Below are 120,436 nucleotides of genomic sequence, written 5' to 3' on the forward strand. Positions count from 1 at the left end.
TCATTTTCCTAATTCATGTTGAATGAATATAAGTGGGGCGTTTATCGTGCGTTTGTATTCCATACGACTTCCCCTTGTCCTTTTATGCAGGTTTAGGTATTCATGCGCATTTTTTAGGCGGCGTCGTGTCGGCAAGGTGACATTTAACCCTCGCCAGTGCACTGTCTCCTATAACCTCTTATCGGTGGCGTGGCTGAAGCATTTTCATCAAAGGCACGGATGTATGTCACTCTGTGTATGTATACTTTCTGCAAAGTCAGCGGAATCTCCGATGAAGTACGTATACCAATGCACGTCATCAGTCCCCACTAACTGCAGTGTACATGATAGACCCAAAGCCTCTCATGAATGGCACAACGCACCTGAAGGGCCAGTATGCCGCAAACGACAGAGCATGACTCTCTGATCGCTGATGAAAGATAACATAGCTATCTCAGATGCCCTCTTCTCAGCACTCCACATGGATCCACTAATCCCTGTTCACATCTCCTCCAGTACTTCCCGCATTCCACCTAATGACAACTTCGTCACAGCTGTGGTGGTTGCGCACTCATCTGTTCGAGGAAGGAAGCCCTTAGCCTTACAGCTCCTACACTCCCCCGACGAGCTATCCCCGGCTGGTCTAGCCGAGGTTGGCCAGCGCCGCCTGCAGCTGGTTGATCTGGTTGACCGCCTGCTGAACCTGTGCCTCCGCCTGGGCCACGGCGCTCTGGACGGCCAGCGCCGGGCCGGGGCCCACGTCTCCGGTCGAGGAGGCGCTCTGGAAGCTGGATCGCACGCCCAGCGGTCCGACCCCGCTGCCGGTGAAGGCCGTCTGCACGCTCTGAGCGCTGCCCGGGCCGCTGGACACGCTGCTCTGGAAGAAGTTGCCGTTAGCGTCCGTGCCCTGGAAGCTGGTGCCGGCGCTCTGGAAGGAGCCCTCCGGTCCGGAGCTCTGGAAAGCGGTGTTGCCGCCGGCAGAGGCGCTCTGGAAATTGGTGCGCGTGCCCAGAGTGTCGGGCACCGCGCCGCCGGCGCTGGAGCTCGAGCTCTGGAACGACGTGCGCGTGCCGAGCGAGTCGGGACCCAGGTCACCGGTGCTGGAAGAGCTCTGGAACGTGCCCTGGAAGTTGTTGAACGGGAATCCGGGCCCGAATCCCTGGAAGAAGGTGCCCGGGTTGAAGGCGCCTGCATTACCCCCGAACCGAGTTCCCAGGGTGTCCGCTCCTGCGAGAACGAGAGAAATGCCAACACGATGTCACTAAGGGATCACAAACTGGTAGTAACGGACGAATGAGGACCTGAATGAATTGGCAGTGTATGCAAAAGCAAACGACATCATGAGCCAAAAAAAAAAATGTCCAAACAACAACCATGTAAAATAACGTATTTCATAAATCATCCCTCCCAAGTCATCACGTCTGAACCGTTGCTCTGTATCGTCACCCACCTCCGACGCTCATGTACTGTCCGTTGACGATGTTGGCCACGTTGCCGCCGGGTCCGTACACCTGCACCTCTAGTGTATACTGGCCGGACGTCTCGTCCCCGACATCGGTCAGCACCACAGCACTCGGCGTAGAAGCCGCCTCCTGTCGGCACAGAGGCCCGGGTGACCATAGGCGCGGGAGCCGGGGGGGGGGGGCAGTGGGGGCAGCTTGAACCCCCCCCCCCACTCTGGGGCCGTGGGGGCGATGCCCCCACAGCTTTGAGACGAAATACCACACTTTTTTGCAAATATTTTCATTTTTGTTGAAAAAGCCAAGGGATGAAAAATAAGTGGCCTAAAACCGGTGAGAAAACTAGATTTGAGGGTACCCTAGGTTGATCTCTATTATGGTGTGCCCCCCAGTCTGAACGTAGTTCCCGCGCCCCTGCGGGTGACTGGAGACCGGGACGTAAGCTGGGCTCCGCATGACTCTAATCTCTAAATACAGCCCCGATGCAATGCAGTTGAAAGTTGTTGCCAGTTCATATACAATATACATGACCACGACCAGTAACCATCTTAACCCGCGAGTTGCTGGGGGGGGGGGCGTTAAACGCCCCCACTTTTTTCGCCGGGCCATAGCATAAAAACGGCGCGCCGCAGGCGCGCCAAATTTTGGGTACCTGTAGGAAATTGATTGAAGTTTATTGTGACAAAGTTTCAAAAAAATCGGTCGGAAAAATTTTGAGATATCGAGGTTTTAGTGACGTTATGATTTCTGAGTTTTCGACCAAAAACGGCATATGTTCAAAAAATCATATAAAATCACAGAATAGACATACAGACACGCCGTAACCGCCATTAGACTGCCAATACCATGATCAATCAAATGGCTATCTTCGATTATTGATTATCGTTCCGCATTTTCCAAATTCTTGAACTGAAACTTGGCAATTTCACGTGACTACTTGACGACCATGATACATGCATTTCTTAAATTGAACTTTTTGAGCCAAACACGTACACATATGATAAAATGAATGTCACCATCGTGTTCTACGCCCCAAATTACCCATAAAACATGTGTCACGGGCTGCGAATATCAGTTTTGATTTTCGGGGATATGTGCCTACCCGGTTGACCTGACCTTGACCCTGACCTTTGCTTGACTGACCGCTACATGGAGCTGACACTCTTGTAGGCCTTATATGATGGATTGTGCACCGTTTTGACAGAGTTTATGACGAGAGGCGCCCATTGCGAAGTCCTGAAGTCCATGCTACTGAAAGCCCGATTTCAGGTGTTTGACCTGACCTTGACCCGACCTGTGACCTCAAAATTCAACTTTAAAGTACTCATCTGAAGCGTCTCGTCGCGTTCTTTCGTTTGCCGCCTCGTGCGTTTCGCTGCGCCTATTGGTTCTCGAGTTATCGGCTGGGGGCGTTTAACGCCCCCCCCCCCCCCCCCAGCAAACGGTGGGTGGCGAAATACCCCAGCAACTGCCGGGTTAACATATACAGCTGAGCTTGCGATATGAGCCAGTATCCCCACAAGAATCGCTTACGTTAAACGTTTACCGTAAACAACTATAGGAAATGTAGTGTGCACTTGACACAAACAAGGATATATTGACAAAATATTTAGACGCCAACGAACGTTGGGGTGAATAGAGTTGCAAGGTCATGCGTTTCCATTGCATTGCCGTCAGAAGTGACGTACATGTTATGTTTGTAAATCATGGGAGCCGCACTGCAGCGCAAAAGTGGTGTCGGAATCGCGTGTTCGCGGAACCTTTACGTAACAGCAGGTCACGCACTTCTGATGCGTCCTTATTTAGAGGCGATGAAAATGTGGCACATCCAGTGATAACTACAGCTAAGCACACTAAGCTCAACACTACCCTAACATAAGCAACACTCCAAAGATAATTCAAGGCCGGACAGGGACGAAACGGCTCAGTTTCTTACATCGATGTTGACGCCGGGTAGGGGCGACCAGTTGAGGAACTTCTTGGGGCCCTCAGCGTACGACATGAACACGACGTCGTCCTTGTACCACTTCATCTTCCTGATGTACTCGCCGCGGCCGAGCCGGTAGTTGGTCTCCAGGGTGACTGTTGCGCCGAACTCGGGAGCCGGGGGCACGTTCAGCCCCGACATGACGAACCCATGGCCGGCTGGGGGCACACAGACAGAACGTGAAGGACCCATGGCCGGCTGGGGGCACACAGACAGAACGTGAAGGACCCATGGCCGGCTGGGGGCACACAGACAGAACGTGAAGGACCCATGGCCGGCTGGGGGAACACAGACAGAACGTGACGGACCCATGGACGGCTGGGGGCACACAGACAGAACGTGACGACCCCATGGCCGGCTGGGGGAACACAGACAGAGCGTGGGTTCGGCTGGGGGAACACTGATGAGCCTGATGAGCGAATTGATGAGCCACTGTGCAAGGCAAAGCAGAATATTAGGAAGTCATGTGATTGAGAAAGGCCAAACATGATAAACTCTTGAACGATTACGGGCAGATAGGGTTAAACATTACGATTTATTGGCCGGCAGCTCGCTGAGCCATGCTAATGATGACCAATGCTGATGGCCAAATATTAGCAGGTACGACCGGATCAGACAGTCGACAGGGCTCAGCAACGAGCATTGAGCATTGCACGTGAGACAACGACTCAGCGACAGCGCCCGGCGGGCAACATGTCTCACGGATGGGGCCGAGCGTCGCGTGCACAACAAAACCGCAGGTGACGTGGCACGAAGAGCTTCGAGGAAAGGCCTCCCTCGGTATAAAGCTGGCCCCGTGGGCTGACGGGACGCGCTGGCTCGCTGCCAGGTCGGTCGGTCCCAGGGTAAACAATGGCAGCGACCCGTTCACAGCTGCTTTAGTGGGGTTGTGCAACGCTCTGCCGGTTGATGTGGGGCCCACTCAGTCGGGGTGGGGATGTTTGGTTGAGAGAAATCGCATTGTAATGCTGGTAGGCATGTTGAAGCGCTGTGCATTTTCTTGATTTTTTCTTATTACTTTAAGTTTCAAGTCATAGGCAAAAATAAAAGTGATCCACTCTCGCTAGCTTATCAATGTTTAAAGCACGACTCTCCTCATTTGCATTTGTCTTCTTCGAACAAATGCATTAACAGTGCACAAAGTAGATTGCGAGTGTTTGGTTTCTAAATTAAATCCCCACCATGTACGCACAAATTTTGAATCCGCAACCTACTAACGCAGCTGCCAGAGCGTACGTATTATCAGTCAATCACAGGTAGATACTGGTTGCACGCAATGACCAGTGACCACCCGTGGAGCAGCCTGCGCACTCATCCGCATTCCAGTTTCAGCAAAACATCGATAAACTACCCGGGGCGCAGCGCTAACCAGACGAGACCTCAGCGGACCAACAGCCACCCCCATCACCTTGTGGCTGCGTTGATATATGAGCGGAGACCGTGACTAAGGCTGTAACGAGGCCCTCAGCCAGCAGGAGCACGTCTGACCGACCTCCCGGGCTGGAAATCCCGGTCTACGCGGCGGCCACAGCCACCCCAATCATCTCCAGAGTGATTCTCTTCTCCGAGGAAGACCGCCCAGCATGAACACAGCAGAAAATAAACAATACCCGGCGCCTCGGATCCATTAGAGGGCGCCGTCTCGCTGCCGTTTATAATGGAAGATCCTGGAGTGTAGCTAAGATGATAATGATAGGTACATTTTATGAGCACTAAGCGTTATGAGGTTCATGGCTTCAGACATGATCGCTTTTTAAAAGAACTTCGTGTGCCGAGTGATGGGAAATAACTACATAACGTTTTTTAGTGTCTATTGTGTGGCGACCAAAGTTGAGCTCGCTCTTTTTTATATGTTGGTAGCGTGGCCGAACCTTTTCCACCACTAACAGGTTAGCTGTTCACTGCAACATAAGCTGTTATAACATCAGCTAACATAAGGTTATAACATAAGCTGTTACAAGTTGTTATAAGCTGTTATAAGCTGTCATAACATAAGCTGAGATGTTTCAATCAATCGTATGCATCGTGAAGCTACTAAGCATTCGTAGCTTGTTTTCAATGGCACCCAGCATCTCGACTGCTGGCCCAAAAATTGCAAGTTGGGTAAAATTGAAAATCGAATTCATGGATGTGTTACCAATTATGCTCTGTTGCTCAGTGTGTACGAACAGACCTGCATGGTATTTAAATGAAAAATTCAAACCAAGTAACCAACATGCATTGTCCCTATTGCATAGGTATTCTACCAAGTACCAACCAATTCCCAAGCACTTTGAAAATAGGTAGTAAAATAGGTAAGATAGGGGGTAACACTTTCTAATTTCTTCGATACCACCGCTACGTTTTTAAACTTGGACAGGTTCTTCTTAAACCGATATGATTCCTATACCCGCGCCCCGTAGGGCTACCGGCGGACCCTACCACCCGTAGGGGGGGGGGGGCGTTTCGGCCCCCCCCCTAAGATCTCGGAAGTTTACCGGCCGATTTTCAAAATTCAAACGGCGTTCGATAGCCCCAACCAAGAACTATCTTGTGACCAAATTTCATTGACCTAGGTCAAACCGATGACGTCACAGGTCAGGTCAAAGGTCCAATTTTCACCGTTTACAGGCATTTCAAGAAATGCGTTGTAAAATCGAGTAAAATGCATTTCATTGAAAATCATCGATGGGGAAATGTTCTTCAAACACATATTTTGCTATTGGAGGTCACTGATACCAGGTCAGGTCACAGAGATCAGGTCACTGGGGGGTCACAATATGAAAGTGTCGTGTGACACATGTTTTATGGTCAATTTTACATGACAAATGCGATTATGTGGGTCAGGCAGCTTTTGGGGCCAGCTTAGGTCACGTTTTGGTGAAGGTCAGGTCAAGGTCAGGTCATATTAGGTCAAATTTCAAAGTTGATATGTTTGCTTAAAATGGGTATCGATTCGATGCAGCTCATCACGGGGAGTCCAATGGTGGTCTTTGTTTTGCCCTACGTGGTCTAGAATTGCCAAAAATTGAGTTTGAAAATTTGACGTCATCATTTTTCAACAGTTTTTACTTTTGTCGCTATAACTTGGCCAAAAAACGAGATATCGATCTGAAATTTGGTATGTAGATAGAAGACGGTAGGTACTATCACATATATTCCGGTTTTTTCGAAACTCAAAAAACTTTTTGGATTTTTTGGCTAATATATCCAAAATCGCATTTTTGATTTTTGGGTGTCAAAACTCAAAAATTTCAAAAATCCGAGATAGCAGTTTTGTAGCCCTGTCAATTCTACACCTTTTATGTCCTGAACATTTTTCTGTATCTTCAAAGCTGTAGGCCTGACAGCTCTTCTCGCGAAGGTCTTTTTTCGGTCGAAAATGGCAGAACATGACGTCATTCTGACGTCATTTGTGGCCAACCTATCATAGCCTCTGGAAAAATTTTGGTCACAATGTGTAAAATTGATGCCCGGAGGGGTCCTGAAAGTTTGGTGGCGATATCTCTAGCCGTTTAGGAGATATCGACGGAAAAGGACAGGGGGGGGGGCCGTTTCGGCCCCCTACGGGGCGCGATATTTCAACCACATTTCATTTCTAAAGGCGTTCACAAATAACAGGAGATATTGGCAAAATTTTAAACTAATGCATTTCGTCTACTTTGCTCCAGATCCCGGGGCAAAGCGGACACCGGCGACTTCTCAGCCCCGATATGAGAAACAGGATAGTATTTCAATATACAGGGTGTTTCACAATAAATGTTACTTTTGAATAGCTTAAATGAACAGTGGCGGATCCAGGGGAGGGGGGCAAAATGGGCATTTGCCCCCCAAAACGGCATAATTTTAACATTACGCCCATGGACGAGGCATGGAAAGAATCGATAAATTGTTATGGTTTGCCCCCCCCCCCCCCAAAAAAAAACTCTGAGCTGGATCCGCCTCTGTAAATGAAGATCTTACTTGTTCGTAAGCGCATAAATTTTATATTCAATTTGCTGCAAATTTGTTTCGGTTGAAGTCCTTATATTTTTTTATACAAACCGTCAACGGTTCATCTGTATGGACGTGCAATGCAATGCCAACACCGTCAAAACGGGTCAATTCGCCGTGAACAGATGATGAGGCGGTATGGGTGGTCATGCATTACGGCGCTTTGCGGAGTCTGACCGCAGTGCGACGAAGTTTCGGTAGCCATTTTAAAAGGAAGAAGGATATTCCGTCAAAAATGTCTTTCAAACGGGTGGTAGAAATGTTTTACAATCGGGAAAGACTTCATCGAATGAGCGCGTTAACATTCATCACAAATAAATAAGAAATAACCATCGGTGATTCAAATATAAAACGCATACGATCATTGATCTTGATGGTAGGCATGCGTATTGACGTATGCATATACGATTATCTTTTACAATCTCGCTCCCCGAGCGCTCTCACTTGATCGGTAAGCACTTGGGTGCTGTGCCATGCCACAGGTACCTAATAGCAGACATATACATGGATCCGAGCGATGTATCTATGACCTCAGTGGATCTTGAAGCAAACTGCAGGTTAGGATTTATGATCCCATCGGATCTGGCGTACAAAATTTATCGTGGATCTATGATCTCATACGATCTGACGATATATCAAGAACATGGATCTATGATCTGAGTGGATCCCACCATGCACAACATTTGAAGCCTTTATATGTCGATAAGTGTCACAAAATTATTTATTATGACGTGCAATCACACAAAATCACTAAAACAGAACGTTTATGAGTCACAAGTGTTTTTTTTTTGGGATTTTTGTATTGACGAAAAATAAGTGAGGATCTTTGATCTCACTGGATCTCAAGCAAAAATGAGATTCGGATCTGTTATCCCTACGGAGCTCTCTATAAATTAGAGAGCTGGATCTATGATTCCGTCGCATCCAACATCAGGATCCGTGGGATCATATCCCGTATCCATTTTCTCGGATCCATGCACCTGTCTGCCTAATAGGTATGCGTTTTGAAGAAAACATTCACGCCCTACATATTACTAATTACATGGAACAATGACTGCACGAAGCATAGCATTGGAACGAAACCAGACGAAACATGCTACCTACAGACTGTGCTGAACAGAGGAGTGACTTTTTCTTTGTTACTTCTTCCGGTGAACCATTGGGAGAATTCGTCGTGTAAAACAAGCAATCAATGAACAGAATATGGTACGAGTAACAATAACTACCATTTATCTAGGACTATTTCATTTACAATACAGTTTATGACAAAGTCTTTTGCTAGAAGTAACTAGGTAGATACATAGAGGGAATATAAAAATCGAAGGACATTTGGGAACGTTCTCCTTTAATTCAATTACCTACCCTTATTTCGCGCTAAATACCTACGTACCGCTAAAATAATCAGCGCTCACTTAACAAAAACTAGTGCACTGTTTTACAAAGTACAGATCAAACAAAAACGTCTTGGGGTTTAACCCTCGCCCGTAAACGGCGTTTTGCCACCTTCGCCCATGCAGGGGGGGGGGGGGGTTGGTGCGACCCCCTGGCGTTTGAAAACGGAGCGTCGTAGAGCTTAGCGGAAAAACCAACGGATTGCTCTCAACGAGATCTCGCGATTGGTGGTATATTTTTTGGTCCTAGGTCACCATTTGACCTACTTATGACCGGTCAAAGGTCAAATTTTCGGAAAAATCTAACTGTTTCAGATTGCCGCGCCGATTGCGGCAAAATGGTAAGAGATATCGACTTGAAACCTTCACTATCGTGATCCTTGATAAATTCTCTATCGTTAGGTGTGTATTTCGATGTCATAACTCTAAAAATAATGCGTTGGGAGCATCGGAAGTCTGCAAGGTCATTTGTGCATTGGGTCACGTCAGGCGTGTGACGTCACTGACCTGACCCTGACCCAAAATTAACTACAAGAAACAACCGACGATGCCTGAAATGGATAGCAAATTCGAATTCAGGGCATCAAAATACCCCGAAAAGGCATACAAGTGCAAGAAGTCATTACAGGTCAACCGAGGTCACTGACCTTACCTTGACCTTTGGTAACCTTCAAAATGTCAACGGACATTGTGCCAATGTCAAATCAGCCAGTTGTGATTCTAAAACAATCCATCAGTGTGTCAGGTCAGTCGGCATTTATACCAATGTGAAGCAATCTCCAATTTAGCGTAAATCTGGCCGGAGGTTGTTCCTTTTATGACGTCATAACTCCGTGACCTGACATGACCTTGACAAAAAAAAACCAAAAGTTGCGCAAAGGATGCCCCATAGGGTACCTACTGAAAATTTGAGCAGGCTATCTGAAACGGTTCGGCGTGTAGCTAAGAAAAACCTCAGGGGGGGGGGGGGTTGCACCAACGCCCCCCTACATGGGCGAGGGTTAACATTCATAGAGCACTGCTACTTGAGGCGTGACTACAAAATCTAAAAGTAGGATAGGGTTCAGTAGTTACCGTTTGGTCGACACGCAGGTTTAATCGTTAAGGACTTTAACTAACCTTCCTCATTGTTGCATTTCAACACAAGTGGTCAATTTTATCTTTTGTAAACAATTATTCGCCAGAATGACATGACCTGCAAGTTGCAACCACATCAACTTAAAACTATAAGCGCAATGCAATTTGTAGATGATAAACACAATTGGCAGGTGAGCCGAAGGGTTTACCGTTGCCTGCCGTTATAGACTACTGTCTGTGTCATAGTCATAGACGTCTGTATTACACCTTTTTGCAATTGAGTTCAACCATTGGCCATAACTGTTTAAGGAGCCATTTCGACAATCGGCATTGAGCACAACTATTCCGGCGTTGTGTGTTTCATTTCAGCCATTCGACAAAACAGATTGAACACTAAAATGAGCGACCTGCAAAACAGTTTGACACTTCGCCAGACTTCGACATTGAGCGAGCCAGCCCGGCATGCGACGAATAGTTTTGATCATTGACGATTTGTTTTGCACAACGTTGAACCATTCGCTCAATGTCGAGTTGTAGAGGAGGACCGCCGAATAGTTTTGCACAATGGTGATTCTTTGTGACCAACCGCCCATTTGTAGCGCCACCTATATGGCGAATGTGTACAAATGTTTTGTCTAATGGTCAAAAGCTAACGCAAAAGGGTGTAGTAGTCTATGCTGCTGTCTTTTCTGGACGATCAACGACGTATGCGACAGGGGACCAGTGGCGTAGACAGGGGGGGGGCCATGGGGGCCATGGCCCCCCCTTTCCGCCCAGCCGCCCAGATGGCGCCCCACTTAGCGCCGACTAGGCTGATGCCGTTTTACAGAGGGAGCATGAATTAAAAAGCGATGTGCAGGCAGGGATCGAACTCAACATCTCTTTAGGGGTGCCTGGACACCCCAATGTTCTCCAGGGCACCCCCAAATAGGACCTGAGCCCCCCAATGTGCGCCCCTCCGGCAACCAGAATAGGTATTCCGAACCCCCAGGGTCGATGGCGCCCCTGAAAGCCGCTGGCACCCACCAGAACGGAATAGTCGCCCCATTTAAGGTTAGTTGCACCCCTCTGAAGTTCATAGCTGCCCCATTCGGCCCCATCCAAGGTCGATGGCGCCCCCTGAAACCACTGGCGCCCCTCTAAAGCACCCGCATTCTTCTAAAGATCACAGTCGCTCTATCCGAGATCAATAGCGCCCTCAAGAGAGTCACTAGCGCCCCCCTTGAGACTGAAGTCGTCCCGCTTGAGACTAAAGTCGCCCCATTCAAGCCCAATGACGCCCCTCCAGAGCGCCCGGTGCGCTTCTGAAGATCACAGTCGTCCTCATCCGAGGTCGCTGGCGCCCCTCAAAAGTCACCGGCGCCCATCTAAACGGAGATCACAGCTGCCCCATCTTAAGATCGATGGCAACCCTTTGAAACCAATGGCGCCCTTCTAGAGTTTATTCGCCCCATCCGAGACAACGCCCCTTGAGACTACAGTCCCCCCACCCAATTTCAAGGCGCCCCTCTAGACTGTCCGGCGTCCTGCTGAAGGCAACAGCGGCCCCATCCATGCCCAAAGGCGCCCCTCAACGCCCCTCTAAAGATCACAGTCGCCCCATCAATCCAAGGTCGCTGGCGCCCCTCAAGAGCCACTGGCGCCCACCTGAACCGGGACTTCAGTCGCCCCATCCTAAATCAATGGCGCCCCTCTGAAACCACTGGTGCCCCTCTGAAAATAACAGTCGAATCATCCGAGATCAATGGCGCCCCTTCAGAGCGTCCAACGCCCTACTGAAGGCAGCAGTGACCCCATCTAAGCATTACACCCCTCTAGATCACCCGGTGCCCTTCTGAAGATCACATTCGCCCTATCCGAGTTCGTTGGCGCCCTCCAGTACTCACTGACGCCCATCTGAATGGAGACTTCAGTCGCCCCGCCCCATTCAAGATCGATAGCGCCCCCCCCCCCCCCCCGAAACCACTGACGCTAGGTAGGTAATTATTTGACAATGGGGCTGTCTCATCGACACCAAGGACCCTTTTCAAGATGCAGCAGCCAGGCGGCGCCGAGCTGGGCTAGGATGTGCCAAGCGTTTCTTATAAGGCAGCCTCGTTAGTGCCACCCCTCGTTGCGATACCGCCCCTCAATGCGACGCCGCCCATTCACCGTACAATGCCACCCCTCAATGCAAGTGCTGCCCCCAGCGCATTGCCCCCCATTATTGTGATGCCGCCCCCGCCTAGCAGTGCGGTGCCGCCCCAGCGTACGCCACACCGACGGAACGATCACTTTTAAAACTATCAGAGATTGATAAGACTAACAATATGTATAAAATGTTTATCTCGGACTTTTAATATCCATGACCTAAGGTCAGGTCAATTTTGCGACTTCTCCATTAGGTATAAGTCAATTGGAGAAAATTGAAATGCGCCTCTTTTGGACGAATGTGGTTCAAAACCCTCTCAAACATCGGTACATAGGTAAACATAACACACTGAATCGACAAAATGCACCTGTGACCCTTCTGTGTGCCCCTGAGGTCATCTCAGGTCATGAACGGTCACCAGCATTTCTTTGGCTATACCTTTTGATAGAGACGTGCTAAAGCGGTGAAAACACGTCAGATGTGTTCAGCTCGACGATACGGATCGAGTGATATGCAGCATGACCCTGTCCATCAAGGTCATGACCTTGACCTGCGGTCAAATTTTCAAAATGACGTTTCAAGGTCAACGTATAGTTCATTCGACGCGTTTCGACGAGAGGAATACGATGCTGGCAAAATAAATGTCGTCACTGTCTTGAGTCAAAAGCTATTGCAGAAAACGATTTTAATAAAACTGTTATTTTTGGAGTTGTTTCCCTCTGGAGGCGTGGCAGTCAGTCACTGGAGGCAGTCATGCATGTCCACAAGTAGGGGCTGCACGCACTAGACATCGAATTGTAAAGGGGATGTGTGGAGAAAAAATCCAGAACGTATGTCAGCGTTCGGTCGCCTCTGACTGCAGTCGCTGCTGGTATGACAATGAGTTGGGATCTCATGGTGGATCTCATGGTTTTAAATGTTCAAGTCTTTCCTTGATTCCAATTTAGGCAATAAGTCGCAGCGTGTATCCTACATACGTGCGCTCTGATACCTATTCTAAACACGGCAACCCCGGTCGACCACAGGCTGCAGCCCACAGGTCACTTCGGATCAGTGAGTGAGCCCGTATATTTTTCTTTTCTTTTTTTTGCAAAGAATAAAGATTCTGCCTATCGATCAACGTATAGTTATTTTACCGTTTCGAATTCGCATGGATGCGTATTTTGAGAATAAAATGTCCGTAGCCTGAGCTCGTTTCCTATATTATGCTAAAAATTCATCTAGATCAAGGTTTTTTGATAAAAAAAAACACCAGGCTGCAAATTGCATTAATTGGACTTTATGAAAATCAGCGAAAGCTGGTTCTTATGTATTTTGCAACTAGTAAATCATGCATGAACATGACGTTACATTTTAGCCTGACACCCCTGTCACTAGCTGACAATGGCGCCCCTCTCAAGGGAAAAAGTCGCCCCCTCGAGCACCATGGCCCCCCCTTTTGCTGATCTCTGGCTACGCCACTGCAGGGGACCCGCCCATGACTCCCCATGCACGGCTAGGTAACTAAGTTGGGGAAACGAAAGGCCCTTTACCTATGCCTTTGTAACGCCTGTCATGATTTATAACGCTTACAGGCGTAATGCTACAGTTAAAAAACATCAAGTGACGCATACATCCCTCTCTGGTAGCGAGGCTTCTTTAGGATAGGCGCGAGTATAGTTCCAAAATCCAGGAGGGCGACGGCCTTATCCGAGACGTGCGGCACAGCATCACTTCAGGCGCGAATCGCCACTGCCATCTAGCGACCAAAATGTAAGGTGATACACCGGCCGTTGATATGTAGTGTAGGCATATTGTTGGTTGTGTTGATTGTACAGCTGACTACAGAATGATGTTCCGCCCTCACAGGCTGTAAGTTGACTGAAGGCTGGGACCTACTAGGTTGTGCAGTTAAAGTGACCATCCCACCTTAACATTAGTTTTGAGTTGAGATAGCCAAATTGGTGGCCATGGCCTGCAAGTACCGGTTTGGGCACTCACAACATCGAAAAATGCTTTAATTCGGAGAAATGGAATTTCAAACTTGCAGTTTTTGGATTCTAAGGGGCTAATGCATTGGGATCAGTGGCGTATCTAGGATTTCTCTCAGGGGGGATCCGCAGTCAAAAGGGCCCTTGACTGACTGGGTTGAAAGGGCCCTTAAGTGGCAAAAGGGCCCTTGTAGCCTGAGTTGAAAGGGCGTTAACCCGCGCCCCGTAGGGAGGGGGGGAGGCGAAACGGCTCCCTGTCCTCTTCCGTAGCTTTCTCCTAAATGACTGCAAATATCGCCACCAAACTTTCAGGGCCTCTCTGGGCATCCATTTTACACATTGTGACTATTTTTTTTTCCAGAGGCTATGATAGGTTGGCCGCAAATGACGTCAGAATGACGTCATGTTCTGCCATTTTCGACCAAAAAAAGGTTTCGCAAGAAGAGCCACAGGCCTACAGAGCTGTAAAAGCATAAAAATGTTCCGACTTAAAAGGTGTAGAATTGACAGGCCTAGGTCAAATCTGAGCACAGTTTACAGAAAGAGCATTAAAAGAGCTTTGATTGTTTTGTTGGGTTGGGCCCAGGCCCTTTCGGTCTGACGAGTCCATTTCAGAGCCCTGTTCGATCGCTGTTTTTATATCAGCGTGCTGTCGGTTTTCCCCATATATGGAAGTTATTGCTGGCGCTTCTTGGCCTCTCATTGGTCTAACGAATAGACCACTTGAATTCGACCAATGAGCCCAGAAGTAGCAGCATGCTCGCAGCCTGCTGATAAATAAACGGGGTGCGAACAGAGCTCAGGGCCGGAAGTATGATAGGAAAGGAATTGAGGGAGACATTGGTCTGGGCGGGCACCTTGGTGAGTCACCGGGGCTGAGCCTGTCCAACAGGACAGGCCGACCAGCCCCCCAAGTGCTCACTGCACCCGGTTACGAGCGTGCTTGATTAGGAGCTGCAGTGCGCTCCAATGGGAGCCGCCCGCATGGAATAAAGTTGCCCGTCCAGGTCCAGCCCGGATCAGGGTTTGCGGCATGGAGGAGAAGGATTTGAATGTCATGAGGATGGAAACGGCGAAACGGGTGTTGAAGAGCTATTAACTACGCTTTTCCCCGGCACTGTAGCTCCACATTTCCGAGTCATGCGATGGTTTGTTGAAAATTGTCGAAATTGGATCTGAAAATTGGCGAAATTTGCCCTTGATGAATTATGTGAACTGACTTTTGACCTGATCTAAAAAGTGACCAGAGTAATTTCGTCATTATTGTTTGCGTCCCTTCAAACGCTGCCTTTGGCGTGTCGTGGCTCAGAAGCCGAGTTAGAAGCAGGGGTGCGGAGTCGCGGAGCTGGAGCTGCAGAGCCGCCGGAGCAGGCATATTTTGCCCGGAGCCGGAGCCGTGAAAGAATATAGCCCGGAGCCGGAGCCGGAGCCGGAGCATTCAAAAAAGGCGGCGACTCCGGCTACTTTTTTTTGAAGAGGAAACAATTATTGACCTAGTTCGGTTTGACAGTACAAGGCAGTAAAACATGTGACATTCAAAACAGCCTTGCTATGCAAATACAGAAGCAACGTGAGCCAATCCTTCATCTTTTCTCTTCCACCCGTATTTAACTGTATAGAGGATTACTGAGTACTGGAGCCGGAGCCGCCGGAGCCGGAGCCGGAGCCGGATCCTATTTTTTCTCCGGAGCCGGAGTCGTCTGAAATTTCCACGGCTCTGCATCCCTGGTTAGAAGGACCCTGGCCAGCCGAGGGGGGCCGGGGGCGTGGGTGCCACCACATCGTTTTTTTGCGACAGTTCGGAACACGTCGGCAACAGAGAGCCAAAACTGGGCATAGCTACCTAACCTTTGATGCAAACCTGGCCTTGTGACACCTGCATTTTCACGGGGGGCCTCTGGTCGTCTTAAGGACTCTCTGTTACCCTCAGAGGGAACCTCTGATGGCCTCTGAAGACCATCACTGGCCTCAAAGGGCGCTCTAGTGGCCCCCATGGTCCTTCTGAGTACCCAAAAGGGCCCTCTGTTTTCTCTCCAGGGACCCTTTTTACCTCAAAAGGTCCTCTTTTACTTCAGATGGCCGTATGTTGGTCTAATACATGAGACCCCTGGTGGCCTAAAAAAGCCCTCATATCATCTAAGGGGACCCCCTGTTTGCCTTAGAAAAGAGGTCCCTCCGGGTGCCTGAGAGGCCGTTTGTGTCCCAAAGGGCCCATTGTTCAGGCCTCATAATGTCCCTAGTTGGCCTAAAAAGTCCTCTGATTGTCCTAAAGGGCCCTCTGTTCGCCTCATAGGGCCAGCTTTTTCCTCAGAGTGCCTGATGACCTCATAGAGCCCATAGTGGCCTGACATAGCCTTCATATCACCTCAGAGGGCCCTCTGTTGTAAGGCTCGAGTGGCCTTCTCAGAGGGCTCCGACTGCGCTGTGACTGACAATTGTCCACTCTTATCCCCCTTTTGGGTGACCTATTTCCCCCTCTAACACCCAAGCCAAAATACAATTTTGGGACACTGACTCCGAGGGCCAGTTGATTTTCAGAGGGCCCTCTTTGAGGTGGATGTGAGGGCCCTCTGTTCGCCTCAGGGGGCCCTCTGGTGGCTTCAAACTTCAGAGGACCCTATTTTGGCATCAGAGCCGAGGGCGCCTCTCTGTGGCATCAGAGGGCCCTCGGCTGCCTCAAATGGCCCTATTACATCTCAGAGAGCTGTCTTTGACCTCAGAGGGGTCTTTTTTACTTCTTTATGGTGTCTAAGGGGCCCCTCTGGCCTTTGTTTGCCTCAAGGGGTCCTCCGATGACTTCCAAGGACCCTCTTTGATCTCAGAGGGCCTGATGACCTCATAGGGCTCATGATGGTCTGACATAGCCTCATAGCACCTCAGAAGGCCCTCCAGTGGCCTCAGAGGGCGCTTTGTGGCATTTGAAGGCCCTCCATTCGCCTTCGAGGACCCTCTTTGATTTCTTTGATCTCTTCGACCTCAGAGGGCCCTCTTTGAGGCGGCTGAGAGGGCCCTTTGTTCACCTCAGAGGGCCCTCCGGTGACCTCCAGGGACTATCTTTGATATAAGAGGGCCGTCTGGTGGCCTCATAGGACACCTTGTGGCCTGAAATTGACCTTGGTACCTCAGAGGGCCTTCTGTTAGTCTTAAGGGGCCCTCTGCTGGTCTTAGCGGGCCCTTTGTGTGTCTGGGAGGCCCCCTGAGTGCCTGAGAGGGCCCTCTGTGTTTGAGAGGGCCCTCTGTGTGCCTGAAAGGGCCCTCTGTGTACCTGAGAGGGCCCTCTGTTTGCCTGAGAGGGCCCTCTGTTTGCCTGAGAGGGCCCTCTGTTTGCCTGAGAGGGCCTCTGTGTGCCTGAGAGGGCCCTATGTGTGCCTGAGAGGGCCCTCTGTGTGCCTGAAAGGGCCTCTGTGTGTCTCAGAGGACCCTCTGTGAGCCTGAGAGGGCCCTCTGTGTACCTGAGAGGGCCCTCTGTGTGCCTGAGAGGGCGCTCTGTGTACCTGAGAGGGCCCTCTGTGTGCCTGAGAGGGCCCTCTGTGTGCCTGAAAGGGCACTCTGTGTGTCTCAGAGGGCCCTCTGTGTACCTGAGAGGGCCCTGTGTGTTTGAGAGGGCCCTCTGTGTGCCTGAAAGGGCCCTCTCTGTACCTGAGAGGGCCCTCTGTTTGTCTGAGAGGGCCCTCTGTTTGCCTGAGAGGTCCCTCTGTGTGCCTGAAAGGGCCCTCTGTGTGCCTGAAAGGGCCCTCTGTGTGCCTGAAAGGGCCCTCTGTGTGCCTGAAAGGGCCCTCTGTGTGCCTGAAAGGGCCTCTGTGTGTCTCAGAGGACCCTCTGTGAGCCTGAGAAGGCCCTCTGTGTGCCTGAGAGGGCCCTCTGTGTACCTGAGAGGGCCCTCTGTGTGCCTGAGAGGGCCCTCTATGTGCCTGAAAGGGCGCTCTGTGTGTCTCAGAGGGCCCTCTGTGTACCTGAGAGGGCCCTGTGTGTTTGAGAGGGCCCTCTGTGTGCCTGAAAGGGTCCTCTCTGTACCTGAGAGGGCCCTCTGTTTGCCTGAGAGGGCCCTCTGTGTGCCTGAGAGGGCCCTCTGTGTGCCTGAGAGGGCCCTATGTGTGCCTGAGAGGGCCCTTTGTGTGTCTCAGAGGGCCTTTGTGTGCCCGAGAGGGCCCCCTGTGTGCCTGAGACGGCCCTCTGTGTGCCTGAAAGGGCCCTCTGTGTACCTGAGAGGGCTCTCTGTTTACTTCACAAGGCCCCTCATTGGCCTAAAGGTGTCCTCTTATAGTCCTCAGGGGGTCCCTAAAAGAGTTCTACAATACTTTTTCTTTTTGCGAATAAAATGGGAAGTGGTCAAAAGGGCCCTTGAAGTCATTTCAATTTTTTCGTGTTATAAAAAAAAACGTTTTGTCTAGGCTCCAGGGGGGATCCTAGGACCCCCAGGGTCCCCCCTTGGATACGCCACTGATTCTGGTAGGCCTAAATCCTCCGTTACGGAAAAATTGTCGTGTCTCGTGTAGAACCTATTTCGAATCCATCGGGTGAAAACGCAGTTTATGACAATCGGCCAACGCGCAGCCCATCATGATCTTCGTTTGTCTAGTTATCGCCTCGACTCGGTTATCATTGGAAATGAACTCCCACACAAAATGCTGAAACAACCTACAAGAATAAAGTGTTTTCAGTGCTACATCGTCATCCTATCCGTGGCGGTTGAGGAAAGCCGATTTAGACTTGTAACCACCTTCGACAACTCTTGCACACGACCCTCGCCGTCTGCAGGTAGCGATTCCTATTAGATATCCCGGTGAGCTAAACACTACAGCCCACCGCCACCACTTACCATGAGCCAGAGCCAGCGCTACGAGTGCTGTCGTCCACATGGCTGTCTGCGTTCTGCCACACTATTCACAACCTCCCACCTCTCCAATCCACACTCGAATGCCGGCACCCTCTCGGCACCGTATAAGTGCCCTGTCGCCCGCCGGCAGTCAGCCGCGCCGCCGATTGGCGGACGCCCTGTGACGTCATCACTGCCTCCAGCTGGGGCATCCCGCGCCGGCGGCGACGGGCGGCTTTGATCCACTGATGTTAGCGAAAGGTGTGCGGACCCGGCTGGATACTACGAGAGTGAACGACGGCCGTGTGGGGGTGTGTGTGTCTGTGTGTGTCGAAAGGCGTGCGGGGGAATGGCCTCTCAGAAGGCAGGGACGGGAAGCAAACACATCAGGGTTTCCCCAGCGTAGCGCCGAGGACGTTTGTTAGGCGCTCACTGTCTGGTGTAGATTTCACGAACCAGAGTGCGGTTGCAGGTCGTTGGGTCATGCATGAGTAACTAGTCACCCGACACCCGATGGCCAATGATAGGGGCTATTATACTTTCTCGATTTGAGTGCATTTGATTGAGCTTTAGCATGAATCATGATGGATGTCGAATCTAAAATCGAAAAATTATTACCGACCAGTTCCCGAACCTAAGCCTTTTAAAGCGCTTGACTACTTTAGAATTTGTAGAACAATTAACATACACCAACACAGATGTTCTATACGGAGTGGTATCATTGCAAATCATCAGGCGCATTTACCGTTATCTGGATATACCTACCCACCTATAAACAAATAGTTTAGGTACTCAAGCCATCTGAAAGCTAAAGCAGCTAACGTGTAACGTCTTCAACGTTAACGTATTCTTCACCATGATCATTTCCGTATCTATTCCTCAACCTTACCTATTCTCGCATTCGGAACCCTTTAGCTGGTCTGCTGTAACTTCAGGTTCGAAGTAGTCATCTGTCGACTGTCATCACGATCCGTGAAGGAGGGGTCGTAGCAAGATGCGAAGAGAGAAGAAATAGACTGAGGCGAAACAAAAGGTAATAGGTAAATGTTCACAGCTGTATTCATTCAAAACATTGCTAAAAACAGGCCCGTACGAAGAGAAGCCTACCACTAATGCCAAATGTGATAAAGAAAAGGCAATCACATAAACCGCACAGGTGGCCACAGTGACAGCTCGCACTGAATCCACATAGCGGTATCAGCAAGGTACAGCTCACCAAACGAAATGGTCCCTCACATATAGGAATAATAAAAAAAACACCTCCCATGATTCAGACGGTGGCCTACCATTTACACAGCCCTTATACCCAATGGCTAATATTGCAAGGTCGCTGACCAATTCTAAACGAAAAAGGCGACAGACACAAAAAGGAAGCTTAGCTCGTTTTGATCTATCAGCTACATATGCACAACAAAATCGTCAAAAAGTAAGATGAAACGGACACTTCAGGGTTTCAGCCATAGAGTTGCCCATCTCACACTACGTACGGAGTGCACGCCGACTTCCAGTCATGAACAGCCCTCAACATCTCCAGAACCCCATCAGAGGATGCATAATCAAGTCCAAGGACACGCAGCTTCGCCCTGTTCTCATTTGTCTCAATATCGTGCCCTTTGGGACAGACCGACTTCCTACAAGTGCCTGCAACGAAATGAGAGCAGATGTGAATAAAGGTACAGGTTTTGAGTTGACATCCCGCACGTTTAGTGATGTGACTGTTACAGACACGCAGCCTAAAGTACGTTGCCGTCTGAGGGATGTGCAGCGAGCCAGAGTGCAGCTCATCCAAGATCCGTTGCTTGTTGTATTTCGTGGCTGCCTCGTATCCGGCATCGCGAAGCGCCTCCAGATTGTGCGGGATGTTCAGTAGGTGACCCAGTACGCATCGATCTGCGCGGCGACACGCACCAGCGACATAGTGTGGACAAATGTGCACATCGCGGCAGTGGAGATCAAAGCAGCCCGCAACAGTGCCGTAGTCTTCACATACGACCAGGACAGGACGCTCGTCGGCCGAAGCGACACTGGAAGTCGCCGATATCTGCTCTGAGAGCGAGTGCCTGGTTAGCGAAGGGACGTCTCCGACGATGGAAGACCCACCACACATGGAGCGCCAGGCGTGGATGGCCCGCAACATCTCTAGAACCTCGTACGAAGATGTAGCTCCCAGGCCTAAGTCATTAAGCATGGTCGTGTTCCGAGCTGACCGAAGATGGTGATCTTTCTCGCACGCCTCATTCTTACAAGTGCCGGCCACAAAGGAAGAGCATACGTGGAGGAACACGCACTTCTGCTTTCGGCAGCCAGCACCATTTGTGTTGTACGGCACACAGACACGCAGTTGCTCGTAAACGTCGATCCTGTGAATGAATGCCGAGATAGTGTACAACATATCAAGTAGCTCATCGCGAGCCTCAGACGACGCTGCTTCGACCCCAGCTTCGCGTAGAGCCTTTTGATTATGCTCGCTGTTGAGATCGTGTCCCAGTTGACAGCGCTGGCCGCGGCGACAGGACCGAGCGAGGAAGTGCGGACAAATGTGGACATAGGCACAATCGCGGTTGGAACAGCCAGAGGCGGTGCTGTACTGACGACAGACACCAAGGACCGAGTGCTGGGCAGCAGGGTCGTCCTCGTCACCTTGCGACTGATTTAACGCTGAGCACATCCCCACAGTTGCCTCTCCAGCCAGTTGCGATTCTCGATCGATAGTGGGTCTCCTGGCGTGCATCGAAGCGGCATCTTGGCTCAGTTGGTCATCGTCCGAGGCGCCAGTCTTTGACTTCAGGTCGCCGTTTTCCAAGTTGGTAGCGTTGGGCGAAACTGAAGGGCCAGCGTGAACTGCACGCAACATCTCAAGCACCTCGTCGGCTGAGACGTCTGCAAGTCCCAAAGCGATGAGCTTCCTGATGTTGTCGACCCCCTCCACAGAATGCCCCTTCACGCACCGTCCATCATTCAAGCATGTGCCGACGATGTATTTTTGGCAGATGTGAATATACATGCAGTCGGCGGACCAGCACCCTTCCCCGTTGTGAGGTGAGCACAAACGAAGTCTGTCATATACCTCAGTCCTCTGAACATGAGGTGAGAACTCGTAGAGCATCTTCATGATAACCTTTTGATTCTCACTCGTGACCAGCCATCCAGCCCTTTTCAGCACCTCGCGGTTGTGTAGGCTACTCAGTCGATGCTCTAGAGTACAAGGTCGACAGCGGCGGCTGCGACAGGAGCTGGCGAGGAAGTGAGGGCAGATATGCACCATCTCACAGTTCAGATCGAAGCACCCGGTGGTGGAGCCGTACTGTTCGCAAACAGGTGGCAAGGTCGGGGATACTTGGTTGCCGGTAAAGGTCTGAGCTGTTCCTTGATCAGTTCTGCGGGGGTATGTGATACCACTTGCTTCAGTGTTATCTGTCGTGTATACCCCCGGGTTCAATGACAGCTTAGCTCTCATGAGTTCAATCAGATCTCTGTCTGTTGCCCAAATAATGTTCGGGTCTTTGTTGGGGTTGGACGCCGCCAGGCCAATGGCGTTACGGACACGGCGGTTGTGATAGCCGACAATGCTGTGGTGCAGGGCACAGTCAGTCTTCACACATCTACCGACAACAAAATCGTGACAGACGTGGAAGCTTTTGCAGTTGTCCGATCTGCTACAGCCCCTCGGTGAGCTGTAAGGAATACACAGCTTCACTTTCTTGTGAGCCCCGTTCTTGAATGTGATGCGCGCCTGGAGCGTAATCTGGTCGATTATTGCTTGCAACTCTTCGAGGGAGCCTTTCACCATCTCCAAGTGCTGCATCACTCGCACGTTATGCTTCGTTTGAAAGTCATGTCCAAGAGAACATGACTCACTTGGGCGTTTGCAAGCATCGGCCAGGTAGTAGCCACACAGGTGGAATTTGTAGCAGCTCACGTTGGTACACCGATTGCCAGAGGAGTGTACATCACACAAAAGCTCCGACCCATTACCGCTGGTAGTGTTCGCGGAGTTGAGCTCTGAAGTCACAGCATCGGGATCTTTGTCCTTCGAATCACTATCGGCAACGGCTCTTGAAAAGGGCTCCTGAAATGAGCCGCACACCTGATCACCCCGCTCTTCGGACTGCTGCGACTGACGTTTTTGGAAGATTTTTAGGACGTTCCTTACATGCATGGATGCAAGACCGAGCCGTCTCATAATCACTGCATGTGAAGGAGAGCTGATCTGATGGGACAGTCCACATCGACGCATGCACTTGCCCATCGCATATTCATTGCATATATGGAGCCGGGGGCACTTTGTGTTCTGGCAGTTTCCCATTTGGTAGAGACAGCACACCTCGAGTGCGGAGTGACGTTCATCCTCTGTCAGCGGATTTCGAGCAAGGTATCCTGATCGGAGATAGCTCAGGAGATCCGCTTCACAGATATCTGGGATGTCACGCTGCTGTAGAAGATCTTTGTTGTGCTTAAGTGTGCGCACTTTGTGTCCTCGTCCACACTCCTCTCCATACGGGCACACACCAGCGATGAATAAGCGACACACATGCAGCTCGTGACATTCATCGTCATGACAGCCACTTGGGCGAACATGTGCATGACAGACGTCTATGGAGGTTGCGACTCTCATGGTAGTCTCCCGAGAATGTCCATCAGATGTTGCTCGCGGCGTCGCGGCGTCTTCTTTTGTCGCCGATTTTGACTGAGGTGGATCGAGAACAGCTGTCGAGTCTGACAGATGGCGAGTGTTTGTGTGATCAGCGCCCATTGGCAATGACGAAGAAAGACCGCTCAGGTGCGGATCACAGCCAAGTGGCCTGGACTGCAGGATATCGCTTAGCCATTCAAGGCCCACGTCGTCTGAACCAGCAGTCAGGGCACGATGCACATCTTTCGGAAGCACGGGGCATGCCAGTATGCTCCAGAGATAGTCCCTCGGGAGAGACTCTAGACCAACACGCTTCACGATTTCAGCGTTAGCAGCCGTACCTAGGTCGTGCGACAGCACACACCTATAATGGTCTTTGCAGGTTCCATTCACGTACTTCGTGCAGATGTGAAGTCGAGCACAGTCCGATCGGCTGCAGCTTGCATACTGGTACGGGCGACACATCTGAAGAGCGAGCTGACGTTCCGCAACCATGATCGGATGTCGGGTCAGATATCCCTTCCGGACACCTTCCAGAACATCGCTCTCCGAAACACCATGACACATGTGGCGTTCCAGCACACTGATGTTGTGCGCGGAACTGCAAGGCTCGTGTCCACTTGAACATTTTTCATCATACGGACACATACCCGCGGCAAACAAACGACAAAGGTGTAGCTGCGTACACGTATCATCTTTACACACAGACGGATGGATGTTTTTGAGGCACAGATCGAGCGTGGTCAGGAAAGTGGAGCCAGCTGTCAAGCGTGCGTCGCCTACAGAGTCGGCTGACTTCTTTAGGGGAGTACTCGTCAATTCAGCACTTTCAGCAATGCTGTCTTCGGCAGCACAGCCTACCTCGGCATCTACTTTCTTGACTATAGGGCCACATGCGCAAGAAGAGCAACAATCGGGACCTTCAAGCTCAGATGACGATGTCAGGTGACTGCCGACTCCACTCGAGGAACCCAATACTTCGCTTCTGTCGAACGGATACCTCGCTAGTAGGTCGAGCACTTGCTCCGTTGACATGTTGGCACACTTCAGTCGTAGCAGAACGATGACGTTGTCCGCATTGTCCAATCGGTGGTTCCAAAAGCAGCTGGAGCCAGCCTTGCAACTGCCCTCCACAAGGCGCGGACACAGGTGTAACAGGAAGCAGTCGCGCCGACTGCACTGGGCGTTAGCCGAGTAGGTCTCGCAGAGGGCCAGCTCACGGCGGTACTCCTTGCCAGAGACGGGAGCCGACGCTCGCATCAGAGACCTGGCCAGCCAGAGAAGATCGTTCTCTGGCAATGATTGCAGCTGATGCGCTTCCAGTGCACTCCAGTTGTTGGGCGCTTTGATCCAATGTCCCCAACGGCACACGAAGTTCTCCAGTGGGCAGAAGCCGTCCAGAAACAGCCGACACATGTGCAACTGGTCGCATTGCTCGCGGGTGCAGATGTATGGTGGCATGTGGTTCTTGCAAAGAGACGGCGCAGCACGTGCGGCTCGTCCACCGCGAAGCAGATCCGTGCAGGAGATGCAGAAGATTGGAGCGACAGAGGCCGGGGCATGCTCGACGCTTCCCGAGGTCGGTTGTAACCGCGTCGTCTGAGCAACGCCATCTCCTTTACCCGTGTCCTGCAAGCAAGAAGAAAACAATATAACTACTACAGATCGTCCAAGTCAGTTATTGACACACTTCACCTATCAGATGGATAACATTGTGAGACATTCACTGTAGTAGTGTGTTCTAAAGATGTGGAGGAAAGAATAAACAAGGCAATAAGTTCATTTTTTATAAATTTAGTCCGAAACTTTTGATAGGAAGGATTCACAAAAACAGAGCCACCGCTAAGCGAATCTTATTGCGGTGACCCTGCCCTCTACCCTCCGATCGCGAAATTCCAGTTCTATGGCAGAATTTAGAGTCCAAACTTTAACGTGCGCACATAGCCGCGCACAGCCGGTCCCTCACTGACTTCGCCTGGCTACGGCCTGCCACCAACCGCAACCATACCTGTCAGGAGGCCCATGAATGTCAAGCACCCGTCGCGCATCGAACCCGAACTGTTATAACCGGGAGCGCGTGCTCTCGCCAAGCGGAGTCCAACGCTCTACCAACTGAGCTACGGGACCGGCATTTTTACAGACATTTTCCTATTTGATGTGAATTTTGTAACAATCCGTCCACGCAAAGCATTTAAGTTAGGAAAAAAAAACGATTGCATAGGAAAATGTGCAAGCTACACATTAAAGTGTGTGTCCCACTTCAAAAAACGTGAATGAATTGACGTTAGGCATTGTGGTTTCTTATTATAAAGACTGGTGGATTCTCCTGTCATATTCTATTCTCCAGACCGAAAATGACGATACCACCACTGTTTATGTGCGATCATGTGCGATCACGGCTGAATTAACCCTCGCATGTGTAGGGGGGGGGGGGTCGGATGGACCCCCCATGGTTTTTTCGCGAATAACTCGCGTAAAAAGCGGCCGATCGCAACGAAACTTTCAGTACCCTCGCATTGATCAATTTTACACCTACCCTGAAAATTTCATGACCCTACCCAAATGACCTTTGACCTGTGACCTCTTTTCCGAGACCATGTTTGGCCGGAATCGCGATTCCGCGTATGTCGGCTCGCATTAGCCGCGCGTTTGCAAGCTTTTCGTGGTTTCAAACGTTCAAACATGTGATTTGATGTTGCTCCCATGCATTAGGGTGGGTGTCAAGGTCACCTGAAGGTCAGGTCAGGTCACTGACCTTTGGTGACCTCGGTTCACTTTTTCGAGTTTTACATGTTTCTAGGCTAGTTTTTGGAGCTGAATTCGAATTTAGCAACCATTTGAACATTTACGAAGTAGTTTTGGTGACTTCGTAACATGTTACGAAGCTGTCAGAGGCGGTTGACAAGTACTACGAATACCCGTCACGACGCCTACTGGTTGACCTGAACTGACCCGACCTGGTCTAAATGCTTAAACACATCATCTGTGATCAAAACTAACACGATATTCGTGATCAGCACCCCGAAAAACCCCTAAGCAGCCACACTTTACGACTTTCTAGGTCCCGATTTTCCATGTTGATCAAGACCATATTCAGCCCGGATTCAGCCCAGATTCGGGACACCTCCGATCAAGCTGAAAATCGCACACAATTACCGGGGTTACATGAGCGATCCGTTCCAAATACGCACTACGCTAATGCGCATCAGCTCCCCACAAACGTATCTACGGCACCGGTTACATGAGACTAGTTCGTTTTATCTACGTCAAACGGATCTTGTTTGGCTCACCCGGGCTGACTCCTCGACGGCCGGTAATTCGCATCACAAACGGAATAGGATTAGCGTACAGTCATGGCGCAGTTGCGGCATTTACAGGGACGACCGAACTAAATTTTTATTATTGCACGATATAACATCATTTGATATGCTCAAAAACATTAAAAATAAACATGAAATCAAAAATTGAAAACAAAGTTTTCGTGTTTTAAATCACTGAGCACTGATTAGCCATGCAGCGACAGCAGGGTGGTCAGAATAAATTTATCCATCAAAATATTTCATTCATTTTATTTTTGCTATTTACCGAATTCACCTTCAAAGACCAAACAAAAATATCAACAATTTTTTTTTGCTATTTTCTACGAAGCATTCAATAAAAAATGCTTATTATTTTGCATTTTGACGCTTCCATTCAGCAAAGAATAGTTCTTGTGAAATACGTCCAGTTCCGGTCCGAGTCGTACAAATCGGCTACATGAGCGATCCGTTCCAAATACGTACTACGCTAATTCGCATCAGCTCCCCTAGAACTTATTCACGGCACCGACTACATGAGCAAATTCGTTTTAGTGACGTCAAACGGATCTAGTTTGGCTCTCGGCCCGATGCGCATTACAAACGGAATAGCATACAAATGTGGCGCATTTCCGTAGCAATAGAGGTGACTGAATTAAAAATTTATTCTCTTATGTCTTTTTTGCATTTAATCTGCTCAGATCATTCTCAATTAACTTAACAAAAAAAAGTTGAACATAAAGTTGTCTTGCTTTGACTCATTGGGCACTTGCCTCTCTTGATTCGTCTGTAGTGCTGTCAGAAAAATGTTTCAACTGAAAGTACTTAGATTTTTACTTTTTGGTTTTCACGATATTTATTTTTGAAAACTTGACAAAATACCGACATAATTTTTTAATAATTATTTCAAAAGAAGAAAATGAAAAAGGTACCTATAATTTTGCATTTTAATGTTTCTTTTTGGGAAGAAATAGTTCCTGTAATACGTATCTTGGTCCTATTCGCTCCTAAGCCTGTTTCTCAGCGGATTTTGTTCGGACCGCCGATTCGTATTAGCAGGTGGATACATGAGTCGGTAGTACGCTCCTGATTCGCATTAGCGGTGAATCCGATCGTGATACGTATTTGCTTTGCTCATGTAACCGCGGATCGGATCGCCGATTCGTACTAGCAGGTGGCTACATGAGTCGGTAATGCGTTCCTAATTCGAATTAGCGGCTAAATACGTATTTACTGTGCTCATGTAACCCCGATAAATGTAGGTCCTGACATGCCCAATCCACAGTCCGAGACATTCGGTGGCACTCCCAGCCGTTTGACCTACAGAGGTCAGCAAAGGTCACGTGACCAATATTTGCACAGCAGGTTGTGGCCCACCCAGTAGAGCTAGAGCGCTAAAAATGGCACCAATCGACTGGCAAACATCTAATCTTACTTTCCCAACACTCATTTGACCTCTCAAGGTCATGCGATGACCTAAGGTCATTTGTGGGCTATGCCGAAAATACACTTGCACAGCAGTTTTCGAGTATTGACCAATTTCCAAATCAAAGCACATCATCGGGTAGCCCATAGGCCGTAGTAACTTTCCTTGAAAACCGCTTTTCGATATGTGACCCCGTTTGACCTCGGCAGGTCAAAATGTGCAAATAAACGACACTCCATACGTCGCAGCCCGAATTCAGCCCAGATTCGGGACATATCCGATCAAGCTGAAAATCGCACACAAAGTAGGTCCTGACATGCCCAATCCACACTCCGAGTTATTCGGTGGCACTCCCAGCCGTTTGACCTACAGAGGTCAGCAAATGTCACGCGACCCAATTTTGCACAGCAGATTGTGGCCCACCCAGTAGAGCTAGAGCGCTAAAAATGGCACCAATCGACTCACAAACATCTAATCTTACTTTCCCAACACTCATTTGACCTCTCAAGGTCATGCGATGACCTAAGGTCATTTGTGGGCTATGTCGAAAATACACTTGCACAGCAGTTTTCGAGTAGAGGGATTGACCAATTTCCAAATCAAAGGACATCATCGGGTAGCCCATAGGCCGTAGTAACTTTCCTTAAAATACCCGATGATGTGCTTTGATTTGGAAATCGGTCAATCCCTCTACTCGAAAACTGCTGTGCAAATGTATTTTCGACATAGCCCACAAATGACCTTAGGTCATCGCATGACCTTGAGAGGTCAAATGAGTGTTGGGAAAGTAAGATTAGATGCTGGCGCGTCGATTGGTGCCATTTTAGCGCTCTAGCTCTACTGGGTGGGCCACAATCTGCTGTGCAAATTTGGGCCACGTGACCTTTGCTGACCTCTGTAGGTCAAACGGCTGGGATTGCCACCGAATGACTCGGACTGTGGATTGGGCATGTCAGGACCTACTTTGTGTGCGATTTTCAGCTTGATCGGAGATGTCCGGAATCTGGGCTGAATCCGGGCTGCGACGTATGGAGTGTCGTTTATTTGCACATTTTGACCTGCCGAGGTCAAACGGGGTCACATATCGAAAAGCGATTTTTAAGGAAAGCTACTACGGCCTATGGGCTACCCGATGATGTTCTTTGATTTAGAATTCGGTCAATCCCTCTACTCGAAAACTGCTGTGCAAGTGTATTTTCGACATAGCCCACAAATGACCTTAGGTCATCGCATGACCTTAAGAGGTCAAATGAGTGTTGGAAAAGTAAGATTAGATAATGGCGAGTCGATTGGTGCCATTTTTAGCGCTCTAGCTCTACTGGGTGGGCCACAATCTGCTGTGCAAATTTGGGTCACGTGACATTTGCTGACCTCTGTAGGTCAAACGGCTGGGAGTGCCACCGAATGACTCGGAGTGTGGATTGGGCATTTAAGGACCTACATTGTGTGCGATTTTCAGCTTGATCGGAGATGTCCCGAATCTGGGCTGAATCCGGGCTGCGACTATGGAGTGTCGTTTATTTGCACATTTTGACCTGCCGAGGTCAAACGGGGTCACATATCGAAAAGCGGATTTCAAGGAAAGTTACTACGGCCTATGGTCTACCCGATGATGTGCTTTGATTTGGAAATCGGTCAATCCCTCTTCTCGAAAACTGCTGTGCAAGTGTATTTTCGACATAGCCCACAAATGACCTTAGGTCATCGCATGACCTTGAGAGGTCAAATGAGTATTGGGAAAGTAAGATTAGATGCTGGCCAGTCGATTGGTGCCATTTTTAGCGCTCTAGCTCTACTGGGTGGGCTACAATCTGCTGTGCAAATTTGGGCCACGTGACCTTTGCTAACCTCTGTAGGTCAAACGGCTGGGAGTGCCACCGAATGACTCGGACTGTGGATTGGGCATGTCAGGACCTACATTGTGTGCGATTTTCAGCTTGATCGGAGATGTCGCGAATCTGGGCTGAATCCGGGCTGCGACGTATGGAGTGTCGTTTATTTGCACATTTTGACCTGCCGATGTCAAACGGGGTCACATATCGAGAAGCGGTTTTTAATGAAAGTTACTACGGCCTATGGGCTACCCGATGATGTGCTTTGATTTGGAATTCAGTCAATCCCTCTACTCGAAAACTGCTGTGCAAGTGTATTTTCGACATAGCCCACAAATGACCTTAGGTCATCGCATAACCTTGAGAGGTCAAATGAGTGTTGGGAAAGTAAGATTAGATGCTGGCGAGTCGATTGGTGCCATTTTTAGCGCTCTAGCTCTACTGGGTGGGCCACAATCTGCTGTGCAAATTTGGGCCACGTGACCTTTGCTGACCTCTGTAGGTCAATCGGCTGGGAGTGCCGCCGAATGACTTGGACTGTGGATTGGGCATGTCATGGCCTACATTGTGTGCGAGTTTCAGCTTGATCGGAGGTGTCCCGAATCTGGGTTGAATATGGGCTGTCTTGACGGACATCGATTTTCCCGACTTTGGGTCATTGACCTGACCTGGAAGGTTAACCAATGACCTAGGACCCTAAAATTGGGTATCATCGGCTTCCTCTCGTCACGGGCAACACGCTCGTTTTTTCCGCGAAGCCCTATAGCTCGATCAGGGGCCAAACGGCGAGGGGGGGGGGTGAACCGACCCCCCCCCCCCTACACATTACGAGTAGAAGCTGGCAAACGCCGCACACATGCGAGGGTTAAGTCATCAATTGTCATCGTAGCTTAACGAAGAGCAGACGCTTTCCGTTTCTGGCACAAACCACCAAAATACAACCCTGGTGAACCGAGTGCAGCTCTGAACTTTGTAACCATATTCTCGGCATGGTTCTTGCTGCTGCTGGAGAGCTCTACTAGCTCATTTGCAAACAGCTAAGAGTTGCCCGTGACGAGAGGAAGGCAATGATACCCAATTTTAACCCGCGCATGACTGCTTGGGGGAGGGGGCTCTACAGAGCCCCCTCTCGTTTTTCGGCAATATCTTCTAAGCCGTTTGAAGGATCAACACGAAACTTGCGGTACCCTTAGCGGCATCAATTTGACACCTTGTGTTAAAATTTCAACTTTCTAGCTCCCATAGTTTGGCCGGCATGACGTCAGAGTAAGCCACGATGCTTGTGGATGTTGTTGTATGTACAAATAAATAACATATGCCCCCCCCCCACTGGAGCGAAGGTTATATTTCCGTGACCGGTGATGACCTGACCCTGACCTGAAAATCAAAGTACAAGTTTGGTACCCTCAGGGTATCTAAAGCATCGTTCACGAGTGTGTGAACAAAAAATGAGCCTGATCTGACTTGTAAGACGGCGGCCAGAGCCCAAAATGCGAACAAGCCAAAATGCTAATAATTTTTACTTTGACCTGACCTGTGACGTCATCGGTGACCTCGAGGTCAATGAAATTAGGTTTCGTTCGACAGTTTTTCCTGGGCTATCAGACGCCGTTTGAATTTTGACGATCGGCCCAGTAGTTTCGGAGTTAGGAGGGGGGCCATGAAGAGCCCCCCCCCCCCCCCAGTAGGGCGTGTTATACGCAGACCCCAGTGGGGCGCGAGTTAATGCCCCCCCCCCCCGCAAACGGCGGGTAGCTAAATACCCCAGCAACTGCCGGGTTAACTCGTGGGTACTGAAAGTTTCGTCGCGATTGGCCGCTTTTTACGCGTTATTCGCGAAAAACCGAGGGGGGGGGGTCAAACGGACTCCTATAAGTGCGAGGGTTTAGCTAAGTTAGGTTCAGTTCAGTTCAGTTGCAGGGTTGCAGGGTCTATTGACTGCATTGCTCCTCTTGCATCCTCAGATTGTAAAAGGTGCTGTTGCTCTTCCAGCCTCCTCTGAACTCCCTCACTGCCAACTCTTATCTCCTCAAACCAGCCCCCATGTCATGATGTCAGAGCAATTAATTTCTTGAGTCTAATGTAGGCATACATTTATTTGGCACACATGATAAAACATGTGTCATGTTTATAAAGTTTTTGAATACCAAACAAAAACGCTGCATTCCTAGCTTGAAAATGATTTTATTTACTCTTCATCATGAAAGAGAAATCATCGATGTTTTTTTTTTAATCCACCTTGAAGTGCAATACATTTGCCATGGTGCAGACTTCAGAGCACAAACTGTAAATTTCCCCCACAAAATACTACAGTTGCTGTCTAATGACTGATAACAGTGCTCATTTCAATTTACTTACCTCACAAGTCCACATATAACCAAATCAAGATACCACACAACAGAGTTATTACAACTCTTAGGATAAAATGTTGATCATCTTTTTATACAAAACAACTTAAGGTTGCAGATCACAATTCAGAAACCTTCTACTGAGCACAAACAATATGAGAAAGTAAGAATGTTTATGTTATACACTAAGCATGGAAAGCTTAGTCACATCGAGATCTTTGGTGCATTTGGATTTTGAATTGATATGGCATGCCAAAACAAGTTCCATGGAGATCATAGATCCATCACTATTCACTCGGATCCATGCACATGTCTGATGCCAATTATAATGATGCTGCACAGTGCACAGCTGTGACATAGGTAGGCATTTACAACAATGAACACAAACAAGCAACACAGCTCTGAACAATGTTCCATTTTTCAGAATTTTAGCTAGAAAATCACACCTACTGGTAAAAATATTTTCATCTAAAAAAAACAGAAAATAGCATTATTTCATCTTTGAAAAAGCTCATGCATTTGAACATTTTAGGAATAATTATGCATTGGATTATACTATCCGTAGTATGTATAATCCAGTAGCCGGTCCCGTAGCTCAGTTGGTTAGAGCGTTGGACTCCGCGTGGTGAGAGTACGCGTTCCCGGTAATGACAGTCCGGGTTCGAAGCGCGACGGGCGCTCGACATTTATGGGTCTCCTGACAGGTATGGTTGCGGTTGGTGGCAGGCCGTAGCCAGGCGAAGTCAGCGAGGGGACCGGCCGTGCGCGGCTTTGTGCGCACGGTAAACTTTGGACTCTAAATTCTGCCATAGAATCGGAATTGCGCGATCGGAGGGTAGAGGGCAGGGTCATCGCAACAAGCTTCGCTTAGCGGTGGCTCTGTCCTTGTGAATCCTTCCAATCAAAAGGTTCCGACTAAATTTAAAAAAAAAAAACTATTTGCATCATGTTCAGTTTAATGAAAAACAATATCACATTCTTATCTTGATCTGTATTCAATGTTAATGTGTTTCAATTAATTTCTTTATCAATACATTGATACAATACAGATACAATGATTATGAACACACACAATTCAATCATAATCATTATACTCCACTCAATTCTGCGTAAGATGCCGGGTTCTGTGTTCACATAGCTTGAACATAACGGATGCAGCGACCGCAAACGTAAATCGAGGTCCCGAATTCCCTATTCCCCAACACAGGTGGCGGCCGCTTTCTGGTCTGTGCAACATGGCGGCACCGTTGGACACCATCTGGCGGCCGATGCGCCTTCCACATTAAAGAGTTCAGTGTCATTATATCTGTATTGTATCAATGTATCAGTCGGGCACACTGTGGTATTTCCGATCCATTTATGGAAACGTTTCCATTTTTGGAACAATGTTCCAAAAATGGATACGCCGTTTCCAAAAATAGAAACGATCTGTTCCATAAATGGAGACGCTGTGTGCATCGCTACCTTTAAAGCAAACTGGGCATTGATTGGTGCAATTTGGCATGCGCAGGATGCCACCAATCGACAGCCAGCATTCTAGTTTATGTTCCTGTTCTCCGACTTTCCGATCAGAAAACCGAAAGTTGACGAACGAGGCGATGCTTATAACATGTTGACGTGATAAAAAATTCACACGTTTTTCTAATCGAAAATAATAACATTTATGAATGTTTTGAACAAAAAATAACGTTTTTAACAGACTACTGAAAGACTGACCCATTGATTGGAACAACCACATCACCGGGAACTTCAGTTTTTCATTCATTTTCACGCTGCGTTTTCCGGTGTACCAGCGGCCTGGTGGTCGTCAATCTTTGATTAAATCGCATGAAAGTTGTTGCAAAGCCCTATTTGGAGACTTAAGTGGGCATTTTATGATATTTCAAATGTGCTGAATATGATCGTAGGCTCGGATCAACGTAAATCTCCATGCAAATACGTAAAAAGCAGGATGGAAATAAGGTCTGCAACGTCGTCACACCAAATACCGTTGTATTCTGACGATGAATTTATTCATTCTAGCTCATGTGTAACATTGATATTAATTTTATATATTGAAATGATATCTACGCTTTATGTATTGCCCACTTTGGACCACATCTGTCCAGTAGTTTCTGGGAAATCTTAGTTTTAGTTGACTTTTGAATGTGCTCAAGTTGCGGCGCGTAAGGTATTATTATAGAACCCGACGTCCAAGGTAACTGCCGAGAGCCGAGATGCTAAACCAGTCCTAAAACATCAAATTTTTAGTTGCATGTGAATTTTAAAAACACATTTAAGCTAAGTTTGCACACATTTGAACTTCAGCGTTTCTATTTTTGGAACATCGGCGTTTCCATTTTTGGAAACTGAGTCTCCATAAATGGATACGATTCAGGAGCATTTTAAAGACGTGAATTTTAATGCATACGAAAGCTTTCCATGCTAGAAGACAAGTGCTTTTGGTGTATCTGAGCTTGTTTTACGCAAAACAGTTGTTATACATCGAATCCAGCCACCCTTGGCAAGAAAATATGTGCGGAGATGTTAGCGTTTCTATTTATGGAACGAGCGTTTCCATTTTTGGAACAGAAGAGTAGTCAAAATTGGAAACGTTTCCAATAATAGAAACGTCTCCATAAATGAATCGGAGATACCACAGTGCGCCCGACTGGTATTGATTAAAAAACAATCAAAACACATTTACAATTTACATTGAATACAGATACGAATTTGATATTGTTTTTCATTTAACTGAACATTTCTCAAAATGAGCAATAAATATCAATATTTGCATCATCCTTGCCCTTTTCAGTGTAAAATTCAGTTCTCAGGAAAAGCATGTGTAACTTTGCAAACATAAAATAATTGGTATTTACTTCCTTTTTTCTCATCCTCAACCCCGGCTCGAGCTGTGGTTTTCTCACCCCAATTTCCCCACTTACCATGGATCCGATCGAAAGCCTTGCTTTCTGTAGTTTTGACTTTTGATGGTCAACAAAATTTAAAAAAAAGCTTTTCACCAAAGCCAGCAATCAGTCGATTTCAGCTTCACGACCACGTGCCGTCGCCAATGTGATTTTTGAAGTGCCCGCCGAAATCAAGGCGTCAAAAACGGAAACTTTCAGAAAGTGGGTACTGTTCTTTAGTTGCATCTCGCAAGACAAAAGCAGGTTGCCTAGCAACCTAGTACCGTTTTCAGTCGCCGCCTAATTTGATGCCAATATTATGGATACCGTTCTTAGTAAACCAGTGGCGGCGCCACGAATTTTCGCTAGTGGGGGCAAGATTGTGGTGACTCGACTGTTGTCTGATACGCCGAACTGCAAAATCCATGAGCATCGCGGGCGTTTTCGCCGCCCCCCTGGCGAAAATTTCCGATACCTCACGAACGCTTAGAAATAGAAAGACGGAACTTGCTGTAACTTATCCCTTTTGACATCTTTTGACATCTTTTGAAGCAAAAAAATTGGACCTAGCCTCCTTGATAACGTCTAAGGGCCGATTTTTCTAGACTCCTGCACGGCAACCTTCGGCGTCACAGACGTGAACTTCAACCAGATGCTCAAAATAGAGTTTTAGAGATAAAGACAGATTACGAGCACGGTTGTGTAGCATTTGACCTAGAAAAAGTACTTAAGTAGCTTTGGTGACCTCAGGTCAGAGGTCAGGTCAACGACCCTGAGCTGGGACTTTAGTTTTTCGCAACTAACTTCAGCAAAAATGGTCCTAGAGCTACGGCAGTGGTACCTTCGCATTCGTCTTGTCGAGACGCGTCGAATGACATACATGTAAATTGTTTGGAAAAGGTCAAGTTATATGTTGACCTCATGTGACCTCGAATGACCTTTGGTTGACTTTTACACATGAAAGGTCGTTTGTGATGATTTCGTAGCCACTGGTCACGATTCTGGCATCCATTTTGCTCTAAGCATTCATTTAGAGCATCAGGATGGGCAAAACTGTCGTACTGCGCTGTGGGTAGCGCGTGGCTGGACGGACGGTCTGTGACAATCTATTGATCTGTGGCTGATCTATTAGAGTGTCCGTCCGAGAGCCGTACGACGGCTGACAGAGCCTGGGGTCGCGAACTGGTGTGGTAACCGTTACGCCCACCTGGGACGCCCGAGTCGGTACGGCACTTGCGGTGTCGTAACCGGATCGGCGGGAACCAGCAGAACGCTGTTGGACCGGCGGTGAAAGTCGGAACCGAGCACTCGCCCACAAGTGGGGCGTCTGGTCGAGCAGGTCTACCCGCTAAGGCAGCCTGAGCACGAACCAGTGGCAGGGTCCGATCAATGACCGTGGTCCGACCAGGGTGTCAGCGCAATGGCCAGTCAGAGGCGTCTTTAAGGGCGCAGAAGCCCACCTCGGTCGACTGTGGCCGGTGCAACCTAGTCAGGTCGTTTGTGTGAATCTCCGTGTTCTTCCCTCGCCTCAGAGTAGCCGCTCTTCTCCAAATGCCCGAGCCGTTTTCTATGTGTATTTGTCTTGTAGCGAACAGCAGAGTCGAGAAACGAATAGACAGTGTCGCCGAAAACCGCGGTCACATGCTGGCCGTCCCTAGTACTACCAATATGCCCGCAGGCGCGGCGAGAGACAAGCTTAACGTATGAGTCACCGTCCGGCTGCCGGGAGAGCCCCTACCGCGACCTTTGTTCACAGTCATGACGTCAACACAATGGGCTCCTAAACGTACGGGCAGCGGCCGCCTCAGGGGTGCCGCCGTGACCTTTGCACGACACGTTTTATAGCGTATGGCACAGCGGTTACTAGGAAGGTTGAGGCCAGCGGCAGGCCGGTTTACAAATAACAAACAAGACACCCTGGTCGGACCACGGTCATTGATCGGACCCTGCCACTGGTTCGTGCTCAGGCTGCCTTAGCGGGTAGACCTGCTCGACCAGACGCCCCACTTGTGGGCGAGTGCTCGGTTCCGACTTTCACCGCCGGTCCAACAGCGTTCTGCTGGTTCCCGCCGATCCGGTTACGACACCGCAAGTGCCGTACCGACTCGGGCGTCCCAGGTGGGCGTAACGGTTACCACACCAGTTGGCGACCCCAGGCTCTGTCAGCCGTCGTACGGCTCTCGGACGGACACTCTAATAGATCAGCCACAGATCAATAGATTGTCACAGACCGTCCGTCCAGCCACGCGCTACCCACAGCGCAGTACGACAATTGGTGACCCCGACGTGATCTCCGTTGTTCGACCTTAGCCTCTCGTCATGCCCGCGGACAGCGCACAGTCCGGCGCCGCAGCTCAAGACCCAGGGCCAGTCAGAGGCGTCTTTAAGGGCGCAGAAGCCCACCTCGGTCGACTGTGGCCGGTGCAACCTAGTCAGGTCGTTTGTGTGAATCTCCGTGTTCTTCCCTCGCCTCAGAGTAGCCGCTCTTCTCCAAATGCCCGAGCCGTTTTCTATGTGTATTTGTCTTGTAGCGAACAGCAGAGTCGAGAAACGAATAGACAGTGTCGCCGAAAACCGCGGTCACATGCTGGCCGTCCCTAGTACTACCAATATGCCCGCAGGCGCGGCGAGAGACAAGCTTAACGTATGAGTCACCGTCCGGCTGCCGGGAGAGCCCCTACCGCGACCTTTGTTCACAGTCATGACGTCAACACAATGGGCTCCTAAACGTACGGGCAGCGGCCGCCTCAGGGGTGCCGCCGTGACCTTTGCACGACACGTTTTATAGCGTATGGCACAGCGGTTACTAGGAAGGTTGAGGCCAGCGGCAGGCCGGTTTACAAATAACAAACAAACTTGACGCGCAATTGACAACAGGTAACAGATTGATTAATAAAGCGGTGACAATATAAATGAAAATGACAACATGAAATGACAAATCGCATAGATGACAAATCGCATAGATCATAAATCGCATAGATGATCCCTACAAAACGTCTTAATTATTATGCCTGAGTTGAATAAGTGAAAAAGTCTCTAGCAAGGATACTCTTGTGACTTTGACCCTGTGCTCTGTACCAGCCTTGTATCGTAAGCTTAAGCAGTGCACAAATAGGGGTCCGCTAAGCTCCGAAACATTTCAAAACATCTCGGAATTTAGTATACAAGATATAAGAAAAAAATGCAAAGTTTGTGGTCAGTTTTGCGCACGACCGTGACCTTGAATTTGAATGTTATGCACATCATCGGAATCCGAATCCTCAGACTCTCTTCTTTCGTTTACCATCCACGTGACCATCCATTTTTGCCGGTTTTATACACCATGCCGTCCTCTGAAACACGTACTTTGAGACCACTACAAAAGTGCCGGTTTTTGCCTTTGACCTTAACTTCTGACCTTGAAAATTGACCTGAGGTAAAAAAAAGTTTAGGTGCTTTAGAATCTTCTCGTAGATACCTTTCGCTTGGTACCATTTTTGTTTCCGTAGCTGCCTTATCAACGTTGTTAGACAGGTGGGGGAGGGCTACCCCCGGGCTGCGGTGGTTGGGATTACCCCCGGGCCCGGCCGGGTTAGGGTCGCGAACAAATAAAACTATAAAACTAGATTGCGAGACACAAACCTGTGAAAACGTTATGTTGTTCGTTGAGATGTAAAATGGTGTATTCCTCACAACAATAGTCAACTTTGTCCTCTCTTTCCCGTAGTACGTAATATATGTGCGATTCTCTCACACACGATTGATACCTACCTGCAGAATAAGCTCCATTAGGGCGACCCACATACATTTCCAGATAACCCGAACATACATTTACATACCTATCACATTTTGTCATACCTCCCTGAGCTCAGTCTTAGTCTCAAGGGTTCCCAAAAGAGGGTGATCTCTTCTCTGGCCGACTTTTGACAAACTGCCTCTCAACCTCCTCGAGGTCAAGCTCGAGGGGCGAGGGCAGCCTTCTGGTGAATGAAAATGAGTAGGAGAATGAGTGGGAGTATGAGATATGCGACAGACGATCCGAGAACGAACGTTCTGCTGATGCACTTGATACGGGGACCGTCAAAAACAGCGTACTATTATAACCGCCTATCATGAATGTTGCACCGGTCTTCTGTTCTCTTGTCAACATCAGCCAAATTTTGTGGGGGCAAAAACATAGTCTTGCCCCCACGGCCTCCTACCAGTGGGGGCAGTCTGCCCCCACTGCCCCCACGGTGGCGCCGCCCTTGTAGTAAACGGTCCCCGTTTCAGACCTATGCTGCATTTGTAAACTATTTGTACGACATAATATATTTTTACAGTGTTGAGTGTTTGAGTGTTGCCCATAAGTCGGCAGTTACTAAATAAATGGGTCCACTGACAGACCAAACGAAATCCTAAATCGTTGGGTCAAACGCTAGAAAGTTACAATTTTTATCATTTTCGTGGGCTTATACCTAAAGGTATCTAAAAAATTCGGTCATGACCCGTGCAGACCCGTGACCCCGCTGCACCCGTCCATCCCATGGATGGGTACCAATCTGCGAGTGATTTTGGTCGTCTTGTCGTTGTCATTCGACTTTCTTTTCTAATCCTTTGACAACTTGATGCTAAGCCATGATCGCATTATTTCGAAATCAAGGACTGCTTTCTGGGCAGGCTGGGTTCATTGGAATCAGTTGACCACAGACAGATCGCATGAAATAGCCCCTGGCACTGAGCCGCTGAAATTAAAACGTAGCGTAGCGCCATCAGAGAAGATTTGTAGCAAAGATCACCAATCTTATACCAGTATAGCGCCTTTTGGGGCGACTAACGGAGCGAGCGAGGGGGTGAGTCTTGCACGTGCGAAATTTCGAGGGGGTACCTCCAACTGACTTGTGCACGGCACCCTACTGACCGGTTTCTAGCGATGTGCCAAATTTGAGCACAATCGGCCCAGCCGTTCTCGAGATCTGGGAGCGGCACCCTGCACGTGCGCACGTGCAAAATGGGTCCCAACTGACTTGCGCACGGCACCCTACTAACTGGTCCCTAACCGTGTACCAAATTTGACCGCCATCGGTCCAGCCGTTCTCGAGATCTGGAAACGACCCCTGCACGTGCGCACGTGCAGCAGCACCCCAACTATGGCACATGGATATGCAGTGCCTAGTGGGTGCCTACCTACATGCCAACTTTCAGCGAAATCGGCCAAGTAGTTACCGAGATATTGCAACAATTACAAAAGTGACACCTCTTCGTTTTGCACGTGGCACGTGCATAAGGGGTCACCCACATGCATCGGGAATAGTCCAATACTTGGTAGAAGGAATGAAACTACCCTACAAAAATTACCGCATGTAAATCGGTCAAGTGGTTGCTGAGATATAAGCCTCGCAAAAGCGTCCGCACGGCCGGCCGGCCGCTCATACTCAGAAATTTCCGTTAATCTAAGGAAAGACTACGCTCGCTTCGCTCGCTCCGTAATCAGCCACTTCTGGAAAGGGTTCAGACAGAGCGCTCAGGCCCTTTTTTGCATTCAAACGGTGGTACCAAGATGATATGTAATTCTTCCTCCACAGGTTCTAAAGGCAGGTTGTGTACCGTTTAGTGTATATTGCATAAAAACAAAGTGCATGGTCAGAGTCGCGTTACCGAAATTTGCTCGTCGAGACTAACCCAAGAGTGCCAAATTATCTTTGGTTGTATTTACGACCTAAAAGGTTAGATACCTTATTAATTAATTAATAACAGCCACGAAACCTATCAAATCTACTGACAAAAACGATTCGGGTGCGTATAGTGTGTAATGAGGTATTACGACGAATGTTAATAAGTTATTATGAAAATAATACATTGTTCATGAGTCTGGAACGGTGACACATCAAAGGAAAGGTGAAACAAAATGGATTAAAATATGGCTCAATAAGTTGGGACAAATTTTTAATTATGAAACCATTTACAAACATTGGAGGGCCAAAATATCGCTGAACACGGTAGCAGTACATCGAGATGGTCAGCATGTCATGACAGGTCATGACGTAATACAGGCGAGAACACCTTTAAGCGCACCATATACGGCCGCTCAGCAATTTAACAGCGTTGCCTCGCGAGCGCTTGTCTCATGCTTTGTGTGCACTGACTTCACGTACTGTCTTCCAATGGGAACAAATCGCGTGCGCGAAAGTAGCCGTTACAAACGTCTGCATAGAAATATAAAATTTGCAACATAATTGCCATAAAAATCAATTTAGTGCAATCGTCAATCCATATGGTGGATCCTTCTATGCCATGACCAAATCTCTGCACTGCAGAGAGCTCGCAGGTTCTCAGACTCACAGACAGGGTCGCTATCCTATCACAGCTGCAACGGGCGTCCTCACCACAAGAAATATCCGGTACACCGGAGGTCTCGACACTACCAGCACATTCACAATAGGTTATCACAGGCCAGACTGTGACGGCGCCCCTTATCGTAGTGTCAGCGCACCCACCAGTCCCACATACACATTTCCTTTGGACTTAAGCAGCAGATTCTCCAGTAGGTTAGCAGTTCAGCCCTTTCGTCCCTAGTTCGTCACATTGCTGACCACGGGTCACGTTCGACTGCTCCTTTCCGAGCCTGGTAGACAGGCCAACGTCGGCCGAAGGTGTACAGGGTGTCCGGAAATTGATTGCACACTGTCCATATTCACGTAGCTTGCACGTGCTCCCGCCAAACCGGTTAGGGAGGTTCGCGACCCCGCCCCCGGGCACCCCAGCGTGTCAGGTGATCACGTGACCCAGCAGGTGACCTGACCCCAGCGGCAGTGAGTGGCCACAGGTCGCTTTCCGAGAGGTAGTCTTCGCGCGCGGACCCCATATCGAGAATGGTGAGGGAACATACTTTGGCGACGCGCTACCGCGCGGTTGGAATGGTTGAAGCCGGGATGACGGTAGGTGATGTTGCCCGACAAGTGGATGTATCTCGCCGGACCCTTCATTACTGACTGGTTCTCGACCGCAGCGGTGCAGCACTGGAGAATCGCAAGGGCCGTGGGAGAAAAACTGTGCTGAGCAGAGTGGCCAAAATCGTGCTCGCTTAGGCCGTGCTGAAAAGACGCCAATCGACGCGGAAACTGGCCATAAAGCTGACTGAAAAGGGTCAAGCGGTGTCGAAGACCACTATTCACAACTACATGGTCAAGTGCCTGGGTCTCAAACCGCTCAATCTGCGCCGGCAGCCAAAACTGGCCGAAGCCCAGAAGCGGAAGCGTCTGGTATTTGCCCGGGAGCAGAAGAACTGGACTATTCAGGACTGGCGGCGCGTCTTGTTCAGCAATGAGCTATGTATGGCCTTGGCAATGAGTGTGTTCGAGCTCATGCACCCGCTGAATCGCCAGAACGAGCGCGTCTGGGCGCACAACAGTGCTGAAGTGCCTGCCATCGACATGGTGAAGCAGCCGCTGAAACTCATGGTCTGAGCCATGATGAGTCATTAGGGCCTGTCGGAGATCCACTTCGTCCCCTGCGGTCAGACCGTGACGGCCCAGTACTACGTGAAGGAGTTCTGAAGAAGTCTGCAGCGTCCGCAATAAGCAGAAGAGGCAGACGGGGGCGCCAACACAGGTCGAGCTGCTCCCGAAGATGTCCGAGGCGATCTTCCAGCAAGATGGTGCTTCAGCTCATCACGACGCCAGCACTCAACGGTGGTGCTGGGACAACCTCCCAGGGTTTTGGGACAAGGGTGTATGGCTGGGCAACAGCACTGACCCGTCTCCCATCGAGAACTTGCGGCTATCGTACAGAGCGAGCTCGACATGATGGAGCCGGCTACCACCGAGCAGGCGCATATCAGGAACCTCCAGAGAGCGTGGCTCAGCATTAGTGCAGAGACACTGTATAACCTGATGTGTGGCATGCCCGACCGTATGAGGGAGTGTGTGCGATTGGGTAGAGCGTATATCGGTAAATAAACCATGACCCATGCATGTTTTCTTTCCTTGTAAAGTGGACTAGAAGAGTGCGCAATCAATTTTCGGACACCCTGTACTACCAGCGGCCTCATACCCCCCCCCCCCCCCACACACACACACATCGAGACCCCTTCAGTTAGCGGGTCCCGGCTGCGGAGGCAGCGTCGCCTCCCCCACCGCCTCCCCGGCGGCTCGGTTGGCGTCCAGCCGAGGCATGGCTCCCTCCAGGATCTCCGTATAGTGGGCACCGAACACCGCTCGGTTGTGTGAGACGATACGCAGCAGCTGCCCGCCGACACGAGCCAGCTCAGCAGAGGTGGACGAGAGACCGGGAGGCACCTTCATCGGGGTGGCCGTGGTGGAGCCGATGATGGTCGACAGGAACTCGCGAACACGCCGTCCTGCCGGGGTGAGAAGGTGACACGCCGTCAGACACTTCAGTCTTAACCAGAGCTTTGCATTTTGCACTAATCTCGGTCAAGTGAAAAGCAAAATATTGGGATTGCCGATCAGTATTTCTTAGGGATGGTTGCAGTAATAACATCACGTCACTAAAATCACGTCGAAAAACGATACGAATTGACAACTTCAAAGGTAACGATTGTACGGAGGGGTGCCACCGGACGCCAATTTGTCGCAAATACCGGCAGCTGTCAGTGTTCGGAGGGTTCGGCCGGCCTCATCTGGTACAAACCGGTACAGGTCAGCGCGGTGCGCGGTGGTGGACAGTGGACACATTTGGAAGGTAGGGAGCGCGGGCAGAGGTTCGGTGACCGGTGGCGGGGAGCGGCGGGGTGCAGGGGCGCGCAGCTGGGGTACCGCGGAGCAGCCCAGGGGCAGGGATGCAGCACTGAGGAGGCAGGGGAGCGGCACGGGGGTCGGCGGATTTAGCGGGGAGCGGAGATGATGGAAGACTCGGCTAACGACGTGACACTGGGGCTTTCCAGACTGTCCCCCTTCACCCCCCCCCCCCTCCAGTTGGACAGCTGACCGAGCCATGTGTCGGTGAGGCACCGGAAGAGTGAGCCATCACTAGCCGACAGTAGCGAGCCGATAATCACGTGAAAACGCAAACCACTCGCACGCCACACACAGGCCACAGAGATGTCGGCGGAAACCAGCGATGACTAAGGGAGTCGGGGCCAGTGCTGGAAATGAGGCCGCTTTCTGGTCCCGGCGTTTTATTCTCCGGGCGGGTTAATCCCGTCCAGCGTTTAGCCTTTCGGGACCCACTCAGTCTCGTGGCTGTTTTCGCCGCTCGCCGCAGTCGAGATGCAAAGTTAATAGTCACACGAAGCTTATTTAGGGCCAGCCAAACCAGCCTAGTGTGGAGTTACTGTTAAATGTATGCATATAGCTGAAAGAAGAAGGTTTTGTAGAATCGATTTATTTCGAAGTCGTATATTCAGAGGTCCCAAATAAACTTCGTGTGACAATCAACTTTGTATCTCGAATGGGCCGAGCGGCAAAAATAACCGCGACTCTGAGAGGGTCCCGAAAGGCTAAGCGCTAGACGGGGCTAACCCACCCGGAGAATAAAACGCCGGGACCAGAAAGCGGCCTCATTTCCAGCACTGGTCGGGGCATTGGTGAATAAGGGACATGTTATGGAATCAGTTAGATGGTATCCCACCTGAAACTGCTCTGCTAGCCAATTAAGTTTATTGATACCCTTATTCAGTGCTCATTCGGTTCTACACATGTGTTGTGACAATGGTCCTATTACGGAGTGAGTATGATGTGCATGTTCTGATCTAAATCCTAACCACAGCTGGCGCCCACAACCTACTAACCTTTTGTCCACATTATGATGTCTAATGTTAGAATGTCTAATTGTCATCGATGAGGTTCCCAGTATCCAGCCTACGCCAAGGGGCGACAATTTCCTCAGCTGAATACAGACCACTTGCAGCCGCTACCGAACTCCTTAGACTCAGCCGATTGTTAAGTCTATGACCTGAATAACGCAGCCGATTAGCATAGCTACAAGGAAAGAATCGATCATCGGCAGCATGCTAATTAAGTAACAGAGCGAAGCGGGAAATGCCAGCACGGGGTGCAGCAAGCATGCAATGCATGTGAAGACACGAATATCCCCCTTTGGCCGTTTGGCGGATCCACGAAGGCGGTATCGGAACTGTATTCGAAGCTCTTCGGTCGTTCTTCAACGTTAGATCATAGATGCTAAACAGAAGTGTCAAAACAGATGGATAATTTAGCTTCCCTGTGCGTTAGTTCTTCAATCTGTATTTGTATATGCTTAACAATGTTATGGCCAACGTGATCGAGCGCAAAATATCTTGTAAGGCGCCTCTTTATCTATCTAAGTCATGTCTAAGTTTCGAAAAGCTTGCGCCAAGGGAAAGTATACGTTTATTGTGACTAATCAGGTCTGAACACTACTCGCACAGTGCGAAAGTCGCTACCTAACGCAAGAACTTAGAAGAAGCGTAGCAATAATGATCAAAACACCATGAAATGACCGGAACGTATCGAAAAAGACTGATACAACTCGTCTCCTTCTTCGTTCGCCGGTCAGATCAGTATGTACTCCCCGAGCACTGACCTATGACTCACGAGCCCGACCTGCCGCCCATCCCACCCCACCCTGTCCTATCCTAACCACCACCAGATTGCGTGGTGACGGCATCCGGCAAAGTCATCACGGAACACTGAGTCAGTCCCGACCACCGCACCACCCCAAACGACCACCGACCGACCACAGCTCGGAACAGACGCCCCCAACACTCATCACTGCGGGATTCTGATCAGATCATCACAGAAACTGATATGTATGTCTCATCCATCGAAACACTCAACACTCTGGTTTGGTAAAGACGCCACTATTCGAAACGTAATTCAGACATGAGATCACGAGATCATGAGGTCAGCAGAGGGAATACTGTACGGGTATTCGAATTGTACGGGTGCTGTCTGAAATGTGGTGAGCTTCCGCAAGGTTTTGATCTTCGCCATCCTCTGAGGCAATCTTGTCAAGTTATGGGGCTCATGTGCTCCTTTTCATTTCTCATGGATTTTTTTACCGACAGATCAGAATCCACAAGAAGTTTTCCTGGCAACTAACTCACGTGATGTTTGATTAACTAGCTTTGAAAACGAACGTGTTAGAAATAAACCAAGGGCCGAAATGCACTCATGCACTCATTATACAAAGGCACTGAAGTGAGAAATATCTTAAAGGTAATCCACACCTTTCCTGGGCGCAAAATGACCTCGCAGTTGGCGCGCCCCTAACCCCCCAACAAACAAACAATCCACACCTTTCCCGGCCATAGCGATTCTACTTACAATGAACGCATATTTTTCTTGTCACCGCATGAATCGGGATGCCCGAAGCCGTATACTGTCCACCGCCACAAAGCAGACCGCCCACAGAGGGCAAAAATAAAATATAAATACCGTCACACACCAACATCTACTGCCATTATAAATAACCCGTGACAAAGAAGTTAATCTCCCGGACTTGCAGACTTGTGAAACATGACTGAATATTTCAACATTGCTACTGAATCACAAGTGATTCGAGAAACTTCAATTTTTTAAACCCAGTATGTCGTGGAATTCCACGTCGCTACTTCTATTTATCTTTATACACCAAATATACCTCATAAAAAGTCAACGAAAGCGGCCGGAAACCAGGGCTTTGCGCCGCGTGCCGATACTACAGACTACTGCCATTAAATGGTTCATTTTCAATGGGAATGACTCGAGACCCACCAAATGGAATAGATGCTGTGCCTACATGAACGACTTTCTGTAATATCAAACAGACCTCCGCTTCTCGTAGTGGTTTGAACGTGAATCTCCACATACGGTGGCAGCTGGATGCTAAGGCTGGAGGTCAGGAAGACAGAGGATCTCAGCTAAACAGCCCTGTCATGTGGTGATATCTATGGATCGTACATTTATGTGTGTGATGACGGACCACACAGTTCCTGCCTAGCGTCCTCCCAGCGTTGATGTCACTAGAATATGATGGCCAGTTACGAAGGCAGACAGCCCGTACCACTGTCCCTGCTATTGCCCACTAATCAGAGCCCCAGTCTGTGGCTATTCTACCCGTTGTTATTCACTGATCAGACCCAGTAGTTCGTGGCTATTCTACCCGATAATACGCATTGATCAGGACCGTGGCTATTTTTCCAGACATTACGCACTGATCAGAGCCCGCCGCAGTCCGCCGATATTCTTTAAGTTATCGCTCACTGATGAGCGCCCGTAGTCCCTCACTATTCTCCCCGTTTATAACTCGATGAAGAGCGCCCGCAGCCCGTGGCTATTCGCTCCGATGCTACACTGAACAGACCCAGCAGTCCGCCATGGCTAGGTACCTATTCTCCCCGTTTATAACTCACTGATCAGTGCCCGCAGTCCGTGACCGGGGTCCCGCAGCTGCTCGATCATGTCGGCCATCTGTTTAAGCTGTTCATCCGTCGCCGCTGGAAGGCCCTGCGTCTGCAGACCGGCCCGCACCTCTGGCACACACTGCGCGGCCACGTTTGGCAGCAGTTCAGCCAGCTTCCTGCAGAGAGACACCGGGAGGGATACGGTCTTCAGTGATCCCGTAAGCATGGTACGTCAGAGAAATTAGAACATTTCATTTCAAAACTACGAGTCATTCATCAAGTCAAAACACGGCATCAAACTTCCAAAAAGGCAGTTAAATGCTTAAAACCCACTTGAGAGACCCTTTTACTACCCGAAAACCCCTTTCAAAGACACGTCTCCGTCGATCAGCGCAGGACGACTCACTCGGGAGAGTCGGCGTCGGCGAGGATGGCCATCAGTTTGTCTTTGAGCGTCTTGCGGAACTCTGTGACCGCCTGTAGGGGCTGTCCGCAGGAGCTGTAGGTGAGCAGCAGGGCGGCAGCGGCCGTCATCATCTGCTGCGCCTCCAGCCGCAGCTCGGTCAGACGGCGCCAGTCCATCGCCAGAGTCTGAGGAGTGGGGGACAGGGGGTCAGACTGAGCCTAGAGATGGACCTCGTCAGACTGAGCTTCCAGACGCAGCTCGGTCAGACGGCGCCAGTCCATCGCCAGAGTCTGAGGGGGAGAGGGGGTCAGACTGAGCCTCCAGACGCAGCTCGGTTAGGCGGCGCCAGTCCATTGCGAGAGTCTGAGGGGTGGAGAAGGTCCATTGCTAGAGTCTGAGGGAAGGGGACAGACTAGGTCAGATTAACAGGCCATCATCCGGGTCTTGGTCGTCTTGATCCGGGGGACGTCAGAGGCGTCTGGTCAATAGGTGCAGTTGGCCGTTTGAATCGGAGAAAATGCTGACCAGACCGGACCGCCAGCCTCTACGAAGGCAGTAGACATGTCACACTGACAGACCAACTTTCGCACCTCTCGAGTCCGGGGACGTAAAGACGACGGTCATGCCTTGTGCCTGTCAATGACTGGATTGCCTGTCATACCAGCACGATGCGTCTGTTTTCTGGGAAAACGGACGACATTAGCCTTAACCAGACGATCATCGGCCTTCGCAGGCGATCATCAGTCTAAGAAAACGAGCATCTGTTTTACACTTAACACTGAACAGACGTTCATCGGTCTTAAAGACGATAAGCTGTCCACGAGCATCGGTCTTCAACAGACTATCATCGGTCTGAAGATCCGGGACAACTGAGTGACACTACAATAACTAGCCTTGGCCAACTGACGCCATCAATATTACATAACCCGTCTTTCTCACATCTCACCGAGGACGTAAGGTCACCTTCAGAAGACGCCTTTCTCGGTATCGGCAGAGAAACTGCCCATAAACAACATCTGTCTCCGCCTACACCCCACATCCGCCCCTGTTAGACCAGCGAAGGGCAGCGGCTGCAGTAGCGTCAGAGCGGTGAGGTCAACAAGTCAACACTGCAGCTGCTAATTTCACAACATACAGCTGGGATAGCCACGCCTAAATAAGCCTTTCGATCACGCCAGATGCTTTCGCGACGTCACTAGAATTTCCGGAGGGACGGCAGCTGCATTATAAACAAAAACACTTTTCTTGAATATGAGTGATGCATACAAATTTGGTAAATATTTAGTCAAAAAAGTTCGAGGCGCTGGAAAGGCACACTGCAATGGCATTAAATGTCACGCCAAGAGGCAACCAAGAATGTAAAAGCACTAGAGGCCACGATACAGTTAGAATGAAGATTGACAACCAATATTACACCTAAGATGTGAGCAAACCATCGCCTCTGTTAACTCCGTGAGTGGAGAGTGCTCTCACCTCCGACACCTTCACAACTCTGTGGGCGGGGAGTGTTCTCACCTCCGTCACATTGGCTCTGTGAGATAATTCTCAGTTCTCACCTCTGGCACTTCTGTGCTGTCGTCCCAGTCGAGAAACTCGAGGTAGGCGGCGTTGACCGTGTCCCGTATACGCGTGGCCGGGTCGCCGTCATATACCACGTTCCGCTCCAGCCACTGGCGGGTCACCAGCAGTCCGTCTGAGGGGAGGGGGGGGGGGCAAGGGTCAGTTTGGAGGGGTCATAGAGGGAACAGAGTCACGAGGAATCAGCATGGGAGAGGTCACACAGAAAGTCGGCTAAATATCAATAATAAAAAACATTGTGAGTTTAAAGCACCGTTTCAGGCTCTTCCGATCGACACAAAAAATAACATGGAATTATCACAATACGGACAGGCTAACATACATCTTGACATATCTTCAGATGGACAAGTTAATTTTGGAAACGGACATATGATATTCACCTCAAACAACCGTCCTCAGTCCAACTACCAAGGGGAGCGTTGACCTCTGGAAGGTCACACCACCTCCCCTCCCGCCCGGCCCGTAACACCGGGTGACATCGGAGACGGGTGACGCATCATCTCGGCAGCATCTACTGCGTACCGCCTATGATGAACACGGATATGCGGCGCCACCGACCAGCTGTGGCCGGGAAACCCGACCGGAGTCCGACCAGACTCGCCACCAGTCATCCCGAGGGGATGGCCGCGACCGGACAGGAAAACGGGAGAGGTGATCGGCCGGTTCCGTCCGCGACCCACGCCCGGTGGCGCGGCAGACCGCAGGTGAATCACAGAGCCCGCGCTCGTACCAATCGGTGATCACGGATGGTGTAATGGGGTGGGGTTGGAGCGCCAGTTCCGTAATTCTTACACGACAAACTTTTGTGATTCACGACGACGTTTTTAGGTTTTATATCCGACATCTGTTTCTGAGGAAATGGGTGTCATTCCATACCGATTTAGTTACAACACCACAAAACAATGGTGAATGTTCAGCCCACAATCTGCATAATCAGGACATAGCCATCAAACCACCACCAGCCAACCGTGAGTCACCTTCTTGCATAACCTATATCATAGCCACAGCGTAAACATTGGTCTATTGACTAAACAATCCCGATTTAAAATATCCTCAGGTGGGCAGTTATCACAAAAAATGCCTATGAATTCGACGACACCGTATGATAATCCATTTTACAGAACGATTTGGAAGTAAATTTGCAATTCAAATACTAGGAAAGAAAGGAATACAGTTTGACTTCAAAAGGAGGTAAACTAAACGTCTGTCTGAAGGCGCAGTATCACTCTCTCGAATCTAAATGTTCGAATTGTAGTACGTATCCAGTATCCCGTTCTGGCTTTCATTCATCACGAAGATCATCACGACATCGTGTTTTTTATTTACTTTCTTTTTACGTTGTGTTCTATGATTTTCACGCTTCAGCTACTTTCCATCTGACATTTGATTGGATAAGCCATGGCACGGAGCTAATGCGAAATAAATAAATGGATAAAGGAATTATACCAAGGATTTCTGCAAAGTACTTTTCTGAATTTTTGATCGTACCGTCCGGTGTCTCCTGCCAATCTAGGTACAGCCCTCAGCAGACTGCGTGGTAGGTATTCTTTTTTCGACAAAACCGATAATAACTCAGAGGCTATGCTATCAGTCGGTCAGAACTCACTGCAAATGATGCGCCATGCTTCACTCATTCGATTAGGTAACGGGTGGTCAGTATGAAACTGGACAAAATTTGATGAAGCATAGCATCTCCAATTATAGACCGATTTTACTTATTTTGGGCAGGTGAATACTTCCAGTTATTCTATATTACCAGCTCAGATTTCAACTTTCTCCTATTTTCTAGAAGAAAACATTGCGCCGGTAAGTCAGCAAGCGTTCCGGGACCTGTTCGCGCAAGTTTGTGAAAATAACACAAATTACAAAAATGCTACCATTATGCGTCACATTACGCCACAGGGTGTAACCAGATCTTAAGAATATGTGATCATCGATAAATTCTGAGGACTTGCAGATGTTTTGCATGGTGGAAACGGCAAGATCACCAAGAAAATGCTCATTCAGCACCGGAAGAAACAAACCGGCGCCGTCACCGAACAGTTGGGGCTCTCCTTGTGATCTCTGGGAAGAAATTTTGGAATCTTCAAAACATATGACCAATTAATGTGTCAACAAGCAGGAATCAGGTACACAAATAGGATAAAGGTGACGGAGGCACAATTTCGTACGCAGAAAACCCGCCTGCGTTGTCTGTCACAGGGTCCAATGCAGGGTAGCAAAAACATGGAGGTGCATATGGACGAAGAATCTTACTTCACCTGCAGTGGCAGCCAAATGCCTTCCATTGCCGAATTTTACACCTCAGCTGGTGGAGACACTATTCCACATGTGGATCGCACCTTCGCTTTCGACCTGAGAGCAAGCATCCACCCGAGATGCCCGTCTAGCTTGCCATGAGTCCAAGGGGCTCACGCGTCCCGTAACTTGCCGAGCGCAGGCAATGTAAAGGGCGAACTGTGTTATGAAAAGTGTTTGAATGGCGTGTTGTTACCACTTATTGAGTCACAGAACACAGAGCATGATGTTCTGTCAGGTTCCGATCTTGCAACAGTCACAGTACGCGCGCTAGAACGCGAAACTTCTTGAGAAGGCTGGGGTGCCCGAAATAGCACGTGACATGAACCCACCATGGACCCCTCAGATTTAGCCCAATGAGGATCTGTGGGGGCTCATCGAACAGAAAGTGTATAAGGGAAGGTGACAGGTCAGCTGAGACGCACAATTGAAGCAGAGAATCCAGCAGGCCATCCGTCAAATTGACCCGGAGGTGCCGCGAAAGACAAAAGCGGGGCTGCCAGCGCGCGTGCGCCTGGAGGCTGACAGAGGTCCAGTTTCGCAGATCCATTAGGCCGAGCGTGATTAGAACAAAATAATGGCACGGTAACGCGATTTCCGTTGCTTTCGCTTGAAAACTTTCGACACAGTAACAATTCAAACTTTGTCCAGTTTCATACTGACCACCCGTTATATCACTAAACAAAGTATACACCTTGTGTGGCAACAAAATGCAAAAGTTTGTTTTGGGGGCAAATATATACCTTTGGATTTTGTTGTCGAACTAGAAGGAAAATGAATACGGTGATGATGCCAATCTAAGGTGCGGAGTCTCGCGTGTCTTCCTGTTACGATTTGCGAATGACCGATAGCATAGTATTCGCATTATTTTCGCTTTTGTCGAAAAAGGAATACCTACCACGCAGTTTGCAGAGGGCTGTACGTCTGACGGGATTGGTAGAATAGTGGCGCTGCATGAAGACGATATTTGACAAAAAGACAAAAAGACAACAATAATAAATACCAGTTAGTCTCGAGAACAGCCTAAAACCCGAGATGTTACATGTTACGAGATGTTGCAGGGGTCCCGAGATGTAACCGACCGACCAGCCGTCAACTACATCCTGAAAAAGACTGAATCTTTGACCTATACAGAACTGAATAAGAGCTGTGACTAATCCAGCCTCCAGGGCCACCCAAAACTACGACCGACAGACGGACATCCCGTTGTCACTGACCGTTGGTGGTACTGAGGTACTCGGCAAACTTTTTCTTCTCGTACTCGACGCTCTGGGCGATGATGTGTGGCCGCACCTGCTGGATGGCAAAGTTGGCCATGTCGATCCGCATCAGCTCCAGCGTCTGAACAAAGTGAGAATCAAAGGTCAGAGAACGGAAATCGTAACCACATGTGGAACACACCGTATTACTCACAACAATAAATTCGCGAGGCTCGAGCCAATCAATACTACCACAGTCCACAACCCTAAATCAGCCAATTCACAACCTTGCGAAGATCTAGCAAACCAACATTACAGCAATTCTAGGGCAGAAATAAGTGCTCAAGTTGTTTACGATTCTTTTCGTCCACAGTCTCTTTAATATACACGATTTAAAAGAAGAATAAGATCAATTAGCAAAGTACGGCGAATATACTGATGACGCCAGCGCAGACCGCCGCGTCGCTCAAGCGTATCGCCTCACCTCCATGATTCCTCTGAACACGTCGACTACAGTAGCGCGCTGGCCCAGCTCTCGAATAGCATCGTCCCGCACCGGCGCGCAGATCCGAGACATGATGGACAGCACGAAGCCAGAGTACTCGCTGAAATCTGGGGGATAGGAGTACAGGTTAGCGGCGCGCAGATCCGAGACATAATGGACAGCTCACGAAACCAGAGGACTCGCTCAAGTCTGCGGGTGAACGGCGGGGTAGGATTAGCGGGAGAGGGTTAAAACTGAAAACCGCCATGGGTTAAAAAGGGAGAAAAATGTCAGTTGAGGGTGTAACAACTCGAGAGGCTAAAATATTATCGAACTGAGGGCGATAAAGCAATCAAAATAAGGTAAACCGGATCTAATCCAGCTTTCAGATGAGGAAATGCCTCGGAAGGTGGCGCTGCTAACGCTCAGAGAGTAGCGGCGCCGGACCGGAACTGGACTCGCTTTCCCCTTCCACAACTAACCAAACAATCCGCAAATCTCGTCACTGTCCTTCATGAACACATCATACCGAGAAAGCCTTCAGTTGACTGTGGCGAGCCCAATCCCGAGACACACTATGTACTAATAATGCACTGACCGAGTGTGCCGGCCTCTGCCTGCTGCTTGATGACCGTCTCGTCCAGCTTGTCCTCCACCTCCTTCTTCAGTGACGTGTGCTGGGGAAGCAGCAGCGACAGCAGCGTCTGCAAGAAAACATACGGCAAACGCAGCCACGTTAGTGATTAAATCATAGCGTCGAGCGTTGATGGCACCGAAATCGAGGGTGAGTGGGACCGGCATCAGATGCATAACAGCTCACGTCATGCTGCCGCCTTATTTTGCTTTGTTTAGCGAATACAGAGGCTTGTGACTTGCCTTTATCACATTAGCATTTACCAAACGTACTATGACTACAGGTAAATGGATTACGCAGTTAACCGCGGATTACAAGACTCTTGTGACTGGACTCTTGAGCGGATTACAAGACTCCAGATTCCTGCGGCGTTATCGGTTACCATTCGTTCTCAATACAGAGGCTTGTGACTTGCCTTTATCACATTAGCATTTACCAAACGTACTATGACTACAGGTAAATGGATTACGCAGTTAACCGCGGATTACAAGACTCTTGTGACTGGACTCTTGAGCGGATTACAAGACTCCAGATTCCTGCGGCGTTATCGGTTACCATTCGTGCCGCTCGAGACGAGTGAAAACAGGGGGCACCCGGATTTGAACCGGGGACCTCTCGATCTGCAGTCGAATGCTCTACCACTGAGCTATACCCCCACTGATCTCCGTTCCTTACAAAAGCAGATCCGGCAGCTCACTCCCTGAACTGCATCGGGGCCGGCCCGACTCCCACACCATCACATTCCACACAGCCGGTTCGCCCACCTCCCCGCCTGACGCACGGTTAACACGCCTGACAAACCGGGCGGCCTTGCACGGACTGGCGCACCAAACCGGGGAGGGATGCACGGCTGCCGGGCCCGTACCGGCGACCGCGGACGGGGATGGGCTATTGCGTATTGGAACGAAAGAAAATATCTCCCTCGAAGACAGCTGGCCAGTGAACATCACACCTAGCTATAAAGGACATGGCAAATAGTGACCTAACATGGAGCCCAGTCCACATCAGCCATAGCGATGGGTGCCAGAATTAAATGGACGACGGCCGTCGGCGGTCGGGGTCCAGATCGGGAGTCCGCACTATTCAATTTCTTTGTTGTCGGCACCAGAGTTTTCTAGTCAACACCTCCCATTGAACACTGGACGGTCTGACGTGTCTGGTGTTATCCGTTTGGATTCGACAAGACGACAGTCACACTCACGACTCTGCAGTTGAAATGCAACTCATCATTGACCGGGATAGCCAGGACGGCGGTAAGCTGACCTCTGGGCTCGTTCACTAGACTTTCACTAACCTGTTTGACCTCAGCGACCGACTTGTCTGACCTTGGCGGTCAGCATGTAACTGACCTGTTTGATCTCGGCGGTTGACCTCTGACCTGACCTATCTGACCTTGGCAGCTGACCTGTTTGACCTCTGCCAGCCGACCTAGCACTAACCTGTCAGTCCTCAGTGGCTGACCTGTCTGAAAGACCTATGACTGACTCGTGTGACCTCCCTCTGCCGGCTGACTTATCACTGACCTGTTTGACCTCAGTCATCAGACTGAGCGCCTGTGAGAAGTCGGGCGGGTCAGACTCGAGCTGCTGCTTCAGGATTTCCCAGAACGCTTTGTGAGTCATCTCCTTCACTCGTCCCAACAAACTGAAAAACGAACGAACGCAGACTGAGCACCTGTTAGGCTGAATTATGTTTTATGCGCTATCCTCGACACATAAGCAATAAGCATTACTCATTTGCATCACGGTAAGAAAACAATGTAAAATTTGAAATAATGCACATGGAAAGCAAGTACAACATTGAGCACTGAGGTACGCGGCATGCGTATGATGACGATCAGTGTTTCCGGTGCCGCAGCAAATAGCATTACATTTTATTTTTAATGCGGCAAAACGCAGGTAGAAGACCACGCTTTCGCTGCTCTGCGAAACGAAATCGTTACACAATCTCGTTAATCCACGACATGTTGAGAGGCTGATACAGTCATTGCCTGTGTTTGAAAGGCTAGTCGGAAAATGTTCATCGTTCATCGCAGTCACGGTGTGCGGCATTATCGTTCCCGTCAACGGTGTAGATGGCGCTGTGCTCGACGGCACCACATTTGCTCGCCCCTTTCGACACGAGAGGTTCATCCATGACTGCAGTCTGCTGCGTTCATTTCAAAATGCTTTCATGAGGTTTTCATTACTTTCATATTAGGCAAGCTATTTGCAAATTAATCATAATTACACCATTGAAGTAGAAATCACCGATATTCATATCAACTACGATAAAACCCACGGGACAGCGCACCCGGTTCCGGGACCAGAAACTAACCTGTTATCAGGTGCCTTGTACTTCTCCAGCTTGAAATCGTGATCGACGGCGATTTCGTGCGCCAGCGCCATGTTGCTGACGCCATTGGCGGCTCGCATCACCTCCTCGAGGGAGACAAAGCGGGGCGGCGAGGCGGCCACGCCCGGCAGGAGGAACCCGGCCGGCGAGGTGGATCGCGCCCGGCCCGCGCCGCTGCCGCTGCCCTGGCTCGTAGTCCGCTGCCTGAGGGATGCGAGACACAGATGGGTTAGGAGTGGGCTTACCCAGCTGATGAGGGAAGCAAAACATGTGAGGCGCAGCAACTTTTTAGGGAATAGAACCAGGAAAAGAAAGCAACATATGCAGTTAGGGCAGCTATGATTAAAAAAGGACAACTCTGATAGTTTATTGAGTAGATTCACAGCAATTTATGAGACCACTTGAAACCTTAAAGGAAAGCTTGCTAGCTGCTGCAGTGTACATGTTGGCATGAAATATACATTACACATGAAATATTTCCAGCAAAAATAACAAACAACCTGATCAATGCCAGGAAAAACAATAAAATATATCTATTGGTTCATTGGGATATTATGTGCCTCCTTTATTTACTGTTAAACATACCTTTTTGTAGTATCTTGAGTCTGATCCATTGACTCTGATGGTGGCTTGTCTTCTCCACTGGATGCCATTGCTTGTAAACTAGGAAGAAAATGGAAATATTGATGAACTTACCGAGCATAGTCAGAACATACCTAGCATCTAGTTAAAAACACACACACACAAAGGCACACCAACATAAAAGTCTAATGGCACTTTACCTGCCCCCTGTAATAATTAGATTGATCTTAGCAAAATAAAACTTCTAGATCTAGTAGCCTTATTCCAAATTCTTCTCACATAAATTCAAGGAACCAAATAATAAGTTATTATTAAAGGGGCAGGGGAGGCACTAAGGGTGTGTTGATAGGATTGGAATCTGTCTGATTCAGCTTGTTGTACCAAATGTGTCATTTCTTAAGTTGCCAAATCAAATGTTTAATGAAGAGTTACATCACTCAATAGTAAAGGTAACATCATGAGCGATCCTTCCCCAGACTTAGACAGCAAAACATGGCAATCTCAATAAGATCATCTTGATGAGAACACATTCAGCCAGTGAGTGGTTTGTGCATGTGACATGGTAAGGATAAAAGACTGATCACAGCATCATGCAGATTTTGGGACGGGTGGAGCAGTCAGCAGTGCAGTGCCACTCCCAATATGGTACCATGATTAACTGCTGTACAGGTGCAGCATCATTGTCCAAAATGATATATGGGAGACTTGGTATTAGTATATGCCAGAGAACAATGGATCTTAACCCTGCACTGCAGTTGTTATGGTTCACGTCAAAAGTGCAATATGCATATTTTACGGTAAAATTAAAGCTTGATTGGTGTAGATTTCCAGCGAGGTTGGTGTCAGATGGTGCAGATTAATAGCCCTAAAGGCTCTTGCTGCATTTTGCAGTCTGGGTGTCCTAGTCCCTTTTCTCCACATTGATTTTCATAGAAGCAGCATTTAGAGTTAATTCCTTTCCTGGTCCACTAAAAATATTGAACACATTTTAACAATACAGAAGGTGGGAAAATTCAAAATATTACGACGAACCTTAAGAGTTTGAATCGTGACGGACAGAACTAGAACAGCTTGAGCTTCGATATCAATATCAACATCGGTCTGGATTTGGATTCAGATTATCCCACGGTGACGGCACCAACTTGAACTTAGATTATAGAAGACTGATGTATAGGGCCTTGGACTGATGGACTACCCGGACATGAATGACATGAATTACGTTAACAGCTCACCTATCGTGGTACTGCTACCGCTGAGAAGAGAACTAGAACATTTATTATCAGCAACCAACTCTCAAATTTCCGCCCAGAGAATTCGCGAAGCGTCCGCCGCCCCCACAACAAAAACCGCGGCCCCCGCCGAAGTTAGTTGGTAGCACTGCTGCTCCACGGCGTACATTTCCTACCAGCCCATAGGGTTTACATGTTAAATGGCCTGTTTTCGGCCAGCGATATCTCGGTCAACCTTTAAAGGAATCAATGGTTCTTAGTCTCAAATGATAGATCGATGAATTTTCTTTCGACAATTCCTCTACCATTTTTCACGAAACCCAGCCGATCTTCTACGGCGTACAGGGTAAAGATTTCTCTGCACGCCAGCACCCGCAATCCGCCTCTCCGATCGTCAGTTCGCGGTCCTCGGTAGCGCAGTCGGTAGCGAATCGGGCTACAGATCCGAGGGTCGTGAGTTCAAATCCTGGGAGCGCAGCGTGATTTTGGCTAGAATTAAATGATGTAGATTCTTGAATGTTTGCATAATCAATTATTAATAGCTAATTGAATGTATCTGCCCACTAATCGGCCCTTTAAACCTGTTATTTAAGAAATTTAAGAAATGATTGTCACGTGCGCGTCACGACTGCCAACCATAAGCGCTACCATATTCTAGATTGAACTAACTTTTTGCTAGTCCCGACCACATATAGTAGGTTTTCTAGTAGTTATACTAGAAATTCCTACCAAAGTTCGTCCTACCCTTCACTCAATATACCCTGCAAAAACCGCGTGCGCCACTCATCGTCAGTCTTGCGCCATTCCAGCCTCATAGTGAAATAAGTGTGTTCACGAGCAATTAAGCGCAGTTGCTAGTTCACTCAATATACCCTGGTTGCTAGCTGTTTGAAGCGCGAATCATTTTTCCTACCAGTACCGGCACCGCTCAGCCCCGTAGCCGTGTATTACCCAGTCTCTCTCCCTTCTGTCCTAAACCACCTAAATTCGACTCCGCTCCTATTATGAAATCTGGCTCCGTAGTCCGTACCTGGCAAAAATGCTAAGGGCAGTGAAAGTGGGCATCACACCATAGTATTCTAGCATAGTGGACGCCAGTTTGAGTTGATAGATCCAGAAGTTCCCGGAATCCCGAAAGCCGAATTGTTACCCCCCCCCCCCCGTCCATCCCACTAACTTTCAAGGAAAAACCCCAATTCCAGTGGAAGCACCTACATGACCGTGCAGTTTTCGCATCCAAGGAGCTAACACAGCATAGACATCCCTTGTCGATACATGCCCGCGACACGCCGCGGCATTGTATTTGTATAAGCCTTTCGCTTCGCAATCCCATCCCGCGATTAAAACGCATTATAAGAAACTGTATTTATTTAAATGAACTGATGAACAATGGCTGGTGATGCTCTTGCGACCATTGATGAAAAGTGATGCGATGATGAAACTACAAAGACAACACCCTCCCGCGCCCCTCAGCTCCTCAGACCTCGCGCAACAACCTGCAAGCAACGCGTCACTCCCTATAAAATAAATACCCCGCGGGGCGTGAGGTGAGACAGCAGGTTTCTTGTCTTAACCAGCGGCCGCACCGCGGTCGTCAACATCTTAGCGTATTTCTATCTGACGCGCCGTCAGCAGCACCGCGACGAGCACGCGGTCTCGGACCAGTCTTCTTAGAAGTCACGACAGCCGCGGTCACAACACGTCAGAACACGGGCCCGAACAGCCGCGTTTGTACATTCTCGAATCAGTCAGTCTGAGGGGCAGGGCTCACTCATCATCCTCATCTTCGTCGTCATCATCGTCGAACTCGTTGGCTGGTGCCGCCAGGGCAACGCCGTTCTTGTACGCCTCCATCTCCTGAAATCGAACAACAAGGTTACAACGAATTTCAGAGTGACAATATAAACGGAGCTAAAAAACAATACGTGACTTCGCTCAAAGGCCGAGACCCGATTATATAGACTGCGTCGTGATCGAACTTTTTGCGAAATTACATCAAACATCATTAAGGAACGAGGATCCATTGCAAGTGATGTGATGTACTGTGATGCGAGTGATGTACTGACCCTGCTGTAGCGCTCCTTGTCCTTCTCGGCCATGGCGACGTACTTCTTCTTGGCAGCCTCGTCCACCTCGCCCCACCGGCGACCCAGCTCCTTGGCGATATCGCCCACCGTGAAGCCCGGGTTGGCTTCGCGGATACCCTGACGCTCGTCGTTGCAGAACCAGAAGAACGCTGACAGCGACCGCTTCGGGGCGTTGGGGTCCTTCTTGCGGCGGCCGCTCTTGGTCTTGGCGCCCGGCGGGGGCACGTAGTGCTTCATCTCGGACTCGAAGCGGGCCTTGTCACGGTCGGCCATCTCCACGAAGCGTTTCTTCTCCTTATCGTTCATCACCTGGAGATGGGGAGCATCGTTTGAATTTTGATAACGCATGCTCGATCGATGGTATCGTCAAGAGCACGCCAGTGTCGCTTGTGCCGCTACGCTTATGTGCCCGTGGCACTGTGGCATCACAATATTTGTAAATGGTAAGAACCCGCCACTCCAAACCAGTTATGTCTCAGGGTTAGGGTTGACAGCATTATGCCACCGTACAAAAACTTATCGTCAGACCATGCTGACCCAATACCCATAGGGAGATACGCCTATACATTCACGAAATCAAGGAAACAAACAGGGTCCACCTACCTTCCACCTGTCGGAACACTTTTTCGAGAACGCAGCAAAGGCGATGGCCTCATCAGGGTGCTTCTTACGATGCTCCTCCCGGCAGGTCTGCACGAAGTACGCGTAGGACGACATGCGTCCACGCGGCTTGTCGTCTTTAACACGAGGCATCCTGGTAGTCTACGGGTCTCTCTTGAGGAAACCTGAGAAAGGGACAGTTCGTGTTACCTACCTAAATGGCTTCCGAAGTCATCGAACATGCTCTAGATTTTTTTCCCTAAATTTCAAGAAGGCGCACTAAGCCAAACGCATCCAATTATGAAATCAGACGACCTGAAAATTACGCAACGTTCCGCAATTTCATTTCTTCAAATTTTGTCTGGGGGAGGGGAGAACATGACCATTGACCAGGGCACCAGGGCCCAGTGTCCATCTTAAGCTAAACTCTCTAAAAACAGCTAAGTGCTAGTGACCACCGGCCACCGCTGAATCACAGGTGACGCCGACACGGCAAACTTGGTTTATCGAGAGGCGCTTTATTTCATCTCTGGCGTACCAGCTCAGCGGCCGCCGGCCGGCCGACTTGGAATGCGGCGACCCCCTCCCCGCCCGTCGGCCGCCGCACCGGCAGGGACCTGACAGGCGGCGCCAACCAGCCGGCCGCCGCCGCCCGCGGCTGGCTTGTGGCAGCTGGGAACCGAGGCGGTCGGCCGACCGGCCGGCCGGCTTCCCGCCATCCTCGGACCACACACGGACAAAGCGACACCGCCTCGAACGGGAAACTTTGCAACCATGCTGATGATGCTATGATCTAGGAACCTTGCGGCTTGCCGTCATTATTGTGCCCTCGAAAGAAAACCATACATTTCTGGCTATAACCATGATAGATCCGTCAACCTGGTCACAGACTTTCAGCATCATTTTCCAGCATTAAAAAAGCCTAGGCTTTTACACACCGCATACTCTTCAGAAACAGTCAATACTACAAAATGAGCAATTTTCGGAGTTTGCCGTTCACTGAAACACGCAAAATTTATCCTCAGAAATAACTACTCGTATCCAATGCGGTGAATGCATTGGCAGCGGCTCCGGCAGCCGTGATCGGCATTGGACGGGGCCCGCGGGATCGCTCAGACACTAGGCTCGGCCGACAGCGTCGTGGGAAAACTCATCTATTGGATATTTAACAAGGTTAAATATGCATAAATTAATATAAAACGAAAAGAAAAATTATCGCTTTCGCATTTGAGACACTTATCACATCCATTCAACCACCTGGCAACACGTTAACGTTCTTCAAAAACAGCCTCCCGGCACGCAATGCCTTCACTATGGCAGCCATACTAAAGCAATGGCGGCCGTCCGACAGAAAAACCTCTCGAATCAAAGGCGAAATAAAGACCCTTTCAGCTATCAACAAAACTTAACAAGGGTATAAACTGAAAGATGAGATTCTATATTTTCTTATGCTTAAAAAACCTCAACACACGACTCACAAAGTATCGACTTACCAAAGCCGAAATTCAACGCAATTTTACAACGGAGACCCTATGGAGCCTTGCACAGCCAGCGACAGAGAGAAAGCCGACGGTGCATAGCGAGGATATGGGCGAATTCTCGTCGTCTGATTGGTCAATCCTCGAACCAGCCGCCGTTCTCCACCAATCAAGACGAAGGTCTACTTCTATTACAAATATAGTGACAAGAAAAGTTAGAATTTGCGTGAGTTCCACTTACGATAAAAGATGAAGAAAGCAAAAAACAGCCCTATTGGAAATATGTAGCCTTTTTGACGTGTGATCGAATGTTTTATTGATTGGTGGTGTAAATATCTTGAAGTTTTTCCTTCATGGAAGAAAAGAAGATAATTTTATTTTAAAAATTGTCATTTTTTTCGATGAACCAATAATGAAGAACAAACATTCAGGAATAAAATATTCTTCAAGTAACACATATGCAGTAGAAATAACTTGAAATGACCTAATTTTCAATTTGGCCGTAATAAATTTGGTAGTAATTTCAGCGTTTACGATTTTACCGCACATGTTTCACTTCCTGCGCACCGGAGACACAGTGAGGTATAGACCGAAAATTCGGTGATTTCCGTAATTTCCACGGTGTTATTTGAGGTGGGTTGTTCGCCACAAATTTGTCAGGTGCATTGCTTCAGCTGCTTGAGCCTGAAGGCTATGCCAAGGCCATAGGACTCTAATCCCAACCCACCAGGCAAAAAGAATCGCCTAGGGTATTTGCGCTTAGGTAAGGTACCTATTTTATTCGGAATTATTTGCAAAACACGGCTGAGTAGGTAGGTAACGGTCAGTGGTACTGATATTACATTGAAAGAAATGATAATTGTGAAATATGGAAATTTTCCATCCCGGACTGTGAAGTATGTCAATCATGACAAGATTTTGTTGGTGCTGTGGACTCCACCTTCTGCCTTGGCGGCGGCCTGCATGCCAGACTGAAAAAATACATGTTATGTCTAATATGTCTGGCGTAGTGGCGGGATTGGGCCGAAAATTTCAGAGCACGTCAGGCCTAACTTTGCATGCGCAGAATTCAGCGCATGGCGGCTGCTTAATTTTTTGGCGCAGGGCGGCCAAGGAATTTTTTGGCGAAAGATGGTCGCTGAAGCTAGATGGCATGCCGGTCAATCTAGCAGCAGATTCGCCCTGCCCGCGGTTCTAGAGAGGTTTCGGGACGCGATGTCCCCGCCCCCTAGACTGGAAAAAATACACGTTATGCCGAATATGTCCGGCGTACCTAGTGGCGGGATTGTGCCGAAAATTTCAGCGCACGTCCGGAGTAACTTCGCATGCGCCAAATTCAGCCATGGCGGCGGACGAATTTTTCGGCGCAGGGCGGTCGCATATTTTCTTTTGGCGAAAGACGGTCACCGAATTTATGCGGCACGCTGGTCAATCTAGCAGCAGATTCGTCCCGCGGGCGGCACTGGAGAGGTTGCGGGACGAGACGTCCCCGCCCCGGTCGTCGCGTGCTCGAACTGGCGAGCCGCCCTGAGTCTACTCAGCGGAGGAACGGCCGCCCAGGTGAGGCCTCAACCTTCGGCGTAGAGATAGGCATGGAAAACCTTGTTGAACGTCGCCAGGCGTCGTTAAGCAATAGCAGTGGGTTCCTGCCCACTGCAGTATCGAGGGGAATGAGAGCGCGGACGACAAAAAGGCACCTAATTTTTGGCGCAAATCACGCATAAATTTCGGCGCAAAATCGCATGCGCCGAAGTTCGGCGCAAGCGGGTCTCACGGGCGTCCGGCGTAGTGTATGGATGTTTTCCAGTATGGCCCGCCCGGGGTGTACTGGGAGTGGGTTCCTGCCCACTGGCCAGTGGCCACTGCAGTATCCAGGGGAACGAGAGCGCAGACGATCTGGCAAAACAAGCGGCCACCCTGAACTCAAATGCCTGCTCGCTGACCAGGGCGGTTCATTGTGCGGCCTTGCATCAATGGCGCGACAACTGGTCCCAGTCACTACCTATTCAAGCCACTCCTCAGGAGCACGCCGCCGCTCCCTATCCCCAGAGAAGACTGAGGATGCCGTTTCAATGCACCAGATGAGGGCGGGCCACTAGGGCCGCTTGCTTTAGTACGTGCACCGAATCGGCTGTCTCCATTCAGCGGTGTGCCAGCAGTGCCCAGACAAGCGGTGCCCCATGGCGCTCCACGCTGTGTGCTGAGAAGAGGCTGATGTGCTGGAGCACGTGCTGCTCTGCTGCCCGGTCCCTGCTGGTTCCCGCCACCCTCGACCACACCGCTCCGCCGATCTCTGTGGACCGGGAACTTCCAGCTCCGGCTCACGGCATGACGTGACATTGCCCTCAGCGTATTGAGGTATTGGGCTTCCGTGGAAATATAAAACTTACTGGGACGCTCAAACATGGGAGAGCATCCAAAGCTCCGAAACACTCTGGTTGATATAGCCTTGATCGGTAGATGTGCACACGTGCTTTATATAAAAGTGGCTTGATTTTGGCACAAATAGGCACCCGATTTTCAGCGCAAATCATACAAAATTTCAGTGCAAAATCGCTTGCGCCGATTTTGACGCAAGAGGTTCTCACGGGCATCTGGCGTAGTGTGTGGATGTTTCCCAGTCTGGTCTGGCCTGCGCGCTGTGCTGCAAAGTGATACCCATTATACCGAGGTTCTTACAGATGTTGTGTGTCATATAATTTGCGTGGAGCAATGCGGCCAGCAGGCCCTTACAGGTACTGTTCAGCATTGCTGTGCTGGTGCAACCTTTTCTGGAAAAAAAAATATGCATGAGATGCAGACATGGTCTGCCATGAAAGAATTGACCTTTAATTGCAGTTTTGTATAAAAATCATGATTGCAGATGTGGCAACCATCTACCAAATCTTGCTTGTTGCTGAATTGTACCAAGTTCTAGCCTGGTTGATGCAGGCTGGTGCAGTCACACTAGCTGGTCCCAAGGCCCTAGTACATATATACCGCTGGTCCGTTGTGTCAACCCTGTTGGCTGTTGCTATTTTTTGCATTCTTGATTCTTGCCTGGTAGGGTTTAGTGTTCCCAGACCAGGACTGTAGAGTCGATGGATTTTAGGGTGACTCCGACTCCGACTCTGGCTTTAAAAATCGACTCCGACTCCGGACGGTTCTATTAAAATCCATATCATGATTGTGAAGTTCATATTGCAGATGTTTTATCTTGCCTGAAACGATCACTTGTGCATTCCAAGGCTTTGCGTGGCAAATATGCATTAAAAATAACATGCAGAATTTAAAAGCAGGGTCTGGGGAATTCACTGTCTTCTGCTTCTTTCGCAAAAAAAAAGACTTTTCCTGCAAAATATAATTTCGAGCGCAGTATCGTCAATCAAACCTGGTGCAGTGCATGACTTTGAGCCATACAGCGTTAACTCTGACTCCGGAGTCGGAGTCAGTAAGATTTTGAATACTCCGACTCCGACTCCGGGCAGAACTGTCGACTCCGACTCCGACTTTGCAGCCCTGTCCCAGACTGCAAAATATGACAGGTTTCGATGAGATATCGGGTGTTCACACTGCACATAGCCTCCGCTAGGCTTCCTCAAGAGTGCATTACAAATCTCAGGCGTTCAAGGCATGTTCCAGGCGCGCACTCGCAGACGTGCATTAACGAATCAGAGCGTATATGCCTGGTCCTGGAGAGATCTCAATTCTCACTCGAAGCTTGCTAACGAAACAAACGTGAAATGCGCGGACAGATGTTTGCGGAAGTGTTTACCAAGCCTTTCAGCCTGCTGTCTGAGGGATAGGGAGAGGAAAGGGAACCCATTATCAGGGATCTAATGATGTTTTGAATGATGGTTTTAGGAATTTGACTTGTGTTGCCATCGATCGTGAATAAAACTCAATCATGTCTGATCATTTACAAACATCTAATGATGTGTTGATCTCATATCTAACTCATTGCAGTATTACTGGAATTAGGCATGATTCTCATCTGCAATGCCTACGCCTAGCCTAGTGGCCTAGTGATAGTGGTTGTTTAAAAGAATAGGTACTCTGCTGCTAAGTGCTTACTGCTTAGTGCTTACTCATTGCTAACCTGTCTGGTTTTCCTTTCAACAGGTTCACTATTAAGGGTTATATGAGAAAAGGACGGCCCTAGAAGTAGACACCATGTCAGTGCTAGAACTAAAGGTAAGATGATCAGTGACAATTGGGAGACTTTTTGGATGGTGCAAAATTAGTGAGTTTGAAGAACCACTGTCTCTGGTTTCTGTAGTAAAATGTGTCGAGCCTTATGGTAAAACCTATTTTGTTTTGCTGAAAAGTTTTGTATTGAGAATATACATTGACATTTTCCTTTTTTAGTCCCAGCAACTTGTGTTGCTTGTCTCACTCAGTTATTTTTAGCTTAGAAACTCAGTGTTCTGTCTGTAAGTGATACTGTTCATGCCCTGATATATAGATTTGTGTCTTTAGTAATGCTAAACACTGAGTCTAGATGCACTGGGTCTATCAATGCACAGCAAGTATCACAGACCCCAAACCTTTTTTCAGGATGACAAGTCATTGAATACTGAAGCTACTGTAACAGCTCAGGAGTTTGTAAAGAAGTTCTATGAAGTTCTTGACAAGCGACGACATGTAAGTTTTTTCATTGTGTCCTGATCTAAAGTTAATCGGTTTGCAATAGAATTTTTGTGTGATTCTATAAATTTATCTGTGAAATCGTTTTAAATGTCATGAACGTCTATGCTCTATCCGTTGTGCAGTGTGCAGTCCAAACACCCTAAAACCAAAATCATCCCTTGCAACGAAAACTGATCACTGACACACTGACCAGCTGCTGGATACACCATGCTCCCCAATTCTACCATCTACTCCTGACTGCGTCTCGCCAGACACTCTCCAAGTTATACCTGGACACGGGTACGCTGGTGTGGAACGGTAACAGCGTGACCGGGGCGGACGCCATACAGGCCTTTCTGGAGACGCTGCCCACCTCCGAACACACGGTCATCTGTGTGGACGCCCAGGCTGTGTCAAGTGAGTGTGACGGTGGACAGGGGAATATAGTGGCAGAGGAGTGGCCGCAGTTTATGGAGCAATTAAAGGAATGGCGATGGAGATGTGGTTGGTTAGAGGCTATTGCGTTGAGGTGATGAATTGTCGGATTGGCATTTATGTGCGTGAGGTGTATTGTTCACATGTTTTAGCCGCTATTTTTATGGCGTAGGGTAAGGTGCCTGATTAGCGACCCACTTAATTTGAACCGTCATTGCTCACGCTCTGTGGTGCCACTGTGTTACTGGCTTGATTTTCGGAGAGATCGTTCATTTTTCTATAGAAATATAGTCATTTTCTGCCCCAATATTCACTGACTTATTTGTAGTGAGCATTTTGGCAAACCATTGCAAAAAACGCTAATAGGGAACTCTTCCCGATTAGCGACCGGGGAGGGTCGCTAATAAGTCTATGGGTTTCCCCATATTAAAAATGGCAAAACATGCGACGCCTGAAAAGATGAAATATGATCTCAAAATGGTAACCTATACGCAAAGCACTCAATCGCTCGAACAGGAACGTTTATTCAACACATTTACGTAAGTAAAAACTGATCACGTGATGCACCGAAGGCGAAAAGAAGGCGGAAACTCTAATTTTGCGAGCTATCTTGTATGATTTTCGAGGTCCGCGCTGAATTCGGTACCCCTGCAGTCGGTGACGACATTTAGCATCCCCTGCCACACATTGCAAGCTTCAGCAACACCTCATTCTCATTTCTCTCTTTTCCCCTTTCTTTCCCTTCTTTAGCTATTTGCGACCATGTCAGGCGCAAATAGGAAATATGAGTTGCGACACATTTTTAACCGCCATGCTGTGCACAGTTGAGCGATTCACTATGGGAAAACGGCAATCAATTAAAAAAGGAATGTCAATTCAGAATAAAAAAGGTGCATCATCCTAATGCGCATCGCTTTTCATCAGAGAGGGCCCAAACACACACATTTTGGATAAGAAATTCGTCATTTTTATTTAAACTCACCTGAAACGTCCCACCAGAAACATCGACAACCGGAAAATAATTTAATTTGATAACCAAAGTATGGCTGACCTTTTGACGATGTTTTTACCCCGTTTTCTCCTGCCAGTTTTTCTGTAGGGAGGTAGGTGGCAAATCGGAAAGGGTCGCTAATTAGGCACCTTAGCCTAATTTGGTAGCATTTCCAGCAAATCGTCAGCCTTTCTCTCTGACGATTGTTGTACGATGACTTTTCTATCATTAGTCCGTCTGTCTGCTCAGCCACCAATGGTACGGCAACTGTTCCTCGTCCGTCAGTCTGACTCACGCGTCAGTGTTTCTGCCGTATATGGTTGGTGTTTGTTCTCTCGTCACTAAGCCTGACTCACTATCTTTCCCGGCCGGCCAGGCGCGGCGGTGGACGCCCAGACCACGGTGCTGATCGTCGTCTCGGGCCAGGTGCGGCTGAAGAACACCACACGCAGCTTCCAGCAGCACTTCATGCTGACCGCGCAGGAGCGCAAGTGGAAGGTGGTCACCGACTGCTTCCGCTTCCAGGAGCTGGTCAGCTGAGCGGCATCGCTGGATCATTTTTCATGCGTGACCCCTCGTGGAAAACGAGGAACGGAAAACGTTTGCATAGTGATTGGGACCAAAGCACCGTTGTCTGAGATGAAGATGACGCGACCTTCTCACGGGTGAACCCTTTCGTCAATGCGGTGCCTTCAAGGTTCTGTGAAGAATGCTTGTCGCCCGTAGATTGGGCTCACCCTGGCCGACACTTGTCGAGAATCTTGGTCCCACCTTCCACTGTCTGCAGTGCTGCCGTCTGGTCGGCGTTCCCGCACCACAGAGCCATCTGACGGAAGGAAGGGACAAATACTACCCCAGGGAGGCGCGAGTATCGACCGGATCTCAACGACGATATTGACGGTAGCCTTGTTCGTCATTTGATCTGGTTCATCTGCGCTGGTACCGTCATGAGAATTGAACACTCTGTGTCTTATGAACAAGGTTCTGCTGCGACTTATGCCATTTTCGGCCGCTGTCATGTGTGCTGATAGGCGTACGGCTGTCTTATTAACCGTTGTGATGCATGAACCGCTCACTGTGTTCTGTGAGCTGTGATGTCACGAGTTAAGCTCCTCGTTGCTGAGCGGTTTCAGTGTCTGCTTGTCATACATCCATCGCTTCAGCGCTGGCATTTGTGAACCGTCTGAGTATGTTCGGTGATGAAAACGGTACGTGAACTCATAACAGAACGGGATGTGGAAGATGCATCGGCCGCGCTCACGGCTGCAAGCGCACAATGCGACTGGTGGGGCGATTTACATGGTCCTCCGTGTCCTTGCTGAGTCACGCAACGTTATTTCAGGCCTAAATCCGTTAACCGGAAACGACAGAAAATAAACATTTGAGTACAGTGCCAGTGATCGCATTGTGAAGTGTATCGTACATTCATGGTTTTGACCAAAAAGGTCGCTTCCGTTTTTCTCCGTCGCGAAATAGATTTCGACGGCTTTGTATTATACTATTTTTTTATATATTAGATGGACGTGGATTGTAACAAACTTTTAATCCGGCTATTTTGAAAACGGGCATAATTACATGCACTAGATAAGTGTCGTAGGTAACGGTAACCGTAAATAGGTAAACGATTACCTACGACACCTATTATAACGGGCATCGCACCATCATCCCGAGATTTCTCTCACTCACCGTAGATATACCATAATCGAGCGGAAGTGAGCTCGAAGCGTGCGTTTACAGCACAGGCAGTCCCGTCTACCAATTCGGCTGCATTGATCGACGAAGTAGCCAGGCATCGGCACCAAACATGTGACACAGCTGAGGCGGAAATTGCAAACCGTTTATGCTCAGAATCTCTGGCCTTTAACATCAAACGCTGTGGCATCGGCCGGTTTGATGGCCGGGCATGGTTGGCTTCATCCGTCGCCGATGCAGGGCACTTCCGGGTCGACCGGTCCCGTCCGCCAGCCAGCGTCAGACCTAGAGCGTGCCTTGCGGTGCAGCCTACTTTCAGGCGTCTACCGTTGTGCCATCTATCGGCCACGTTATAAGCTCATGGCCGGTGTGCGGCATCGTCTGTGCACTGCAAATGCGTTGAACCCCGCCGGCCGCCCATCTGTCTCGTCAGGCTTAGCGCGTGCCCTGCGGTACACTCTACTTTCAGGCGTCTACCGTGGTGCCATCTATCGGCTGCGCTGTTAACTTAGGGTCAGCAGCGTCAGGCTCAGCGCGTGCTTTGCGGTACAGCCTAACTTCAGGCGTCTAGCGTGCTGCCATCTATCGGCAACGCTATAAGCTCACGTCGGGCTGGCGCTGCCGCGTAACGAATAACGATCGTTGCGTAAAAGGTACTTGCAATTAAGCATCTTCCCAAGTAAAACTACAATACCTATATGAGCATTTAGGCATTAACATACCAACATTTATCTAGATGCATGGACATAACTATATTTGACACGAATAATGGAAACAGTGAAATAGGTGAGAAATAGATGAAATAGTTGAAATAGGTGAGCAAGTGAGAATAGGTGTTATTTTATATAGGCCGGGTGCCTGGTAGAGTCCAAGCCCCACCAATTAGAGCATCGACCTTTTCACATTAACCCTCGCCCATGTAGGGGGGGGGGGGGGTTGGTGCACCCCCCCCCCCCCCTGAGGTTTTTCTTGGCTACACGCCGAACCGTTTCAGATAGCCTGCTCAAATTTTCAGTACCCTTTGGGGCATCCTTTGCGCAACTTTTGGTGATTTTTTGTCAAGGTCATGTCAGGTCACGGAGTTATGACGTCATAAAGGGAACAACCTTCGGCCAGATTTACGCTAAATTGGAGATTGCTTCACATTGGTATAAATGCCGACTGACCTGACGCACTGATGGATTGTTTTAGAATCACAACTGGCTGATTTGACATTGGCACAATGTCCGTTGACATTTTGAAGGTCACTAAAGGTCAAGGTAAGGTCAGTGACCTCGGTTGACCTGTGATGACTTCTTGCACTTGTATGCCTTTTCGGGGTATTTTGATGCCCTGAATTCGAATTTGCTATCCATTTCAAGCATCGTCGGTTGTTTCTTGTAGTTCATTTTGGGTCAGGGTCAGGTCAGTGACGTCACACGCCTGACGTGACCCAATGCACAAATGACCTTGCAGACTTCCGATGCTCCCAACGCATCATTTTTAGAGTTATGACATCGAAATACACACCAAACGATAGAGAATTGATCAAGGATCACGATAGTGAAGGTTTCAAGTCGATATCTCTTACCGTTTTGCCGCAATCGGCGCGGAAGTCTGAAAAGTTAGATTTTTTCCGAAAATTTGACCTTTGACCGGTCATAAGTAGGTCAAATGTTGACCTAGGACCAGAAAATATACCACCAATCGCGAGATCTCGTTGAGAGCAATCCGTTGGTCTTTTCCGCTAAGCTCTACGACGCTTCGTTTTCAAACGCCAGGAGGGGGGTCGCACCAACCCCCCCGCCCCTGCATGGGCGAAGGTGGCAAAACACCGTTTACGGGCGAGGATTAACTTTTTGACATTGTATGACAAAAATCGTTTTTATATCCTAAAACGAGCCATTAGAACCCTACCAATAATTTTTCAGACAGTGACGCCGTTTGCGAGGAGCACCTACCTATTTATACACATTACACTCACATACATATACCTGTCACTTCGCTCCACTTGTGAATAATGCAGCACTCACGTTCAGGTCCTAACGGATAAATGTTGACATTCGGAACGAGAGAGAAGTGGAATAACACCTTAGCATTGTTTCTTGCCGCCTCTTGCACTAACGCGTAGACATTATACCGTTATGGGCAGTAAAAAGGAAGGAAAACGTACGTAATAAACCCAGCAGTAAATAGTTTTATAGCACCAAAGTTTTTTATTGTTGATGCGCCTACACATATGAGTAGGAACCATAGGTACTTTTACTACATAGTAGTGCCTCGCATCATTTTATATGCCGTCCGTCTGGAAAACCAAAAAGGAGTGGGTATAGCCACCTGGATCACCCACGCATTAACAGGGGCTTCGCCACCGGGGAGGAGGGGGGGGGGGGGGGAGATCGTGGGGATCCTGAATTCCCCCTGCAATAATTTTACTCCCGTAATGCAGCCTATCTTATAACTTTAAAGGTGTGCATTTTTTTGGGCCGGACCACAGCAATCCTGAGACTATGGCGGAGCCCCTGGGCATTACTAGAGGCAGTGTCTTCTTTCTTCCCTTCCGGTTGTGGTGGCGGGGGGGGGGGGAGGGTACTGCGATCCAGCCGCTGAATGATGGGCAAGTTCCGGAGGTGGGGTATTAGCCGGCCCAGCGCGTCAGGCCGGCAGCCAGTCCGGGCCTGTCCCGGAGCCAGCCGTGAACACCCATCTCCACCCGAGTCATGTCCAAGCCGGACGGCTGCGACCGGGGCCGACCCCTCACCTACCTGTGGCAGCGCTCGACACGCCGCTCGGTCGGCTCAGCAGGGCTCCAGGTGGGGCGACGGTACCGCGCCGCGGATCAGCGCGGCTGTCGCCAGAGACGTGAGGCGGCACTCGATGACCAGAGGCGGCCGGTGACCGGGACAGATTCGGTCGGCCGCCGAGCCCGGTAAGCCAGCCGGTGACATGGGGTGGTACTTACAAACGGTACGCGCTGACCGGGCACGCACACGCACAGGTGTAGGAGAGTGCGTGCGGGTGCGTCGGAGCTTGCGTGACGAGGATCCTCAATAGTCCAGCGACGAGGTTACGGCTCCGATTAACCCGCGCCTCACTGGGGGGGGGGGGGGGGGGGTATTCATAGCCCCCTCTCGTTTTTCTGCAATAACTTCTAAACCGCTGAGTATATCAACGCGAAACTTTGAATACTTTCGTCTGCATTAATTTGACACCTTGTGTCAAAATATGAACCAGAGTATATAATATGAACTTCGTAGCTACCATAGGTTGGCCGGAAATGACGTCAGAGTGACGTCATGTTCGGCCGATTTCGACGCAAAACATTGAACTACGGCAATTGCTCTCAAGAGCTCAGCTTTTGAGCTAGATCCCATTTCTTTGCATGAGAGGACTCAGAATGCATTGTTCTATCAAAATTTTATCTCAAATTTTCAACATTTTAAAAATGTTGGAAATTATATATATTAAATTTCAAAATTTATATTCTCATCTTTTTTCCATTAGTTTTTGACTTTTCGAAAAAAAAACTGGAATATGTGTAATAGAACACATGCCCGTGATGCACTTAAGCAGGTTTTAGCCGAATATCTTCAAAAATAGCCAAGTAGATACGTATTATAGGGAAAAATGTAACTGTTATAAATTTTTCAAATCAATTCTCAGCACGTATTTGACATCGTACACCAGTATAAATAGCACCATCGTGTTCTTGGGCTCAAACGGCATCGAATAGGCACCTTTTGTGTAGAAAAAAATTTGTTTTTGAAATTTGACTTTTTTTAACTTTTATGCCTGCCATCAGCTAAATTCCACTCAAAATGACCTCGAATGACATAGACGACACCGAATTCGAAATCTATGGCCTAAATGGATCATAGAACATGTGTCACGTGACCGATTCATGATATAAGCTCTCCGTGACCTGTGATGACCTGAACCTGACTTGAAAATCAAAGTACAAGTTTGGTAACCTCAGGGTATCTAAAACATCTATTCACAAAAGCGTAACCAGAAATGAGCCTTATCTGACTTGTAAGCCGGCTGTTAGAGCCCAAAATGTGAACAAACCAAACATCGATATTTTTTACTTTGAGCTGACCGGTGAAGTCATCAGTGACCGCGAGGTCAATAAAATTAGGTTTCGCTCGACAGTTTTTCCAGACGCGGTTTGAATTTTGACCATGGGCCCATGGTAGTTTCGGAGTAAGGAGCCCCCCCCCCCCCCCCAAGGCGGGCGTGTTATACGCAGACCCCAGTGGGGCGCAGGTTAAGCTTTTAAAACATTACATCCCACCAAACCAATTTGTCAGTCATCACACAAGGGTCCCTTCAACCTGGCACATTTCACAGCATTTTAGCACAAAGCGTAAGTAAAAGAAGTTTCGGTTTTGTAGATGAAGAGTTTTGAAATGAGGGCGAAACATACCCTCTATTTAATAAGCATATCTTTTTACATGGACCGCAGAGTCGGACTGTGGTCTACGGAGTCGAAGTTGGAGTCATTTGGAGTTGACAGTTCTGGCCCCCGTCGCAGAGAAGAAATTGTTTGGGTTGAATTGCATGCTCTTATGTTAGTTAGGTATTATACGCTTGATTGTCCCCAGTCGTGCTTAGTGATAGCCGGTAAGCTATTCCCATATGAGTAAATAAGCATGGTCCCTCACAGAATATCAGGCTAATTTTTCGTCTTTGTCAAATGCTGTCGCGACACACCATTCCCTATGTACTTAATCTTTGACTTGTTGTCGAAGACCTGGGACAGAATGCCAGCCTGCAGAGCTGCATCTCAATGTGCAATATAATCCTTGAACTGTTGTGGAGGTTGATCTAGGAGGCACAGCCGGAGTCCATTTTGTAAAGGCGGGAGTCGGAGTCACCAAAAACTTTTCGATTTTGCAGCCCTGATTTGGCGCCCACTTGGCAACGTGCCAAGACGGTCACCCCGTTATTCAGCAGAACAGTCACCCCGTTATTCACGGGAGCAGTCGAATTCGAGGTTGGAAGGGAGGGGACGATTGGATCACTGTCACACACAGAAAAATATTAACACCGAGCTGGTTTATTTTACACCAAAGTATTTCATGAATATTGTACAGAGACTACAATTACGCCGAATGCAGCATTTAAAGTGAGTGGTAATTTCAAAAGAATGATCGTACACTTCCACAACACATCCCTTCTTTTTTTATCGAAGTAGAAATGAAGGTGGTTAGTTTATCAAACACCGTGGAGGTACAAAAAGTATATCTAGACTATAAAAAGATGGGATCAGTTTATGTACACCGAAAGAGGCGTTAAAACGACATCAAAGCGGTACGTTTACACCTTGAGGCCTACAATTACCTTCACACAGAAAAATATTAACACCGTTAGCGGTGTAATTGCACAGTACATATCTGAGCACTTGAGGAAAGTTAATTTAGTCCCTTCCCCGCTTAAATTACTCGCGCTTCTAAATGAACACCAGGAAGAAGGTAATAGAACACTGTTAGGAGGGTTGGGTGTTTTGCTACATGTAGTAAAACACCCAACCCTCCTAACAGTGTTATATTACCTTCTTCCTGGTGTTCATTTAGAAGCGCGAGTAATTTAAGCGGGGAAGGGACTAAATTAACTTTCCTCAAGTGCTCAGATATGTACTGTGCAATTACACCGCTAACGGTGTCAATATTTTTCTGTGCATTGTAAATACTTTAAAAGACGCCCGTTGCTTCTTAAAGGTGTAAAATATCCGTGGAGGTGTTCTCAAAGTAGCTTACGGAAGTTTCCTTTCGCACATGCGCAAAAGGTCGAATGCGCGCGTTCGCCGCCATTTTTATCAGTCTGGTTGGCTGAGGCGTGGAGCGCATTGGCAGTGCTCAGATCATAAAGAATCAGTGATGGTTATCGAATTGTGCGGTGTATATTGTGGAGATTAAGTGAAGAATACACGTGGAGTGGTGGTTGCAGACTGCAGATACAGCAGTAACAGGATGACTGAGGCGGAAACGTGGAGGAGGCTTGACTGTTTCGAAGCGTCCGGTTGCGGGAGCTTTTCCTGCATGCGCCTGTCGCGAAGGTAAGTTATAACCCTACTCCGGGCGGACTCTGAAAGGTTCAGAATCGGGCGGGACGCCTTTTCGACCCCATTCAGATCTCGAAAACCACTAATCGGAGCGACAAACGGTAAACGGCATTTGATAGTTCGTTTAAAGGCCTACAACTTTTATATATATTTTTGGGGGTCCGGTCAATATTGTGGTCACCAGAGGTCATAAAAATAAATTGTTTGAAACAGGTACTTGTGTAGTGTTAGTGTCGCGTCACTGGCCGCGGCGGTGGCCAGCTGGTGCAGTCCACCGGCCGGCCGGCCGACCGGTGAACGGCCTGCGCCTGAGGCCGCCCACTGGTCACGTGACCCGGCGGTCGGGCGGACGGGGTGCGCCGCGCGGCGGCGAGTAGAATGAGCGGGGGCGCGGAGTCGGACGGATGAGGGCTGCGGCCGGCTCGCTGCGTTGGCTCTTGGTTCTCTGTTTAGGGACTGTCTATTTGCTTTCGCTTATCTCATTCTCGTTATTGTACATATATCTTGGTCTAGGTTCTTGCTTTCTTTCCCGGTGAGCACAGGCTACACTTGCATGACCTTTAATAGGTCAACTTCAAAATTGGGCCTAAGAAGGTCACGCTGGATACCAATCAACGCGCCATGGCCAGGCAAAACGGTTTGGTACATTTACAAGTCTTTAGCACCATCATATCGTGATTTATTAGCTAAAAACCACTGATGACGTCACATGAACTCAGATGACCCTTCCCGGTACCCCTGTCAGTAAAAGGCACCTGAGTCATTACAGATCAGATAATCTGTCATAGTCCCCAAATAATTGGATGGTTTTGACTCGTTTACTCGAAGCCGGACGCATTTCAATATTTTCACATAGGCTTGTAATGTAAAGATCACGACTCTAACCTGACCTCAGGTCACAGATAGGTATACAAATTCTGATATATGCAAATTACACATGCTGGTAGGTACTGTAATGAAGACCTGAAGAGAGGAAATCGCTCCGTGAAAAACTCTAGCTCTGACGTGATTGCAAACTTTTCTGAGGTGGGATATAAAAACCGCTCTGGTGACCTGACCTGACCTGAACCGGATTTTTTTTTGCTGAAATTTGCGTAATGAATATTTAGGAAAAGTCGCCAAGTATGAGCTGAATATCTTGAGGCGTTTGGCAATGAAACAAGAAAAACCTGAGGAGGGCCGAAAAGGCCCCCGCCCGGAATAGGCTTGATACTATTATAATACTAACATACTATTGTATATTAGTATTATACTATTATAATACTAATATACCTGTCAAGACTGTGTTTTTATTTTCGGAGGGCATGAAAGTAAATCGCGAATAAAGTATCGAATAACTGGTCGAAGTCCTACCTAAATAGGGATTTCATGAAGGATCGTTGAATGAGCGCAGGTCTTCTGGCTTGTTTCAGAGTCAGCCAAAGCTGTGGGACAGCTTCGTGGACTTTGGATCACTGCCAGCCAAACAGTGGCGACCGCGAACTCCAACGAGACGGCGTCGAAGTGATTGATACAGGACAATAATCCCATAAGGGACAATAATGCGGACGCACTTGGTTAGCGTTGTGTTTTTCTGTTGAAAAAGCAATCCTGAATTTTCTGAAAACTTTCAAAAGCTGTGCCGCACTTCTTAAAGGCCGTTGTCTTGATAACAAGATCTTTGTTTGCAGTACCTAGTACCATGGTGATTTCCTGTTTTGTATATAGGTTGACTACACCAGTGCCGCAGTGCGAGTCATTATGCGCAGGAAATTGCTGTGGGATTAACGAGTTAGGGGATCACTGAGACAGTAGAATTTGATTTGATTATGTATCGGGTGTTGGATGTTTCCACGTCATTGAGTGTGTTCCACGCGTTGCTGCTGCTTAAGTTTTTGGTGTACCCTTTTGGTGAATATTTCAGAGCCTGCCCCGGCGCACGCCGCTCCGTCTCTGGGCCATGGGTGGGCGGGGCATTCGAATCCACGTGTTCTGTTCGTTCCACTTGTTCTACGTTCTGTTCCAACCCCTATACTACAGGTGAAAATTGTTTTGTGTTTATTAGCGGATGTCTTATTTTGCGAAATAATCAAACCTTGAGCTTGTGCAATGTGCATCCCGAGATGCAAAAGTGCTAACTTAGCCTAAATAGTGATTTTCGATTTCGTTATATATTGGTTTACGACACCAGTGTTTGAAAGATGCGAATAAACATGTCTTGTATTCGTTGAAGCACTTTGTTTGGACATTTGCAGGAAGCTACGGATGTTATGTATCTTGAAATATTAAGATTAGTCTTATTTTAATATGCACGTGTTTTCATAGCTATAATATGGTTTATAAAAGTAAAAACGTTGTATTAATAGAATCGTAGAAGTAAATTTTTAGTAGATGAAGAGTGTTTTCGTAGATATACCATGGGTGTAAAAAAAACTCCTTCAACTGCTCAGATATGTACTATTTGTTGAAAAGGTCCTCTAGGGTGTTTTGTAACCGCGTAAATGGGGTAACGTAAGGGTAATAGCATACTTTTAAAAAGAGCTTCAGGGTAATTTAACACCGTTAACGTTATATCATGGTGCAGGAAAACACCCAACCCTCCTAACAGTGTTCTATCACCTTCTTCCTGGTGTTCATTTAGAAGCCAATGCGAGTAGTTTAAGCGGGGAAGGGACTAAATTAACCTTCCTCAAGTGCTCAGATATGCACACACAGAAATATTGAGCGGAAAAAACGGTGTAATTGAAAGTACCAAAAGGAACATTTTTTTGGTGTAAAATTACTCTGTTTTCTGGGTAAAAGAACACTTATATGTGTGTTTTGCTAGCTTCGGAGTGCTTCACTATTGTGTAGGAGAGCCGCTTTCAGTGTAACTTTACCGCGGATCTCGCGTTACATTTACGCACAAATATGTGTTTTTGGTAAAAAGTACCAAAAGGAACACTCGCGTGGTAATCGTACACAAATTCATGACGGTAAATTTACACAAATATGACGGTTATTATAACGATTTTTTCTGGTAAAGCTAATGTTGGGCCCGCAAAATTTGTAACGCAAGCGACACGCGGCGGGACGTTGTCGCCAGCCGCGAGCCTAGCTAAATGCAACGAAACATTGTGATGCTCAATGCCTACCCCATGCTGCAAACACGTTTGTTTGTTTGTCGTTTATTGTTAAGAATCGACATCACATCTGACGGAAATAAAAGTTAGATTAGCGTATATACCTTATCATGTATATAAGCTGATATTTCACAACGCATGGGCGCCGCTACAGGTCGCAGCCACCGCCCGTCTCCCGTCAACTGCCCGTAATTAATTAATGAATAAAAAATATATCATCTGTACGCACTACTTCACTGTGCCAAAATTATCGTTCATTTAATTAGCCATCGGCTCTCTGTTGCCTATCTGGCAAAATATTAGCATACCTATACCTAATTAACCCTAGAAAAGCATGAAAGTGCATCCATTATTTTCATAACACGACAGCAGCTCAGTTGAAAAATTACAAGCCCACCTTAGCACTCCGACAAAGCTGGATAATTTCCAGCAGCTCCTCCAATGTCGCTCCGCTTCAGATTTCAGACTCGGTCTTGATTGCAGTTATCGGACGATGACCACAATGCAGTATTTCACTTATTATTCACTTAGTCACTCATTACTCAGCTTATTATCGAACTAGATAAACACCACAGCACTGTTTTATCTCACTGATCGCACAAGAATGGGCAAACCCACTCTGCGCACTGCAGCCACAACACTCCCCCGCCGGCCCCCGTGGTCCCCGGCGCACAACTGACAGATTGCGAAAATGGCGCCGCCGCCGTCAGCATATAGCTCAAAATTTCGCTAAATTTACACTGGTTGACGTAAACGAACGGTGCTCTGGATGTGTACCGCAATTACCAGTGCGACACAACACTCATTCGCGTATGGATACACTTGCTTTGCATGGAAACATATCAGTTAGGTATTTGAACATCTGTTATGCTGTTACATTATCCTGTTTTGCGTAAAGATGCTTGTGTGGTGTAATAAAACTGCCGATGTTTGTTAGATAACCAATAAACGTCGTATAAAAACAAACTTATTCTTGATGCCTTTACTTATTATGGCGTTGTGCGACGGATACCTTGCTTATTTATCACGAAAATACTTAAACTAAAGATATCTTACTAAGTGAAGCAGAACTTTGAAGCTAATTGAACTATTTACGAGTATATTGAACTTGACATCGCTCAATATTTCTGTGTGTGTGTACTGTGCAATTACACCGCTAACGGTTTTAATATTTTTTGTGTGCAGTAACATAAATAAATTATACATACAGCAATCGATGTGCGTCCAAGATCAAATATGACTCGCCTCGACATCTCATAGCGCAAGAATATGTCATTAATGCTTCGGGAAGAGTCACTTTGCTCTTCGAGCTATCGGGTGATGACTCCACGATCATGATTATTGCTGTCAGCACGGCAACAGGTGTTATAACGATCCATGCTACTTGAGACGAATAGAAGTGAGGAGCATCATGTTTCTAGTGTCGACTAATGACAACTTTTTTTTAGCTCACCTAGAGCTGTTGCTATGCAGACTTATAATAGATAACGTTGATTCATAATCCTGTTGCTTACCCTAACTCATAGTTCAGGAGCAAATAGTGTAATCATCTGAACCCGGCGAGAGTTTCCAATGCTTATGTTTTGCCGTAAAAATTCAGCCTTACATATAAACCATAGTGTAATAAATAACATAGTTACATAGTAACATAGTAACATAGTTATTTATTACACTATGATATAAACAATGCTCCGAGAAAATGAAAAGCCAAAGTAAAGAACTAAAGAACTAAAGACGCTCTCGGGCAGGCCGAGAATAGCTCTGTTTTGTCGATGCTGGTAAGTTTTAAGGTTATGTCAGTTACGTGTATTCCATAATGTTGGTGCTATGCTAGAGCTCTGCGTTGTCATTGGATGGCCGAGCCGGTGTCGTGCTTTGATATGCGTTTATTCACAATAACGCTTCATTAATCCTGGTTAATATCATAACAGGCAGACAAGACGACAGAAGTTTCCCTTATATTCGCTCATTTGGGGCCGTAATCAACTGCGGCGGCCACGCCACTCTGTTATACGTTGCATATGGAGACCATCCACGAGCATACTGTCTCTGCAGTGAGACCCTAGATCCATGCTGAGACCCAGTCCGTCAGCCTTACGTGACCTTGTTTTCCGAGCTTTATTGATATGGCTTTGATGGCTATTTCAAGGATTAGTCATTTTTCCCATGTGGAACGCCGTTTACGGCTGTAAAAATGCCGATATTAATGGTAGAGTTTGAGCCTTATCAGTTATGACGCTTCAGGCCTTACCAAAAGAAACCCAGGCCATTGTGGAATTCGTCAGGGCGTAGAAATGAGAGTATGTATCTGCGGTCAATAGCAGTCAGCTTGAACGACAACGACGAGATGAAGAAGGAGATCATGTGCACACGATCCTGATTCCCCGCTACCGTTTATATCGGCATTCACAGCAGCAAATCAATGCGTGAAGAGTACATAAAAATACGTAAGTAAGTACGCGGCTAAGAGTTCCTTAAAGGCTGAGTGTTTACGCCCTGAAACACCCTCCGTTGTCCCCCACAGGCTGGGTCAGGTGCTGGTTCGAGCCTCAGCGGGATGGGCCGTGACCGGTGGCCGCGCAGCCCCGGTGCGGCCCGCTCACTTCCCACTGGTCTGCATCTGCTGTTTCAGCTTGTCGATGAGCGCCCCTCCGCCGCCGGCGGTTCGCTGCGCTATCTCGTCGGGAATCTCCACGCCCACTGCCGACAGAACACAATGTTATATGGATATTATCAACGATATCAGATGTCATTAGTGACGCTGCGCGCTGGCAGTTTTCAAACGTACGCTTGTTACACCTCGTAACACGATAGATGTGCAATTTTGAACTCGAGCTATCTCGGAGAAATATAACCGGACTGTTTGCACCACACCGTATGACAAAGCGGTAAAAAGCTGACATGCCTTTTGTGATGTTTCAATTTGCCCCGGTAATGACGTGACCGGACGTTGACGTGACGTCAGCGCCCTCAAACAGGGAAAGAGAGTAGGAACTGACAAAAGAAGAGACGAAGAGAGAACAGAAGAGGAGAGAATAGAAGAGAAGAGAAGATAAAGAGAGAAAAATAGAAAGAGAAAGAGAGAGAGAGAGAGAGAGAGAGAGAGAGGGAGAGAGAGAGAGAGATATCACCACCACTCAGAAATGATGTGTTATCATAACCTCTATTCTGCACCTGGTTGGACATTCAGAGAGGACAGGCGATGTGCACGCTTACAAACATCTCGGTGTCGACTGTCGAATCGTCGATACAACAGTGTTTCTGGACTTACTGGATTATGGCTGCCTACTGCCTAGTGTCTAGAGCCTGCTCGCCCCTGAGATTATTCCCTATCTCCGGTGACACAGCATGCTTGTCAACGAAAGATAATATTTTGTTTGACCTGCCACTGCGAAGCTATGTGTGTAGTTTGTGCTTTAAATCAGCATTGTGCGCAAAACAAGCGTTAAAGTTGTGAAGTCTACTTGTAGCTCTAAAACCTAACAGATGCAGGCTGCTCGAATAATTAAAAACACACTTCGAAAGACACTCAAATGTACAAACTCACCTGGCTAGGAATTATTTTGTGCAAATATGAGACACGATGTGCTTCTGGTAATGCGAAAGCAGAGGTGCATTTTGCGCGCTCAATTTGTAATTATTTCCGACTACCCAATTTAGATGCAAACATGAAATGTCTCCCTACGCTTTTGTAAGAGTTAGTTGATGTTGAGGTTGAGGTACCGAATTCTCGCAAGGACATGAAGTGGAGTTCGTAAATGTAACAAGTTAATGAGGACTACTCCGAATGATTTCTTGTGACGTAAAGTCCCCAACAACTTGTTACACATATGCCGAATTCAGTAGCAGCTCGGGGATTTTACAAGTAGGTCAGAAAGGCAAGTTAAATGGAAGCTCCATCAAAACGTGTTACTACGAAACTAAGCAGTCACAGTGAATTCGCATGAGGAATCCTGTGTGCTGTTTTTGCAGCAACAACTGAATCCATGTATTATAGCTCTGAGGAGTTACCCCGTATATAGCTCTGAGGAGCTCTGAGGAGTTACCCCGTAGTAAGCTGGTCTCGCTCAATGGCCACTGAATTAGCCAAACATTTGGTAACCCCGCGATTAACTGTTGTTACGTTGTGCTTTTCATTAACGGCTCTCCGTATAACTATCCTTGATATGGATTCAGCATCGGTCTCTCTTCTCCGGATAATGGTTTCCTGAATCATTCACCTCCTTCTTCGGACTGGGCGATTAGTGGTCAACTGTTCAGTTCATTATTGGTAAACTGAGGAGGTAGACGTGATGAAGCTCTTCCGGAATACGAGAGACTCGTAGCTTGTGGGGTTTCCAATCAAACCATGTCCAAAAAATGAAATGATCTGGTACCAATATAGTCAACTTTTTAGTTAAGGGTTTAATTTCTTTATCAGCCTTAGCACGCGCACCGACGGGGATCTGCACCAGCTTAGAACCGACGGGGGGGGGGGCGGTTGACCGCCCCCCTCCCCCTGAGATCTCGAGAACGGAGCAAGATAGCGACAAGCGGTAAACGGCATGGGGTACGCAAGAACAAAGTCTACAATTTTCCGAGAATTCCTAGCCCTCGCCGGCACAGGCCATTTTGAGTCCTTCGACGGCACAAGGGGGGGGGGGGGTTGGTACGACCCCCCCCCCTCGCGTTTGGCCCCTGATCGAGCTAGAGCTTCGCAAAAAAAAAACGAGCGTGTTGCCCGTCACGAGAGGAAGCCGATGATACCCAATTTTAAGGTCCTAGGTCATCGGGTGACCTTCCAGGTCAGGTCAATGACCCGAAAACCGGGAAAATCGGGACCTGTTAGAAAGTCGTAAAGTGTGGCTGCTATGTGGTTTTCCGGGGTGCTGATCACGAATATCGTGTTAGTTTTGATCAGAGATGATGTCTTTAAGCATTTAGACCAGGTCGGGTCAGGTCAGGTCAGGTCAACCGGTAGGGGTTGTGACGGGTATTCGTAATACGTGTCAACCGCCTCGGACAGCTTCGTAACATGTTACGAAGGCACCAAAACTACTTCGTAAATGTTCAAATGGTTGCTAAATTCGAATTCAGCTCCAAAAACTAGCCTAGAAACATGTAAAACTCGAAAAAGTGAACCGAGGTCACCCGAGGTCACCAAAGGTCAATGACCTGACCTGACCTTCAGGTGACCTTGACACCCACCCTAATGCATGGGAGCAACATCAAATCACATGTTTGAATGTTTGAAACCACGAAAAGCTTGCAAACGCGCGGCTAATGCGAGCCGACATGCGCCGAACCGCGATTTCGGCCAAACATGGTCACAGAAAAGAGGTCACAGGTCAAAGGTCATTGGGGTCAGGGTCATGAAATTTTCAGGGTAGGTGTAAAATTGATCAGTGCGAGGGTACTGAAAGTTTCGTCGCGATCGGCCGCTTTTTACGCGAGTTATTCGCGAAAAACCTTAGGGGGGTTGCATCAACCCCCCCTCCCCTGTGCCGGCGAGGGCTAGATATACAAATTCCGAGATGTATAAATTAGGTATAGCTTTCAATGACCTCATTACATCCTGCAACTTTCAAAGGCCTCCGTCATCTTCTGTAGCTCTCGAGACGGTGTCAAATTTGCAAAAAAAAGTGATATGAGGTAAGGTCATTCGAAGTGACCTTGTGACCTGACCTTGAAAGGTAGGAAGTTCAAACTTGCACATTATGTGGAAAATTGATGAGGAAAAAGTCCAGCCAAATTTCGCGGCGCTACGCGCCGCGATTTTCCCGCTATTCACGAAAAACCTCATGGGGGAGCGGTCAACCGCCCCCCCCCCCCCCGTCGGTGCGCGGGCTAACCAAGTCTGATGATGCGAAATGTAGCAATTAGCAAATTTATCCGGAGATTCCATAGTTTCAGTTAAAATGCCACAGCTAAGTATTTAACAACTATGATATTCTTAGTTAGAGACTCCTCTGTGAAGAGAAGTCGGTCTACACACCTCTCTCTCTCTCTCTCTCTCTCTCTCTTCCTCTCTCTCCCTCTCTCTCTCTCTCTCTCTCTCTCTCTCTCTCTCTCTCTCTCTCTCTCTCGATTTCGAAATGCTGCTGAGTATGTCAGGAGCCTCAAATGATATTTCTTCTAGGGCGTCTGGCGTATTGATAGCAAGATTTGGCCAAAAAATGAAACTGAAATAAACGCACAATTTTTTACCTCATTGATCCATCATACGGTAGACCTAATTTGCGCTATCAACGAAATTTCGCAGGGAATCAGAGGTCTCGGACTCTTGGAAACCATCCTGCGCCAGTGCGGCACCCACGCGTGCTGCTGTCTCCAGCTCCATCCTCACGCACCAGCAATCAGCAGGAGTGCGATCCCATCGCGCCTGCCTGGCCGTCACAGATGTCGGCCACACTCGGACATCGCGACCACTAATGGGCTAATGTCGGCCGATGCGGCTCCGCGCCCAGGGGCGGTCCCCAAGGTGCCGTCCGTCCCGGCGGGCCTCGCCGTGTCCACAGAGGTCCCAACGGTCCTGACGGGCGGGCCCATGTCCAGAGCGGACCCCGTCGGTCCCGTCAGTCCCGTCGGTCTCGACAGTGCGGTCCGCCGGCGCAGGTGCCGCGCCGCCGCCTCCGCCGTCCGCGCTCCTCCTATGGCCGCACTATATAGGAGGTGACCGCGCCGTGCCGGACGGCAGCCGACCGAGCTGATCCGCGGCGTCTAGCGTGCTCTCCAGCTGAGGCCGACAGCGCTCCAGACGCGGGCACACGCGAGGGGAGGTGAGGCACCGCAGTGACGCCATGCACACCTGAAAGAAGGGGCTATCAGTCGGTAACCGTTTTAACTATCACCATCAACTTACCTGTCCTACTATCTTATAATCAACTTACAATTTTTATTATGCCTACTGCCTAGGGAAGTCATATGAATTATCTTGTATCGTAACAGATGTTGTGTAATTAGTATCATTTTTGTGGGCAATGTTTCAAATAGTTTCAGGGTGATAGTATCGGGGCTGGTCCTGAAACTGTTTGAAGACACTTCCTTCAGATAGCTTTAAATGGAGAATTAGTGCCGTGCGTGAGCCTCTATCCTCCTCTACAGCCGCTATTGTGTTTGGCATAGTTTCGGTATATGTCACTTTTCTCGCTATTTGAACTTGTGATCTGAAGAGGCTGTGCATGCACTCGTGACTCGACCCATTCGCTGGGTGAGTTGGCACGAAGATGCAACATTCCGCTTTGTTGCTATAGGCCGTTTTCACGACGGAATAGCAGGCATCTATTTAATCCCCATTTGATCCTTTGGTTCCTCAGGAATTTTAGTAGTTCTTTTTAGTAGGTTCCCCAGCTTTCGAATGAATGGTGCGTTAGTTTGCTAGTTTTCTATTAAATATCACATCGATTTACTTTATCTAAGGATTTATCACTAATATCAACATAAAGCGTAAGCACAATTATAAAATTATGAAATTATTAAATACTAGTACAATAGTTAAAAAAAGATACTGAGTTACCAGGCTACAAAGAATATATTCATTTATGGCGCACGACAGACATTTAGAAAGCAGCGCCCTGTTTTATTGCACGCTGCTAGCCGCTTCCATTGGGTTTTGCAGGCCGTCGTCATTGGTCGTTACACGTATGATGTCACGCGACTTGTGGCCTGTCACGGCTCTTTAATGATCTCCACTAAATGAATGCAACAATGGCCTTTTAAGTTGATCTCTGTGGCCATCTGTCTATGGAGCGACCAATATGAAAGTTGGGTGAATTTACCGGGGTTACATGACTATGAGCAAGCAAATGTGTATCAGGAATGGATTTAGGTGGAGAATTGCGCTGGACCATGAGTGCTCGAACGCTCCCAATTCCACGCCGGTTTGGCTTTGGAGCCGAGACAGACGATGCGGGTCAAGGTCACCGCTGGGGTAACGGTGGATTGGGTGCGCCCGAGCACCCGTAACGCGGCACAATTCTCCATCTATGGATTTTCCTATTCGCTCAGCATTGTGATAGGCGTTCGTAATAGCATTTACTCTGCTCATGTACCTATCCCCGGTTATTTAAAAGAAGTTTTTTTGTGGGGGAATATCACGGCTTTAGGTACTCGGTGGCCCTATTCACGACTTTCAAAGAATGCTCCGATAACTAAACACCGCACAGACCTACTGCATTAGTGAATCTGACAGAATGTCTGTGGAATTACATCCCCCCTCACCACACCCCTAAAAACTCATCCAGTGTCCAAAACCACTTTTATCGACTCGCCAAAAAAAAAAAAAAAAAAAAACACACACACACACACATACACACACAAAGCATGGGGCATGTCAGCTCTCAGTTCATTTATTATTGTCTTTACCGTGGTTCAATTGCATTGCGCGATTTAAAGCACGTGAGTGCCTATATAGTATATATGTAGAAAATAATATCTACAGCAAAACATCCAAAATTACAAAGGCTACAATGCTTAAAAAGTAGGTTCATCAAGGAAGCCCATTTTTACTTGCGTTGTGTTCCCAACCATGCGATTCCAACGCGGGCTATTCGCAACGTCTGTTAAGGCACGTTAACAACTGACAAGCCGCCACCGCTGCCACTTATTCATAGATGGTTGATATCGCAGCTTGGGCGTCAGCAGCGCGGCCCACAACGCGTCGGCGCCAGCGCACGCAGCTGTTGGCACTCGGCAGCCGGTGTTGCGACTTAACGGCCGGCCGGCCCCATGAAGGAGAAGCTCTTGGTGAAGCTTTGTGATCGCCTCATAGCCGCCTTGGATGTCATCTTTCTTGGCAGATCCATCCGTTCAGATGGTACGGTGCAGTCTGGATAAAGGACGAAGTCCAACGCCGCTAACCCCGCGACCGCCACCCCACAACGTGGCCGCAGACCGAACGGGCGTGAGGGCCGTAAGGGCCACCCCGCCATCCGGTAGGTGGCTGAGCAGCCGGGCGCAGCGGCGCCTGGGCGGCGGCCGCGCTGAGATGAAGTCCCAAACCGCCATGTCGCCATCACCGCCATCACCATTGCTGCAGCTGTTCCCAACCGCCTCAATCGCCGCCGTTTTGCCAGCAGTCGCGCCGCGGAATGGCAGAAGCTCCAGAGTAGCCTCCAGCGCCCCTCTCCGCACGTGTGCAGGTGCACTGCAGCCGCCGGGTCCGACGTCCAGGCAGAACATATTTCCATGCTGCTCCGACGGTGGGCTGGTCTTGTTTGGGCGTTCCTCCACTGTGACGTCGGTCACGCCTGCCCCGGCCAGGGCGCAGAGGCCGACGTGTCACCATCCGGTTGCAGTCCTCAGTCGGGTCGCAACGTGTACCTCTTCCGCAGCGTGGAGCGCGCTCCCGCTGGGCAGCGATACAGCCAAAAGTAACATAGCATGCGGGCGGCCAGCGCTGCGCCGGACAGCGGACCCATGCCGGGGGTATGTCGGTCTCGGCCATTAGCGGGGTCGTCGGGGCCGAGGCTGTACATACAGCTGGTGACCGCGTGAGCCGCCAATCGAAGCTCACGGCTTATAAGCTCGACGCGGGCATCACACGCCGTCCCGATGGGAGCTCCACGACGCCGCCGCGAACTCCAGCGCGGCTCGCAGCGCGAAGACCAGTACGGACGGCCGGGGCAAACGGCGTGCGGGAGTCGCAGGCGACGTTCTGCGGACAGAAAGGGTTGGGCATAAGCTGGTCGGCAGGACACTCTTGAGCCGAGCCTTTGATGTAATTACAGATGATCCAGAAGCATGCACAAAAATTCATGACACACTATTCTCATTTATGTATTTGCTACATATGATATGATATATCAGCTCATGATCAGTGACGCATTCTGGGCAATATGTTCTAAAGTGAAGTAACTGAAGTTACAGCTTAAAAGCTTAAAAAAACAGCTTAAAAAAAACACACACACACATTCGATAGCTTATGAGAGTAACATGCCTTGTGTGCTTAATGCAGGAAAATATTTTTTCACTTTTTTAGAAACAGCAAAAGAGTTGTCAACAAGCCATGTCAACGATCTAAACAATTTTTATGGAAACTGCTCTAGCTAGCTTAAAGTTCCACAACGTTTCCGGAGCACCGTACCCAAACTCAGTTCATGTTACAAGAAAAAACAGTAATAATGCCTCCCAATTTCGAATGAAATATAGGTATGAGTAATTTGATTTGGAAAGCAACAAATTTCCGCACATCATTTTAGCAAAATTACTATTTTCTTCAGCCATCAGGTTACACAAAACTATAGTAAACTTTATGATCTAGTTTACAAAAAACCAAAGCCCCGATTTTAACAAATGTAGATAAAATTTAAACAATTTTAAAAAATGTGTCGTGGAGAAAATGAAAAGTGTAGATTTGTAAAGCCGGGATATTTCAATTTCACGGATTAGGCACTTAAAGAAATATCTTCACCTTTCTTTGAGCCACCAGCCTTCACCCAAGTTTTACACGAATGTAGTGAAGCAGACAATGTGGCAACTCAAAATTGTGATGGTTTGAGATAATTATGACGGTAAAAGAAAAAGCAACACAAGGTTCCTTACCCTCGTTTTTTCACATGGGTTCAGATAAGGCTTCAACTGTTGCCGACCTGAGGAGCTATAGGGACTTGAGCTTTCCAAAACTCAATTTCTAAGGGCACTGAGCAGTGTTTGGCTTTCACACGAATGCGATAGTAAGTTATATGAAGTTGACAAAGCAAGCAAAGCAAAGCATGATGCCCCGCGCGTCCGCCCGCGACCACGCCCCGCGTCCGACTCCCGACCGCCGCGTGACCCGAGGCGCCCGGCGGTCACGTGACCTACCGGCCGGGACTGCAAACGGCCTTCACCACCATTCTTGTATGACGTCATATCCTACTGAGGTGCTGATTGGTCGGAATTAGATACCTGAAGGTAATTATCTGCCGTAGTTATTTTTGTTTCATTGTTTTGCGTGTTTTCTTATATGAAATGTAATTAAAAAATTTGTCATATTTTAATCACCATTAAAACATAACTGAATAGGTATAAAAGAGAACTCGATATATACTTTCCTTGTTTTTAAGAATTCCGGAATTAGATACCCGAGGGAGCAAAGAGGGAGCAATTTGCCACGCTGATTAAATACCTCATAGTCGAAAGGTGGGCTACTAGAACCAAAAATTGCTGTGTTTGTAAATAAATAAGTGATTTGAGGGCAAAAAATGCCCAGATTTAAACTTCTAAAATTATTTTGAACATAAAATATTTCAGTTTGAGGGATGTTAAGGCCTCTAAGGGTAGGTACTTTTTAGGTATCAAATAAGTTCCTCTGCGAAAGTTCCGTCGTGAAAACGGCCATAGTGTTTTTTACTTTACATCACTGTTGATATGTCACAGCTCATTCAATCTCATAGACCGGTAAAGGAATCTTGGTCAATACGATCTCTACCATGTAACGATTTGGTGAAAGGCATCAAAGAACACCATGGAAATCTTCATTCTTAAAAATGGCCTTTAATCTTTAAAGTGCGACAAAATAAACTTATGACAACTTTTATGGATATCGTTATACAGCTCACACCTCTATGCGTAATTTAGACAACACGGTTGCCAAAAAAAAAAAAAATAATATCGTTATTTAACGAAATTCTAATCTGATTCAGTGGATTCTCAATTTCAATCTAATGCTCTGTCTCTTTAAGTTGTGTCCTAGTCAGAAGTAATTTAAACCGAAATCAATCCATAACCATACTCATCAATTCCTCAATACAAGTAACAGAAGTAGATGTATTTTGGTCCGCTGCAGCTCCCATTAGCCAATGGCTTTTAGAAAAAGTAGCAGTGGCAGCTTCAAGATTGAGTAGCTGCGCCCACCACTAACCAATATTGAACACTGTTTTATTCTATATATCTTAACCCGCGCCCGGCTGGGGGTCCTGGATTTCCACGCCCTGCTGGGGGGGGGGTGTTTGAACACCCCCCCCCCCTTGTAACTCGGCTCCTGGGCCACGTAGCGATACGCGGAAGGCGGCGTTCGAAAGAGCGTAAAAAATAATGACGAAATCACTTCTGTCAATTTTTTGGTCAGGTCAAAGGTCAGGTCACCAGAGGTCATTGAAGGCAAAATTTCGCCGATTTCCAGGTCGAATGTCGAAAATTTCCAAGAAGCTAACGTATAACTCGGGAACCAATAGAGCTACAGCGCCGCGGAAAAGTGCATTTAATAGCCCTATTAACGCCCTTTCTGAATAATTCCCTCAGATTTGACCTAACGTCAACGGTTTTGCCTGCAGGGGGCAAAAGCTGCAAAAATAGCCGATTTTTTCGGAAACAGTTTTTCTGCAATAACTTTTGACCCAAGCCTTGCACGAGCTTACTGTTACCGGCATCGTGTTCCTCTCGTCAAGACACATCGAATGAACTATAACTTGACCTTATAAGGTCAACTTGAAAATTTGACCTCAGGTCAAGGTCATGACCTGACCGGAAAGGGTCATGTTGCATATCAGTCGATCCGTATCGTCGAGCTGAACACTTATAAGGCATTTTCATCGCTCTAGCATGCCTCTATCAAAAGTTATTTGCGAAAAAACTGTTAGATACCATTCGTGACCTAAGATGACCTCAGGGCACAAACAAGGGTCACGGACACCATTATCATGTTTAGTGTGTCTAAACCACCACCTGTAACTCGGTGTTTGGGAGTGTTTATAATGTCTTTCGTTCAAAAGAGGCGCATTTCCATTTTCTCCCATTGACTTATAATGGGGAGGTCGCAAAATTGACCTGACCTTAGGTCATCGATATCAAAATTCTGAGATATACATTTTGTACATGCTATTGCTCTTAGCAATCGCTGAAAGTTTCAAAGCGATCGGTCACTCGGTGTAGTTATGACAGACATTGAAACTTTTTATGAGGTGAGGTCACTTCAAGTGACCTGGTGACCTGACCTTGAATGACCTTGGTCTGAAATTTTCAAAACATGTGTAGAATTGATGTATGATAAGATGTACCAAAAACGGCGGCGTTCGCGAAAAACCACAAGGGGGGGGGGTGTTCAAACACCCCCCAGCAGGGCGCGGGTTAATATGAATGCTTTTGCTTATTTCCCTACACACAAGCATAGAATCACACAACTAACATGTGAATGGTTTCTTTTTTATCACATTCAGGACGAATCAAACGACATTTAAAAGTGATCTCAGCATAATATCGGAATTGATATGTCGACATTAAATTAGTCATTCCATTAACAAGTAACGAATATTTATTGCTGCATTATCATTCCCGAGTACTGCACATAGTTAGGTCGCTCAATAAGTAAGGTAAACTCATATGCTGCAGGCCACGGTTGTATAACTCCATCCTCCTGTATCTGATAGAGCAAAGCCTCCTCTGACTGACGCCTCCTCCGGTGTCCTTCTTCGGTTGGGCATGAGCTCTTTTGGTATTCATCTCGTGCAGACCTTGTAAATATCTAACATATCTGATGATGTCTGGAACTGTTTCAACATAACACTTCACCCTGCTACTAAAGTCAATCACGTGGATGCTTTGGGTCTCCATTAATCAGCTCGCTGACTACGGATTGTGCCGGATCCAGAGGGGCCTAAAAGCACAAGTCTCCCTGGGCTAGAACTTTGTCTCTTACACTGCTCTGTTCCTGATTAAATCGTTGCACCCACCACCAAACATTGCTAATGGCAATAGCGCCATCCTCGTCAGGGTACAATACGCTAGTTTTATGATGACCTTTGGTTCACCTAACAAAACGTTGATTTCTAGAAGAGAACAATGCTGCATCAGTGTTTCCGTAACGCCTTTGTTTGGATAAGTCAAAATCCTAAAAATCGTTGAATAGGAATTTTTCGCAGATTTAGATGGCATATTTTATCCTGCTTAACTTCTTGAGCTCCATGAACTATAGCTCATTTTACCTTACTTATTGAACCACCTAGTAGCTAAATTGAAATGTCTTTACTATAAATAATGAGCAACGACCAGTTCAAAATATGTCTCCTATACATGCCTTTGACGTGACCAGGGACATTTACACTTGCTAAATGACCGTCATCCACGAATTTGTGGAGCAAAGCAGGTAATGATGCTTGCCATGAAACATGTATCCATATCCACGGGCCCACATGACTGATTTAACCACTTGGGAGCGTTCCAAACGGTGTATAAATCAAAGGACTCCGGATGTACATATGGAAAGGGTATAAATGCATGACATGCAAATGAGCTGGTCCATTGTATTATGAAAAGAAAGATTAAAAGAGCTGTAAATGCAACTTCCTAGACAGTACCAAGAAATCAAAAAGCGATTCATTTTTGAATTGTCTTCCTTTGAGATTGTGTGTCCACCGTCTGTTTTCCTTTGAATAGAATTGTAACACTGCCATCTTATCTGGAAATCTCATTTCAGTCCACAAGCGTCGTTTCGCCGATAACCAGGGCCTGTCCTGGAATTGGGTCTCGCCATCTGAAGGATCCTGAATGGAAAAGCTGATTATCGTTTTCCTGAGTGAAGACAAAAGAGTGTTTACATCGAAATGGCATTGGTGTGTTTGTGCGCGCCCTTTAGAACTTCCGGCTGTCGCAATGCTGGTCACTCTAAGGGAACTTTAAGGAAGCTGACAGTATGTGTGGCTTTAAAAGAGGTCTGAATGGCAAAACAATTTAAGCGCACTCACTTTTAACTCCTGAATCTGTCAAACCTGAGGCCACCTGAGGTACATCAGAAGTGACATACATGTATACTTTCCTTATTTTCCCACATTCTCATATGTTGTTACTACTAACAGTTGTGAATGATTTAATGTAGCAATGATACATATATTTTTAACATTCTAATTTCCAAACGACGCTATACACTGTAATACCGTAATGGCTACGCATGACAGCTTAATACTCTCCCTGTGTCTTCTCGTCTAAGGAATAGAATATCAAATGATCGTGCAGTCGATCCTCTGCATTCATTAATATCAATAGCGTTCTACGTAAATACATAATGCATCCTGCATGGTGCACACACCAACACTGAGTTATGCTATCCAAATGGAGCGTTAGTTTTTTTTGTTCCTTTTTTTTCGTTTGCGTGTCTGATGAGGGACGTCTAAATGTGACCTGTCCATACTCAATCGGCTTATCGGTTGATTGCCCCGACGGATATTCTCTCGTTTCCATTCCCTCGTGGTGTGTCAATCTGACGACGGCGATCGGCGTGACGGTGGTAGTTAGTAGTTACAGCCTACACGCTTTGGGATAACTATCTATGTAGTTGCATTCGTTCTTACTGCAAACACTGTAGGTGCTTGTTGCACAAAAGCTTTGATACTTTTATGAAGATAACACAGATTGATATATTAGACATAGTAACATGTATATCTAACACTTAATCATTCGTATGTATTTCTAATCTTCATATTCCGGAATAGTCTAGATCCTTTAGATATTTTAAATTTGTCAAAATATTCCGTGTCTTTTTGGGTGACAGGCATTGCCGACTCGGGTACCTCAGTGCTGGCACTATAGTTGTTTTATGCTAAATTGATATTTTCAGGGCGTGTTCCGTCTTAAGTCTGAAGATTCTGAGGAAGTCCATCTTTGGCCTTAACGTCTACTCGTATTACACATTCATCTGTTTGGCAGACACCAGAGCTCACCGGAATGACATCTTTCGTACTCATTCGCCCGCCCTCTCGTTATTCTGCCATTCCTTTCTCGTTATCCGCACTACTCAGGACCGCAGCTTCATTTCATCATCATCATCATCATTTATTTCTTAAAGCTTTCCACACTGCGCGGCTTTTCTAGCTTTGTGTCATTGTTACAGGATCATACACTCATTAAAACATCAACTACAAATCTAATCTAATAAAAACAAAAGACATAATACACCTATTACATAGCTAAAAACAAGCTTGCGTTAACCATGGTTCCATATCCCCTGTCTACCTATCGTCTAGTTCGAGGCGCCATTTCCTAGTTCTCTTACGGCAAAGTGCAGTGCTTGTTGTTTCTTTTACTGCGGCTGGAGCCTCGTTCCATAGAGATACTGCCCGGAAATTGAAATAGCGGCGGGCGTGCTCCGTGCGCACCCTCGGCAGCTGCAACTGGCCAGCCTCGGTTGCTCGGGTACTGCGCACTGATACTCTCTCACGGAGTACCACATTCTCTCGCAAACTGACAGGCGCGTGCTGGTTTGTCATCAGCCAGTGCAGCATTCCCATGTCTCGCTCCGCGATCAGGTCATTGATGCTCGGCCACTCTAATTCGCGTAGCAACGGGGTCACATGAGCGGATCGACGAACACCCTTTACAATTTGTGCACAGTGGTTCAAAACTTTTTGCAAACGCCGTTTTTGACCTTTCCCGCAACCTGCCCAGACGGTCATACAATAAGTCAGATGGGGGATGACAAGAGTTTCCACTAACATTTTCTTGACACTGTCTGGCAACGATCGGGAAAACTTGGCGAGACCACCTATCGTCGCGTAGCAACGTTTAATGACTGTTGAAATGTGGGCTTCAAAAGTAAGGTTGTTATCCACTACCATTCCCAAAACCTTCGTTGACAAAGAAGGTTCAATTCTTACGTTCCCAATTTTTAGTGCAAATGGGTAATTTACATTCCTTCTGCTAGATTTAATTAGTACGAGATCCGTTTTCGTGGGATTAATTTTGAGGCTGTTGGCTATGAACCACCACTGAGCAGAATTGAAAGTGTTCTCTACCCTATTCTCGAGCTCCGACACTTGCTGCATTTCACCTCTATGACCGAATTGCACGTCATCTGCGTAAATTACAAGTTTACAGTCATCTACATAACACGGCAAATCGTTACTAAAAATTGTGAAAAGAACGGGTCCGAGCAAAGACCCCTGTACCACGCCATGGGTGATGGGTAGTAAATTTTTGCCCCCCTTTACCCTCTGACTTCTCCCTTCTAACCAATCTCTGAACCAGTGATCATGGATACCATACCATCCCATTTTCTCAATTAGCCGCTGATGCTGAACACTATCGAAAGCTTTACTGGTGTCAGCTGTTGTTAAGCACGTAATTTGACCCTTATCTAAACAATCCATGAAGTGGCTAACCGCATCTAACATCGCCGACTCGGTATGTCGGCCAGGCCGGAAACCGTGTTGCACATCGGTCAGAATCGAATGTGACAGCAAGTATCGGAGCATTTGAAACTCGCAGTTCCTTTCTGGCTGCTCTAAGCTAGTGTGTGAGGTGAATATCTAGCGCTAAGTATCTCAGTGGAGCCTCTGATGGATTGCGGTAATACTGAGAGGGCACTGACCTTCCCTACACCCTGCTTTAGAACTGTTAACGCCAGAGTCAGATAGTGCAGTAATGCCTATATGCTACAAATAGATAAAACGCCATTATCGTTTTCTGGTGACCCTGTCTATACTGTCTAGAGCGTCATGCATTGTTCCATCGGCATCAAACCACAGCTCTGCTATTAGAAACCTGTTTGTAATATTTTCTCTCTTACTGTGAAACCCTATCTTACCATGTAAGCAGGTATTTTCTGCAATATATTACCAATCATATGTAAATCATTGTCATGTGTCTCGTAAGTCGAGAGCTGGGGCTGCGAAGCATTCCGTCGTTCGAGTCCATTCCACGCTGTCCGCCCCCGCCGGACCCGGTCCGGCCTGGCCCGGCGCGTCACGCCTCGCAGTTCGGTGATCAGCCCCCTCCCCTCGCCCGCCCCTCCGCCTCGTCGTCCTCATGTCGGAAGCTCACCGCCTCTGATCGAGCAGTCCCAGTCGTTTCCAAACGACATCCTGCATACGAGTGAGTCCGTAACGCTAGTTTGGCTCCGAAACTTGAAGAAATAAAGTCGGCTCGCAGGCGCTATTTCACAGACGATCGCCAGTCTTCGACGCTCGGCTGGAGCCACCCACGGACTGTCTCGGTTCGCAGCCATTGGCCGATCGAAACTCGCCTTGAGTGAGATTCGTACCCCAGAAACGTGTCCAAAATATTATCTTGCGCGTAGTAGTGTTGAAGGTTTTTAATTCACATTACTACAAAAAGCAGAATATGAATATGAATGTAGTGTAGCTTTGTGCAAATCATTGCGATTTTCATTTTCATTTTCTTTTCTTTTTCATTTCTCGCATGTGTCATTGGTGTGATGTTGAAGCAGCAAAAATGGCTTTAGGTAATCAGATAAGATTGTTTTTGCGACGCATGCATAGTAGGTGTCTTTGGGATAGCCGAATCGAAAGTACTTACGAACTCATTTGCTTTCAATCTATTGTATCACTTCATTTCATAACTTAACCTCTAAATTGTACTGCTTCGTAAGCACAAACCGTATGAAACCAACAACTACGGCGTTTTATCCAGTAAACATGTCATCTTTTCGGGCCTTAATAATGAAATGTAAGCACGATATGACGATACAATATCATCAAATATCACTTCCTTGAAAAGGTCTGAGGATGTTGTCACAAATTCCTCACAGAAAGCAGCAATTATCCTGATTGTGAGCCGAACAACTGAATCAAGTGCCGAATTATGTTTCGCGAATTAAGTTAGGACCATGCAAGGCAACCAATCCCAATGATGTCCATTGGTTCGACGAGCAAACAAGTGTAAAGCAAGTGATAAAAGCATGCAACTGCCTTTAAAAAGTAAATGTTTTGAAAAATAACTGTAGAATGGAAACCCACATGTCAATTTGTATGAGGTGCATGCTTCTGTTCAGTGTTCGGATCGAAGTGCTCCAGATGTTAACGATTCTCACAGAACAGTCGATAAAACAGACAAAGCTGAGTTGTTTCATCAACTTGCGCTCATCCATACGAACAGAGAACTCGCTACCAGACTTTGAGACTGCCTTATGTACCTAGTTGTGTCATAAATTCAGTGTCTAGCTGTGCCTGAGTGGTTCTTGAGCAATGCAAGATCTGATCATATGAAGAGGAATGAAGATGTATAAAAGGGAATTTCATTCCGATAGGATGTGATTGAATCGAAACCCTTACAGGTTGAAATAGACATTTGTAACTTTTCACTTACCCTGCACTGAAAACAATTTCACCCGAAGCTGGCGAATTAAGCGTTGCCAGGGGCGTAACTTTATATCTCTTTGGGGGGGCTTGAGCCCCCCCCTGTGCTGAACTGAGCCCCCCTTGGGAAGCTTAGAGCCCCCCTTGATTAATTTTTAATTCTTGACAAAACACACACAAATAGCAAAGCACTAACATCCAATTTCCCCATTTTCCACCATATACATGAGTTTCCAGGTTGGGGGATGATCATGGACTTGTAAACACCCTCGCCCGTATAGGGGGGAGGGGGTCGAACGGACCCCCTCAGTTTTTCGCGAATAATTAGCGTAAAAAGCGTCCGATCGCAACGAAACTTTGAGTACCCTCGCGTTATTCAATTTTACACCTAACCTGAAAATTTCATGACCCTGACTCAAATGACCTTTGACCTGTGACCTACTTTTCGAGACCATGCTTGGTCGAAAATCGGAATCGCGATTCGGCGTATGTCGGCTCGTATTAGCCGCTCGTTTGCAGGACCTTTTCGTTCAAGCGTTCAAACATGTGATATGATGTTGCTCCCAATGCATTAAGGTGGGTGTGAAGGTCACCTGAAGGTCAGGTCAGGTCATTGACCTTTGATAACCTCGGTTCACTTTTTCTAGTTTTACATGTTTCTACTTTCTAGGCTAGTTTTTGGAGCTGAATTGGAATTTGGCAACCATATGAACATTTACGAAGTAGTTTTGGTGCCTTCCTAATATGTAACGAAGCTGTCAGAGGCGGTTGACACCTACTACGAATACCTGGCAGGACCCCTACTCGTTGACTTCACTTGACCTGACCTGACCCGACCCGACCTGGCCTAAATGCATCTGGTCTAGAACCATGTAAAACTCGAAAAAGTGAACCGAGTTCATCAAAGGTCAATGACTTGATTTGACCCTCTGGTGACCTTGACATCCACCCTAATGCATGGGGGCCACATCATATCCCATGTTAAACGCTTAAAACCACGAAAAGACTGCAAACGCGCGGCTAGTGCGAGTCGACATGCGCCGAATCACGATTCCGGCCAAACATGGTCTCGAAAAGTAGGTCACATCACAGGTCAAAGGTCATTTGGACAAGGGTCATGAAATTTTCAGGGTAGGTGTAAAATTCATGAGCGCGAGGGTACTGAAAGTTTCGTCGCGATCGGCCGCTGTTTACGCGAGTATTCGCAAAAAACCGAAGGGTTCGTTTCGTCCGTGGCGTTACCCCCCCCCCCCCCCCATACGGGCGAGGGTTAACATGAGTCCCATGGGCGTTGCATGGAAAGAATGGGACCAAAAGTCGGCACTCGGCAGTGCCCCCCCCCCCTTAAATGAAAGTGTTCCGCCGCTTCTGGGTAGATGTGGATCAGTGAACCTGCGCCTGGGTTGAGTTTCAGTCAGCTTCACCGTCGCTCGGAGGGCGTCCCATTATTTCAGAGGCTGAGATAAAAAGATTCGTAAAAAGCTATAGACTGCTCCGAACAAATGGGTCCCTCCAACAATGCCTCAGGCCAATTTTTTTATTTCCTGCTTACTTCTCCATTGTCCCTTCGTGAGATCACAGATATAAAATCCGAATTACACGAATTGCTTGCGCCGTTACCTTTACATTACTGTGCAGTGCTGCAGAGTCGATTGATCGACTCTTACTGTACCATTGACAACAGGTATGCCTCCTAAAACCCACAGCACGGTAAAACTGACTTGTGGTATGAGCCTTTTTCTTTTGACTGAATGTTTCTTGACCAGTGGCGGATCCAGAAAGCGGTCCTGGACGCTACAGATTGGGGATTTCCATAAAAAGTTTCTTCAATTTCTAAAAACTCGCCGGATTTCGATTCCTTACGCACTGCTGAGTGCTGAGCAGTTCAAAACAAACTCAAACTTCTAGGATATAAGCTATACGGTTGAAAGGGCCTCAGTTTTTTATATGCAAGGCCACTTGACTTGGTGATCAGATCTTAGGTGCTCTGGCATCAAACTTGTTACACAGGCTGCAAAAGTCATGTTTTAGAGCTGTTTTGCCAAGTGATTTTGCCAATTTTCGCGGCGCTTCGCGCCGCCAATTCATACTCGAGTCAAAAACAGATCGTGAGTTGTGACCCTCCTTAAGCACCCTCATCAAGCATGTGATTAAGCACCCTCACACGCAGACGCAGGCATGTGTATGCATTACCATAGACCACTATATAGGGATCGTATATAGGTATATAGTGGTCTATGGCATTACCTATCAGACTGGTGGCACATGTAATTGTAAACATTTATAGGTACCTCGTAGAAGACAAAAAGCTTTACCGTTAACGGTGTCAATGGAAACGGACTTCAGACTGTACTGTGTTGGCATTTGGCCCTACCATTAGACATATAGTGCATCGGCCTGAAAAAGCACAGATAGATTTATCTATAGATTTAAGTTTTTAGCCGGCCGATTCGTCCCCCCTGTCGAAAACCCGTAGGTAGGTACGTACAGACATCCCAAATATGGAAAGTTTTGCTGCTGACTGCTGAGCCCCCCCTGACAATATCATAAAGTTACACCCCTGAGCGTTGCTCTGCGGGTGGTATGGTATATGTGTATTAACTCGCCATGTCCAGATTCTAGCTAGAGGGTAAGCAGACTTGCCTGCCTTATTACTCGTAAATATGCACTGTACCCACAGTCTGCAGTAAGGTAGCTACCCAGCACCGGATATTGTCCCCGTGGGTGTCGAGTCATTGGCACGGCCCTCACTGAAAGAGTTGGAACTACTCGAGGCATCGTAAACGCGTATCCGTGGATGGCGAACCTTTACATAACCTGCCCTGAAGGAGTTGGATCTACTGTTACAACTAGATGGCGTTGTCTCATACAGTTTTGAATTACAACAATTTTTTAACTTTTTTTGAACCAATGATATATTGGCACATTGTTTGGCGGTTTTCAAGTAGGGGCGAAAGTACAATTGTTATGGTGCATTTTTAAAACCTCTGCAATATTCATCACGGGACGATTGGCAACGCTTTTTCTTCCGAAACTACCAAGTGAGACTATTTTGATTCTTATATAGGTCACGAAAGCAGCGGCGACACATCTTCTTGATTTCGGGCGGTCTCCATGACTGCCGGTGACTGAGTCATGTCGAAATATCTATGGGAATTCGATTTGACCTTTCCCACCGATGTGAAACTTTCTCACCGATGTTTTCTAGCTGTGAGATTGCTATAATATAGATATTTTCCCGCAAATATGGTCAAGCGTGGGAGTTTTTTGGCCCTCGTGACTTGGTCGGCGAAGGGTAGTCGTGGAGGGTAACCCCATCTCCTAGGGGTTTGTGGGGCGCTGCTGCCAGGTAGGCGTCGATGAATACCTTTCGATGGAGGGGTCGCGAGCCACTGGTGCGCGAATAGTCGTGGAGGGTTACTACTCTCCAGAGTGAATTGCGAAAGTGTTATGTCCTAAATTGACTCCTGGGAGGGTGGTTAAAAATGGTTGCGGATAGGGGTACCCGCGAGGCACCGGTTTACTCGCCAGTTTTGGGTGATATTGTTTTCAGTGTGAATGAAGCATTTAACCGGCCAGAACACCTAATTGTTTAAGCTTGCTGTACGGTATTTCACAGCTTATCCAATTACCTGATCGACGCACATGGAGTAAATAGTAGCCGTTTTCACGACGGCCATCTGGTACACATTTGGTGCACATCTGGTGCAGATCAGGTGCAGATTTGGTCAAATCAGGTTGAGTGTGTCTCTTAGTAGCTATCAGCTAGGGTTACACTTATATGCCTGCTTTGTCGTATTATCAGAGAGCATCATCGATTAAAACACGGAAATAAATTCATAAAATGAAGATATTTGCTGTAAAAGAGATTAGGTGCAGATCTGGTCAAATTAGGTGCACTCGCCGGAGAGACCGTCGGAAAACGGCTAGTATGCATACTAGCCGTTATGGAACAACATGTTGTTCCTTTTTGACATTCAAAGAGCTGGAAGTGGAAAATAAGAAAATTTAGGTAACACTGACGTGCTCTCCTATATGAATTTCAGAGTCTGTGATCAGGTCGTTCTCATTTCTAATGCCTCGACAATGTTTCAGTCGATGTCTGAAATTGTGTTCTTAGTCATAAGCTATTGTACCTGTTTTGTATTTTTTTTTTCGGGGTGACTCTGCCAAAGTTAGTCTGCTGTCAAAAATATTACCAATTTAAGGAAGATTTGGTCTAATGTGCATTACGTATGAGTCGCTTGCATTTCCCGAGACAGAAACTTCGTGATTGACTAGATTGGTCTCCTATGAGAGTTGACTGCCAATAATTGCGGTGATCCGTAATATGTTTGTAAAAAATGGGCGTCTGTGAGAATAATTCTTGTAGATGGCTCTATCGGATAGACTTTATTCGTTCGATAATCCGGTACAAGAGGCATGGTGCGTGCTGCGTGGGTTTTCCTGGTCCACCATTTCGCGGGAGCCCGTCCCTGTTGGACCGGAAGCCGGCGCTCTGCCGGCCGGCGGCGGGCCAGAGGGGACTCCTGGGGACGCGGCCGCGTCGGTGGCGGGGCGTCACACCCAGCCGCGCCGCCAATCGACCTCTCAATGCCGCGCAATGATGAGGTGGACCGGCCACAGCCGAGCCAGCCGCCCACCGCGCTGCTGAGCGGCACATGCGACAGCTTACCGCTGATTGCTCATTGATAAACAGGATGCCGACGTGTACAAAAGACAGTTTTCGCACAGATCTGGACCACTTGCGCTTGGTGATCTTTTCTGTACAACACGGGAGGCACTGTCAGCTTTTGCTCCTGGACTTTTTCTGCGAAAGACGAACCAGAGAAATAACCAAAACCCGGCCCCATCTATGGTCTGTTAACAATTTCTTCTATTGGTAATTTCCCTTACATTAACATATCACTACATTAGGTGCTAAACTCAGTAAGCACTTAACTCCAAGCTCTTCCAAAGGTCAGTTGAGTATTTTTATTGTGCAAATAATATCCCAGCTGCGTAATATTTGCTGGAATCGTTTATCTTCTCTTTATCCTCGAAATCATAAGCTTGGGCTGATACAAGAGCTAGGGGACTTCTTCGGCTTATGGCCTTCGGTGAAAGTACGACGAACAAGATATACCTAGGGAATTTAACATAAATTTAATCGGGGAATTACGTCCAAAAATATCCTTATAGATGCAAATATACGCGGGTAGGATCCAATTAGTCTCCCAGTCCCCAACTTAAAAAAAACGTAGTCGAACTTATCTAGATAAATAAGATGAAAACAAGCACATGTCATCAACAGCGTAAAGCTAAAGAAGAAACAATGGTGCCTAAACTAGCGGTCAGTAGGTCTCGTGTTTTTGTTTGGCGAGAGACATTTTTTGTTTAGCGAGAACATTCTTGTTTAGCGGTAGGCATTCATTTTTTAAATTCGATAGCTTTGCAGAACTGATTTCCATCCTTTTCATTCATTTTGTCATTTTCCGAGGAGAAGGTCATATATTCTAATGATACTTCCCACATTTAGCATGCTCCTCGCAGCAGCTCTGAACGATATACGATAGATATTAGCTAAACACAAATAACGAGCGTGCTGCAATAACCATTGCCACTGACTTTCTCAATAAAGCGGGTTGGCAAGTCTCGCTCCTGGCCGCCACACGCATGTCGAGTAGCATACCTTCTGAACTCATTTGAGCCACTTGAATAGAGTCGGCAATTCAGGCAAGGAAGCCTTTTTATGCGCGTGCTCTTTGATATTCTGAATACAGAGGAAACCCCTGCTGTGTGTGACTTTGTGTAATATTTCCCTACTTGGCAGCATTCTTTGATCTTTACTTGCGTTGTTAGTTTGTCTCATTTCCTTTCCTGGGACGGAAGGGTGACGTGAGACTCTGTAGATTGCCTTCCGATTCCGCCGCAAAGTCGCTCCGGGTTTACACATTGTATTACCGTAAGGACCAACGTGACCTGTAGCCAAGTGTTTTACATCTGATAGCTGGAGATTCAAACGGCTAGGTAGTGGAAACTGGGACAATACCCACGTGGAATCGAATGGGACTAGCAAGGGAGGGGAGAGGGGAGGAGAGCTGGCAGACCCTCGGCGGAACCTGAAAATGGACGGAAACAGTGGAAAGACCAGCAAAGTTTGAAGGTAACCGACAGAGGGGCTGAATGGGTGGGAAGGACGTGATTCTGAGACGTCGATATGCGTCAGATCGAAGTTTCATTCCTCTGTTGTAGAGAAGTTTTACATTTTGGCAGTACTTAGATGACTTCAAATTATCTGCTAGTTACGTAGGTTTGATTTCAGACATCAAATATCGTGATCAGAGCCGTAAGAGGACAACTTGCGTGATAACATCTGCATTCAATGCCCAATGATTTACATTACGTGTAGCGGAGCGCAGCAAATCGTTTTCCTAATCCTATCATAAAGCGTGATAGAAAATCTTCGCTGACGACTTGCTCTATGTACGGTTGAGTACTTGCGATTCACCAATTATCGCACGCACTTTGACAAGCCAAGTGACATAATTCTATTTCCGCAAAAGAGATGCATGCTAGCCGAAAATATGGCTGAAAGACCATAAAGAAAGAAAGCCTGTTGGCCCGTCTGGCCCGTTTATCCGTTGTCCCTGTAAGTGGGTCCGGCTAATGCTGTTTGAGCCAGCCACATATAGGCATTAATCTTGTCTGTGTTTAGCTGTTAAGATAAGGGCTTTGTCACGTTTGGCTAAATAGTTTTGGAATGAAAACATTAGCATGAACGGCGTCATATACTTAGACCACGTAAGTAATCAAACGACACTTTTGTGTACTTTTGTATGCACGTTTTGTAAGTTTACAATGCAACTAACGTTTTACACAAAGTTGGCACAACTTCTGACATCCATTTGCTCAAATGAATGTTTCCGTTTTGTATTTTATGGCGACTTCCAAGGTCAGGATCCGGTATCACTTAGAGCACGATTATATCTAGACCGATAGGTTATCTCGATTTATAGCTGTCCGCTATTGCATTCTGAAAGAATTAGTGTCACTCAAGAATTTCTGTTCGAACACTTTTACCCGACAAAATAAGCTACCATGAAATATGTCACCTCGATTGGCAAAAATCAATAAAATGACCTGCCCACATACATGCTGTGGCTCAGCATGAACCTAGCAGGTTTCGTAGGCGACCAAACATTTGCCGCAATTGCACTTACCAGGAAGCCGTGCCATAGAACCCGTTCGGGCACCAGAGCGAAACGCCCGCTGAACTTCAATGGGCTCGGTGCTCGTGAATTTGACAGGTCATGTTCACATTAGATTCATCGATGATGAAGCGAAAATCACCCATAAACCGCTTACCTGACATTTATGTTTTATTTCATACCAAATTTGTCCTGGACTGTGTGGCAAATTTGAGGGAGCCCACCAAAATATGTGAATAAAAAAGAGAAAATGGAAAATAAGTAATACAACAGTGACATTTGAAGCAATACAACAGTGACGAGATTCTTCCGACACAATACAATACCTACTGCTGATGATTGTCATGACGCAATACGATTCTGTTGACGCCGCTGTCGGCTGTCCTGACGCAAAACAATACCTAGTGTCGGTAGTATCGGTAGCGTTGCAGTACAATAGTGGCACCACATGCAATGCAAGAAGTAGTGACGACAGCCCTAAAACGACTTCTAGTTATCTCTCTGGCCAGGTGTGAGCTACCTCTGCGACGGGCTGGCCATGGGGACGCGGTGCTCCACTGTGACGGTACTACTCGCTCTCTGGCTGGGTCTTGTGGTCGCCGCCGCGGCCCGCAGGCTCTCCATCGAGTACGACGCCGTTCCCATCGACAGGGCGTCGGAGGACCTGGTGGAATATGTCGAGGGTCAGTGGAACGTGCATGGGTCACCCTTGGCGTGGCGTTGGAACTGTTTCACCGTGACGTCTTTAATTATGCGTGTGTAATGTAGCTGAGGATGGACCATGGCTACCTAAAAAGACATGCGCTGTTCAATCGGTAGTTAGATTGAAAGCTTACATACCTCTGTAAATCTGAGTTGCAAATGGTGAAGCTAAGCCATCAATTTTAACTAAACCATAGATAACATGAATCATGTCATCTATGGTATCTATGTTATCATGGGGGGATTCATGTTATCTATGACTAAACACACAACCATGTTCGTTTACAATCCAACCATGTGTCAAAACCTGCCTTATTCGTGTTCTCAGAACCAGTGTACGGCTACCAGAGGACACCGGAAGTCTCTGATTCAGAGTTCGTCTCGTATCAGACGCGTTTCGACCGGCCGACAAGGGTCTACAGGCTCGGCCGTCGCATTCAGAAGCCCGTCAAACGATACTGTGAGTAGACGCCGGGCGGCCGCCGCCTGACGCTGTAGGCAAGCCCGCAATACACCTTCGCCGAGCAGCCGCCGCCTGGCGCTATAGGCAGACCCGCAATACATCCTCGCCGGGCGGCCGTCGCCTGGCTCCCTAAGCAGACCCGCAGCACACCTTCGCTCGCCGCCGCAGTGCATGGGGCAACAGTGGCAGATCCAGGGGGCAAAATGGGCATTTGCCCCCCCCCCCCCAAACGGCATAATTTTAACATTACGCCTATGGAGAAGGCATGGAAAGAATCGATAAATTGTTATGGTTTGCCCCCCCCCCCCAAAAAAAAAAAATCTGACCTGGACCCGCCTCTGTGGGGCAATGGGTAATAAGAGTATGGTGCAGACTGCAGACTTGATGTCCAAATGTCAGGTCTGGTGGGGGTAAAGGCAATAATCGTGGGTAACGTTTGGGCTTATATAAGGGTGCTAGTCACCAATGCTTTTAAATGTTATCAAATGTCAATTGTGCAACTACGCAATGAAGTCTGTGCTGCTAAAGCTGAAAAGAATCGAATCCTGTAATTGAAGCAATAACAAGTGAGATGCGAATGATATTGTTTTGTACCATTTCAAAGGGCCCGTGCATGGTGCTCCGAATGATGTAATTATACCAGCGTCATATTCTCTGGTTAAAAACACCACAAAACGGAATTAAACTGGCTAACGCACAGTGTCACTGATGCCATCTCATACCGTTGATGTGCGTTTAACCCTGATTGTGTTCTGTCGGCAGTGGGCGTGGAGATTCCCGACGAGATAGCGCAGCGAACCGCCGGCGGCGGAGGGGCGCTCATCGACAAGCTGAAACAGCAGATGCAGACCAGTGGGAAGTGAGCGGGCCGCACCGGGGCTGCGCGGACACCGGTCACGGCCCGTCCCGCTGAGGCTCCGACCAGCACCTGACCCGGCCTGTGGGGGACACCGGAGGGCCCCGCAGTTCTGGCGCGGCCTCTCAGAGCCCCCGGAGGACAGAGCAGGCCCTGATCCGGCCGCCCTCGGGCCGCCGCGGGTCCCCGGAGAAAGAGGCTGCTCCGGGACCGCGGCTGGTGCGGCGGCCCGGGGGGCGGCGGCTCCGGCAATGCGTCCGGCGGGCCCCGAGGCGGCCCAGGACTGCCTGCGAGCTGCAGCTCTCCTATCGGATATGTGGCAAAAAGTGCGGCTTCTTCAACCCCGACTGGAAATAATCGGCAGAGCTAGGAGACGTCACGGAGACGCTTATAGGCCAGCCTCCGATACACTAACCGTTTCCAGTTCTTCCATGGTCCGACCGCAGTGAGCAGTCATATCGATACGGTGAAGCGCGGCACCATCAGGCGATGAATGATGTCTTAATGATGATGGTGTTCATTGTCACGACATCGAACCTTAGCACAGAAGGCTGGCTGGTTTATTTTCAGTTAAAATTTAACCATTTTGAACTTTGTGAATTGGTCTGCGAACCAATCACCTGTTATGAGGAGGCCACTGGCAATAAACATGCTACTCACTAATTGAAATGTTTGGTCAATTTAAACAGTTATTTTCTTTCGAAGTGTGCATATGTTTATTGACCGCTTAAGTGTTATCAATAAACCCTTCCAACATGTTGTACTGTGACTTGGAAGGAGCTCGTTGGGAAGTTTACTGAATAAATACCATTTTAGGATGTGTGTGTATGATAGATCATTTGTAAGTGTATATTCTGATGATGTTATGTGAGAGAACTAAGTGTCAGTATGCGTGGAATTAATAATATAATGTTGCATGGTGACCAACTTTTTTCAGTAATGTATTGTGTTTCACCCTCTTTTTTATCCAGCCATCTAAAGAAAAAAAAAAACTATCTAATGACAAACTACACACAACATATGTTCAAAGACAACTACCACTTTGCAGGAACCTTACGTAGAAACCGAGGGAACCATAAGGAAACGAAAAATTTCTTTCTTATCTGATATCTACTTAGTTGAGTGGAAGGAGTTTCGTCCTCTTAAGTTCAGTTCCGTCTTTTAGCGTGCAGCCTAATAATTCAATAAATGATTATTCTGTGCTCCGCTGGGGATCCTGGATTTCAATGTCAGTGCCCGGGATGGTGAGGTTTAGATATCCACCTCCGTCTAACTTCGCAACCTTACCTGGCCCCCGGGCCACATAGCGATACGCAGCAAACGGCGTTCAAAACGTCGTAACGTAAGCGTCCAACTTGACGTTTCTGCACATGTTTTTCTGCTATAACTTGTGGCACAGAATACTGAACGATAATGAATATTGATTCTACCGGCACGATTTCCATTTATCGAGACACGTCAGTCAGTTTTAATTTTTCCATAAAATGTCAACTGAAAATTTGACCTAGGGTCAAGGTCATGACGTGACTGGAAAAGATCATGGTGTATATCAGTCGATGCGTATTGTTAAAATGAAAAACATCCACGGTAGTTTCATCCCTTATAGCATGTCTTCAAATTTCTACATTTTATGAAAAAAAAAATCCGCTCTGAACCCTCTAAAACATTGTACAACTGGGTGGAATTGCTTGTTGCATATTGAGGCGAAAAATTGCACCCATGGCCCAGCCTTGTAAATCTTGAATAATATTTAACGACATTTTAGAGCGATAAAAACGCATTGCATGTGTTGAGGTCAACGACGCGGTTCAACTGGCATGCAGCATGAGTGACATTTTCCGTTTAGGCTCCGGTCACCAGAATTCGACCCGCGGAGGTTATTTCCAAATCACTGGAGAAGACAGGCGTACGAGTAGCAACGAACACGGGAACGAAGATACACGAGATGATTAAACGAAGACCGAAAGAGACGTCCGACACATCCGATTCTCCGAAAATTGTAGCATGGATGATATAACACAGTATACGAAATTCCTTGTGGTGGGTGTATCAAAAGCTACGTGGGAGAAACGGGGAGGGGGGTCGAAACGAGACTTAAAGAACATAAAAGTGAAAGGTTTTTAGCACAGTTTTGAGAGACATTATGAATATAATAAGAGATATTAACCTTACTCTCATATTAGCCAAAAGATATAAAGTTTCAAAAAGACAAAATACAGTTTCGGGAGCTTTCGGCTTTGCGCCTTTATCAACCGTTATCATGATAACGGTTGATAAAGGCGCAAAGCCGAAAGCTCCCGAAACTGTATTTTGTCTTTTTGAAACTTTATATCTTTTGGCTAATATGAGAGTAAGGTTAATATCTCTTATTATAAAAATAAAAGTGACCTTAAGTTTCATCGAACATCGAACGCAATCGTCGTACATGCCGAACAATCTCATCATTTACCGAGCTGGTGAGCAACTCGATTATTAGAGAAGGGCGCACGAAAAACGACACGAAAAAATCTTAGAAGCGGCTCACATATCAGAACGCGATACCATCAATACTAGGACTGGATTTATAACTTTAGCAACATGCGCTGTAAGCTTAGTGGCAGGACCCCGATAGATAATCTCGTGATTGTGATCTATTTTTCGAGTGCTATTTTATATTTTTGTACAAGCTGCCGGTGACAATTTCTGTCCTCATTTCTGTTAACACAGTGATCAAGGTATTTTCATACCGAAAGCTTTGTGTGTGTAAATATACATTTGACGTGTTATTGTTATCATTTATCCTAACTGTCTTGGGTATTCTATATAGAGTATGAATAGGAAAAAAGTTTCGAAAGCGCTGTCGAATACCTATGTATGTACGCTTGCATTCGAGCTATCAAATGCGCTTTTCCGGCGCGCTGCAGTCATGCGCTTTTCAATGATAGGTACTGTTGATGATTCATTATAATTAATATGATTCAATAACGACTCTTGATGGGTTCGATGGCGCACGTTTTCTAGCACGAATGTACTATTCGTTCCCGAGCTATATGTCGGTTTGTCAAAAAGCAATGACATAAGCAAAATTCGACCTTTGATGAGCCCTAATGCTCTGGTGACCTGATCTTTGACCTGGCTCTAAAAACTTGATTTGAGTGTTTACTGTTTTTATGGTTCATTTGACGCTTTTACGAACGCCGCATACCATATGTCACTTATGTGGCCCAAACCCGGGAGTCAAATTAGACGGGGGGGGGGGGGGGGAGGTGTTCAGCAGGGGCCCGGGAACGATTTTCAAGTTGGGGGGGGGGGGTGAGCCTAAAATACCTGACATGATGCATATGAAACAGTGGCGTAGCTAGGGGTCTAAGGGGACACGTACCCCCCCCCCCCCATCGGGTTCAAAGGGACCTTCGGGTCCGAGGGGCCCCGCGGCGCCATTTGACCGCTGAAGGTCAAACCGCTGACCGCCCCATGGGGCTCGTTAGAGCACCTCATGGGCCCTAAATAGCCACACTAAGATCTCCATAAGGGCCCCACGCCGGCTTCTGAGCGCCTCTTGCGCCTTTCACGGCACCTCGGTGGTAAAAAAAAAATCGGCAGGAAAATTTTTTGAGATATCGAGGTTTTAGTGACGTCATGATTTCTGAGTTTTCGACCAAAAACGGCATATGTTCAAAAAATCATATAAAATCACAGAATAGACATACAGAAATGCCGTAAACGGCATTAGACTGCCAATACCATGAACAATCAAATGGCTATCTTCGATTATTGATTTTCGTTTCGCATTTGCCAAAATCTTGATCTGAATCTTGGCAATTTCTCGTGACTACTTCAAGACCATGATACATACATTTCTTAAATTGAACTTTTTGAGCCAAACACGTACACATATGATAAAATGAATGTCACCATCGTGTTCTACGCCCCAAATTACCCATAAAACATGTGTCACAGGCTGCGAATATCAGTTTTGATTTTCGGGGATATGTGCCTACCCGGTTGACCTGACCTTGACCCTGACCTATGCTTGACTGACCCCTACATGGGGCTGACACTCTTGTAAGCCTTATATGATGGATTGTGCACCGTTTTGACAGAGTTTATGACGAGAGGCGCTCATTGCGAAGTCCTGAAATCCATGCTACTGAAAGCCCGATTTCAGGTGTTTGACCTGACCTTGACCCGACCTGTGACCTCAAAATTCAACTTTAAGGTACTCATCTGAAGCGTCTCGTCGCGGTCTTTCGTTTGCCGCCTCGTGCGTTTCGCTGCGCCTATTGGTTCTCGAGTTATCGGCTGGGGGCGTTTAACGCCCCCCCCCCCCCCAGCAAACGGTGGGTGGCGAAATACCCCAGCAACTGCCGGGTTAAAGTAGGTTACTGGCCTCCGAGAGTCGTTACCGGCCTATGAGGGGCCAGTTCTAGGGGCATTTCCCGCCTGTGATGGTCCCACCACTTATTTTTCTGAGGGCCCCATAACGGCAACTATGGGGCCCTCATCGGCGCCTATGAGGGCCCACACCGGTGTCTCTGAGGGTTTCACACCCCCAACTCTGAGTGCCTACACCAATGCCTATTAAAATTAAGCCCTGTATCGGCGGCTCTGAGGACCCAACCAACACCTGTGCATCTGAAGGCCACCCACTGGTGACTTTTGAGGGTCCCACACCGGTGAGTCTGAGGGCCCCACCGGCGTCTGACGTATGTACAATGCCGGTCTCTAAGGACCCCACAGGCCACAGGACTTCTTCTGCCGGCCTAAGGACCCCTTGCCGGTCACTGAGGCCGCCTGCCGGCTTGTAGAGAGTTCGCGTCAGCAGCTCTAAAGTCCCCACACCCGTCTGTAACAGCTCCACACCAGCGTCTATGAGGGCCCACAGCAACGCCTGTAAGGACCCTCATCGGCGCCTCTGAGAGAATCACACTTATAGCGCCTCTGAGCGCCCACACCGGCACCTGCATGACGGCCCCACACCGGTGCCTCTACATAAAGGCCCCTTTCCGGCGGCTCTGAGGGCCCTACGCCGGTGATTCTGAGGGTGCTGCCGATAACCGAAGGCACCACATATGCCCTTAGTGTCGCTGAGCTTTAACCCGCGCCCCGCTGGGGGGGGGGGGCAGAATCTGCCCCCCTCCCGTTTTTCGCCAATAACTTCTAAACGCGTTACGCCAGCAACGTCAAACTTTCAGTACGTTATCATACATCAATTTGACACGTTCCCTGAACATTTGAGCGAAATCCGTCGAAAATTTTTGAGAAAATGACGTTTTAGTGACGTCATGTTCGCCATTTTCGCCTCAAAAATCGCAAAATTTCAAACGCCGCTAACATCTTCATTTTTAAAGGAATCAAGACGTTACAAAAAGTTATACGTGATTCTAGTTTGTCTATCAAATGGCTATCTCGGTTTATTGAAAATTTTGGATTTTGGCCATTTTTTTTCTTCAAAAAACCGACTTTTTTGGGAAAATAATGATAAAATCCAAAAATTTGGGTGTATCGAAAAAACCGGAATTTATGTCAGAGAAGTGGTCTATGTGCACCTACATACCAATTTTTAGAAGAATCGGTTCAAAAATATGGGAGTTATTCAAAATTTTATGACGTCACGACACATAATTTTTTTGAAAAATGAATTTTTTGGAAGTTCTAGACCTCGTACGGAAACAAAAATAGCACCATTCGACTCGCCGTGAAAAACTGCATCAGATAGACACCTTTTTAGGCCTTAACAACCAATTTCAAAATTTGACCTCACTTGACCTGACCTTGACCTGACCTCGACCTGAAATTCATCCAGAGGTGGTCCATATCACTAATTGGGTGTGCCTATTGAATTCTATGAATAAAATGACCCATAAAACATGTGTCGCACATGCCCTTTTCTATATTTTGTTTTTGGTGACCTGATCTGACCTGATCTGACCTTGACCTTGACCTTTGAATGATATTGTATGCAACGAATATTGTCTTGGTAGACTAAGAACACGTTTTGGGCAATCAGTCTCAGTCCATTCTTCGGCAATTACGGTGCAAGGCCGATACTGTAGAAACTTGCATTTTGTACCCTTGACCTGACCTTGACCTGACCTCTGACCTACTTAAGCAAAAAAAAATTGGGCTCTTAACCCTAGAACGCCTAGGGGGGGGGTTGTATCAACCCCCCCCCCCCCCTGAGGTTTTTTCGAAGTGCACGCTAAACGGCTTGTCGTAGCGGGCTGAAATTTTCAATACCCTATGGGGCAACCTTTGCGCATCTTTTGCCGAAAAAAAATTGATCGGGTCATGTCAGGTCACGGAGTTATGACGTCATAAGAGGTACAGCCTCCGGCCGGATTTTCACAAACTGAGTGCCAACGCCCGAGGTTTCCTGCCGGTGGTACGGACATCGGTTGATGGATCGTGATGAAACTTCCCATGCATGTTGGGGCAAGTATTGGCTATCATATGGTATAAGAAATTTGACCAGGTCAGGTCAGGTCACGGAGCTATGACGTCACAAGAGGAACAGCGTCCGGTACTATTTTTGAAAAGCGCCCGAACCACTATTTTGCTAATTCTTGTCACCTCAATGGGAATATGCAGCAATATTAGCTTCTATAGGGAGCAAATGGACCTCCCAAATCCAAAAATACAATCAGATTTCAAAAATTTAAATTTTGATTTTTCGAATTTCTGCCGCCGACTGTGACCTTGCCGACTTCCGGCGCTCCCAACGCGCCATTTTTAGAGCTAGGGAAACGAAATACATACCAAACGATAGAGAATTGATCAAGGAACACGATAGTGAAGGTTTCAAGTCGATATCTCCCACCGTTTTGCCGCAATCGCCGCCGAAAGTTGAAAAAAGTCTATTTTTCCGAAAATTTGACCTTTGACCGGTCAAAAGTAGGTCAAATGTTGACCTAGGACCAAAAAATATACCACCAATCGCGAGATCTCGTTGAGAGCAATCCGTTGGTTTTTTCCGCTAAGCTCTACGACCTTCCGTTTCGAAACGCCAGGGGGGGGGTCGTAACAACCCCCCCCCTGGTCGTTCGTGTTATGAGAAATGGCCTGGTCGTGCGAGGGTTAAGATTCGCCTCGTTGAGAGCTTTCGATTGCCGTTTTCCCCGTCTTTCTACGACCATCGGTTCGGAAGTAAGACAGGGGGCAGAATCTGCCCCCCCCCCTCCCGCAGGGCGCGTATGGCTGAACAGCCCAGCGGGGCGCGGGTTAATCCCATACCGGCCCTCTAATGTATCCCATGCATCCCATCCCATACCGAAGGCGCCACGTCAGTGCACTCATTGCCCCACACCCCTCCCTCACACCCGTAGCGGGTAAACTGCGTTATACCTATTGCAACGATTTTACCACCGTTGTACGTTATGCATTTCTCAAAGTTGACTCAAAATGGTCCAGTATAAAACTGGCCTGCCAAGCGTATTGCCACGGTCAGGCCCAACTCAAAGCGGGATGACAATAGCAGATGTTGTCAAATTGATACTGTATCAGCAGAAACCATTCAGATGGCAAGGAAAATGCCGTGTGTTGATGTTTAGATGCATAAAGGAAACAAGAAGGAAAGAAGTCCGGAAAAGGGAGGAAAGACCTTTTCTCGCTGCCTCAATGTTGAGGGGGCACCGCCCCCTCGGCTCCCAAGTTGGGGGGGGGGGGGGGGGCAAGCGCCCCCGCTGCCCCCCCCCCCCTGTTCCCGGGTCTATAGGTTCAGGCACCATTTCCGGCCCGGCCCGGCGAAAATTCCGCTGAGCACCGGCCTGAGGTACTTTAATGACGTCATATATCTACACATATCTTTACATATGACTCGCCTAACGTCTTTAGCTTAACCCTCGCCCGTATTAGTGTTTTTCCAGCCGCGAACGTATAAGGGGGGGGGGGGTCCGTTGGACCCCCCCCCCTTGCCGTTTCGCCCCTGATCGAGCTAGAGCTTCGCGGAAAAAACGAGCGTGTTGCCCGTGACGAGAGGAAGCCGATGATACCTAATTTTAAGGTCCTAGGTCATTGGTTGACCTTGCAGGTCAGGTCAATGACCCAAAAGTCGGGAAAATCGGGACCTGTTAGAACGTCGTAAAGTGTGGCTGCTACGGGGTTTTTCGGGGTGCTGATCACGAATATCATGTTAGTTTTGATCACAGATGATGTCTTCATGCATTTAGTCCAGGTCGGGTCAGGTCAGGTCAGGTCAACCAGTAGGGGTCCTGCCGGGTATTCCTAGTAGGTGTCAACCGCCTCTGACAGCTTCGTAGCATGTTACGAAGGCACCAAAACTACTTCGTAAATGTTCAAATGGTTGCTAAATTCGAATTCAGCTGCAAAAACAGGCCTAGAAACATGTAAAACTCGAAAAAGTGAACCGAGGTCATCAAAGGTCAATGACCTGACCTGACCTTCAGGTGACCTTGACACCCACCCTAACGCATGGGGGCAACATCATATCACATGTTTGAACGCTTGAAACCACGAAAAGACTGCAAACGCGCGGCTAATGCGAGCCGACATGCGCCGAATCGCGATTCCGGCCAAACATGGTCTCGAAAAGTAGGTCACAGGTCAAAGGTCATTGGGGTCAGGGTCATGAAATTTTCAGAGTAGGTGTAAAATTGATTAACGCGAGGGCACTGAAAGTTTCGTCGCGATCGGCCGCTTTTTACGCGAGTTATTCGCGAAAAACCATGGGGGGTCCGTTCGACCCCCTATACGGGCGAGGCGATGGGCCTCCCGGCCACCTTCCGCGCGGTGGGGGGGGGGGGGGAATTCCCCCCCCGTATATCCGAAACTACTGGACGGATCCGGAAAATTCAAACGGCGTTCGAAAGCCCTGTGAAATTTGTTGAAGGAACTCAAATTTCATTGACCTCGGGGTCACCGATGACGTCACAGGTCAGGTCAAAGATAAAATGTTTCACCGTTCACGGGGCTTCTAGGGAAAGCGCTATAACACCGAGTAAAACGCATTTTGTCGAAAATCAGCGATAGAGCGTCAGTTGTCTAGTACATATGTTGCTGTTAGAGGTCACTGGTCATACCAGGTCAGGTCACAGGTCAGGTCACCAAGGGTCACCACATGAACCCAACTTTACTAAGGTTGTGCGATGCATGTTTTATGGCCAGTTTTTCATTTCCAACTCAATGGTGTTGGTTATAAGACCATCAGGTACCGTTTAGGTCACTTTCTGGTGGAGGTCAGGTCAAGGTCAGGTCAAAAAAGGTCAAATTTCAAAGTTGATATTTGTGCATAAACTTGGATATCGATTCGATGCAGCTCGTCACGGGGAGTCTAATGGTGGTCTTTGTTTTGCGCTACAAGGTCTAGAATTGCTAAAAATTGAGTTTGGGTCACGGCGGCACCCCTGAGGCGGCCGCTGCCCGTACGTTTAGGAGCCCATTGTCGTGACGTCATGACTGAACAAAGGTCGCGGTAAGGGCTCTCCCGGCAGCCGGACGGTGACTCATACGTTAAGCTTGTCTCTCGTCGCGCCTGCGGGCATATTGGTAGTACTAGGGACGGCCAGCATATGACCGCGGCTTTCGGCGACATTGTCAATTCGTTTCTCGACTCTGCTGTTCGCTACAAGACAAATACACATAGAAAACGGCTCGGGCATTTGGAGAAGAGCGGCTACTCTGAGGCGAGGGAAGAACACGGAGATTCACACAAACGACCTGACTAGGTTGCACCGGCCACAGTCGACCGAGGTGGGCTTCTGCGCCCTTAAAGACGCCTCTGACTGGCCATTGCGCTGACACCCTGGTCGGACCACGGTCATTGATCGGACCCTGCCTTTGGTTCGTGCTCAGGCTGCCTTAGCGGGTAGACCTGCTCGACCAGACGCCCACTGGTGGGCGAGTGCTCGGTTCCGACTTTCACCTCCGGTCCAACAGCGTTCTGCTGGTTCCCGCCGATCCGGTTACGACACCGCAAGTGCCGTACCGACTCGGGCGCCCCAGGTGGGCGTAACGGTTACCACACCAGTTCGCGACCCCCAGGCTCTGTCAGCCGTCGTACGGCTCTCGGACGGACACTCTAATAGATCAGCCACAGATCAATAGATTGTCACAGACCGTCCGTCCAGCCACGCGCTACCCACAGCGCAGTCCGACAAATTGGTGACCCCGACGTGATCTCCGTTGTTCGACCTTAGCCTCTCGTCATGCCGGCGGACAGCGCACAGTCCGGCGCCGCAGCTCAAGACCCAGCCAGCGTTCCAGCTTCAGCCTCCGAGTCAACTCATCGGCCCATGGCTAGCTTCCGGCTACCACCATACTCTCCGGAAGAGCCCGACCTGTGGCTACTGCAGGTGCAGTGCGCTTTCGACGTCAGCGGGGTCGACTCCGACGAGCTGAGGTTTAAGCTCCTCGTCGCAAACCTCCCCGCCAACATCGCCGTCCAGGTCAAGGACGTCATTCGGTCATCCCGGTCTTTTGACGTGCTGTGTGCGGCGCTCCAAGCCCGCCTGGCACAGTCACGCGCCGACCGACTACAAGCCCTGCTCGGCCGCCAGCAGCTCGGCGATCAGAAGCCGACGGCGCTGTTGCGTTCAATGCGCAACGAGCTAGCCGCAGCCGGGGACGCCCCGGTTGATACGGAGCTCTTCCGTACCCTATTTCAACAACGGCTACCGCAGCCCGTCCGTGCTGCCCTCGCCCTCCTGCCAGCCGACAGCACGCTTGACGCACTGGCAGAAGCGGCCGACCGGTACCTGGAAGCTAGCGGACCGGACCCACGGCTATCAGCGATCGCGGCACAGCCGTACACACAGCCGGCACCACCCATCGCTGCTGCAGTGACAGCCCCGGCGCCAGCTGCAACCCCTGCGCTGGACACCGTCATCGCCTCCCTGGTCGCTAAGATGGAGCGCCTGGAAGCCAGCAACCGACGACTCGAGGACGCCGTGCGACGCGACCGCAGCCGTTCCCGGCCGCGCCAGGCGTCTCGCCAGTCTCGCCGCCCGTCACCGGCTCGTCCTTCAACGCCGCCGCACGACGACACGCTGTGTTGGTACCACCAGCGATTCGGCGCCCAAGCGCGCCGATGCAAGTTGCCGTGCTCCTGGATCGCCTCGGAAAACTGAGGCGCCCCGTGCTGATGGCGCAAAGCACGGGCGCCCCTCCTGCCGCGCCACTCCTCTTCGTGAGGGACACGGAGACGGACCGGCAATTTCTAGTCGACACCGGGGCGCAGGTCAGCGTGCTGCCTCGCCGCTGCCTGCCCAACGGGTCTACGCTGACCCCTGCTCCTGTCGGCCAGCAGCTCGTCGCGGCAAACGGCTCACCGATCGCGGTGCACGGCACCTGCCTGCTGGACGTCACCTTGAGTCAGCAGCACCGCCTAAAACATCGATTCTTCGTCACCGACGTCACCGCACCCATCTTGGGCACCGACTTCCTGGCCGCACATCACCTCGTCGTGGACGTTGCCAACCAGCGTCTCCTGCGGGACGGCACCGTCTGCGCCAGCGCCGAGCGGTCAAGGCTGTGCTCCATCGGAGTGCGTCTCGTCCGGGAGCAGGCTGCTGCTCGCTTCGCAGCTGTCCTCGCCCGGTACCCGGATGTGACCTCACCAAAACCTGGACCAACACCGGTGAAGCACAACGTGACGCACCACATCGTCGCCGACACGCTGTCGCGCACGGTCTCGATGGTGGCCCAGCCGCGACCCCCGCTCGCCGACTTCACTGCCATCGCCAAGGCCCAGTCCGAAGACGGCTCGCTGGAAGACCTCGAGGCCTCAGACACCTCACTGCGCCTGCGCCACATCCCGGTCGGCGATGGACTCCGTCTGCTCTGCGACGAGTCCATCGGATCGCCTCGGCCGGTCCTCCCAGGGGCGCTGCGCCGGCCCTTCGCCAAGGCTCTGCACGACCTGTCGCACCCTGGCGTCGAGGCTACCGTCAAGCTCGTCTCTAAGCGGTTCGTCTGGCCCGGTATGGATCGCGACGTGCGCCGCTGGACCCGAACCTGCCTCGCCTGTCAGCGCTGCAAAATCGGCCGGCACACCAAGTCCGACGTCGGCACCTTCCAGCCACCTCAGCAACGCTTCGACCACGTCCACGTGGACCTCGTCGGCCCGATGCCTCCGTCAAGAGGGCACTCGTACCTCCTGACGTGCGTCGACCGGTTCACTCGGTGGCCAGAAGCCATCCCTCTGCCGGACATCCGCACCACCACGGTCGCCCGCGCCTTCCTCGAGCACTGGGTCGCCCGATTCGGCGTTCCGTCCATCATCACGACGGACCGAGGCGCCCAGTTCGAGTCGGCCCTCTGGTCGGAGCTACAGCGATTCCTGGGCTGCCAGCGAACTCGGACGACGTCCTACCACCCGGCCTGCAACGGTATGGTGGAACGCCTGCATCGCCAGCTGAAGGCCAGCCTCCGTGCACACCAGGCTACGTCATGGACGGACGTGCTGCCGCTGGTGCTCCTGGGCATACGCTCCACCATCAAGGCGGACCTGCAGGCGACGTCAGCCGAGCTGGTGTACGGCTCCTCACTGCGGCTTCCCGGCGAGTTCTTCATCAGCAGCCAAGCCTCAGCAGCATCACCGGCCGGCTTCGTTCAGGACCTGAAGCGCGCCATGTCTCAGGTGCGGCCGACACTCCCACGTCCGGTCCAGCGCGCCACGTACGTCCCGACGGCACTCCAGACGGCGACACACGTCTTCGTGCGCAGGGACTGTCACCGCTACCCGCTGGACGCTCCATACGACGGACCGTTCCCGGTTACCGAAAGGACCACCAAAACCATCACCATCGACCGTCGACAGAAAAAGGAAGTCATCAGCATCGACCGGTGTAAGGCCGCCTTCCTGGAGACGCCAGACGAATCCGGTCATCGACAGTCTGACCTGCCGACTGTGCAGCCGCACGGTACTCAGTCCAGCGGCCCGCCGGCCGCGCCACCGCTCAGCAATGAGCCCAGCGGCCCGGAGCTTCTGATCTACGGTGACGCACCAGCTCGCCCTGCAGCCGTCGCTCGGGCTGACG

General features: G+C 48.4%; 5 protein-coding genes and 1 non-coding gene across 11 annotated transcripts; 2 read left to right on the forward strand and 4 right to left on the reverse strand.

The window, feature by feature from the left end:
- Window positions 1–220: 220 nt before the first annotated feature.
- Window positions 221–35,337, reverse strand: LOC122363285 (GPI-anchored hemophore cfmA-like). Of its 2 annotated transcripts, none has more exons than XM_043332367.1 (4): window positions 35,243–35,337; window positions 3,376–3,584; window positions 1,430–1,571; window positions 221–1,206 (listed from the first exon to the last, which is right to left on the reverse strand). In XM_043332367.1, the coding sequence occupies exons 2-4, from the start codon at window positions 3,565–3,567 to the stop codon at window positions 623–625; spliced, it is 918 nt and encodes a 305-aa protein (XP_043188302.1). In that variant the 5' UTR covers window positions 3,568–3,584; window positions 35,243–35,337; the 3' UTR covers window positions 221–622. The 2 variants fall into 2 exon arrangements, with proteins under 2 accessions (XP_043188302.1, XP_043188301.1); XM_043332366.1 differs by lacking the exon at window positions 35,243–35,337 and adding an exon at window positions 18,787–18,887.
- Window positions 35,338–43,231: 7,894 nt separating this feature from the next.
- Window positions 43,232–58,332, reverse strand: LOC122363274 (T-complex protein 11-like protein 1). Of its 2 annotated transcripts, none has more exons than XM_043332337.1 (11): window positions 58,237–58,332; window positions 57,008–57,085; window positions 56,405–56,626; window positions 55,612–55,732; window positions 54,053–54,158; window positions 53,455–53,582; window positions 52,989–53,112; window positions 49,452–49,588; window positions 47,896–48,080; window positions 47,499–47,665; window positions 43,232–43,523 (listed from the first exon to the last, which is right to left on the reverse strand). In XM_043332337.1, the coding sequence occupies exons 2-11, from the start codon at window positions 57,073–57,075 to the stop codon at window positions 43,255–43,257; spliced, it is 1,527 nt and encodes a 508-aa protein (XP_043188272.1). In that variant the 5' UTR covers window positions 57,076–57,085; window positions 58,237–58,332; the 3' UTR covers window positions 43,232–43,254. The 2 variants fall into 2 exon arrangements, with proteins under 2 accessions (XP_043188272.1, XP_043188273.1); XM_043332338.1 differs by lacking the exon at window positions 58,237–58,332 and adding an exon at window positions 58,037–58,173.
- Trnac-gca lies at window positions 54,673–54,744 on the reverse strand. Its single transcript has one exon. It is a non-coding gene; the product is annotated as a tRNA-Cys (tRNA).
- A 1,254-nt stretch (window positions 58,333–59,586) lies between the features above and the next one.
- LOC122363289 (high mobility group protein DSP1-like) lies at window positions 59,587–62,558 on the reverse strand. The gene is made up of 4 exons (XM_043332375.1): window positions 62,414–62,558; window positions 60,924–61,105; window positions 60,300–60,629; window positions 59,587–60,090 (listed from the first exon to the last, which is right to left on the reverse strand). The coding sequence occupies exons 2-4, from the start codon at window positions 61,071–61,073 to the stop codon at window positions 60,001–60,003; spliced, it is 570 nt and encodes a 189-aa protein (XP_043188310.1). The 5' UTR covers window positions 61,074–61,105; window positions 62,414–62,558; the 3' UTR covers window positions 59,587–60,000.
- A 401-nt stretch (window positions 62,559–62,959) lies between these two features.
- On the forward strand, window positions 62,960–69,923 carry LOC122363275 (NTF2-related export protein 2-like). 4 transcript variants are annotated; one of them, XM_043332341.1, is made up of 5 exons: window positions 62,960–62,980; window positions 66,500–66,571; window positions 66,935–67,021; window positions 67,279–67,423; window positions 68,809–69,923. In XM_043332341.1, exons 2-5 carry the CDS (start codon window positions 66,551–66,553, stop codon window positions 68,970–68,972), a joined length of 417 nt encoding a protein of 138 aa, XP_043188276.1. In that variant the 5' UTR covers window positions 62,960–62,980; window positions 66,500–66,550; the 3' UTR covers window positions 68,973–69,923. The 4 variants fall into 4 exon arrangements, with proteins under 4 accessions (XP_043188276.1, XP_043188277.1, XP_043188274.1 ...); XM_043332342.1 differs by lacking the exon at window positions 62,960–62,980 and adding an exon at window positions 62,983–62,998; XM_043332339.1 differs by lacking the exon at window positions 62,960–62,980 and adding an exon at window positions 63,007–63,031.
- A 15,984-nt stretch (window positions 69,924–85,907) lies between these two features.
- Window positions 85,908–108,385, forward strand: LOC122363287. Its single transcript, XM_043332373.1, has 4 exons — window positions 85,908–86,026; window positions 105,951–106,124; window positions 106,472–106,603; window positions 107,369–108,385. Exons 2-4 carry the CDS (start codon window positions 105,980–105,982, stop codon window positions 107,467–107,469), a joined length of 378 nt encoding a protein of 125 aa, XP_043188308.1. The 5' UTR covers window positions 85,908–86,026; window positions 105,951–105,979; the 3' UTR covers window positions 107,470–108,385.
- The last annotated feature ends 12,051 nt before the right edge of the window (window positions 108,386–120,436 follow it).

Source organism: Amphibalanus amphitrite, unplaced genomic scaffold (genome assembly GCF_019059575.1).
Source record: "Amphibalanus amphitrite isolate SeventyFive unplaced genomic scaffold, NRLGWU_Aamphi_draft 000613F_arrow, whole genome shotgun sequence".
NCBI lineage: Eukaryota > Metazoa > Arthropoda > Thecostraca > Balanomorpha > Balanidae > Amphibalanus > Amphibalanus amphitrite.

Coding starts and splice junctions, on each gene's coding strand:
- LOC122363285 (XM_043332366.1), bottom strand. CDS start 18,826: ATGTGGACGACAGCACTCGTAGCGCTGGCTCTGGCTCATG. Junction 3,585..18,786: donor AGCGCTGGCTCTGGCTCATG/GTAAGTGGTGGC, acceptor GTGTGCCCCCAG/CCGGCCATGGGTTCGTCATG. Junction 1,207..1,429: donor ACAGTACATGAGCGTCGGAG/GTGGGTGACGAT, acceptor TCGTTCTCGCAG/GAGCGGACACCCTGGGAACT.
- LOC122363275 (XM_043332341.1), top strand. CDS start 66,551: ATGTCAGTGCTAGAACTAAAG. Junction 67,022..67,278: donor TTCTTGACAAGCGACGACAT/GTAAGTTTTTTC, acceptor GCGTCTCGCCAG/ACACTCTCCAAGTTATACCT. Junction 67,424..68,808: donor GGACGCCCAGGCTGTGTCAA/GTGAGTGTGACG, acceptor CCGGCCGGCCAG/GCGCGGCGGTGGACGCCCAG.
- LOC122363274 (XM_043332337.1), bottom strand. CDS start 57,075: ATGGCATCCAGTGGAGAAGACAAGCCACCATCAGAGTCAATGGATCAG. Junction 49,589..52,988: donor GTACCTCAGTACCACCAACG/GTCAGTGACAAC, acceptor CCCTCCCCTCAG/ACGGACTGCTGGTGACCCGC. Junction 43,524..47,498: donor CGGACTGCGGGCACTGATCA/GTGAGTTATAAA, acceptor TCACCCCGGCAG/GACGGCGTGTTCGCGAGTTC.
- LOC122363289 (XM_043332375.1), bottom strand. CDS start 61,073: ATGCCTCGTGTTAAAGACGACAAGCCGCGTGGACGCATGTCGTCCTAC. Junction 60,630..60,923: donor AGTGTTCCGACAGGTGGAAG/GTAGGTGGACCC, acceptor CCCCATCTCCAG/GTGATGAACGATAAGGAGAA. Junction 60,091..60,299: donor ACAAGGAGCGCTACAGCAGG/GTCAGTACATCA, acceptor GTTCGATTTCAG/GAGATGGAGGCGTACAAGAA.
- LOC122363287 (XM_043332373.1), top strand. CDS start 105,980: ATGGGGACGCGGTGCTCCACTGTGACGGTACTACTCGCTCTCTGGCTG. Junction 106,125..106,471: donor CCTGGTGGAATATGTCGAGG/GTCAGTGGAACG, acceptor TCGTGTTCTCAG/AACCAGTGTACGGCTACCAG. Junction 106,604..107,368: donor GAAGCCCGTCAAACGATACT/GTGAGTAGACGC, acceptor TTCTGTCGGCAG/TGGGCGTGGAGATTCCCGAC.